The following is a 144,179-nucleotide window of genomic DNA, read 5'->3' as shown; positions in this document are numbered from 1 at the left end:
TGAATATGCTATTAATCTCTTTAAGACATTTACTACTATGTGAATGAGCTTGGCTCAAGTATTATTTTCATGGGGAGTCCACATCTGGTTTTTGAATCAAGGAGAGCTAGCCTGGGAGAAATAGTTGAATAATTGCATATTATTGTGTATGCTTTAGAAGAGATTGCATGAGGTGGTGATTTAGGTCTCCCGGACCATTTGGTAGAACTGGCCTTCAAAACTGCCTGTCTGTCCTGGAGCATTTAAGAGTGGGTTGAGCTTTGAATACAGTTTCAGTTTGTATTGTTCAGTTAGAATTCTCTATTTCTTTATGAACCAATTTGGTCATTTTTTTTCTAAAATGTGGTCCATTTCACTCAGGATTTCAAATGTAAAGGTATGATATTTATAATAAGAACTTTTTATTACAGAAATTGTAACACATACACGCCAATAGAGAGACTAGTATAATGAACCCAATATGACTGATACTCAGCATCAACAATCATCAATGCATGGCCCATCTGGTTTTTTTTTTTTTTTAAGGAAGATTAGCCCTGAGCTAACTACTGCCAATCCTCCTCTATTTACTGAGGAAGACTGGCCCTTAGCTAACATCCATGCCCATCTTCCTCTACTTTATATGTGGGATGCCTACCACAGCATGGCTTTTGCCAAGCACTGCCATGTCCACACCCGGTATCCGAACCAGCAAACCCCGGGCCACCGAGAAGTGGAATGTGCACACTTAACCACTGCGCCACGGTGCCAGCCCACATCTGGTTTTAAGTGTACCCACTTGTACTCCCTCATCTTTGCTCCTGGAATAATGCAAAGCAAATCCAAACATCACACCATTTCTTCTCTAAGTATTTCAGTCTGCATTTTAAAAGATAAAGACTGTTTTATAATACATAAACATAGTACAATTATCAATCCTAAAAAAATTAAATAAGTCTTTGATATCAAATATCCAGTTATCTTTCACATATACCTGATGGCCCTATATATATATATTTTTTAAATTTTTCCTTGGATTGATGCCCAAATATGATCTATACATTGGGATTGTTTATTATGTCCCCCAAGTCATTTATAGTCTACAAGTTTCCCCCACATCACCCCTTTTTTGTTACAATTAATTTTTATTGTCAAAAAAACCCACATACATAGGTCTTACGTTCTGTCCTGTTTCCCATAGTCTGGATTTTGCAGACTGCAACATGTTGGTGTCCTTTAATGTGTTCTTCAGCCCCCTATATTTCTTTATGTTGCTAAATAGAAGCTTGATCAGTGTTTTTTGGATTTTTGCTTTTTGTTTTGCAAGACTACTCCATAGGCGATGCTGTGTACTTCCATTAGGAGGTACATAGTGTCTGATTATCTCTCTTTGTGCTGATACTGGCAGTCATTGATGATCGTCACATTTATCCATTAATTCCTTAGGGATTGAAGACTGATCATTCTCTCATTTTCTCATTCCTTCTTAGTTTATTAGATGAAATATGTCTATATGTAGAAACTGTTCCTTGTCCACCATTTGGTTATCCTGAGGGAAAGGTATAATATATTTGTTGTGTTCTCTTATAAAATTTAAATCTCTTCTGCATCTATATTTTGTGAAATTTTATTTGTTATATTATTTCTGCTTTTCTCTTTAGTAATTGATCACATTTACAAAACTTGTCTATTTTATAAGTATTTTCAAAGAACTGGCTTTTGTTATTTGGCTCTACTGTTATCTATTTCATTATTTCTGCATTTATCTTCATTATTTCCTACCTTCTACTTCTTTAGGTTTAATATGCTGTTTATTACCAAGCTTCTTGAATGGGTTGGATGTTTGAAATATTTCCTGTTTTCTAATACATCGATTTAAGGCTGTATATTTCCCTCTGAGTAGCACTTGGGCTACATCACACAGGTAAAGTTAAATATAGCAACCCATTACATTATTAGAATTTTTCAAAATATATACAAAAACTAAGGAGTGTAAAAATTATTTTTGAGTATGATATGATGAGGATGAGAGATATAGAATGTTATTTGGAGGAAGTTTTAGGATCAAAGGGTATTTTGATTTTTTTTGGTTTTGTTTTGTTATTAATTATAGAAGAAACTTAAACATATTTAACTGCTGGTGACAGAGCCGGGTTTATCCCAGGAATGTGATGAAGTTTAATACTAGAAAATCTGTCACTATAATTGGCCACACATGTAACAGTCTGGGATTGTCCAGGAAAATAGAAACCATGGTAAATATTTAACACAGAGACAATTTAATGCAGGGAATTGGTTACACAAGTAATGGCGAAACTAAAGAGGAGAAACTTGGAGAACCTAATAATTAGCAACATAAAGAAGTCATTCCCACCTCTAGGCTAGAAGGACAAAGAGAGGAGATAAAGTAATTGGAGCCCAGGTGTTGGGTTCAACAGCATCTGGAGCCATGGTGGATCAGCCTGATGGAGCTGGAGCCATGGAAAATATGTAGCCATTGAAGAAGAAACCACCTGATCCAGAGGAAGAAGGAGAAAAGTTCTGGCTGCTCCATCCTCCTGGATTCTAATCTCCTGTTGGTTCACCTGTTGGCAGAACCGAGATGGCAGCAAAATATTGGCCAGTCTGAGAATTGCAGCTTCCAGGATTCATCCTGTGTATATTATAGGGCAGAGCAGAGTACAAATCAGGGATGGATCTGAGTGCAGATAAGTCCAGGCATACCACATTGACAGAGTAAATGAGAAAAATCATATCTAAATTGATACAGAAGAGTGTTCAATAATGTATCCTGTCCCTATCCCACACCTTCCCAAGTCCAAGCTAGGTCAGGTGCTCCCTCTATTACCATAGCATTAATTTCCAAGCAGAGATTGATAGTTTTCTTGTCTATCTCCTCAATTTGACTATAAGCTTGATAAGTGCAAAGACCATGCCATGTCTGCCACAGTATCCACAGTGTCTGCATATTGCTTGGATCCAAGTGTGCACTGTAAATATTGGTTGTTGAGTCATTTGATTTGCCAATGCTTTTGAATTGTTAAGTGAACCACGTAATTATTTTAACTTTATAATTTTTCCTAAGTTGAGTATCACACAAAAGATATGATTGCACAAATGTAAACACAGAAATTGATTATGGTAACTGCTTCTATCTACTCAGATTACACTCTTATTTGAAGTAATTAGCATCCATCGTGGTCTAACCGAGGAATTGCATCATTCTCAGTGTTTACCTGTCACTGTTTTAGAGACATAATCTTAGAAATCTTTGAAGGTAGGAAAGTGAAGGAACCATGGAACATATATGTTGATAGCCTCAAGAAATAGGTTTTGAAAAGTTAGTTTTCTTTTTCCCCACAAATTACTTTAGTAATGGAATTTTCTCAAAAATAATGAGTAGAAAATAGAGCTATTAATCTCAGAGTTTGGCAGAATATATTTCACCCAAGATTTAATAGAAATATAGACAAGGCCACCTAGCCTGGCTGTCCTAAATGACTTAGTATTACATGGTTATCTAGCTGGAAACAAATTCTCTCCATAGTATACCATTCCTAACATTTAGATCATACAATTATAGATTCACAGCATAGGAAACAGATCTTGAAGGGTGTCTTGTCTAGTTTCCAATTGCACACTAGTTGTTAGAAAGTTCTTTATATAAAGTCCATTACTGGTCCTTGTGTAACTGTTTATTCATTAGTTCTCCTTCTGCTTTGTGCAATTACAATACGTGTGTCTAAATCACCACATGAAAACCCTTCAGCTGTTTGAAAATAGCGAACGTATTCTCCTCAAATCTTTATCATCCAACATAAACACTCATTTCTTTCAGGAGATTCCCGTATATCATAGCATCTAGACCTTTGCTGTCCATTACATTAGCCACTAGCCACATGTGGCTATTTAAATTTAATTAAAATTAAATATTCACTTCTTCAGTCACAGTAGCCACATTTCAAGTGCTCAGTTGCCACATGTGGCCAGTAGCTACTTTACTGGAAAGCACAGATAGAGAACATTTCCATCATCATCATCATCGCAAAAAGTACTATTGTTCAGCACTAGTCTAGACCTTTCATTATCTTGGTGTCTTCCTCCTGGAAGCACTATGCTTTTTGGATTTTCCCCATAGATCACTGTATCACTCACTGTTCAACCAGAGAAGCAGAAACACTAAGATCCAAGTCTTCATATGAAAATAGTGTTCTCTTCTGTGAAATGTAATGATCTATAAATATGATTTCCATTTCTAAGCCTGTGCATATTTGCTTTGCACTGTTGCAGCAGTTTTCAAAACCAGAAATTCTAAATTCCTTGAAGAATTCTTATAACTTCCTGAAATGGTTATTACAATGTCTATGTATATCCTTTTATTTTTTAATAATTTACTAAAAAATTTACTGCTTGAGCACAGGGAGCTCCTGTCCTGGCATTCAGGCCAGAGTTAATATTTGTGCATATGCTACAGGGACAGGCTCTGAGGACTGATGGGCTAGTCGACCTCCCACCTTGGGTCCCAGCACTTCCCCTATGTGGAATACAGCCTCTCTCCCTGATCCGCATTTGCTGCCATCACTATTACTGCTTCTGCTGCTGCTGCCACCATCACTGTCCCCAGTCTGAGCCCAGATTGCAGCCTCACCATGCTCTTGGGAACTCATGGCACCCTGGACTGCACTAGGGGTGTGTGTGTGTGTGTGTACTTGGCAGCTATGCCAACTGCTCGGCATGCTGCCTGCTGCCCATTGAGCCTATAGTTCTGAGCCCATGCCTAGCACATCTCCACTACTCATGCACATGCTTCATTGTCCCATCACACTTAACTTACAGAAAACAAGATCAAAGATAAAATTACTAAGAATTTTAGGATATGAACAGCAGAGCATTGAACCAAGCATAGGGCCCTTCTAAGAGTGAGGCTCTATGCATCTGCGCAGCTCACGCATTCATGAAGATAGACCTACAATACAATATCATTAAATATTCACTTTCTCAGTGAATGTGGGGAGGCTTGTCAGGAAATTCTTTTAACAGAAGTAAGAGGTCATAAAAATATTAACTAAGGCAGTTATGGTAGGAATGCGAAAGAGCGATCAGAATAAAAGTGTTTTGAGACTCTTCTTATAAGTAATAGAAACTCAAGCCTAACCTTACACAAAAGGGGAAAGTTAATGATTCACATAACCAAACCAAAGGGTGTGTCTGTGCTCAGAACAGTTGGAACTGAGACCTCAAATACCACCTAGCTGCCCTCTCTAATGTTCCCATTCTCTCTTTTGTGTGTCTACCCCTGTGACCAAAGACACTTGGATGCTCTACTAGAAGAACTTGGTTTGATTGGGAGGAAAAAGCAATTTCCTTCTACGAAAATAGAGGTGTTCCCTAGAGGGAAAGAGATGCTGAGGCAATAAACCCGGCAATATAAACTACAGAGACATAGTCTCTAAACAAATGTCAGACTTTTGCCAACATTTTATAAATAGAGATGGAGGCTACAGAGGGCAGTACCTTGTTCCTCCTAAGTGGAAGAAGGCAAATTTATATTTCACTTTCCCTGTCCTCAGGCAATTCGTCTGATATGGGGAAGAGATTTGTCAAGAATGATTCCCAAAGTCAGAATAACAGAAGTTTGTAATTATCTTTCTCTTTGGGTTGTCCACCCTTTGTTCACCTCTATTAAATCTAATAATAAAGAGCTAACTACAGATGCCAAAAAATTATCCAAGTTAAACAAGAAACAACAGTAGAAACTCCACACTCAGAAAGCCCACATACACTATACTTTCCATAATTCTTTATACTTTGTTAATGTATTTATAGATAAGGAAGGTGAAGGCTGGAACCAAAAACTTTGATCTCCCTAATACTTTCTTTAAAGATGACATGATTGTATTTTTCCTCTTAGACCCGCAGGATCCATGTAAATGAGATTCTGGAGAATGTCCTAATGTGAGCATCTATTCAAAGATCAGATGCTAGATGGAACAGAGTTAAGTGCTATGATTTTTTCACTTGTTCAGAAAGTAAGCCAAATGGAGGTATTTTGGGGTATAGGGTGTGACACAGTTGGAGTATTAACAGAAAAAAGTGATTTCTCCAGTGTTGCCCTTAGTCCCAATGCACTCCACCTCCCAAGAGCAGAGCATTCTTCTTAAAGCGTGGGTCTTACCAGCTCTAACCCTGACTCAAAAATCAAATTTCTTAGTCTGGTGAGATAATCAAGCCTCAGGAAGCCATAATGCCAAACAAAATGGGCTTCTTACCAGACCCTGAGTGCACCTGGTCCTTCAAGGCTCAGCTTACATGCTGCTACCTCCCTCTCCATTTTCCAAACTGTATTCCCTTTTTACACACATGCACTGGCAGCACGTTGCCCTTCTGTTGCTGATCACAGTTTACCTGGGCTTTGCGTGATTTGTGTATATATGAGTCTTCTCTTTTAGACTGTACATTCCAGAATTAAATGCACAGATTGACACATGGTAAGTACCAAACAGTAGAAATAAACTGAGATGGGGCACCAAAAATTGCTTTCAGCATCAGAATACCCATGCCTGTCCTTACCACAGGAATTATTGTGCTAGAAGTCTGGATTGCACAGTGGTAGCCAAAGGTGACTGACTAGGACAAGCCAACTGGGGACAAGGCAACTTGGGGAAGACCACATCGTAGCCTCATTCTGGCACTGACTGGTATTTTATTAGAAACAAGTAAGTTCATAAACGTTGCACCCATTGGTTGTTAGAGCTTTTGAACACTTCATTCCTTATTTTCTGTCTATCATAAAATGTGACATTTTCTATTTCCCTTGGAGCATCTTGTGAAAAATCTGCTCTTTTCTCTCCCAAGTTCAGTTTCTGTAGTTACACTTACATAATTATACTCAATACATTTCACTTGACTGTGCTCCTTTCTCTTCTTATTTATTTCTGATATTATATGGAAAATTACTTAAGTGATGAAACACTCTATTTCCAAGTATATCTTCAGGCAAAAGAGGAAGGAGTGGATTTACAGACAGTGCATACACTCAAAGTTATGAATATCTCCCAACAAACTGATATTTACAACAAACAGGCAATTTTTGCCATACTTACAAGACGACATAAAATTTTCTAGAATCCATAACACATCATATGGACAAGAGAAAGGAACTCCAGGCAGCTATTTCCTCACAGCAAAAGGACAAAACAACAAACTAAAAATCTGCTGGGATATCAAAGTTGTTATACCAGGACAGGATATTAATTTCAAATGTAGTTTAAATGTTACAACTGTCAGAATAATAGATTCTTGAGGTAAATACTAAAGAATTATCCTGTAGTCTAGGCTACTTTTACTCTTCCATGCTATTTTCAATATTTTTAGGATAACTCTTCAAATTATAAGTGTTTATTATAGGAAATAAGAAAAATTTTAAAAATTGTAAAGAAAATAAAAATTCACCTGTAATATACCACCCAGGAATAACAGTCTTTAAAATATTGATATATTTCTTCTCCGTCTTTTTTTCTAACATAGAAGACCTCTTATTTCATGTAAGCAGTCCAAAATATCAGTTGAAGCAGGAATCAAAAATTATTCTAAATATTTTTAATAGACTTTATTTTTTGGAGCATATAGTATGTAGACTTTTCAGATTGGCTTCTTTTACAAGATTCCTCCATGTCTTTTCATGGCTTGATAGCTCATTTCTTTTTAGCTCTAAATAATATTCCATTGTCTGGAAGTACCACAATTTATTTATCCATTCATTTACTGAATGACAACTTGGTTGATTCCAAGTTTTGGCAATTATGAATAGAGCAGCTATAAACATCTATGTGCAGGTTTTTATGTGAACATAAGTTTTCAACTCTTTTGGGTAAATACCAAGGAGCATAATTCCTGAATCATATGGTATGAGTATGTTTAGTTTTGTAAGAAAGTGCCCAAGAGTCTTCCAAAGTGGCTGCACCGTTTTGAATTCCCACCAGCAATGAATGAGACTTCCTGTTGTTTCACATCCTCGTCAGTATTTGGTGTTGTGAGTATTCGGGATTTGGGCCATTCTAATACTTGTATAGTAGTATCTCATTGTTGTTTTAATTTGTAATTCCCTAATGATATATGGTGTTCAGCATCTTTTTATATGGTTATTTGCCATCTGTATATCTTCTTTCATGAGGTATCTTTCAGATCTTTTGCCCATTTTATAATTGGGTTGTTGTTTTTCTTGTTTTCTTATTGTTGAGTTTTAAGAGTTCTTTGCATATTTTGGATTACAGTCCTTTATTAGATATATCTTTTGCAAATATTTTCTGCCAGTCTGTGGTTGGTCTTCTCATTCTCTTGACATCATCTATTGCAGAGTGGAGTTTATAATTTTAATGTACCCCACGTTATCAATTATTTCTTTCATAGATCATGCCTTTGGTGTTGTATCTAAAATGTCATTGCCATATCCAAGGTCATCTAGGTTTTCTCCTATGTTATCTTCTATAAATTTTATAGTTTCGCATTGTACATTTAGGTCTGTAATCCATTTTGAGTTAATTTTTGTGAAAGATCTGTGCCTAGATTTTTTTACATGTGGATGTCCAGTTGTTCCATTACTTTTTGTTGAAAAGACTATTTTTTCTCCATTGTATTACCCTTGTTCATTTGTTGACTATATGTCAACAAAAATCAGTTGACTATATTTAATTTCTGGGCTCTCTATTCTGTTCCATTGATAAATTTTCTATTATTTAACCAATACCACCCTGTCTTAGTTACTGTGACTATAGTAAGTCTTGAAGTTGGGTAGTGTCAGTCCTCCAACTTTGTTCTTCTCCTTCAGTATTGTGTTAGCTATTCTGGGTTTTTGTCTTTCCATATAAACTTTATAATCAGTTTGTTGCTGTCCACAAAATAACCTCCAGGGATTCTGATTGGGACTGCAATGAATCTATAGATCAAGTTGGAAAGAACTGAAATCTTGACAATATTGAGTCTTCCTATCCATGTACATGGAATAGCTCCATTTATTTAGATCTTATTTGATTTCTTGCATTTGAGTTTTGTAGTTTTCTCCGTCTTTTTAACATAAAATATGAAAGTATACATTCCTTTACCAGTTCTTTGATGTCAAGCGAAGGTCTTCTCCTTGAGATGTGTCTAGTGATCTGAGTTCCATTCATCTTTCTTATGAAATGCATACTCATAGTGAATACACTATAATTTCAAGTTCCATGTTTTTTCAATTGGAGCAGTAACTTAAAAAAAAGCGCTTGCCAAATAATCTGAGAGAAGCCTTCTGATTTTCAGTTTTTTTCCAAATCTTTTTGCTTGCTCACCCCAATACAGATTTATTTTAGAGGTTCACCTTTATGATGCCTTTCCAAAGCTTTTATGAGAGCATTCCTATAAGAAAAACTTTCTTTTTACAGTTATATCTAATTGGTTTCCATGACATTTAATTAAATAATTATGATATCAAACTTAATTAGCATACAAAAAGATTTGTGAACACATACAAATGATTCTAGGTAAACACACAACTCACCCAGTGGGAAAAGGGCCACAGAGGCACGCAGGGAGATGCCTACCAGTCATCAGCTTTACATGTGCTGTGAGTATTACATGCTTCATAGAGGAACCCGAAACCACTCAGAGGTCACCTAACAGAACTGCTACTATATATTTTTTTTCAAGAAACTGAGAAAAATCACAAAGTAAAAAGGAACAAAACCAACTTGAATCACCACACTGCAGAAACTGTCAATAGAATAGGTTTAAAAAATGGCATTTTAAAGGTGTTTTAGGGGGAGGGGATTGTGATGTTTACAGCGTGTTTTGACAATTTTTGCAGTTTGTTCTTTAATTATGAAATATTTCATACATACAAAAAGCATAGAGACTATTATAATGAACACCTATGTGCCAATACCTCAGCATATGAAATAAACATTATAAATATAAATGAGACCTCTTCTTTATCTTTATGTATCCATCTGGGTCCCAACAAGAAACATGGTGACCCACTGAGTATAGGATCATTCCAGGACAGTTTGATGGAAAGGGGACTATTTACAAAGGTTTGGGTGTTAAGAGAGCCACAATGGATAATGCTGAAACTTGGGGCTAGTTGCAACTAAGCTGTTACCACCCCTAGACTCAAAGGGATAAGAAAGGGAAAGGTAGCTGGAATCCAAAGAATAATCATGAAGAATTGGGCACTTTAAGAGTAGTAGAAACCTCCGGTCAAGGGACATTGTCAGTTCGAGGTGACTTCACATAGAGGGAGTGAGGAGAATACTCTCCTCCCTCTCTCTGATCTCCTACTGGCTTCCCCATTATCTAAACCCAACCTGAAGCCAGAGAACATGGAGAACCCATTGATGCAGCCTATACGGTTCAACCTCCTCAGGCAGAGAGCAGAGTTGGGAAGGGTTGAGAGTTAACTGAAGTGGCCGACACCAGTTATCCAGCTTCCTCATCCCATCCCACTTCCCCTCTTCCTTCCCTCCACAGAGATACCACTAATCTGAATTTGGTATTCAATATTTCCATTCAAATCTGTATACTTTTACTATACTTGTATATATCTATATGCACTATAGAAAATTATTTAGTCTGGTAGTTATTCGAGGTAGTTGCCAAATATTTGGAGTGATTTTCTCCTCAAAGCACAAAGTAAGATTACACTTCCCAGTTCCCTTAAAGTTCAGTGTGGCTATGTGACTTGGTTTGGACAATGAAATATGAGTGAAAATGAAATGTGTCAATTCCAGGCTGAAGCTTTAAGAACTGTCTTTCAAGTCACTTTATCTGCTTCCCGTTAGTGAAATGATCAGTAAAGCATGTGATAAAATAAAGCTTATATCATCCTGAAACCTGGAGTTACCTATGAACAGAGGCCCCCTAGATAATCTGTACTAGACGTATCATGGCTTTAAGCCACTGAGACTTGGGAGTGTTTGTTAGAGCAGCATAACCTAGCTTATCCAAACAGACACATTTTGCATAATTTTAAACTTCATGTAAATTGTATCCTGTTTATAATTTAGCAATTTTTTGCTTGACAGTTTTGAGATTCACCCATGCTGATGGGTATAGCTATAGTTCATTCCATATGTGAATATATGTAATTTATTTATCTGTTTTCCCATTGACAGAACATTTAAGATACTTATAATTTTTTGCTATCACTAATAATGCTAAAATGAACATTCTGGTACATGTCTTCTGTGCAGATGTGCAAGAATTTCTCTAGGGAATACACTTAGGGGAGGAACAATGTGCTTTTAAGCTTTTCAAAGAAAGTAACAGATTGGGAGGAGACTTTGATCATTGTGAACCATAGTTTCCATCAAGAAGATTTTCAGAAATCTTTGCCCCTCGGGAGTGTGGATCCTGCCTTTCTCAGAACACTAAAATATAATATTCTGGAAAGTCGTATTTTAAAATTGGCCTGACCTTGAGAAAACCAAAGGCATTTTTCAAAATTAAAGAGACCCACCTTAGAGAACAATGGCTACACAAAATCTCACCAATTACACTTTTAAAAATCTCTCAGGATAGAAGGCAAATTGAAATAAAGAAAAAAAAGTATAATTTGGACTAGCTTCTTGAAAGTTTTTTTTCATAGATGTGAAGAGAAATAAAACTACATAATCGTTCCCTGAGTCAAAAGTATTGTCAGCAAAGACGATTGGTGAGTAAACAATGAGCTGCCAGTCATAGGTCAGAGACATAATATGGAGTTATCCATATTATCTTTCTCATTTTCAGTCTAGATGACTAAGATCAAACAGTCACCATATAAAAGAGCAATCTGAATAATAGGATTGGTTCCCCCACCCCTACCCCACTTCTGCCCAAAGGTACTCAGAAATAGAGAAGCATTCTGGAAATATTTGAATGAGAAAGGAAAATGCCTCAGAATATGTCACATACATTTCTTTAGGACCTACCGTAGGAATCTCCTGTAGTAGAATTTGTTATTTGTGTAGGTAACAAGTATTCCAGACTGTAATATCAAGGACATAGGTGTTGTGTGTATTCCTATGGCATTCAAGGCCCTAGAATACAGTTATGAAGATGATCATAAAGGTTTCCTCAAATGGGAAAAGCAGATTATGAAATGCTCTAGTGATAGCCTAGTTAGATATTTTTTATCTGGACACTGAAAGACTTAGGAACGATATACATGAAAATATTGAGTTGTCCTCTAAGCACTGGAATTTTGGATGCTTTAAATTTTTTGTTTTTACATATATAATCTAATTTTTCTACAAAATTGAATATTAAAAAAATTAAATGTTACATTTAAGTTATACTGAAAATTTGTTAGTGGTTTGAGAAAAAGGATGAAAGAAAATATTTTCTTTACCTCTACATCAGCACTTCTCAACTTCCAGCCTCTTAACTCTCAGTGTAGGGCTTTCTCCTTCTCTTCATTCCTTTAGATACAGACCATTTGGATGCTCACCTCCAGAGGTAGTGTGCTAATATGAGGAAAAGCCAAAGAAGAGCCTTCTCTCTTCCTGTCCACATACTCTTCTCCCTCCGTCTAGGGCTTTCTGAAGCCCAAAATAACAAAGTCTGGTGAGAATAGTACAAACTGGCCAAAAGTGGAGGAGGGGCTCACATCACAGAGCAAGTGTGCCCATCCAAGCTCGAACTTCCTGTTTAGGCTGCACACCCTTTCACACCAGCGACCCCCCCTTCTCTACAACACTTTACCCCATCCAAATAATCTATGTATTCATTCTTTCTTAAAAGACTTTAAAGATAGGAAAACCCAGTCAAATGCCCTCATTTTACAGATGGAGAAATTTCCAGATGGGGAAAGTATCTTCTCCAGGGTCACACAGCTGTAAATGTTAGATGTGACACAAGACCCATGTAGTAGGTGAAGGTTTAGAAAACTGGGCTCTGGAATGTGATCAATGTGGGTTCAAATGCCAGCTTTTCACTCCCTGAGCCTTTGTTTGCTCAGTAGTAAATGGAACGAGCTCATAAGGTTGAGCGGAGGGCAAATGAGATATTACAGGTACATGCTTTAGTGCACAGTGCCTGATGATAGTAATAATAAAGCAACTATCATTTATTTGGTGTATACTAACACCATTGTGATATAATTTTGCTGCTTTTTCAACTATATTAGCTTTCTCTGGACTCTTGTTTTAAGTAGCTCTTTTCTAAGATGAGCTTGTATCTTTAAAGTTTTCTGGTCACTCTGGCCAAATGAAATATCTCTCATTAACCTTAAGCACCTTGTGTAAGAACTGTCACTTTGCAGCTGACATATTGACACTTGCTCTAATTTCAGTTGTGGTGCACCCACTGCAGTTCTTCTCTTTCAAAGCATTTCACTTGTAGTCATTTGAGTACATTCTGACACCCTGTGATTTTTAAAGTCAAATAAATAATTGCTCAATTTCCTCCTGAGCTTTGATGGAATGTCAAAATCATTATAGAAATTGATGACAATTGGACGAAGGACTTGTCAGTAGCCCACTGCATCACCACTACCCTCATTCCTAGTCAAACTCTAGGGTGATTTAGGAAAATGTTTTGACCTAAATTCAGATTGTAATTATAATAATTAGGATAGAATGTTTTTCATTGGTCACTTTTGTTTGAGTTTAATTTGGACGGCACGGTCAGTACTAAATTAGGACCAGGAGAATGTAGAGGGGAAAAATACCCAGATAATTTAAAAACGCGTTCTTGTCCAATAACTTCACCCTCTTCTCTAAAACATTTTGTGAAGGGTAGTGAAAAAGTATTAGATTTTAGGACTGAAATTGTTCACCCTCTCTCACCCTTGCTTGGTTACCTTCTGATCAGAATTCCAGCTCACAATGGCATGTACAAAAAGTGGGCAGCAGCAGAAAAGGAAAGGAACAGCCCAGAGACCTTGGAAAATGCACAATCTCAAAAATTAAGAACTGGCTGTATTGAAATGGAGAAGCTCCAAACCATGCATCACTCTGGGCATATGCCATACACTAACTACCCTTGCTGTTAGAATGAAAGAGAAAATAAAGCTGTCAAAGGTGCAGGTGCAGCCAGCTGTAAAGTAGAAAATCAATAATGTCACTCCCAGAGGACTTACATGGTTTACAAAGTCAAATTCCTTCTATAACCAGAACTGCATGAACTCCTTAGCATAAAGCACCTCTTTGGTACTACCCAGATTACAAAAGGTCTAATCACACAGTGAAAAGAGCCGTAGACTGCAACTCTGTAGACCTGTGTGATAGTTCCACACATTCCACTAACTGTGTGGCCTTGGGAAAGTCACTGTGCCTCCTGAAATCCCAGTCTTCTGGCATATAAAAATAGAAGTATACCATGGATATAATATATGTGAAAATTCTTTGGCAACTATGAAGCTCTATGTAAACGTAAATGACTATTGTAAAGACAATAAATGCTCTAAATATTTATTATATATGCAGCACTATAAGGAGATAAAGAAAAAAACATTAAAGTTGATCTCTGTCCTCAAGGTGCTTATAACCAAACTGGGGAGACAGAATTGCTAATGTCAATGAAACAACTAACCTTCAACACTAGACAGCATGTAGTTGGTCAGTGCTTTGAGTTTTTAAATCGCATTTCCAAGAATCATCTCATTTGACCCCCACAATAGCGTGATGAGCCAGGTAGAATTATTACTACTATGTTCATTTAACAGATGAGAATCAGAATAAGTGAATTACTTGCCCAGTGGGGTCACATGGGCACCAACCAAATTCTATGTCCTCTAACTCCTAATAAAGGATACTTTCTTTAGTCATACCATTCAGTGTACTCGTTAAGCTAGGTTAAGTGGTATGGGCTCTATAACTTCTGTAGAGGTTCAGAGGAGGGATGAATGGTTGAGGAACAAGAATAAGAAAGGTCAGAGAAGTCCTTCCGGAGGCACTCCAGAAAGCTAGGTAGGATTTCAGTATGCTGGGAAACTCCAAGAGCGCATTCATATTAAATTCATATTAAAATTCCCCGAGGGGGGTGCTTTATAAGCTACACACACAAGGCGCTTTAGAATTTTATGACACCATTCCCACACCTGCTCTGAGAAATCATTGCGTTATGAACCGCCATTACTAAGAGGAGTATTCTACCTCAGGTCTGTTAAGGCAGGAAAAGGCAAACTGCCTAACCATGGTCCAACTCCACTGTTTGTCTTACACATATTTACCCTGCTCCACAAAATAGATTTCACTCCCTTTTCTTGTAAACCTGAACTTATACATTTTATAAGAGTAAACACAGCTTTATTTCCTTGAAAAAATGTTAATATAAAGACTAATAAGCATCAGTGACAGATCTTTTTGAGAAATTATTTATGCAGTATTAAGTTAATGAAAGCAAATGAGCTAATTTGGTCACATACCCTTCAACTCTTGAAATTCCAGAATCTCTCTTTACAGATTGATGATAAGCTAACTGGAAAGGGAAAGAATATTAATAACACTATAAAAATTCAAATATTCCTTCAGTTCCCCAACTAAATGTTGATAAACTGAGCAATTACATTTCAACTGGAGAGCAAAAGGTTATTGCTTTGTTTCTAGAGGCTATGCCTGAGATGGTTGGCAAAATGTACATCCATGTCTTGAACACTACAGAAAAAGTCCCATAATGCCTCACTGCTAGGGCTTGCCAGACCATACCTGACTTCCCCAGCACAAAGTCAGCCTACCTAAATTTGAGGTAGCTTAGGGTGAAGCATAGTGCTGTAGGGCCTGGATTACAAGCCAAGTTCTGCAAAACTCTTGGGCTGCTTTGAAGTGCTTCAAGGACACAAATATTTGGATCGAATTTAGTTCTAGAAAAGCACTCTAAATTCTTTGTTAAACTATATTAAATACAATATGCTCACTCAAATGTATCATGTTTGAGCACATTGAAAGCTGTAGATGTATTCCATATGTAGTACAGAACAGGTTTGGGGGCCGATCTCAGAATACAGCTCTTCCTGTCAGATCTGGTATGGATTGGAACTTCTTAGACATATATCATTTATTAGAGAAGTTATAGATTTTCACTTACCATTTTATTTTAGGCCTATACAGGTCCACTAACACAAAATTGTACAAATGAGGAGAGGATCACAGAACACATCTTCTTGGCCTGCCCAGTGAAATACAAGACAAGGCACAGTCACATTATCAGAGCATGTTCTCAATTTCTACATGAGAGAATAACCAGGTTAAATAAGCATAATAACAATAATTCTACCTGTTTCATATGGCTATTGTGAGGATCAAATAAGATGATTCTTACAGATGTGATTTGGGAACTCAAAGCATTGACCAACTACATGCTGTCTAGCATTGAAGTTCAGTTGTTTCATTTACATTGGCTGATTTGTCTCCCCAATATGATTATATTGGGTAGAGATCACTTTAATGCTTTTTCTTTATCTCTTTGTAGAGATAGTATATAATAAATATTTAGAGCTTTCATTGTTCTACTATAAATTTGCCCTTTCCTCCATTAATATATTCCACAGTTGTCCTCCTTTCATTTCCTGGAAAACATCAGGCTCTTTCCTGTCTTTGAGTTTCTGGCCATGGTGTTCCCAAGGCCTGGAATTCTGTTTCTCCCTCCCCGTCTCCTCTAGCCTTCGTATGGCTTGCTCCTCCTCATCCTTTAGATTTCAGCATTAATGTTACCTCTTTAGTAAGGACTTTCTTCTCCTGCATAAGTAGATATTCCCCTTGATTCACCAACAAGTCTGTTTCTTGGGCTACAGTTCAAGTCTCATTTAATTTCTTTTCTTTCTTTTTTTTTAGCCTTTAGCTGAGCTGCTTTGAGTCTGCCCTGCACATGTGTGATTCAGTGGTCAGTCAGAGATGCATAGGCTGTGATTGCCCCAGACTCTGTATTCTAATTCTTTAGGCTGGAAAGACTGCAAGTTTTCAATCAGAGTTTTAGCCACTTTATGGTGCTGCCTTCAGCCTTGGGCTGAAACGTGAAAATGGGAATCTCACCCCATGCCATTGCTTCTTCGAAATGTCGACCACTCCACATCCCCCTCTCCACTGCTTTTGTTTGCTTTTCTGTTCACCATCAATTCTTTCCAGAGTTTATAGTTGTTATGGAGGACCAGGTCCAGTAGGAACTACTCAGACACTCCAGAAGTGTAACTCCCAAGGTGATTGTTTTAGGTAAAAATCAGGTCTTGTGGCACCTCTGCTCAAAACCCTGCAATGGCTCCCAAATTTACTCAGAATAAAAGCCAAGTGACCTGCATATCTCTACATAATCTGGCCCTCCGTGTTACTACTCTGCCTTCATCTCTTTCTACTCTCCCCTATATTCATTCCCTTTCATCCTCATTGATTTGGTTGTTCCTCCATGATATCAGGCATGTTCTCTACTTTTTTTCCCCGCTGCCTATAGCACTTATACAGATATCCAGAAGGCATACTCTCTCACTTCTTTAAATCTTAGCTCAAATGTCATGTTTTCATTACCACAACTTTCCCACGCCCAGCCTCCATAGCTCCCATTCCCCGGGCCCTGCTTTACCTTTTATTTCGTTTGTAGCACTTATCACCTTCTGACATACTATATGTTATTTATTAATTATGTCTGTTCCTATTGTCTGTATCCCCTCACTTGGCTATGAGTTACATGAAGGCAGAAACCTTTGTCATGTCTGGTTTACTCCTGCATCCTCAGCATCTAGATGGAATCTACCTGGAAAGTAGGTATCAGTATACATTTGTCAAATGACTAAGTGGATGAATAAATGCATAAATATTACACATTTCTTACATGGCGAAGCTATCCACATTTCAGGGAAGCAACCACTGCACAAAGTATTTGGGAGGATCTTCATTAGGATTGTCTTCAGATACTAGGGACATAGTTTTACCCTCTGTGGTTTTTAAGGATCAATTTACCTTTTGGAAACCACCAAAAGTCTCTCGGAGCCAAGGATAGTCAAAAGGGAAAGTGAAAAAACTGGATATTATCATTTTAGGTTAAAAAATAAATTATCATATTACAAGACTATGTTTAATTCTTTGGCTCATAGACATGCTATGAAACAGTTCCCAGGAAGGAGTTCCAAAAACATTTCATTTGCCTGCTCCATATATTAAATCAGTATGTGGTTTTCTAATGGAACAGATTCAAAGTTAAGAGTTCTGATTTTTTTTTAAGCACCATGTCATCCTTTGCAACATTGCTGAGATAAAAGTGTCCACTGAATTTAGATAGTCCAGCAAAATTCAGCTCTTGATCCTATCAGATGTGAACAGTATAGAAAGCTTTCTCCTTAGTGTGCTTTCAGAAAGTGCGGGGCTATTGAGCTGGAGCTGGAAAAGACAGCTGGGTTTCAAGAGTCTTGATTCCATTGATTCTGACGGTTAGTGGCATGGTTGCTGTAGCTCAATAATGGGAAAATAAAGTTTATTTAGGGTTAATATTAAAAGAAATTGTTGAATTTGTCTTTCTTTTAGCTTCTTGTATTCTTAATAGTGTATTTTTATTATTAATTGTTTGTACTATAATCCCATAGTGTAATTGAAATATTTTCTAAGCATGCTGTAGTATGTTTTATTTTATGCCTGTAATCACCCTTACCTTTTCTCTAGGTGATGAGTGGACACATAATTGCACTTCTTAGTACTTCTTAATTGGTCACTGTTATCAAATGGGGTAATAACTTATTGATATAACACTATGAGTGCTTATTAAGCAGTCCTTCTTTGTACTAGGTGAATTAGAATAAACACTAGTGGCTTATTTTGTTCTCTGTTCTACTACCCTCACTCTGCATGTATTTTTTTTCTCCTAGCACTGGAAGATACAGACACAACTGTCTGCCCTTATACTTTTGCTGACAGCATACTAAGAAATGAATGAGCAGGTGATCAGGCCTTCCTATAGTTGTTTCTGATTCTTTTTCCTGATACTATAGACCTAAGACATTAAATAGGTTTCACCTTAAGTTCCAACCCAAACAATTTATAGTAGCTATCTGGAGCACTGTGTTGAGTTGAGGAGTGTGTAGCCAGTCTAGCTCAATGGGAAAGCATTGATCAGTGATGTCTACCATCAGCATATGATAAGAGAAGTTCAAGACACATGTTAACCTTAGTATAGGCCAAGGAAACAAGAACAAAAGACCTCAGGAAAGGGATAGAGAGTGGGGATTAAGGGGTGAGAATGACTGTATTTCCTTAACCTGAGCATGCTGCGCTCATGGACTTTTGGATGACTGTATGCCTTCCCCAACACACCACATGGTTCTGAACATACTGACAAGGGCAGGGAGGAGACAGGAGTTTATATCCACTTTGGCTACAAGTCTCTTCCTACTTGGAATCCAAATTTAAAACGTTTTCTTTTGTCAAGTGCTCTGATACTTCCTGGATAACACAATGATTTATAGTCCACCTCCAAGCAAGGTAAACTAGTTTGAGATATTACTATTTAAATACTTCATGCTCAATATTGTTTGCATTAAATATGTATAAAATCTATAATTCATAAGACTTTATAAGCACCATTTTTTCTGGTACCTATCAATACCCTAGTAGGCAGCTATTTGCTATTTAGGATGTTTACCTGGGTAGTATGATCCAAATTTCATTTCTAAGGGATCTCAGCTTTCATTTGCCCTTCTTGGATAGTTTCAGTAATGGACCGTTATGTTTTACCTCTGGACATTGTAGAACAAGACAACCCAGGAGATTCCCCCAAGCTCCTTTCATATTCTTCTCTGCACCACCATGTTGCAGCAGCCTTACTCTCTTATATGATGTCAGTCACCCAGAAAAAAACATAGCCTATTTTTTTGCCTGGTTGCCTAGTGGGCCCCAAATGTCCAGGTGTCAAACTTAACTTCCAGCCACTGAAGGCACAAGTAAGTTGCATGAGCAGAGTGGTAACTGTCTTGATCTGCCTCCTATCATACTGCTATATTTTCCTCAACCTGCTCCTATGATCTCTTGGGGATTTTCCTACGACCAGGTGAGTAAAGGAAAATTTAAGCCTAGGTTATAGATTTCTAGATGCTGGTTCCAGTCAAAGTGGTCTATTACAGTATCACAGCCTGACTTGGACCTACTCCCCCTCTGTCTGAGTCCTCTCTGGTATTACCTGTATCTCACATGTTGCCTTCTCTGTGGAATTTAGCTTCTGGATTGCTGTTTTCAAGACCTGCTTTTGTTATTTTCTGTCTCTGATCCCGACTCACACCTCTTTCTGGCTTGAGTCATTGTGTCATTGAAATGTGATTGGATTCATTGTACCTCTGATGCTGCTCTAGCCAATAACGCACTCAAAAAACTAACCACAACTTCTGCACAGCAAAGGAAACCATGAGCAAAACGAAAAGACAACACACCAACTGGGAGAAAATATTTGCAAATCATATATCTGACAAGGGGTTAATTTTCAAAACATATTAAGAACTCATACAATTCAACAACAAAGAAAGAATGATGTGATCCAAAAATAGACAGAGGGTATGAACAGACATTTTTACAAAGAAGATATACAGATGGCCAACAGGCACATGAAAACACATTAAACATCACTAATTATTAGGGAAATGCAAATCCAAACCACAATGAGATATCACTTCATACCTGTCAGAATGGCTATAATTACCAAGACAAAAGATAACAAGTGTTGGAGAGGATGTGGAGAAAAGAAAATCCTCATACACTGCTGGTGGAAATGCAAACTGGTACAGTCACCATGGAAAACAGTATGGAGATTTCTCAAAAAAGTAAAAATAGCAATACCGTATGATGCGGCTATCTCACTACTGGGTACTTATCCAAAGAACATGAAATCAACAATTCAAAGAGATTTGTGCATCTCTATGTTCATTGCAGCATTATTCACATGGCTAAGACATGGAAGCAACCCAAGTGCCCATCAACGGATGAATGGATAAAGAAGATGTGATATATATATATATACAATGGAATACTACTTAGCCATAAAACAGACAAAATCATGCCATTTTCAAGAACATGGATAGACCTTGAGGGTATTATGCTAAGCAAAATAAGTCAGACAGAGAAAGAGAAATACCATATGATTTCACTCATATGTGGAAGATAAGCAAACACCTAGATAAGGAGAACAGACTGGTGATTACCAGAGGGGAAGGGGGTCAGGGAGAGAGTGAAAGTGGTAAAGGGGCACATATGTATGGTGACGGATAAAAACTAGACTGTTGGTGGTGAGCATGATGCAGTCTATACAGAAACTGATAAATAATAACGTACACCTTAAACTTACACAGTTATAAACCAATGAGACTTCAGCAAAATAATTAAAAAAAAAAAAACTAACCACAAGGTTGGAAAGGCTCCTTGCTGTACTCTCCTGGTTCCTGAAAATTACATCACAACTAATTTGATTAACTGTTTAATGATATCATGGTTTATCTTTTATTTTCTGCTAACCGCTCATCATTTGGGAAGAAATGATTTCAGGTTACTAGAGACTGACTACTTAGTTATTCATTATCTACTATCAGTGAGCAATTTACTCCCAAGATGATTTGTTAAGGCCCAGACTAGCAATGGAGCAAAGAATTTACATGTTAAGAAGTCTAAAAGTGTCCTTGTCCTCTTTCTAAATATAGAGATAAAACATCCTTGATAATATGGGTATACATTCTAATTAATTAGTCAAAAGTTGTATAGAAATAGCAATCCTTTGTATCCCAGAAAAAGTACTGGTGATAGCTAATTAATAATAATTATATTCTCATTTTCAGTAATCAGAAAACTAGTTTGCATAGAATAGATAAATGGTTTCCTACAGCTGAATAAAAATCAAAATAATTAGCATAGTATAAAAGTTCACTTTGGAGACAAGCTATTTTTAGGCCTCTATCTTTGCAAATATCCTAAGATAACATACACAAAATAAATAAATAAAAGAAGAATGAGGGCCGGCCCAGTGGCATAGCAGTTAAGTTCCTGCACTCTGCTTCGGTGGCCCAGGGTTCACTGGTTCAGATGCTGGGTGCAGCCCTACACACTGCTCACCAAGCCATGCTGTGGTGGCATCCCACATAGAAGAACTAGAATGACTTACAACTAGGATACACAACTAAGTACTGGGGCTTTGGGGAGGGAAAGAAAAAGAGGAAGATGGGAAACAGATGTTAGTTCAGGGCCAATCTTCCTCACCAAGAAGAAAGAATGAAAGCTGCCATGAACAACTCAAATTACTTATTCTGAATAGAAATGAAAGTTGCTTGGGCATGAAAAAACAAAATGAGAAATAGACCAAATTGTTGCTCAAGCCACTGTGTACATCAAGTGTACTGGCAAAGCGCACAAACCACAAACCCATGTCTTGAAGAGCAGAGATTCCCTAAGTTAAAAACACCATCATGATGCCATGGCTAATTGAAAAAGGTACAAGAATTCTTCAGAACAACTTGAACTGAGTAAAATCTGTTGTCACAGAAAGCATAGAGTTCATTAATTTACCATCTCCTGAAGGTAGAAGTCAATTGACTGTAAACAGGCCATCCAAGCTTAAAGATTTATTATTTACCTATTTCTTCTAAATAGCTGAGCATCATTAAACAGAGTAACAAGGCACAAAATTCAAGACTAAATTAAGTCATGTAAACAGTGTTCTTCTGGATATTGGTTCAAATAAATTCACATCATTCCCAAAATAGGGGTACAATCCTGAATCTATCAATGAAGTGACATTTTTAAAATACCATCACCAACCAACAAGAGAGCACAATGTCCAAGGTCAGAACAGCAGCGCTAATGCTGAAATATATTTTGGACACATTGCACATTACAGGTTTCTTTTGTGAAACATGGCCACAGTAGAAAGCTTCTGAAAACACAAATTGTAATTAACTTGCTGTGGAAAGGTCTGGATTCTGTAGCCATAGTTGGAAACCAAAGGATGATCTAGAAATGTATTTCCAGATGTTTGCTGACCATCTCCACTTGTGTGCCCCATATATATCTTCGATGCCCAGACTGGACTCATTGTTTCTCCCCTCCCTTTCCAAAAGCAAACAAACAAAAATTTAAAACAAACTGCTCTTCTCCTCCTCTATTTCTTATCTGGGTGAATGGTGTCAATATTTATCCAGTTACTCACACCAGATACTTGGGAGTCATGCTTGATACCTCCCTCTCTCTTACTGCCTATATTCAATCCATCACCATCTCCTGTTGTGTCTGTCTGCAAAACACATAGCTCAAATTTGTCCTATTTCTCCATCAGCATCAACAAAATTCATTATCATCTCTCAATTCCTCTACTGCAGAAGCCTCCTAAGTTGTCTCTGTCACTCATTTAAAACCCCTCCTATTTATTTTCCATGCAGCAGTGTGATTTTTTTTTCAAAAATCAAAAATCTGGTCATGTCATGCTTTTGCTTAAACTCTTTGATGGCTCCCCATTGCTCTTAGGGGAAAAATAGCCAAATTATTCCAGTGGCCTCTAAGGTCTTGCATGGTAAGATTTGACACGGGGTGGCTGGGTAGTACAGAATTCCATCACTTCTAATCATACAATCCTATCAACTCAAATGATATAAAAAGTTTAAACCAGTTACAATAAAAATTAGGTAATGATGAAACCTAGAAGGCATCGAAAGAATCTATGATGTCCAAGGCTACAACACTACATCCCAGGTAAAATGCATGGGCTTCGGGTCATCATTAACAGAGCAGGTCAAATTCAGGTTATTTGAAATAGCTCAGCATGTTAAGCTGTGACTTGGGTAGAATCATTCAATGAAGTAGCACCCAGGTATCTAATTTCTGACTAAGATCTCTAATCTGTAACCATATTATGGCCACAAATCCTTGACCAAGTAAATGCAGTGCGTCAGAGATGGTAATTCTGCTTTCCTAGTTGGGTAAGTGATTTTGCAAACCAAGTAGAGTTGCCAGACAAAATACAGGATGCTCAGTTAAATTAAATTTCAGTTTTCAAAAAGTTATTTGTTATTCATTTGAAATTCAGACTTAACTAGGTATCTTATACATTAATAGCTAAATCTGGCAACCTGAATAGTCAGTAAGCTATAGAAATAAGTATATAAATAGCAAAGCAAATCAAACTCTCAGTAGATAACTTTTCATTTTAGGAATACATTTTGTTATTATCATGGTAATCTGTGCGTGTGTTTGTAATTTAAGGTATTTGAAACACTTAATAGAAATTGACCTATTAGAGATTCTAAAATTATATCTTTAATCTGAAATGTATAATTATTATTAAACTATAGAAAGAGGTGAGATTGTATATACGCATAAGAAAACTAAGTTTAAATGCTTCTCAGAATGTCATTCATTACCATTATAATTTTGGTTAATTAAATTTGTAAGCATTACTAAAGAGCTTAGAAACATTTTGCCTGTTAGGTATTTAAGATTACCCTGTTAAGCATTAGAAATGTTTACAGGAATCAAATTTATTAAATTTGCAAATGTTATTTACAGTAAAAATTTAAGGGAAATTGAGTTATTCAAAGAACAAAAGGAAGTGATTTTTTAATTTTTGTACAAAAATACTAGATTTGTAAATAGAATAACAAGGTTTTATGTTAAACGTAAAGGCTTAAAGAAAAACTTGATTTTACATTTAGAGCTTTAGTTAGCGAATATTAATGTGATCACAGCTGTATGGAGCAGCACTCTCACTGACTGGAGTGCTTCCCACTGTGGGTATTTGCCACAAGTTGTTTTCTCCTGAGGGGTATGCTCACACCCCACTCTGCCCTAATTAACTCCTTCCCTCCTCTCAGAGCTCAGCTAAAGCTTCAGAACTCCCCAACTACGTCAAATCTCTCATTATATACTCCTAAAGTATAGGAATAAGAGGCTATTAGCTGTTACGGCTATTATCACTGTTGTTACTGTTTTTATTTTTACCTCTTACTTTTCCTTCTTAGCACTTGTCTCAGTTATAATTTTACATTACATCTTGTCATTAATTAGGGTCTCTTTCTCTATAAGATCCACAAGGGCAAAGACTACATTTGTCTTTATTCATAATTTTATTATAGGTGGTAGTAGAGCTTGTAACATATTAGCCACTCAATAAATATTTCCGGAAGGAAAAGAAAGGCAGAGGTAGGCAAAGACAGATCTGTTCTGTCTTTTTCAGGTGAACTGTGGGGCTGAAAACCTGCATAAGAAGCACATACAGTCACAGATCTCCTTTTCCTCCTTACAAATCCAGGCTCTCTCTCCCTTTATGGACAGAAGGGAAGTTTATATTTATGCTCTGGAGAAATTAAGCAACTTAGAGACACCAGGCTGAAAACAAAGGACTTAAATAAAAATCTAAATACTGAATGGCAAGGAGCCCCAACAGTCCCCTTTCCCTGCTTGGCTCCCAGAATGCTGTTAGCTAAGTTTCTATCACCCAGGAAGAATGGAGCATTTCTCTGGAGTGACAGATACTGACAACCGGTCCCTTAATAATTGCCCTACAATGAAGACTACCAGTCAAAAACACCACTCATAAACAAAGAGCTTATTAGTTTTTTGTGCATAGCCATCAAATACAATGAGGAGCAAATCTGAAGAAAGCCTCCAACATGAAAGAAAAGACCAAAATAAACAAACAACTCAGTGGAACTAGACAATCCATAAAGTCGAAAAAGCTTCAAAATATTTTTAATTGATAGCCTGAGAAGTTAGAAATAAATATTGAATCTATGAAAATATTGAATCCAGGTGTTTTTTTTTGAGGAAGATTAGCCCTGAGCAAATATCTGCCACCAATCCTCCTCCTTTTCCTCAGGAAGGCTGGGCCTGAGCTAACATCTGCACCCATCTTCCTCTACTTTATATGTGGGACGCCTACCACAGCGCGGCTTGTCAAGCGGTGCTGTGTCCGCACCCAGGATCCGAACCGGTGAACCCCCGGCCTCCGAAGCAGAATGTGCGCACTTAACTGCTGCGCCACCAGGCTGGCCCCTGAATCCAGATTATTTTAAAAAGAAAAGCAACAATGATTAGAGAATGAGAAAGCGCTCTTGGAAATTTAAAACGTACTACCCAAATTTTAAAATCCATTAGAGGTGGTGGAAGATAAAGTTGAGAATATGTCCCAAAAGTAGGGCCAAAGACATAGAGATAGAATAAAGTGACTAAATGTAAAAAGAATTAAAGAATCAGTTGAGAGGAACCCACACCCCAAGTAATAAAAGTTTCAAAAATAGAGAACAAAGAAAACGAAGGGGCAGGAAATCAAAGAAATGATACAAGAAGACTTCCCAGAACAGAAGAATGTGTTTCCATATAACGATGCACTGAGTGCCCAGCACAAACTACCATATCAAGTGTTAAATTAGAATAAAGACTTTTTCAGAGATGTAAAGTATAGAAACCAGTTATGCCCCATAAATCTTCCTAAATTGGAAAAACTGTCTTTTCCCTCCAGTGTTTCTCCTTTACTCTCACATTACTACCACACTCACAAAACTTCTGACAGCAAACACGTGAGCTTTCCCCACACCAACAAGAAATTCTCAGACAGCAGCTGGGTGTTCTGCAATTCAACTCAATTCTGACACTATCTACCCAGAGATAGAGTCAGATTCCAAAGGTTAAGGGCTCAGTCCTACAAGACTGCCCTCCCTTCAGATGCCAATGACAAGTCCAGATTGTCACCTGTGCTTCTGACTGCCCAGCTATAGATTGGAGGTTCCAATGCCCCCCTCCTTGGATTTGATTAATTTGCTAAAGTGGTTCACAGAGCTCAGAGAAACATTTTACTTACTAGATTACTGGTTTAGTATAAAGGATATTAGAGGATACGAATCAACAGCCGGATGGATATATAGGGTGAGGTCCCAAAAGAAGGAGCTTCTGTCCCCGTGGAGTTTGGGGCCCAGCACAGTGGCACGTGGACGCATTCTGGTTCTTCAACCTGGAAGCTCTCCAAACTATATCCTTTTGGGTTTTTATGGAGGTTTAATGACACAGGCATGATTGATTAAATCATTAGCCTTTGGTGATTGAACTCAATCTTCAGCCCCTCTCCCCTCCTTGGAGGTCTGGAGGTGGGACTGAAAGTTCCAACCCTCTAATCACAGAGTTAGTTCCCTTGGCAACCAGCTCCCATCCTTAAGTTACCCAGGGGTTTCCAAAAGTAACCTTATTAACATAACAAAAGACACCTTTGTTGCTCTCATTGCTTATGCAGTTCCAAGGGTTTTAGGAGCTCTGTGCCAAATAACTGGGATGTACACCAAATGTATATTTTTTAAGTTACAATATCACACCTTCTTAGCAAGCTATTTGAAGAGGGGCTGCCCCAAAACAAAGAAGTAAACAAGGAATGAATAAGAGGTGGGCTCCAGGGAACTGCGGATCAACACAAGAAAGAAGTGTAGAAAATTCCCCCATACAATGGTGAAGGAAAGGCCTCAGGATGGCAGTTGTGGAACTGGCTTGAGAGAAACCAGTCCAGATTGGAGTGAGGAAGGTGGGGGATGCAGGACATGAAAAGGTGGGGAGAGGAGTGGAGGAAGAGAGAGGAGGGGCTGAAAGAACGCCTGATATGGCTGATTGTAACAAGGCGTTTTAGCTGTCTAGTAAAGTCTAGGGAAAATTTAGGGAGCAGTATATAAAGAAACACAAAACAAGGGACTTTTTAACTCTATGGAAAGTAAAGTTGTACAGTTTTTAATAGTCACAGTACACTATCCAGCTCAGCTATGTACAATATTTACACAATCAAAATAATGTTTGTACAAATAATAGTGATTTTAAAATTATAATATAACTATTTGAGAGAATAGAGGTGTAGGTTTAGGGGGCCGAAAGAAAAATAAACCCTGTTTTCCACATTTGCAACTTAATGTATAATGATAAATGATAAGCACTAGGATACATTGGAGTATGTGAGGAAGCCATTTGGTGTAAAACTAATTCGGCCTGAGCTTGTTATTTCCAAAAGGGCCTGATGTGACCTTTGAGCATGCATTGTACATCTGCTTTAAGTATTTACTATGTCCCAAAGATAAAAACAATGCCCTTAAAGATAAGTATGTAACTTCCCCAACATTGGCATTTCCTTAAGGATAAGCATCTCTCCCTAAACTAAGGATTGATTGCTGACCTGCTGCGCTCACCTTGTGAACACCGACCTGCTGTGTTCACCAACTTGCTGTGCCAGCAAAGCCATCTGGTGACTATTGTAAAAGGGACATTCCAATCATATGCAGAAGCAGCACCCAAATTGCCTGTTACCTCTGCTACAAGAACCGCCTACTGACTTGTTAGGAACTTGAGGTTAAATTCTGACTCTGCCAGATACTGTCTACAAGACCTTAAGCAAGGGACTTCTCTCTGAACTTCAGATTCTTCAGCTGTAAAATAGAGATAATACTACCTATCTTAAAGGGTTGTTGTGAGGAATTAATGAATTACTAGTGAAAGCAAAGGTAATGATACCATGCTCCCCCTTAAAAGACCTCAAAGGCTCCTGTTGCCTTTAAAGTGAAGTCAGAATCCTTCGAAGAACTCCACAGTCCATACTTGGCCCTCTTTTCTTTATGGTATCTCCCACTACAATCCTACAGGCATTTTACTATCCAGCCATATCATATTATCTGCCATTCCCCAAGTGTTTCCACACACATACCTTTTTGCTTGCTAACCCCCAACTTGGAATGCATCCTCCCACCTCCTCTTTAATTCTCCCAGTCCCCACCTCACCACGTCCACCTGTGGCTGTCCTGCCCATTCCTCATTGCCTAGCTCAAACCACACTTCCTTTTGCAGAGTTCCCTAGATTTCACCAGTCACAAGTCATCTCCCCATCCCCTATACTCCCACTGGGCTCTGTAACTCTACTTTTACCACAATTCTTTGTGTATATCTGCTGCTCCCTCCAGAGCAGTGTTTTTTAGAGTGTGGATCAGAATTACCTGGAGTTCTTTGTGGCAGTTCAGGCTCCAGGGCTCCACCCCAACCCTTTGGAATCAGAAGGTCTGCAGATGGGTGTTGAAAATCTGCATATTCACAAGCTCTCCAGGTGATACTTAGGCTTACTAAAGTTCCAGAACATTTGCCCTAGACTGAGACACCCCCCAAAAGAATCATGCCTCATTTGTCTGTGGATTCTTCCTCCATATCTGTTGCCCAGGATATAGTAATTATTCAATAAAAGTTTTAAACATTAATTTAATGTGGCCACAAGGGGATATTGGAATGGAAGCCATAGCTGCAAATCTCAAGAATTCTACAACACCTTCTACAACTTTAGTTTTCAGTGAATTTTACTTTAAAGACAAGAGAAAGTGCTCAAAGTTCTTAAGGATATCAAAATGCATCATTCTCCCTTCTCTCCACATTTCTAATCCACTCTTGAGTTTTCAGAAATGTATAACAGAAGGTATGGCTTTTAATATCTACTACACTAGAAAAAGAACTATGTGTAGCAATTCTTAATCAGAATGAGAAAAATGTTCTTGCCCTTCATCCCTGCAGCTTTTAATATCTGTACACTATCTTTAATCATCTGGGCCCCTTAATTTACTGACATTTAAATGATCTCAAATTAGATTTCCTGGAGCACTGTTCCAAATAAGTAACTTTTCAAGATAATTCAGGGTCTTATTAGTCATAAATTTGCCATTGGTTGCCACTTGCAGCTTCTACACCTTCCTGAAAAATTACCCTACTTAAAGAATTTTTTTCAATGTGATCAGTCTGTATAACCATGTAACCATTCAAATTTTGACATTTTAGCCAAAATAACATCAAAAAAGTGTAACATAATAGATAAGAGGCTTCTTTCTCATCCTTAGTGCAAGTTCAAACACTTTAAACTTTAAACACTTTAAATTTAAATATCTAATGATATTTTTATTTTCCTATTGTATTACTTTTACAAATATTTTGTCCTGAAAACATTCCTGTGAAGTTAATACAGTTGCTATTATTAATTCAGTTTTATAGATGAAGAAAGTGGATTTCAGGGAAGTCATGTGATTTAGCCCAAAGCACAGCATTAGAGCTCAAACTCAAATCTTCTGACACTACAAAGCATGCTCATTTGTCTATATCAGAGTTTCTCAAACTTTTTGATCTGCCGCAATTAGGACATACCCTCCTAAGGTGTAACTACCACTTGTCCCCACCAACTCAAGACACTGCTGATCACGTACTGATGAACTGTGGCCATTCCAATTCCCTACAGGTGCCTTTCAGAGGCAGTGAGATCGCACAGTACAGGCATCACCTACTTAATATACATACAAAGTCAGGCCAGCCTAGACTTGCTATTGGAAAAGGACGGCAGAGTAGTACAAGTCCCCTGTTAGTGACATGCTAAGGTTGCACCCTTATCCCCATTTCTACAAATGCAGCTTATACATCCCTGGCCTGCATAAAAGGGTGCCTCTAGGGTGCCCAATTATTTAAGAAATGCACTAGAGATTACGTTTTCCCTCAAAACTCAGGGATTTCATCAAATTGACAGCTCATTAGGATTCAATGCATTGACTATTCAAAAGGAAACACTGTCTCACCCTATATTACTCTAAGCACAGTGACAAGAACCAGGGAGGTGGTGGTCTCAAGAGAGGTAGGGAGACTTCAAGAGAACCATCTGGAAAGCTTGGCATATATCCCCTGGAGAACATATAAACTGGTGCCTGCTGTCACCTGGAAGTTTAAAGATAAAAGACAGGCTAGGGTGAGCTATAGGGAGAGCAGCTGGCATGGCCAGAGTTGTATGGGAAAAAGTGTTTTCCATGGGCAACAATAAGCACTGAGGAAGGTCAATGGGCATCAGTCATACTGACAGGGCTCAGCCCAAGAGATCTGCCTAAAAGGGCAGGGATAGCTCCAAAGAAAATGTGTATCAGGTGTGCTGCCAGAGCAGGAGAGGGGTGGGAGGAGTCCAAAGTAGTTCAGAGGATGTATCACTCATGGTAGAGATGGTGCAGTGAAATGTCCCCATGGTGGGAGTGACTCCAGAGAACCCTTAGAAGTGCTTCGCAAGAGAAAAAGTCAGCACTGGGGCATGTACCACACCCAGAGCATGCCAATGCAAGATTAACACTGCATTGGTCAAATAAGGCTTTGCCCATTTCCTTTCATCCATCCTATCTGGAGGACCCAAGTGAATCCTGAAATAGCGTAATGAGTGGAAGAGGAGGAGGGGAAGAGACTTCTAGTCTGAGAGGAATGGAAAAAAGACAGACTATGCCCTTTGGTGGACTCCTTGATGTGCTGCCCAGTTCCTCATTCAGAAATGAAGCACTTACTCCCCAATCCCCCAGAGTGCTGTCCTTGACAGCCCTCAGCTCTCAGCCCCTTATGGAGATTGCCTCAGCTAAAAAAAGCCACCTTACCTAAGGAATGGCCCTCATGCAGTGACTGTTCAATGCAGGGCATAAAGTCCTGGCCCCCTCACCCAACTCGGGACGACTCCAAAGTGTCATCTCAGCTTCAGAGCTCCCCATAGAGTTGATGGAGACCTCCACTGAAATGCATTGCAGCACAACTTCCTCCCCCTCCCCAATCCTGCTTCTTTCCTCTCCCTTTCTATTCACAAGTGTTGATTCCAAGAGCTCTCTGTAACAAACCGCCTGCTTTAATATCCATCTCAGAGTCTGCTTCCCAGGGACACAGCCTGCAACAGCTGTACCTTTCCTGTTAGATGCTTCTGAGTCCAGGTTAGGCCAAGAGTTGTAAGGGAGGACAGCAGCTTTCAATTAAAAGAGACTCAAGTTCTACTTTTTACCTGACTAGGTTTTTTAATACTCAAGATTGACATTGTTCGTTAAAAGCTATATATGACTGAAAAAGCTATGGAATTTGCCTGCGATTCTGTTCATGAGCAAGAAGGGAGATCTTATTGGAATGGCTTGAAAATCACTATTGTGACATATTAAAGTAATTTCATGATTTCACCCCACTCATTTCATGAGTCCAGCCTGGTCAATAAACTAGTTACATAGGTCACACCACAGTTTTCCTGTTTTCTGAAGTTCATTCTTCCCTAGCATTCAGTTTTGAAGATGATTGCTGTTACCTTCAAATCCGTCTCCATAGGAAGCCATGTAGTGAGTCCAGTGATGCTGCCAGAACTCCAAATGTGTTTGTCACTCATTTGGATAAACCTTCAGAGGGGTTTGTTTGTTGGTTCATTTGATTCTCTTCAGTGGTCACAAGTCTTCATTATATGAGCCCATTTTTAATTTGTAGACATACTTAAAAGTGACCCAACCAAACCTACTGAATCAGGTAGGTAATAATGTTCTCAGTCCAATGTACATTTTAAAGTAAAGTTATAAGAAAAATGTGATTGTTTGGCTGGATAACTGCCTCTAAAAGCAAGAAGAATTCTGAACATATTGTGAACAATGGCAGGATCTTTAGCATGAAATGAATATTCTCATATGGATGTCTAAGTTCTGGTATGTTTGTTCTCCAGGCATCATCTATCCTGAATTGTCAATTGCACTACTATTCAATAGATAACTAGGAAGGCTCTGGAGATGGGAGGTGATCCCCTGGTGCTGTGCACTGGCAATGATGCCAGAAGAAGAATAGCAAAGAAAGTATTTGAGGCAAAGAGCTTCACACCAGACTCTATATCAGGCAGCCTATGTTAGTTATAAAATTCCCAAAAACAGACATTCGGGAACCTATTATACTTATGCTATTGGAATACATAAAATATCGTTTCATTCCCACCCCCATCACAAGCCAGCAGTCTCTGGTTCAGAGGACCAAAAGGAGCAGAGAGAATTAGTTGATTTCACTCTTCTTTGCCATGAGGGATCTAGAAGGTCTAAACATCATCCATCTTATTATTGCCTTCAAGTATCAGCCCAATATACAGAGAAGTTACAACATAAAAGTATGTACAATCATGCACTTTTCCCCTAAGTGCGTATAGTTTAGAATAGGATGGAACCCATAGCTGAAGTTAAGTGTGTGCATCTACTAGGAAAAGAAAATAGGCATAGGCGAATGAAGAGGGGACCGATTTTTAATACCTCTGGCAGTGTGGGGCTTGGGGTTTGAAAATTCTGATATCATAATAAGAGAAATCAATAATTCTATTTTCCTCTACAAAGCAAACAGCAAGCACCTATGATGGGCCTGGCACTGAGTTTAACACGGCAGGGAATAGAGAAATGCATGAGACGTGGACCATGCTCTTGAAAAACTCACACTGCAGAGAGGAAAGTAGACACATAAATAATTACAGAATAGTGTAATATATGATCTAATGGCCCTGTAATAGCAGTTATCACTACTATGTTTAATAAAGAACTAGTGGGGCCATGATGTAGATACACCATTGACATCACCAACTTATAGCCGTGACTGTCCTATTTTGTGTCTACCCATTCCTGTCCTAAATTACCCCTAGATGAACCACTCCTGGACTCTTGAAGTGTTATGTTTCATTAGAGGACTGCAGTGTTTTACAAAGCAAAGTATGACATTACTTTTAAATCTCTATTATGTATACAAAGCTTCCTAAGAGGCCTCAAAGATGCTCTTACATTAGCTAGATACAGAAACTTCTGAAACATGAAATACAGTGGAAATGAATAGTTTTGACAAAGATATAACAAGAGGGAGATGTTCATTTCTAACAAAAATGTGACAGTTACATCAACCCATCCAGTCTCCCAGGGATCCCAAAAAGCAGCTAAGATGTCAGAATATGCCATTACCTCGTACTATTTCTGACTCGAAGAAATGAATTCAGTATTTCAATTATATTCTTCCCTGTGGGGCAGGATAGCTAATGTATTATTTATTTTAAAAGGAATTAAAATTAAAATTCTGCACTCCCATCATTTTGTCTAATTCTTCATCAATGAAAATAAAAAAAATAAAATTTGCAGAAAGTGAAACACATGTAGGTCTCAACCGCTTAACTCCCTCAATTCTGATATTAAACTTTTGAACAAGATATCCCTTTGGAAGGCTAGCTCTAAATAACAAATTTATTTTATTGCACCATTCTTAAAGAAAATCACAATCTTAATCAAAGACTCATTTCTTGACATTTCTGAAAGGTAATTCTTACTAGATATTTCAACAGAAAAATTTGGAGGGAGTGGGAAACCCGAACACTCCTGGAGGTAGTTGCACATAAACCCAAGTGAACAATTTTAACCGAAACTCACTGGGGTAGAAGTGACAGTCGCTCCTTGCAAACTCACCTAAGTGGCTTTTTTGATGTGATATGTACTGACTGTAAAATAATGTGAGCCTTATTTCAGGCCCTCGGATCTTCTCACACCTTTTCACACAATTCTAGAGCCCATTCTGAGGAAGGTGCTAACAGTGCTAACCTGGAAACCTCCGAGGCAACATAGCTGTCTAATAGCTTCCAAGGTGGTTGGGAAAGCTGCTTAGAAGCTTGCTGTAACTAGCATAACATTTAAGCAATCCACTTCCTACGCAACTATACATATGCCCAGCTTAAATAGGCAATCCAAAGGAGTGTGAAAGGATGATCCACTCCTTCTCAAGATTTCATAGAGCGTGTGCTGAATACAGCTGATATCTAGCCCTGCAAAGTTCCTTTGAAGAATCATGTCCACCCCGTGGAGTCAGGCTACCTCCACCTCCACCCATAATGTAGGGGCATCCTTACGTTTATCCACAGTCTCTGTTCTGATCTGCTTCACAACCTGTCTTTTATTCAGAGTCCTAAGTGGTCCTTTTCATCCCAGCTTTAACCCTTGTGACTTTTCCAGCCTAGTGCTGCTATGAATGCATTGGTAAACCTGCATATTTCCTGGGTTCTGTATTAGCAAGCCCAGTTAGCTAACAGACTTAAGGCCACATCCTCTGAGCTGACCTCTAAAGGCTATAAAAATGACATTGTGACTCCATGTGCCACTTCTTTGCTTTCTCAAATTGTTCCAAACCTGGTGGGGAAGGGGGTGTCTCCTTAGAGATCCCAGTAAACATCACTACATAAGACCAAGGATTTTGCTCATCTTTACTACTGTATGTGTCTAATATAGTAGGTTATTCAATAAAATTTATTAGCCAGTGAAATGTGAGGGAAAGGTTGCTGGGAGGTGTCTGGGGAAGAGATTTAAAAAAGGAGAGTTCTTTCCTCAGGCTTTTGGGTGGTGCCTTGTGAGGCTCCTATTCTTGGAGACACCGAAGCCACCTTTCCACGATGAGAGGCTAAGTCTGAGGCTGAAGATGGCTGAATGGATAGGTGAAAAAACCTGGGCCCTTGATAGTATTGCTAAGTCACTGATTTAACCAACACTGTAACCACTTGCCCTCTGGACTTTGTATAATATGCAATAATAAATCTCCTTGTGGGTTAAGCCAGTTTGAAGGGATATAGCAGTGAAAAGGACAATTACTGCCAGTGAGGAGAGACAGGAATACACATGTATACATAAATAGATTAGACAATTTTAGGTGCTGATGCATGCCCTGAAGAAGGCAAAATCGGGTAATGTAGAGAGAGTGACTGGAAGGGCTGCTTTAGGTTGAGTGGTCAGGGATGGCTTCTCTAAGGAGGAGGAGATGCTTGACTTGAGACCTGAATGATGAGAAGGAATCATCCATTTGAAAAATGAAGAAAGAACATGCCAAGTATAAAGAACAGTAAGTTAAAAGGCCCTGAGGTGGGAATGATATTGGCATGTTCGACAGTGAAGGAGAAAGCCAGTGTGGCTGGAGCAGAGTAAATGTAGGGAAGAGGAGGAGACGAGGTTAGCAAGTTAGACAGAGGCCAGATCATGGAAAGCCTTATAGGCCATAAAGAGGAGAATGGATGCTCCTCTGGTTGTGAATAGGAAGTGCTTTGAAGATTTTAAGCTGTAGAGTAGTGGGTCTGATTTATGTTTTAGGACATTCACTTTGGCTATGTGTGGGATGAAGTTCATGGGAGGGAAGGTCATGTGAGGAGACAGAGACACCAATTTTGAGGCTGTTGCAATAATTCAGGCAAGAGACGATGATGGCTTGGACTATGGGAGTAATAGTGGAGATGATGAGATGAGCGAATTTAGAATATATTTTGCAGATAGAGGTCATAAGACTTACTGATGGATTTAATGTGGCATATAAGGAGAAGAGAGGAATCAAAGATGATTTTTAAGTTTTTAGCCTGAGCAGTTGAGTAGATAGTGGTGTCATTTTCTGAGATGGGAAAGGCTTCTTGGGGTATATTGGTGGTGAGGGGATCAGTAGTAGGGCTTCAATAAATATTGTAGAATGAAAGATTAAATATTTGAACAATGAAGCTTTATTATATGAACACATTTGGGAGGAAGTTATGTACACACCTACCATAACACTAAGGGTATGATTATTCAGATTTGGATTGTATCACATGCATATCTTAAACCCCAGTTATTGTGAAAAGTTGGGACAAACAATATCAATGTAACCATGTATCATTAACACCCTTCAAAGATTAACAAAAACACACACGGCAAATTAAGTTAATAATAGTGAGGCTAAACCAATAGCATTTTAAAATTCAAAAGCAAGAAAACTACAGTCAACTCAGGACAATAAGGGAAATGCAGATGGACTGCTGAGCAAGTGTTCTTCCTGAAAACCATGGGGACTCCAACATCTATGTGTGAGTATGCCCCGTGGGAGCTTTACAATGTTGCTAAACCTCTAGCCAGCTTCTCAGTAGAATCCCAGTTTTAAGTCCTCAGGACACATCTGCATTGTGCTCATTTTAGTTTATGAATACCAAGCTTTGTAATCTTTTTTGTTTTTTTTTTTTAGGAAGATTAGCCCTGAGCTAACTGTCACCAATCCTCCTCTTTTTGCTGAGGAAGGCTGGCCCTGAACTAACATCCATGCCCACCTTCCTCTACTTTATATGTGGGACGCCTACCACAGCATGGCTTGTCAAGCGGTGCCATGTCCACACCCGGGATCCGAACCGGCGAACCCCGGGCCGCCAAAGCGGAATGTGCGCACTTAACCGCTGCGCGACCAGGACTGCCCCAAGCTTTGTAATCTTTAATATCTCACTTAGGAAGTTAGCATAGGTAGGCTCTGGTTATACGTACAATGAAAGTTCTGGAATTTGATGTCATTTGTCTACAGCAATTAAAGGGGGATTTGCAATGAGAATTCACTCAGATTCTATCTGAAGGATCCTTATGACCCAATGCTGGTCCTGGGACCCTACTATGAGAACTTCTACCCTAATACAGCACTTTCCATAGATTTAGATAGGACAAGCAGGAAAAGTTCAGCACCTAGTTCAAGGGTTACCTCCTCTTTTTAGCCATTCTCAAGCACCCCATCCACAACAACTATTCACTTCTCTGAACTCCCCTGTCGCTTAATGCTTGCATTACTGCTTTGGCTCCCTGGTATTTCTGTGTCTTGCTTCATATACATATCTTCTTTTCCCAGCTGGATGGCACTTCCTTGGCCCTCAAAGGCCCATATGGCATACCTCATTGTATGACTGCCTAGTGTAGGGGCTTAATCTATATTTATTGTTTTTGATGATGATAGCAGTGGACATACTATAAGAAAATTAATCTATCTACATAGATATATATTTGTTAATGATAAGACCAATGACCTAATTTCCTCCTGAATTACAGTATTGTAGTGTAAGCTCTGACAGTTGTTTTTTTTTTCTTTTTTGTAATACAAGGGCCTGACTTAAGGTTTGATTGCCGAGGCATCCGCTTCAAGGATGGTTATCGGGAATAAACATTGCCAGCTAGATGATTGGATAAAGAGCCAGGCTGCCTTCACCTCCACTTTCCCAAGCTCCTTTGTTTTAGATATCTTGGTTGATTTCATAAACTGACCATTTGGGCTTCTTGTTTTTTCTTCCTAAGCTTTAAATTCCCACTCTTATGTTTTAAATTCACCAATAAGGAGTGAGTCCATAAAACCCTAGGCCCCCACCTTTGATCCCAATAAAAGCAGAACCCTAGGCCCGTGCAGGCCTGCACATGCGCTTGCACTCTCTCTCCCCTTTTCTTTCTCTTTTTTTCTCTCTCGCTCACCGCCACCGTGCTGTGTGGCTCCAGGTGTGCTGCCACGTAATTTCCAGGACTTGTAAGTAATAAACCTTTTTTTTCAAAGTTTCATGATGGTTATTGCTAAGGGTGTTTTGCATTCATAACAAGAACCACAAGAGCTGGTCCAGCCACAACATTGGTTATTGATAGGCTGAGACTGGCACACAACAGTTATTTTACAGTCAAGTAATAGCATTATTTTTATATATCTAAAAATATCAGCGTGTTGTACCAGAATTGAAACATAAAACATCTCATACACAAAATAATATACTGGGAGCCAAACAACAGAATGTTGATTCCATATATGAACTGTGCAAATGTTTTATTAAAGACTACTGAATGAGTTGTCATGGAAATTGTTCTAATTTGAGACTTACTGGATACACCAATATTTCATTTCTGTAGCTGCCACATCTCCCTAAATTTAAGACATGCGGCTTCATAGGAACTACAAATTTTGTTGTAAAAGGTAACAGATTTGGTCTATACCTTTGTAATGGTTAGAAAAAGAAAAAGCATAAACTGAAATATATTTCTTTTTCTATCATTAAAATCGGAACCTGAATTTTCGAATAGCAACCTGTGTTGCTTTTGAGCAGTAAAAATATGGCACCATAAAATAATTTGCTCCCTCGGCCCACCTTCCACTGTGTTAGATGTTCCTAAAATTGCTTGTGAGTAACTGGAGGAATGAGTTGAAACCGGAAGAATAAATACCTCCCCCATTTTCCTCACTCTGCCAATATAGGACGTGAAGGGAATGAGAGCACTAAACTGAGCCCTTCAAGAAAGAGGTAATCTCAAAGCTATAACAGTTTGATAGCTAAGAGAAGTCATCAAGACCTATGCAGCTCAGCAGGGGGCCTCTTTCTTACTGTTGGTAAACCTAAAGAGGAGTGATATGAACGCTGAGAATGGAGGAAGGCGCGCTATCGATGAAGATATTCACCAGAACTCACCAACAGCAATTTAAAATTAAAATGCGAGGAAATGGCCATGGTGAGTCAGAAACCACTCAAGATAACTTTGAAATTGGGCTGCTGTTAAATAGCCTTCCTGAAAACCAGGGGAACACCAGCAGCGAGCTGTGTGTGAACATGCACCACAGGAGCCTTACAATCCTGAATTTGAGTTTTCAGTAAATTTAAGCAATGTGCTGATTTTAGCTTGTGAATATCAGGCTTTGGAAACCTTTAATCACTCTCTTAGTAAGTTAATAGTATAGGATAATCGTCAAGAACATGGGCTCTGGAGTCAGATTGCCTGGATTTGAATCGCAACTCTGCCACTTACTAGCTGTGTGTCCTTGGGCAAATTACCTAACTTCTCTGTACTTCAATTTTCCATCTATAAAACGGGGAGAGTAAAAGTATCATCTATCTACAGTGTTATTATGAGGGTTAAACACATTTAATCAGTATTTATAAATTGCTTAAGGCAGTGCCAGCATATAGTAAGCTCTATACGAGTGTTTGTTAAACAAAAAAGTACGTTCTTCTAGCTCTACATAAAATAATAGTCTCTGGAATAATGTGTCATTTGCCTGCAATAACCAAGGAAAGGACTCATACTTTTAGATTAATTTATAACCCATCAGGTAAAAACATACTGCCCAGCCGTGGGCTTGGAAACATATTTTGAGAATCTCTTAATGGCCCCTAGTCTAACCTATTCATGTCACAAACGAGAAAACTGAGAACCATGGCAGGGGTGAGACTTGACCAAGGTAACAATTGTTAAAATGTGGCAGAGTTAGAAACAGAAGCCAATCACTGCTCTGTCTACCAGCTGCCTCTCTGTCTTCCTCAGGTTGAGCTTCAAATACATCTTGTGAGAAACTTATTATATATGATCTTGAAAAAAATCATACTAATAAAGATGGTATTTACATTAACAATCAAAGTAAATTGTGTGCTTGCTGCACTAGAATCATGTGTTATGTGTGAGATCCTGGTTCACAGTGTCATTGATAGTGCTAATTTCACAAACCTTTTACCAATGCGGTTCTCTCTCTAGTGTAACTAAATTAAGTCACAAGATTAATATTTCCTTCTATTACTGTCTTAGTCTATTAGGGCTGCTATAACAAAATACCATAGACTAGGTGGCTTATAAACAACAGATATTTATTTCTCATAGTTCTGGATGCTGGGAAGTCCAAGATCATGGCACCAGCAGATTTGGTGTCTAGTGAACACTCACCTCCCAGTTCATAGACTGCAGTCTTTTTGAGGTGTCCTCACGTGGTATAAGGGGTGAGGGAGCTATCTCGGGCCTCTTTTATAAGAGCACTAATGCCATTCATGAGGGCTCCACTTCTCATGACCTAATCACTTCCCAAAGGCCCCACCTCCCAATATCATCACATTGGGGGTTAGGTTTCAATACATGAATGTTGGGGGTACACAAATATTCAGTCAGTAGCAATTACACATTAAAAAATTATGCCTTTGTAGTCAAATAAACTATACTTGTTGAAAGAAAACCCCTAAGGCAATTTTATTCCTTACACTAACACTTCAAAAGATCTCTCCCTAATGAGTGACTCAGACGATAGTTAATTGCAATTTTGATTTCCCGTATCGGGATGTCTGCATCTTTTTAGCTTTATTATACTTCAAATATTAAATTATTAAGAGTGTATCCAGCACAAGAATTAAACATGAAAGCCAGCTCAGAGGCAATGAAGTATAAAACCAGAAATTGCTTCTTAATTCCTTTGTCAATTAAAAAAAAATAAAAATAAGTGAAGAGCTCGGTCTTACAGTTTTTAAAAAGACATTTGTGAAGTCAGTATTGTGAATCCATATGCTGTATTTCTAATACCAAGGGGGCCCTTGCAAGACTCATTTGCTGAAAAGCAAAGCAGAGATTTGGAGGTACCTCCTAAAATGAAATCCTACCACTTTGCAAATTTGCATTTGCTTTTATATTTATCACCGATAAAAACCCAGTGAGCTAACATTTGTAAACATGAAACGTCCGATGGCAAAATCACTTGGAGTCTTTTTACAATTTCTTTACAGACCGTGATTATCTGTTTGGACTAAAGTTCTATTAGTTTATCACAAGCATTATTGCCTCCCAGGAAGCAGTGATTGAGATTTATCAAAGCGTGTGAATTGCATGAATCAGCTGTTTCCTCCTATGAGTTTTGTTAACCTCAATATTTGACACTACTAGAGTGATAATTACAGTTCAACAATGAGATATCAATAGGACATTATGTAATAGATATGTTACTATTCTAAAGAATTACTAGAAAAAATCAGGTTAATGAACCATGGTACATTATGAAAATCTTAGATTCAGTATGTCAGAACTGGAAGATCTCTTAGAGATTGTGCAGTTAAACCCTCACAAAGGCAAGGAAATGGTGGTTTGGATCAGTGAGTTAGTCTTGGAGTGGGGAGTCTTCTGGAAGAGTTCAGTACTCTTCCAAGTTTGGGAATTTTTGTGTGTTTGTCTGTGTGTACTTCAGCAAACATATTCCTGTTTTGGGGTCCATATTAATTTGGTTAATTCCAAATTTTTTCCCTGGAGCATATTATAACCTAACCAGGTTTCATTGCAATAATTTCCCATTTATGAGTATTAACATTTATGGATATTAACTCATGTTAGCTCTTCAGCCATGACATATTCATATTTGGAAGAAAAATAACTATAATCTGGGAGAACTTCCGCATTACAGGCATTTTCCATTATCTATAAACATAATTTTACACATGTGGCTTCTTAGATTTATATTAAAATGCTATATACTAAGAAATTAGCTATAGAATCATTCCTGTGGTTTTCTAAAGACGATTATACTGGCTACTTTATTTTAGGCAAACTAAGAAATTGGGTAAACAGAAATATCATCTTGAAAATGGAATTGAACAGCAATGACAGGGGCATGGGTCTTTTTAGTGACTTCATAGAAGCCCATCGCCACAATATATCCTTCTGAGCTCTCAAGAGCAGATAATATAATGATATAATAACCATTTAAACTTTTTCTCTGATTGAATTTCAACAGCTATTTTGACACAATGCTTTCCTTAAAGGATACCTCAGTCTTCTATAATCCTTCCTTGGAACTTTACATGATGCTCAGTAAACCAAGAAAAAGCTCCTCACCCACATCAGCAGGGCATCATGCCTCCTAACCTTATCAACCACACCTGCAGCTTATTGCTGATTCTTAGCTCACATCTCCTACTTACTCAAACGAGCTGACATTTGCCCACTTGCCAGACTTTATCTAGATGGTAAAGTTCAGAGGACTGCTCCATGCCAACTCCCCTAAGGGTATAAAACTCCTTAGCTATGGTGTGGAATTGGCTCCTCAGCAACAAGGTACCCCATTACTCATATCGCCTGCCATTTGGCCCCTTTTGTTCAGTGTCCTCCTGTGGGACAAGGGATATGGGGAGCTGACACTATAAGGATCTTGCTTTTGCTATCTGTGTAAGTAATACATTGTCTGAATCTATCTGGGCTAATGTAAATGCTAATACATTGTCTGAATCTGTCAGGTTGTTTGACATAGTGTGTATTGGTAAACACCCCAAGCTCCAGAGCGAGACAACCTGAATACAAATCCCAGCCCTCTCACTTATGAGATGTGTGATCTTGGGCAAGGTACATAACTTTTCTGTGCCTTGATTTCTTCATTGTCATCTATTATTCTCTAAACCTCCATGACAGTAAAAGAGCAAGTTTACTGTGTCAAATAACCACTTCACTCAGTGTCACAAAATGAGCTATGCCACTTTTTTCATCAACTATCACATATTTATTTAATGACTCTTTTGCACTAGGCGTTATAGACAATATGATAACTTTTAAGACATGGTACCCTTCCCCATGAAATCACTTAGTTGGGAATACTGGAGTAAAGCACATGTGCTTAATGAGTAATATGCACAATAAGCTCTCGGAAAGTTCAGAGGAGAGACAGACCACTTTGACCTGGTGTCAGATTGTGGCTACAACCTATATATCTTCTCCATTTAATCCCCACTATGTTTTAGCAAAGCCATAGTTGTCTTTACTAACTAATCCAGAAATGCATCGACCATCCCTTATTTAAATGATTTTAGGTACCAACGTTGTAATGATAAACTCATAACTTACACTGTATACGCACAATACATAAATCCTATGTTTTTGTCCATCATGTGAAACTTATTTTCATTCAACTGTTTATTATTTTCTGCTCAGGAAATATATACTCATTAAAGAAGTTTGAAGAATACAGAAAATGTTTTAAAAACCATCCATAATCCTGAGATAACCACCGTTGACATTTTGGCATCTTTTCTCCCATTTTTTTCTATGCACTTTTATACTGTTGAGCCAATATTGCATAATTTTCTTTTTAAATAACATTTTTTTCTCTTAATTCAAAACGTATGAGGAAGGAAACAAAAATTCCACATAACTCTACTACAAGTTAAGCCCAGATGACATTTTAAAAAAAGCTACACATGTGCTTAGAAAATTCAAACAGTATAATGGTGCATCCTTCCACTGCACATATATGAGAGTGTACGCTATATCTGCTATATAATATGCCAAAAGAGTTTCAAATAGGTTTTCAATTATTTCAAGTTATAAACAATCCTGCAATAGGATATTTTTATTAATACATATCACTATCACATGAAAATGGCTGGATAAATTTTCACCAAATTTGCAGGGTATGTTGTAGAACAGTCTCACTCAAAATACAGGCGATTTGAAATACATGAGCTTCGCTTTGGGGGTCAGTAGGCAAATCTTCACAAAAGAATGCTTCAAAGCAACTATAGCAGAGGTTCAGCAGGAGGGCTTTATGACTGCTACTCAGGAAACCCCTTATATACCTTAAGATGCCAAGGAGACAAAAATCAAACAGGTTTTTTAACACTGTGCCCAAACAGAAGCTCATTTTTACAGGTCACAAGCACAGATACTCCAAATCACAATACTCCAAATACAAGCACTGATTTTCTATTGAATTGTTTCTCAAATAGATAACGATGTTATGTGATACAGAGTAACAACAGGGGTAGTATTCATATTATGATCATTGATAATTGAGCAATTCAGAAGAGGCCAGCTGAAAAATAATTGCCCATTACCTGAAGATAATGAACAGCATAAAAAAAGTGATGCAAAGCTGAATAGACGAACTAACTCCAAAGGATTAATGCAGGAAACAGAAGAAAACTCTACAAAAAACTCCTCAGAGAGATTCAAGAGGATACCGTATCCATGAAAGAATAGAACAAGCTACTGTGAGAAAGGGTATAATTGTAAAGGAAACGGTTTGTAAACATTATAACTGCTGGATTAAAAAAGAAAATGCTCACTCAAAAGAAGGCCTAAATAGCAGAAGGAACACAGCAGAAATCAAATTAGATGTCTGGAAGATCACATTAAAGTATGCTTTTAGAATGTATTGGGGAGATTGAAAGGAGATAGAGGAAAGTCAAGAAAGGAAAGTTGTGAAGTATGGGGAATAGCTATAGGTGAGTCAATGTCTGCCTAATAGGAGTTCCAAATGGTGAAGAGGAGAAAGGAGAGATGGTAAAACAGAATTTAGGAAGCAACAGAAGATACACTTTGTTGAGCTGAAGACTAATGTTTTGAAGCAAAATACTGAAAAATGGTGCACTGTGGTATGTTGCTTGCAAGAATAGTCACAATTATTCCCCTCCCTGTATCCATGCCCCTTTGCAATGTGACTTTGAAGCTCCTTCCATTGAGGGGTGGAATCTATTTCCCCACCCCTTGTATCTAACTTGGCTTCGTGACATGCTTTGGCCAATAGAATGTGGTGGAAGTAACACTGTGTTAGTTCCAAGCTTTGTCTCAAGAGGCCTTGCGTGCTTCTACATGTGCTTGGAACCAACCCTCTAACTACCATTTGAACATGCCCAGGCTAGTGTGCTGAGGTGAGAAGTAACGTGGAGCAGACATAAGCTCTTACAGCTGAAGCTATCCTAACACCCAGCTGACCTACTAGATTATCACAGACACATGAGTGATCCCAGCTGAGATCAGAAGAATTGCCCAGCTGAGCTCAAGCCAAATTGCCAACCCACAGACCTGAAGGAGGCCAAGGAACTAGCTTTGTGGGTATCTGATGGAAGAGCATTTCAGGCAAAGGGATGGGTATGTGGAAAGGTCCTGAGGTAAAAGCATGCCTGCCATTTCTGAGGAAAAGCATGGAAGTGGGTTTGGCTGGAGTGGAGTAAGTGATGGAGGAAGGAGTAGGAGATGAAATGAGAGGAGGAGTGTGGTAAATGTAAAAATGGACACACATTATTTCCCTTTCTGCATGCTTGCCCTTGCAATGTGATATCACGGATCCTCCCATCAAGAAATGGACTCTATCTCCACTCCTTGCATCTGGGTTGGCCGTGTGGCTTGCTTTGGCCAATGGAATATTAGCAAATATAATATAAGCAGCGGCTTGAAAAGCAAATCAAGTTTTGCTCTCTTGCTGTTCCTGAAACCCATGACTGCTGTGTAACTCCAGGCTATTGTGCTGGTTTATGAGACCTGGTCACTCTTATCATCCAAGCCGACACCTATGCCACACCCAGACATGTGAGGCCATTCACTACAGCTGCAGATGTATGAGTGATCCCAGCCAAGATCAGCAGAAAAGCCACCCAGCTGAGCCCAGCCCAAATTGCCAAAACATACAACTGTGAGCTCAATAAATAATTAATTTAAGCCACAAAATGTTGAAGTGTTTTGTTCTAAAACAAAAGTTAACTGACGCACATGCTTTAAGGGTAAAGCGAAGATCATGTAAGATTTCAGAGAGAGAGAATAAAAGCTTAGCTGTACTAACTAGCATTGAATTCTTCACCCACAATATGGAATATTATTAGACATTGTGATGTTCATAGACTTCCGAAGGGAAAGGATTTTGAACCTAAAATACCATTGCAAAGAAATAGGCTTTTTTAGGATACCAGAAAACTGTCACCTAGGGCACAGACAATTTTCTTTTTTTCTTATTGAGGTATATTTGACAATTCAAAATTGTATATATTTAAGGTATACCACTTTAATTATTTAATGTACATTGTGAAATAATCACTACAAAAAGCTAATTAACATTTCCATCACCTCAGAGAGTTACCACTTTCCTTTGTCTTTTCTTATTTTTGTATATGTATGTGTGGTGAGAACACTTAAGATCTACCTGCTAGGAAAATTCCAAGTATACAATAAAGTATTGTTAATCATAGTCACATTGTTTTATATTAGATCTCCAGAACTCAATCACCTTGCATAACTGAAACTTTGCACCCCTTGACCAAAGTCTGCCCATTTCTCCCTCTCTCCACCCCCTGGTAGCCACCATTTTACTCTCTGCTTCTATGAGTTCAACTATTTTAGATGACACATATAAGTGAGATCATGCAGTATTTGTCTTTTTGCATTTGGCTTATTTCACTTAGCATAATGTCTTCTAGGTTCTTCCAAGTTGTCACAAATGGCAGGATTTCCTTCTTTTTTAAGGATGAATTCCATTGTATGTATGTGTGTGTATATATAGATACATATCACATTTTCTTTATCCACTTGTTCGTTGGTGGACACTTAGGTTGTTTCCCTATCTTGGCTATTGTGAATGATGCTGAGATGAACATGGGAGTGTAGCTATCCCTTTGAGATCCTGATTCCTTTTCTTTTTACTATATACCCAGAAGTGGGATAGCTGGATTATATGGTACTTCTATTTTTAATTTTTTGAGGAAACTCCATGCTTTTTTCCATAGGGGCTGTACCAATTACCTTCCCACCAACAATGTACAAGGATTTCCTTTTCTCCACGTCCTCAACAACACTTGTCATCTTTCATCTTTCAGATATTAACCATTCTAAAAGGTGTGAGGTGATATCTGATTGTAGTTTTGATTTGCATCTTCCTGATGATTAGTGGTATTGAGAACGTTTTCACCTACCTGTGGGCCATTCGTATGTCTTCTTTTGAGAAATGTTTATTCATGCCTTTGCCCATTTTTTCATTATTTGTTGTTGTTTTATTTTTGCTATTGAGTTGTATGAGTTCCTCATACATTCTGGATATTAATCCCTTATCAGATATATGATTTGCAAATATTTTCTCCCATTCCATAGGTTGCCTTTGCACTCTGTTGATTGTTTTCTTTGCTGTGCAGAAGCTCTTTAGTTTAATCCCATTTATTTATTCTTGCTTTTGTTGCCAGTGCTTTTGGTTTCATGTCCAAAATGTCATTTTCCAGACCAAAGTCTAGGAGTTTTTTCCCTATATTTTCTTCTAGGAGTTTTTATGATTTAAGGTCTTATATTTAAACCTGTAATCCATTTGGAGTTGATTTTTTTATATAGTGTGAGATAAAAATATGTATTCTTCTGCTGTTGATGGAAAGTTCTATGTATGTCAGTTAGGTCCATTTTGTCTATAGTGTTGTTCAAGTAAGCTGTTTCTTTATTGGTTTTCCTGTCTGGATTTTCTATCCATTTATTGTAAGTGTGGGTATTGAAGTCCCATACTATTATTTATTGCTGTCAATTTCTGCCTTCAAATCTGTCAATATTTGCTTTATATATTTAGGTGTTCTGATGTTGGGTACATAGATATTTATAATTGTTACATCTTCCTGTTGAATTGACTCTTTTATCATTATATAATGACCTTTGTCTCTGGAGACAGTTTTAGACTTAAAGCCTATTCTGTCTTATATAAATATAGCCACCTCTGCTTTCTTATGGTTACCGTTTGCATGAAATATCTTTTTCCATCCCTTCACTCTCAGCCTATGTGTGTATTTAATTCTGAAGTGAGTCTCCTGTAGACAGCATATCACTAGATCATGTCTATTCATCCATTTGGCCATTCTATGCCTTTCAATTGGTAAATTTAATCTATTTACATTTAAGATAATTATTGATAAGTGAGAACTTACTTTGTTGTTTTCTGTTTGTCTTGCAGTTGTTTTGTTCCTCTCTTTCAGCTTCTTTATTGTACTTCTTTATTGTTCTCTGGAGCTCTCCTAGAGCTATTCTTACTGGCATGTAGTTGTTTGTTTATGGTTTTGTTGTTTTTGTGGGAGGGATTAGCTTTAGAACCTCCTAGTTCACTATCTTGCTGATATCAGGGCAGAGACAATTTTCAATAATTCAGGAATTCTATCTGAAAATATTCTCAGAAATGGAAATATTTATTCATAAAGGCTCCAGCCTCATGACCTCATCATTTACCAAAGGCCTTACCTCCAAATACTCTCACATTGGGAATTAGGTTTCAACATATGAACTTTGGGGGGACACAAGCATTCAGTCTATAGCACCCTGTAACTTGCTTTGGCCAATACACTATGGTAGAGGAAATGATGTGCCAGTTCCTTCTGTAGGCTTCTAGAGTCTTGGTCCCTTCTAAATCCTTTCTTGGATCCCTGCCATGTCATGAGAACAAGCTTGCTGGAGAACAAGGAAACAGGTGGAACAGACCCCAGTTGTTCCAGCTAAGGCCATCCTAGGGCAGCATAGTGCTAGGGACTCCCAAATATGTGAGAGAGCACAGTCAAGAGCAGCACAGCTATGTACCTGATCTACAGCTGATGGCCACCATTAATGGACTCCCTATATCCATAACTGTTGCAATGTGACTTCGCAGTTCTTCCCATTAAAGGGTGGAGTTTATTTGCCCACATCTTGAATCTGGGATCCCTTGTGACTTACTTTGGCCAACTGAATGTGGCAGAAGTGTTAGTGTGACAGTTCTATCTGTCAGCCTCAAGAAGCCTTGCATGCTTCTACTCTCCCTCTTGGAACTCTGCCATGCTATGAGAACATGCTTGGGCTAGTCTAATAGCGGATGAAAGACCATGTGAACAGGAGCCTGGTTATCCCAGCAAACCCCCAAATACGTAAGAGTGCCCAACGAAGATCAACAGAGCGTCCTAACTTACCCATAGCTGACTGCAGACACATAAGTGAGTATAGCAAAAATGAGAAGAAATGCCCAGCTACCTCATAGGCTTATAATAATAAAGGGTTATTGATTCAAGCCACTGAATTTTGAAGTGGTTTGTTATACCACAATTGGTAAGCAATACAGGCCCTATCAACAAAATAACCTGGAAGAAAGTGACTTTGTATATCTTTTCTGTGACAATCACTAAATTACCACTGAACTCAAAATTGGGCTTATAGAGATGGGACATCTTAATCTATGTTGATCTTTGCACTAAAACTTTAAAGAGCTGCTTTGTCCTTGTTTTTATAAGAAACTATGTAAAGAATGTCACTACCTGGAGATTAGTGGGAGTGGAGGGAGGGTGAGAAAAAGGAGGGTAAGTAAATGTGACGAGCATAAAATTTCAATTGAAATTTGCTATCTTAATTTCCTGGTGTTTTATTTGTTGGTGCCTATGGTAAACAAACAAAATTGTGAATTATACAGATGTAGAGAAATAAGCCCACCTGAACTTCCTGGATAAAAATTGGATGATTGTTGACATTAGCTACCTCTTCTGATATTCTTGATTGCTATTTGCAAAGATGAACTGATACAGTACTGAGACAATACCTGCGTTTATCTAAAAGCCTTTAAGAAACTGGAGTTCAACATTAAAGCTGCCTGCAACAACAAGAGAAAAAACTCTAGTTCCCATAAAAACAAAGCGTTAATAACTTTTAGACAACAGCCTGATATTCTATTTGAGCTACTGATAGCCTACACTTTTGAATTCCCCCGAGCAGGGTGGAGATTTTTCACTGAGGATAACTGGGGTTTGAGGGATACTGATGGACATTGCCTGGAGCTATACAATTTGTGGCCATTTTAACGAAATATAATCTAATAAAGAAAACATGATGGCTGCTAAATTGGGAGTGAGGCTGGCAATGCTGTAATTTGAACACTATGTTATGGCTTCATAATACATAGCATGGTATACTAAAGTCAATAGAAAAGGAGAAAAATTTGGTAGCACAGAAACACAAATGAAAAATTGGGTTAATAAACCTGCATTAAACCAGGTAAAAAGAAACAGTGACTTAAAAGAATAATGCTAACTTCTGGTGTATTTTTGAAAAAAGTAATTTTTTTGATTCATCATGAAAGTGGATAGTAGCCACCATGTTACCCTGTTCTACCCCAAGCACTCGTGAAATAATTTCCACTCCTGGCATCCTGAGTTTGCTCTTTCAATTTTTCACTAAAAAGAAACTGGGGTCCTTCGAGAGTAGCATACTTTAAAATCAGCCTGGAATATCCTGTTCTTGAGAGGAAGCAAGGACACTTTCAAAGATGTCTGAGTCGTGACAGAGGTGTCAGGGTGAAATCGCGCCCCCTGGTCTATGAAAATTTAAACATTAAAAAAGTGATTATGGTCCCCTGGACCTGGTGGAATCTGTGAAAGGCCAAATGTCCATGATGATGCTCAAAAGGGGCAACACAAATGGAGCAAGAAATAAGTTGTATAAAATGCATATATGATTGAAATCCTCAGACAAAGTCTGTATCAGGACCACCTGAGTCTGGATATTAGCTCAGATCTGTGGGTTTTCTCACCTACTAGGATCTTGCGGGCAGATGTGGCATCAGCACCTGTGCTCATCCTTGCTTTTTACATTGCCAATAAGGATGGGACCTTTGTGATGTTGAGCTTAGTTCAAAATGGAGGCACATATTTTGGTGAGTTCTTCCTAAATGACATAAGACCCACATATTAAAAGCTGGTGGTGCAGTGAGTTAAGATGTATCAGGACCGCATCCTGTGTGGACTTTTGCAGCTACATGTTCCCAGGGATCCTAGGCACCCAAGAGAAGCTTGCTGAGCTATGCAAAAACAGAGACTTTGTACCACACTTTAGGAAAAAAATATGTGTCTTATTCACTAAAAATGAGAAACACATGCAAAAAGAGAGAAGACTTGGTGCTAACAATGGTAGCCAGGATAACATATTGTCTCAATGATTACTGGTAATATGGTTATTAAATTAAGTAAACTATTAAGTTAAAGTCCTAAAATAGAAATGGCCTAGTGTAAGCAACCAAAAATATTTTGAAATCTAGAAAAGGGGCAGTGGTTCATCAAGAATTCTGCTTTGTTTACCAGGTGGAAATCCACCTTATGAGGACAGCATTGCTTGCAGCTGTACTCCCTTCTAGGCACTCTGGGGGAAGAGTGATCTGGAGGAGATGGTAGGGGAAATAAAAGTATAAATTATGCTCAAGACCTTGTCTTGTTGGGGTGAGAGCACTGTAAATAACGGATTATTTCTTGGCATTGGTAAGAAAATATGTTTCCTCAGTGCCTAGAGTTTGTGTGCCCCATTCCTAGCTCCATTCTAAGGTAGGAAAGGCCACCCTGACTGAAATGGAAGCAAAGACTCTGTTGAGAAATCAGGCATAGAGCAGCTGATAGAAACTTCCAGAGGAGCTCAAGGTCATGGACTAAATGTTGCTATGCCCCAGACAACTCTCAAGGAAATTGGAGATCAACTATCCTCTACTACAGAGGATTCAGAAACTGGGAAAAGATTTAAACTGAGGTAATGTTGACCAGCACTGTTATTAAGGAAGAAGTGTAAAGAAACTTTTGGTTTTGGATGAGGAGTTAATATCAATCTCAAAGATAAATCATTTTAGGACACAGTCAAAATGTCCCTTTCCAGGGGCTGGCCCCGTGGCCGAGTGGTTAAGTTTGCGCGCTCCGCTGCAGGCGGCCCAGTGTTTCATTGGTTCGAATCCTGTGTGTGGACATGGCACTGCTCATCAAACCACGCTGAGGCAGCGTCCCACATGCCACAACTAGAAGGACCCGCAACGAAGAATATACAACCATGTACAGGGGGGCTTTGGGGAGAAAAAGGAAAAAAATAAAATCTTAAAAAAAAAATGTCCCTTTTCAATAAACATCAAGTGCTTTAAGGTTTTATGGTAAAAAATGAAGTCTGTCCCCACAGTTTTGTGACCAGAATGTTTCTGCTCCCTGAAGATGCAGGTCTTCACTAATGGAAAACTATTAGCACAGAAGAATAACTTATCTTCTAATACAGATATCTAGACTCTTTGTGGTTGGGTAGGACTGTGAAATTATAGGAAAAAAGTAGAGAACAAAATAAATGAAAGGAAAGGAAAGAACAAATGCTGATCTATGAGGGAGTGAGGAAACGTGTCTGACTAGAGTAGACGTTTCATGGCAAGTAGAGAACAAGAATGGTTATGTAGGGAAGGTCATGGAGGACTTGAATGTCTGTGTAGAAGTTTAGATTTAAGTAGGAATTCAGTTATATGAAGAAAAATATATTTTAAGGAGATAATCTGGTAGCAACAAACAGGATAGACAGGGGAAGTAAGGGATTGAGAAGTTTGTGGAAGCATATAAAATCTAGATGATGAGAACCTGAATAAGGGGAGTGAGACTGGAAATGAATGAACAAATACTGGACACATTTAAAAGCAAATGCTTTTTCTATATTTTTTTATTACAAAGGTATTATATGCTCACTTTAAAGTTTTAACAAGAAAAAGTATATAAAGTAAAAATATATATATATTATAATGTATATATTATATCTATCTATCTATCTATATATATATCAGTGCAACCACTATTAGAAGTGATATTTCAAACTCCTAAACCACCATAGGAAAAAGGAGGAGGACATGCACTTTGACAAATGTAGCAAAGAAAGAAAAAATAAAAATAATAAAAGGAATTATTAATATTACAGAACTGTAATAAATGTGAAAGGTTTAATTATGAAACAAAAGGCAGACATTCTCAGAGTAAAAAAAAATCTCATCACGTGATGTTTTGAAAAGATATACCTAAAACAAAACAACACAGAAAAGTTGAAAATATTAGAATGAATAAAGATACACCAGACACAATGCTAACAAAAATCACATAGAGGTGGCAAAGAAATGTCAAGGCAAAAAGCATTAAATGAATCAAAAAAGGAATCGGGAATTAACACAATCCAATAAGATAATCATGAAATGTAATGCACTGAAGAAAAATTACAAATATGTAAAGGAAAAAAGGTTAGAAATAAGAAACTGTGATAAAACAACAGTGGAAGATTTTACATACTTTTACCAGAAAATTTAGATCAAGCAGATAAAAAGGGAAAATCTGAATAACAACAAGTTTGATTCAATATGTAGAAATATGATATAATATTACCCAAACAAAAAGAAAATACACAGTTGCTTCAATTGCCCATTTAATATTTATAAAATTTTATTACATTAGGACACAGAAAATTTTCCAAAATGTATAATTCATGCAGGAAGCATTCCCCATCCATGAGACAGTATAAGTAGTAAAAAGGAAAAAAAAGGATAGAAAAACAAAACGTCAACCAAAACCTAACCATGTTGAAATATATAAATACATTTCTAAATAAGTCAGATTAAAAAGGAAAACAAAACTAACTACAAATGAGGTGACAAACGAAGGACTTTGATAACACTGCATGTGACAACTAAGGGATACAGCCAAACATATTCAGAGGACAATTTATAATTTAAATGCATTAAATAAAAAAAAGAAAAACTAAAAAATAAACTAAGCATTCACCTAAATAATGTTGACACCGATCAAACAGAAGCAAAGAACGTAGAAAGAAAGAATTAACAGAAGCAGAAAGTGATAATTAAAAAACCACTTGTTTTTTCTAATAGTTAACTAAAAATAAAATATACAAACCTATGGACAGTGCTGTTAAGGAAAAGAATAAAAAAGGGGTTTAGCTACATATAGGCAAATTAAGACACATTACAAACTATTATGTACAACTTTCAATCAATACATTTGAAAATCCAAATAAAATGGAAGAGTTTTACAGACAAATTGACAAAATTTCCACCCAAGTAGAGTTGGAAATCTCAGATAGACTAATCATCAAAGAAACTGAAAGAGGGTTTACATTTCTACCCTCCCCTTCCCCAAACAAGCATCAGGACAAAATGGTTTTATGGGTGAGTGTTGCAGCTGTTCAAGGGAACAGCTTATGTCTGAGTTACTCACACTGTAAAATAAGAAAAAAAAAATCAAGTTCATTCCCAAGGGTAACACAATTGTGATATTAAATCAGGAAAGGACATCACACAAAGGAAAACAATAAACGAGAGTTTTCCAATAAGTGTGCCTTGGCACATTGGTGTCTTATGGATGGGCTGTATGTGTAATGTGATATTTATTCCTAAGGCTTTGGGGGCAGCCAGGCAGAGCCTGGGAAGCCAGTTGCCTCTGCCCTGAGCAATCTTGTCCATTTACCCCATGTGAAAAACGTAAGGAGGCACTGCTCTAGACACTTGTTAATATAAAGTTTTACATCCTAAATGAAATATCTACATAGCCAAACACCACTACCAAGTCAGTTTTATTCCAAGAATGCAAGAATAGCTCAACATTAGGAAATCTATTAGTGTAATTAACTACATTAATGGATTAATGAGAATAACCATATTATCATCTTGGCAGATGCCAGAAAAGGTATCTGATAACATTCTGTATCTGTTCCTTACAAAACTATAAGTTAATCAGGAATCAGGAATAGAAGGGCATTTCTATAACTTGAAAAAGGGTATCTATCAGAAACAATGGTGATCATCATATTTTAGAGAGAAACAATGAGGAATTTCTATTAAAGTCAAAATCAAGAGAAGGACACTTGCTCTTTTTTAATCTGTAAGTCTGCATTGTTCTGGAAGTCATAAGATCTTTACCAATGTGCTAAAAGAAAAAAAATTAGATACACACACTAAGAAGGAGAAAACAAACATTTCATTATTTACTACTGACATGATTGTGTACCTAGGAATTCAAGATAATTAACTGGAAAAAAACCCAGCGCTAAGAATGGAGTTTAACATGATGCTTGGATAGAAGATAAATGCAAAACTCTATATTGTAAAGATGTCAATTCTTGACACATTACTCAAAAGGTATGAGGCACTTCCAGGCATTTTTTTTTTAAAGAAGTTGACAAGTTCCTCTTTTTGAGGAAGACTGGTCCTGAGCTAATATCCACTGCCAATCCTCCTTTTTTTTTTTTTGCTGAGGAAGACTGGCCCTGAGTGAACATCTGTGCCTAAAATTCATCTAGAAAAAGAAAATATACAAGAATAGTCAAGTAAAGTCTGAAAAAAAGAATAATGAAGGGTGGGCAGCCCCATCAGATTTTAAAACATATTATAATACTACAGTGATTAAAGCAGTAAGGTACTAACTCAGTAACAGACCAAAATTGAACAGAAAAGAAACGTAAGCATATCCACATAGTTGAGGTTAAAAAGAGAATTCCAAATCAGTACAGATATAATTCAACACAAGAAAAACAAGCTACCTCTTCTGCAAAACTAAACGGAGGTCCCTACTTTCCACCATACACACATACATAAAATCAATCCCATATGGATTAAAGCACTAAGCAATAATAATACATAAAATATTAGAAGAAAATATAGAAGAATATTTTTTATAATCTTGGGATACTGAAGCCTACATAGGACTGAGACAAAACCAAAAAACTATAAAAGCAAGATGAAAATCTTTGCCTATTTACATAATCAAATCTTTATGTCACATACCACCATAAATAAACTTTAAAAAGACAAATGGCAGATACGTTCAATATATAGCAGACAAAAAACATATCAGCTCTAATATCCAGAAACCTCCTATAAGGAAATCAAATCAACAAGGAAAAAAGATAAGTGACTCAACAAAAACATAGGCAAAGGATATGAACAAGCAGTTTCCAACAGAAGAAATACAAATAGCTAATAAATATATTAAAAGGTGCTTAACTTTATTAATGATTAGGGAAAAATAACTTAAAGGAATGAGATTGGATTTTTCATCCAAAATGTTGACCAAAATTAAAAAGAATGATAGTGTCTGCCCTGCTGGGAGGACAATTTAGCTCAAGCCTTTTGATCTAGCAGTTATACTTCTAAGATACTAGCCTATAAAAATACTTCTAAACCTGCAAAAAATAGATGTAAAAGAATGCTTTTTATAGCATTTTCTGTAATAGTAAAAAACTGTGAACAACCAAAGATCTATTACATAGAAAGAGTTGAATAAATTATATAGTACACCCTACTATGGAATTCTACTAGCTGTTACAACAATGACTTTCTATTGAGGATGGGTGGGGGACCAAGTTCTACAATATGTATAGGATGATTTCCTTTTGTAAAACACACAAGAATGCATGCACCTAAATGGGAAAAGTACTTGGAAGATACAAAGCAAGCAAATAATCATGGCTGTCTCTGGGCAGTGTGACTGGGAGAAGAATATTTTCATTTGTTACTTTATATATACTACTGCAGGGGTTTTTTTTTGGTTTTGGTTTTTTCGCTGAGGAAGATTGGCCCTGAGCTAACATCTGTTGCCAGTCTGCTTCTTTTTGCTGGAGGAAGGATTCTCGCTGAGCTAACATCTATGCCAATCTTCATCTATTTTTTGTGTGTGGGATGCTGCCACAGCATGGCTCGATGAGCAGTGTGTAGGTCTGTGCCCAGGATCCAAACCTGTGAATCCCAGGCCACTGAAGCAGAGTATGTGAACTTAACCACTACGTCACCAGGCCAGCTCTGCACTTCTTGCTTTTATTATAAGCATGTATTACTTTTTTAACAGAAAAAACTAACATAAGCTTACTTTATGACATTTGGGTGAAAAAAATATAAGAAAACACAAGAAAAGCAATATGAAATCTCACTACACAGAGGCAATTATTATTAACATATCAACCCTTCTTTTTAGTCCCTGTTATGCATTTTTAATATATTTGAGATCTTACTTGAAGTAAGAAGGCTTGTTTTGGGCCCATTTTTCAATCAATATGATGTTGTATTTTCCCTATAGAAAATTTAGAGAATAAAGAGCCACAAGAGAATAAAAAGTACATATATTCCCACCACCCAGACATTGCTGCTTAAAAGAATATGAAATTTGAGTACACAGAATTGGATTATAAGTAACCCATGCACACTGTCATAGACCATGCACACTGTCTCATTGGTCCATACATGACCCTTTGCAATTTTTATCCACTACTGTCTTCTTTTATTTAATTTTCATAATAATAACACAAATAGTCAATGATATGCTCTTAATTACATAATTAATACCCACTCACCCACCCACCCACTCAACCTGAGCACCAGAATACTGACAATAACTTCAGCCCACTTCTATGATTCTCTTTGATTCCAACCCCCTTTCTTCAGCTCCTATGACCGTTTTCCTGAAGTTTTGATTGATATTTATTTGTTTTTTAATAAAATATTTTCAATCCCAAATATATTTGTATGCCTAAATAATATAATGTTTAGTTTTACTTGTTTTTGAATAATATAAAAAGAATATTCTACCACATGTAGTCTTCTGGGGCTTATCTTAATTTGACATAATAGAAGTAAAATCTACCCATGTTATTATGTTTAGCTGTAGTGCCTTCATTTCATTGCTGTATAACATTCTATTGTGTAAATATGCCACAATTTATCCATTTTCATTTTGGGAGTTTTACTACTAATATTTTAGTATATATTCTTATAGCTATTTTTCTGAGGACAATTACATAGTTTCCTTTCTACAAAATTTGAATATTATATGTACTTTCATGTGACATGTTCTTCTCACTAATGAAATCTTGTGAACATATGTCCATTTCATAAAATATTCTTCTGTGGTGTAAACTTAAATAGCTGCATAGTATTCCACCATAAACTTACAATATAATTTTACTAAACTACCCCAGTTGTTGGACATCTGGATTGCTTAGATTTTTTGGTGCGATAAGCATTATGGTGTACATATGCTTTGGCTCAGCAACTCTCCTTTTAAGAATTTATCCTAAGTAGTATTTCAACAAATTTGCACACCATCATGTACAGGGCCACCGCAAAGGACGATGCAGTTTGTGTTTTGCACAACTTGCGTAATGTATGTGCTCATCATAGCAGTTTTTATAACAGAAAAAAAAATTGGAAAGAGCTCAATGCCTACCAGTAGGAGATAAAGTAAATATGTAATGTATTAAAATTATACTATAGATGCACTGTCAATGACATGGGATGATACTTACAATTTATTGTTAAGTGGAAAAGATAGGTTAAATGGCAGTATGATTCCATTTTGTAAAAGAAAATAAGCATACCTATGAAGAGTATGGAAGAACATACACCAAAAACATTACAGCATTATCTGAGTATTGAGTTTATTTGAGATTTTAATTTTTTCACTTTGCATACTTATATTTTGAAGTATTTCAACAGTAAACTTGATTACATGTAAAATAAAAAGATAAATAAATAATGAATTTTTATGCACAATTGTTTAAATATTTTTCCTGAATATAAAATACTCTCACACTGTAAGAACTTTGGAAAAGAACATAAAGAAGTAAACAAAAATCACATATGATCTTACCCACCTAAAGGTAAGTAGTTCACAATCTCCAATGTATTTATTTCTAGTCATTTGTCTCTGATTAAATATATTTAAAATAATTGCAAACACACTTTATATAATCTTGTATGCTGATCTTTCACTTAACATTATATAATATGAACACACGATAAATATTTTAATGGCAGAATATTCCATCACATGGAAATAGCACATTTACTTAATCATGCCCTTAGAGTTAAATCCTTGAGGTTTTTCTGTTTTTCACTATACCAAATAACTATGTGAAGAACATCTTTGTGCATGAACTATCCACATTTTAGATAATTTCCTTGAGTAGATTCATTGAAGTGAAACACTGTCAGAGTACCAACATTTTTATAACCCTTGATATATATTGTGAAAACTGTACTTACTATATATTTATATTTTAAGGCAGCATAGAGTAGAAGAAAAAAATGAAGTCAAAATATGTGGATCCCATGACTATCTTTAGTACTTTCTGTTTAACCTCTGATTAGGTAAAATTGATATAAAAACATACGTCTTATCTAAGTCACAAGGTTATTGTACTAATCAAATGAGAAAATAGATCCTTCAGTCACCATAAATGTTACTTCCTCAGGAATTCTTTCCTTAACTTTCCAGATTCTCATAGCATCCTATACTTACTTTTCCTTCATAGCCTTACAACAACTGATAAATAATTGTTCAATTATTTGTACATTGTCTGTTTCCCCCAGATTATTTTAATCTCCATTAAAATATACCTGGCGCACAGTTGGCACTCAATAAATATTTGTTGAATGAATGAATGAATGAAGTGACAGTACTTTGTAAACTAAATAATTTGACATTTGGAAGGTATTTCTATTATTATTATTAATTCATATTACCATGTAGATGATTCTAAATCTTCAGAGATTCCTTGCCTAACCATAATTTCATTATGTAGCTGTAATGCTTGTCATGCCAGCCAGAGGCACGGGTAGCAATGTTGCTGGAAGCACCTGATAGAAGCTGAGACTTGGAGAACCAAGTAGTTCTCTAGGTCAGCATGCTGGGAGTTAAGGAGTTGTAGTTACCATTAGTCGGACACAAGGCAGTGGTCAGGAATCCAGGAAGTCAGTGATATTTGAAGAAGCAGGTGGATCCTGGAGGTCAGAAACAAACTAATGGTAAGTGGTCTAGATAATAAGGTGCAAACTAGAGAACGGTCAGTGATAAAGAATTAAAGTAGATAGGAGAGTTAAATTCCAAGCACCAGTACTCAAAGCGTGGAGCTATGAATATGATTCTAAAGCAAAGGGTACTTGAATTCAGTGCTCCCCTTTATTATTTCTGCCCAAACTGAAAATGGTGTCAGGAAGTGTTTGTGCCTAGTTCCACGTACATGAGCAAGGGAGTGATAGTAGCTAGTTGAAGAATAAGATCTGTGAATACAAATAGGTTCTGATAGTGACAGCATAAAGTGAGAACATTTGTACATAAGATCTCATAATAGTCTATTCATAAAATGGGAGCAATCAAGCTTTGGATCCCATAATTCTCATCTTGATCTTCAACAGCAGATGTTATAGCACAGTGGTTAGGACCATGGACTCTGGAAACAGGCTAGCTGGGTTCAAATCCCAGCTCAATCATTTATTTGTTGTGTCCTTTGGACAAGTGACTTCACCTCTGTGTGCCAGTTTCCTCATCTGTAAAACGGGGATGATAGTACCTACCTCAGTGGGTTGTTGTGAATATTAAATGAGTTGACGCATGTAAGGACCTTAGAACAGTGCCTGGACGTAGCAAATGCTATGTTAAGTGTCATTATTATTATTATTATTATTTAGTCACATAAGACCAAACAAAAATTGATGTTATAAAAAATGGAAAAATACACTGTATGTTTATGGATAATAAACTTTATCTAAAATAATAAAGTCTCTAAACAGAAATTTTTCTCATTAAAATAAGAATTTCACTTGCCCCTAAACATACTTGACTGTATGAAAACTATAAGTATTAGCAAAGTACCAAAATTTATCACAGCAATCCCATCTTTGTGTTTATTCTATACCAGATGTTTTATGAACGCTATCTCAAAAAGCTGTAAAGAATAACTACACATTTCCTAATAGCAAAAAAATACTATTAGGCTGCAGTACAGTTGATCCATAAGATGTGGTCTATAAGAAGGAATACTCTATTAAATTTTTTGAAGCTATTTCTACTAGAAGCAGGAATATTTGAGTTGGAAGACCTGTCTGTTTAAAGATCTGAACATGGATAGGCTCGGACCTGGGAAGACTAATTTTGAAAGAGTCTGGATCTGGGGAAAGGTCAGAAGACCTGGACTGTAGAACATATTAGAATACCTGGATATCGTAGACACTGGAAGATCTGAATGTTAGAAGACCGGTACACTGGAGACGTTGGAAGACGTGGGTATTGAGCCCGCTCTTGGAAGACTGGGTAGCTGTCGGAAGACATGGAGATGCTGGAAGACGCAGAGACGCTGGAAGACGTGGAGATGCTGGAAGACGAGCAGATGCTGGAAGCCCTGGAGATGCTGGAAGACCTGGAGGTGTAGGAAGACGTGGATTTTCTGGAAGACGTGGCTTAGCTAGAAGACGTGGATTTTCTGGAAGACGTGGCTTTGTTGGAAGACATGGATTTTCAGGAAGACGTAATTTTGTTGGAAGACCTGGGTAGGCTGGAAGACATGAATTTGATGGAAGACACAGCTTTGTTGGAAGACAAGGGTTTGCTGGAAGACATAGATTTCCTGGAAGACATGGATTTTCTGGAAGCCATGAATTTTCTGGAAGACATGAATTTTCTGGAAGACTTGGATAGGCTGGAAGACCTGGAGGTCGTTGGAAGACATGGATTTCCTGGAAGACATGGGTTTTCTGGAAGACGTGGATTTTCAGGAAGACCCAAATTGTCTGGAAGACCTGGGTTGTTTGGAAGACGTAGATTTGCTGGAAGACCTGGAGGTTACTGGAAGACATGGATTTTCTGGAAGACATATATTTGCTGGAAGACTTGGATTTAGTGGAAGACACGAATTTTCTGGAAGACGTGGCATTATCGGAAGACCTGGACTTAGTGGAAGACATAGATTTTCTCTGGAAGACGTGGATTGGCTGGAAGACTGGATTTGGTGGAAGATCTGGATTTGGTGGAAGACGTAGATGTTCCTGGAAGACACAGACTGAGTGGAAGACCTGGATTTCTTTCTGGAAGACATAAATTAGCTGGAAGACCTGGATTGACTGGAAGACTTGGATTTGGCGGAAGACAGATTTTTCTGGAAGACGTGGATTAGCCGGAAGACCTTGAAATTGTTGGAAGACGTGGATTGTCTGGAAGACCTTGAAACCATTGGAAGACATGGATTTTTCTGGAAGACATGGATTTTCCTGGAAGATATGGATTTTGTGGAAGACCCGTAATTGCTGGAAGACTGGATTTACTGGAAGCCATGGATTGTCTGGAAGACGTGAATTGTCTGGAAGACGTAAATCTTCTGGAAGACCTTGATGTTGTTGGAAGGCTTGAAATTAGTTGGAAGACTTGGAGTTTCTGGAAGACCTGGTGTTGTAGGAAGACCTTGACACTGGCACCAGTCGAAACCCTGGACATTGGAGACATTGGAAGCACAGGATGTTGGAGACATTGGAAGCCTTGAATTTTGATGACATTGGTTATTCTGGACATTGGAGACATTGGAGGCCCTGAATGTTAGAATTCATGGATATTGGAAGCCATAGATACTGGAAACACTGAACACTAAAGACATTGCAAGTCCTGTAACTTGGAATCCCTAAACATTGGAAGATATGGACAATAGAAGATCTAGGTATTTAGAAATCCTAAAATCAGATGCCTTGGATATTGGGAGACATTAGAAAACCTGGATATTGACATATTCATGTTAAAATGCATAGAATTTGGAAGATGTAATTTTCATGATGCTGAAAGTCAAGGCTGTTGGCAGCCCCGGACTTTAGACCTGGACACTAAGAGATCAGGACATTAAGAGACCTAGTCATTCAGACATTGGGGATGTTAGAACACCTGAATGTTGAAAGACCAGGTTCTTAAAGATATTGACTTGGACATTGGAGGAACTGGTGATAAGAAGACATTGTAAAATCAGGCTTTAGGAGACACTAAAAGTTGTAGGAACCGAATGATGTAAGTGCTAGAAGATATTGGAGCTAGACTTAGACATAATGAAACACATAGACTCTAGAAGACCTATATATAGGAGACATTGGAGGATTGGGAACATAGAATAATTAGAAGTTAGAACTCTGAACCCTGAAAGACAAGACCTACAACTTAAAAAATGATTATTGAAGATATTAGAAGAGCTAAACTTTTAATGACCCCAATATTGAGGAGATTAGAAAACACTGGCATTGGAGATGCTATAGGCCAGAGAGTGGAAGCCATGGATGTTGTAATATTTAGAAGATCTGGCAACTGGAGGTATTGGACGCTATGGAGCTCAGAATACCTGATGTTAGAGACAGTAAAGAACTGAAAAGCCTAATCTTGGAACTATTGGAAGGTTGTGTTGAAAGATATTGGCAATGTTGAAAGACTTTCATATTACGACATGATATGACATTAAAAGACATATCATAAGGCTACTCTACAGCGTCTCTTTCGCTAAGAAGCAAAACACAGGGAAAGGACATCTTAGGAAGATAACAAAGAGGAAGCAGGGAAATTCAAGTAAAAGCAAGAAGTTTGAATGGGTTGGAACTTATCTTCGTAGTCTTAATGAACTGGCCTTTGGGGTCTGTATTGGTTGACAGGATGGGAATGAGGAATTATCAAAGAATAAGCAATATAAAAAGCTAGGGGAACTACTTGGCTTTAGATCAGAGGTCAGCAAAGGTTTTCTGTAAAGAATCAGACAGTAAATATTTAAGATTTTGCCGGCCATACAGTTTCTGTGACAACTACTCAACTCTGCCATTGACAATACTGCCACAGACAATACGTAAATGAGTGGGCATGGCCGTGTTGCAATAAAACTTTATTTTTTAAAAAAATAGTTGGGCTAGATTTAGCCCAAGGGCCTTATATTGCCAGGCCCAGCTCTACATGCCAAATCTGGGGTATGGTAAACTTAAGTACATTCCAGGCTAGCATTCATATGCAAGAGAATGGATAGAACAATTTGAAGCCCAGTGGCAAATAAAGATATTATGTATGTGATGATACAGGAGTTGAGGATGATAAGAACCTAAGAATGGAGTTTATATCTCTACTTAATTGTTTCAGGGGCCCAAAGAAGAAGATCTGTATTCAGAGCAAAAATTAAGGGGACAGTATTCAGGGCCCCAGCCAAGGGGGCTAGAGTTCAGTGAGAATGCCCTAATTTAGTAGGCTGGAAGCTTAAGAATAAAATTAAAGAAGAAACTCACCCTTACAGACTGAGGTTTTCCTGCCAGGACTAAGCACCACTCAACCAAAGAGAGAGAGAATCCCCAGCCCAGGACAGACAAGAAGTCAATGGCAAAACCCTCACTCTAAGTCCCATGTTCTTATCATTATGGCAGTCATCATACCAGTGCTAACTAATCAAGAGCTAATTCTAGGTGTCTGCAATGATGGAGCAGAACAGGAAGGAAACTATCGTTTGGTGGGCTCATCTCAGGGACTCTGGCTTCAGGTAATAAGTCTAATTTCTGATCTTACCCACCAGAGCTTAAGTGACAAGCTTAAGAGATCAAGGTCGAGCTGTAAGCTGAAGGTCCTTAGTACTTAGTCACATAGGGCTGAGGAAGACAAGGACTATCACATACACTGCATGAAGGAGAACATGCAGACAAAGCTGATTGAGCTACACTGGGCCTGGGCCATGATTTAAAGGTTAAGTAGTGGAAAATATAGACAATGGGCAGTCACTAAAGAGTTTTGAATAAGGAACTACCAGAATCAGAATTGTGCACAAGGAATGTTAGTCAAGCAGCAAGGTCCTAAATACCAAAGACTACTAGATATATATACTAGAACACCAAAGACTCCAGGTGAAAACACTTAAGGGGTTGGGATGTGAGTTATGAGGCCACTACAATCATTCAGGTTAAGTGGTAGTAGGGGCTTGAATTAAGGAAGTGGCAGTTTGTTGCTCAGCAGACACAGCATTAGACTTATGATGAATACTCAGCATTCTGAATACCACTGCTTTAAACTTCTTCAATGCCATCACAGAATACATCAAATACAAAGAAGATCAGAAGCTAGCTATGAGGAACTGTCCTCACTTAGTAAGATTACTTAGACATCCAATACTCTCAAAGGCAGCTGAGCTGATAACTTGGTGGGTTAAGCAAAGTAGGTCCTATATAGCTTTATCTTTAGCTCCTATTAACACAGAGTGACTTAATTATCTTAAAAGTGGAACCACGTGGATGGATTATTTTCTAGAGAATAGGAATACATCCATGTGAAAAAAATCATTACATCTAATCATTATATAAATAAATATGCAAAGATAACCAGACTATAAATATAGCATATAGAATCACTGCAGGTCAAGGAGTAACATAGGGACATAGGAATTATTGTTTTAGGTATCTCTCACAAGCAAAGAAAAATATTAAAAAGCAATTTTATTCCTTCTCTCTTCTTAAAACCATCATGCATACCTTATTTCGAGGGAAATTAGGTAAAATATCAAAATATTAAAATTTTGCAAAGACAGGAGTAAACTATCATATTCTAGTTCTATAATGCTTATTCATGTTATAATAATAATAATAGCAACAATTTATTGAGCGCTTACTATGTGCCAGGCACTGTACTAAGCATTTCATATAATCTCATAGCAATCCTATAGTGCAGGTATTTTTGACCCCGTTTTACAGATCAGAAACCCAAGTCCAAAATGGCTAAAAACATGCCCACAGTCATATAGCTGGCAATTGGCAGGGACTGGATTGAAAACCGGTCCTCGTGCTGACTTCGCACACCCCAATAGCCCAAGGGTTATCCTGCCAGGACTAAGCACCACACACCCAAGGAGAGGCAGTCCCAAGCCCAGGGCAGATGAGAAACCAGTGACGAAGCCTTCATTCTAAGTCTCATCTTCTCATTATGGTACTCATCATACTACTGCCAATTAATCAAGAGCCAACTCTAGGTTTTTGCAATGATGGGTTAGCTATAGCTTCGGCTTTGTGTAGTAATGCAAGAGAGATGAAGTGCAGTATCTCAAGCATACTAGATTCATATTTAATTTCTCAATATTTGTTATCCATGTTAATGAAAGTACTATTTAGCCTTTCATTTATTTTCTATTTGATTTCATGGTTCCCAGGAACATATACACTCTGTTCATAGCACATCATATTTATTTCCGAATTCTTAGATAAACAACCATAACACACCACCATTAAAAGATAATACTATGTAAAGTTCAAAGATCAATGTATTTCACAGCACAAACATGGTTCACACACTCTTTTAGACTATACATGCTGTAGAAGCCCTTTATTAGCATTCAGGTGGTGGCAGCTATGTAATCCAAATGTGTAGTTTAAAAGAGCCTTCTCTGCATTTTGAACTTAAAAGGTTTTAAACAAATAAAAGGCTCTTTTTAAATGTAATGCCAGTTTTCTAATATTTTCTACAAATTTCAGCAACCTGGGCTGCCCTTTCTCCTCACCCTCTTTTTCTTTTTGCCAGTGATTAAATACATCTGTAAAGAAGGAAATTTCCATGCACTTCATAATAACGAACACAAGAATTTACCTGAACCATTTGACAACAGAAAGATTCTTTCCCCTCAAACTGCATAAAATATAGTAAATTTCAAGATTTTCAATTTTGGGGACTATTCTTAACTTAAAAAAGAAAAAAGAAACACCCATTTACATGGCAGTGTTGTCATTAACTTCTATTTCTACCACTTAGCCTATACCAACTTTCACGTCCTCCTATAAGTTCTGCTGACTTGTTAAACTCAACCATATTAAAATGTTCTATCTTTTACCTTCATCAATGATACTTCTTAGATTATTTTAACTGGATATTGCCTTAAACAAGAATTAGATTTATACCAATATTTTATTTCAAATGGCTTAGGCATTCCTATGAAAACTAAAATCATACACTAGACAGTTTCCCATTGTACTATTTAATAGTAATAGTTCCTGGTTGATGCTATTCAATTTAAACTTTGATTTCTCTAATCCTGCTCAAATTAAGAGAGAAAATTGCCAAGGCATTAACCTTAATGAATGGTTAAATTATCAGGAAGGCACTTTCTTTAAAGGCATATGGAACCACTGATTATACTCGTCAAACAATCATTGACTTAAAAATATTTACCTCTAGACATGATTAAATATATGCCAATTATCCATGGAACCTTGTAAGAGTAACCATACAGAGTCCTCTGGTTTGGTTTATGGAAACAACAGATACAAAATGTTAAAATGTTTTACAACATTGATGCGTTATTATTTTCCCCAAACCCTCTAACTCAGAAGAAAAACAGCAGTTATCACATCAAAAGAAACTCACAGAAGGTATGCTTGATTTTTCTTTTCAGGAAGCTGGTGCTGTTTGTTTCCCTTTTTTTCTATGGCATCTATGCCTAACTCTCTTTTCTGGGAGGGACTAAAACGTGGTAAAAGCCTGAACCACAAACATAATTTTTAAAATAACAAGAACACAATAGAGTAATACTACTACTCACCTTGGAGGTACTCTCCAAATCAACCAATGAGATTGATGCCCCTTTCTCTCAAGATAACAATATCAGAGATAAAAGCAGCTTAGAGACCAAGTGGTCCTATCCTCTCATTTGACAGATAAGGAAAGAGTAGGGTGATTTGAATAAGACCATCCATTGAACTAGTGGCAGAACAGAAACTTGGAATCAAGGTTTCCTAGTTCCTGGGCCCACTGCCATTTGTATTATATTTTCTATTATAATTCTGTTATAGACTTGGAACAGTGGTTTACAACCAAGGTTGTATGAAAATGACTTGGCAAGCTTTCACAATATACAGATGCTGGCCCATCCCTGGTTCAACATGTCTAGGGGCAGGTCCCAGAAATCTCCATTTCAAGACTCTCCAGCACGATTTTGATGTGCAGTCGGTGTTGAAAATCACTGTGGCTTAGATCAAGAACGTGATCTCCTCTGGCACCATGGCGAGGCACTAGATCCACAGCACCCTATAGTGGATTTTCCGCTTTCATCTGCCTCTTTTAAATTTGCCAAGGAATGTCTATCATCTCAAGTGTAACTATGCAAGCAAGGCCTTTTAACGTTTGTATTATTTTTTCCTTTTCTCTGATCACTTCAAACTCAGATATAGGTTGCCTATCATTCAGACCTCCAGGCTTGGGGCAAAATTACTGGATTTCCACCACCTTTATGGAAGAGGAAGTATCAGTATCCCTTTTCTGGAGGATAGTCAACTGTTCATCACTGGGAAGAAGAGAGATGAGAACAAAGATCTATGGAAATGAACTCTAGCAGCTTCTCCTTGATTAGGTACCAAAGTAAATCCAGGAATCCATTGTAAATGTACTGCCTTTCAGAATCAACCAATAGCTGCATTATACAATTGCTGCAAAACAAATTAACTGATACCAAACTAGTTAAAAGGAGAGGGGTTAGATCCTTTCTGTTGAGATAGCAAATTAGGCTTAACAAGATTTAAAGTAAAGTTCAGGATCAAGAATACAAAATCAAACTGTCCAACCAAGTAGAGCTGCCCCTCCCTAGGCACTAGAGTTGAGTTCCTGAAACCCTCATTGTAGGGGAATTTGTGTTGGAGGAATTTGTTAGCTTTGGGGGAAAACTGGAGCAGGGAAGGGACTATTGTGAAAGCCCAGACAACTGGTTTGTTCACTGAAATAAAACACTAAGCAATGTGAATCTTGATGGCATTTTACTAGCATTACATTAGCAATAGTGATTACTGGGCAATTGATTTCTCTTTCTCTCTGATCTCAAGGTGAGGACAATCATGCATCAATGAAAATGTCGGTCATCACTACAGTGATAGAGAAAGAATTGAGAAAGTTGGATTTTGTCTGGAGACAAGTAAGGTCAGTCTTCTGCTCCACTTTCATCCTCCAGCATATGGATCACCACATCATCAGAGCTGTCGAACTCTGAATCCCAAGGTTCAACTATCTGTATGCAGCCTTTCTGCCTGCTTGTGCGAAATGGGTTTGAACGACACACGGCCCGATGGTCCAGCCTCTTTTCCCCTGTTGAAGCAAGCAGAGAGAAAAGACTTATTGGCCTTGTTTGAAGGATTCTTCTTACTGCTTTATAGAGTTGGAGGTAATCATTTAAGCCTTGCCTGAAGGTCAATAAATATTCCACCAAAGGATCTCTTTCCTCTGAATCATCACGGCAATTTGATTTGCAGAGTGAGTGCTTCAACATTCTTCGAGTTCTGGATGTTAACCTCTGCTGACCTCTTTTATCAACTTTTGCTGTGATCACATCTCTGAAGTATTTCTCAACTATCTGCTGAGGGTGAGAATCTAACAGTTCAGCAATGTCATTTAATTTAATGTCTTCAAATCCTCCACCACTCAAACATTTTGCGAATGCTACAACATTTTCAATTTCTTCTACTACTGGAAGGAAACTTCTAGAATTAGTTACAACCTCATTCCAAAGTTTCTGCCAGCCTCCATTAAGGGTTGATTGTTTTATTTCTCTCACTGATTCTTCTACTATCGTTAAAGTGTTACAAATGGAGAAATTTTGCCAAGCTACTTTCACCATAATTTCTGGTGTCTCCTTCATAAAATCTGCAAGGTAGTCAAAAATACTCCGAGTATAGTACATCATGAACATTTTTGGCACTCTCAGATGCATGAGTTGAAGGAGAGGATTTGTACTGGGGGGAATGGAGATGACCTTAACACAAGGATTGGCGTTTACTATCACACTTTTGTCAGTGAGAGTAGTATTCAGAATCTGCAACACTTTGAATTGAAGATTTTTTTGGTTTAAATATTGTTTAACCTCAGAAATAAAACACTTTAAAAACCAGTCCAAAAAGTGTTTCTCAGTGATCCATATTTTATGGTTTCCCTTCATATAAACAGAAAAGTGTTTCTGGCATTCTCTTTTCAGAGGGCAAGAATTTTGGAATCTGTGAAGCAACATAGATTTAATCAGAAAGTCACCAGAAACATTGGAACAAAGTAGAATTTTGAGCTTGTCTTTTCCAGGCTTGAAGCCTCTGGTCTTTTTCTCATCCTTTGCAATAGATGTGCAAGTAGGCATGTGCTTCCAGAACAGGACTGTTTCATCAGCCTTAAAGACCTCTTCAGGCAGGTGGCCATTTCCCTCCATCAGTTTCTTCAGGTATTCAGGATACTCTGCAGCAGCTTCACAATCTGCTTCCTCTGCCAGCCACTCCTTTTCATACAGACCACAGCACTTTTGAAACCTATCCAACCACCTATTACTTGCAATGAACATTATAACTTTTCATCCAGATTGAAATTTAAACTTGCATTTTTGTGATGCTCGCTGGTGGATTATACATACAGAGAGAGGCTATTCAGCCTTCTCTGTTTTAGAAGCCACACATGCAAATGTTTTTCCATTTTCTCTATTTGGCATTTCAAGTTATGTATGATTTTCTCAGTGATTCTGGTGTGCCCCTTGATGCACTGGCCCTAATAGCTCTCTCATTTTTCTCTACTGTATGAATTGTAGATTCATTAAAACCAAAAAAACACCCTACAGAGGTCTTGGTTTCACCATTATCAAGCATTTCAAGAACTCTCATTTTGTTTGCTATAGACAACACCTTTCTTGTCCTCTTCACTCTTCTTGCAATTCTATCATTCCACCTTCTTGCTTTTTTGCTTGGATGCCATTCTTACCCAAACTTACACAAATTTGCAATTATTGACATTTTTATATCACTGAGCGAGCGGTACACAACACTAATTTGTAATATATAAGAAGCAAATGACAACATCCACATGACAAATAAAAAGGGCAAAACACTGTTTGTATGATTATATATGTGTGTGATCGATGGCTGCAGAGGGAACAACAGGCAGAAGAATAAGAGTAGAAGCAAGCAACCCAAATGTCGGTCTTGTCACATGAGATAGTCAGCAAGACAACACGATGGTGACTTGAACTTGCATATTGTTCCAAAACTCTCAAAGGTGCAGACTAGGTAAACTCAAATTTTGTATGAGAATGACTTGCAGTTGTGAAGGGATCATGGAAGTCAGGAGTCAAGGTCAGGCTACCAGGATGAGGCGAGAAGCATAATTATCACCATCTAGGAGAAAGCAGACAAAAAAAATCGGTAATGAAGTCAGGAACGGAGGCAGTCTGCATTAAGTAGTGAGGAGAGCAGAAATTTGGAATAATTGTAATATACGCCAGATTGACTTACAAAGGCTGTACCAATTTGCATGCTCACTGACAGTGGATGAGAGTTCTTCCCCCCATATGTTCTCCAACACAAAATATTATCAACCTTCGTAATTTGTGCCAAGCAGAAGGTGAATAACAAGGTATCTCATTTTAGTTTTAATTTTCAATTCTTTAATCATCTTTCCACATGGTAAGCTGTTTTTATTTCTTCATCTTTTCATCTTTAAACTGTCTGTTCATATCCTCTGCACCCTTTTAAATTTTTTCCTTAATGATTTGTAGGCACTATTAGCATATTAGGGAACTCTTATTTTTCATTCTATTTTGAAAACATTTTCTCCAAGCCTATCATTCACTTCTTAATTTTATTTACTTTGTCTTTTGCCATAAAGATGTTTAAAATATTTATGTAGTCAAATGTTTCATGCCTTTCTTTGAAATGCCTTCCCCTCCCTAAGATGATAAAAATACATTGACATATTTTCTTTCAGAATTTTTATAGTTCTGTAGCATTCTTTCAAGGTATTGAGGAAAAGATAAACTACTCAACAAATGGTGTTGGAATAATTGACTATCCATCTACAAGAGTGTCTGCAGACCTCTCACAATGTATTTCCCATCTGTGCTAGAGCCACAGGGGTTCTGGTAGAGTTAGAGCCACCTGACGACCAAGTTGAGGGCTCAGGTTGAGTCCAGTTGATCACTCAATTTCTCCAGAGGTCAATATAGCTTGGGGAAAGGAGTGTCCAAATGAATAAATAATTACTATACATTTGCTGGCCTAAGTTCTGTTCTGCTGCCAATCTATACTCCTGACTTATATCAACTGAGTGACAGTACCAAGTTCTTAGATCTCTGATCTTCTCATAATGGCTTCACTAATAATTAATAAATAGTGACTCAGTTTTGGCACAACAGGAGAAATTTGAATATGAGTTGGCTTTTAGATGAGATTAGGTGATTACTATTGATTCTATTAGGTATAATAATGGAACTATGGTAATATAGGCAAATATTCACTTTTTGAGGGGAGAACCGAAGAAAATACATGTTACATAATCAGTAATTTATCTGAGGGAAAAAGGTTAACAGTTGTTAAATCCAGGTGGCTGGTAGGTGGGCCTTTATTGCACTATTCTTTCTACTTCTCTGTAGGTTTGAACATTCTCATAATAAAATGTGTGTATGTGTGCACATGTGTGTATGAAGTAATCTCATGTTTCACAGCTACATTTTAGGCACTATCACATATGTGTCAGTAGCTTTTTGGCTTACATACAAGATGAAGAGTTACAACTAAAGAACAACTGATCATTGGAGGGAAATCACTTTAAAAGAAATATTTTCCCCACTTTTAAGTCAATACATTAAATACTAAGGCATTAAGAAGCCTGAACCCTGATATCAATTTAAAGGTAAGAGACTCAATTTCCAAGTGTTCCTTTTTCTCTACCAAATCTGAACAGAAGATTTATAGCAATTTTACCTAAAACGAGATTATTTGAACCTAGGGACAGTTCAACTTCATAATACTAATAGCACCGTTTTCTATACCACACAAGAGATGGAGATTTATGAAAGGAAATAAGGAACAAGCAAGAGCATAAAAACGGATAACCCTGGGTAGGGAGAATGACTACTATATGTTTAAGTAAATCACTGGGTGAAACTTCATTCAACCAACATTCAAATGATAGTATATACTTCTACCCATAAAATTCATTTTGGGTCAGTTTCACCCTGTGTTCTCTGATCTTGCTAAGGATATGTCCCTTGTGTAAGATGCTTGAGCCAAGTTAATATGAAGAATAAAGCCTCTGAAAGAAACTTCCTGTGTGACCTTTCAGTTCTGCAAACTATATAAAGACCTGAAGCTGTTAGAGCACTAAGAAATACTAGTATAATCAAGTGAATCTCTCCTCAAGGTATTTTTCCAAAGTATATTTATCTACAGGCTTGAGAGTGTAACATCGTTCTTCTAGTGCTTGTGGGTCCAAGAATGCCTGGCATCCTCTGTAAGGAGAAATAAAGCCTAGCTGATTGAGCTTGGTAGTCCTGGTGGAGTTCACACTGCTCAGGTGCCCAAAAGGCAGGAGGATCTCAGGATGTTTGTTCTGTCAGCATTTCGATGGAGAAGAACAAGAAATTTTTAAAAATGCAACACCCTGTGAGGATTTGTACAGACAAACAAGATTGAGCTCATTGCAGCTTCTGCTATGAGAGGACATTTGGTCTTAAGAGGTTTGCTGCTGTGCAGGCTGTGCAGAGCTATCATCTTCCCCCTTCAAAAATCTCAAAACACACGCACTCATGTGGTGAGCTCAAAGAGTACAGACCATCAGAATCATTTAACGTTTTAAAGTACAATAACCGTAAATGGTAAGCAATGGTGAGGTTTCCGTGAGAAATCTTATTTTTTCAAAATTTATAAACTACCCACAACACATTTACTAATAAGATAAACAAAGATGTCATTCAACTGACCTTTGAGAGCAAAGAGCAATAATAGAGCATCTCAAAAGTAAATCTTCATGATCAAAGATTTCAGACATTTATTCATTCTCCTCAATCAACGCATGCTGACAAAGAGCTTACCATGTACGAGGCCATGTGATATGAGGAATAAAGAAACGAACTAAGAAAAAACCTTGATCTCAAGAAACTTAGTCTTCAAGGAAGATAAATATCACACAATATAAGATAGAAAGCCACATATTCCATAAGAGTCGCAAACGTGTTATGGGGGCCTAATCTGCCCCTCTGTCCATCCCTACTTTATCTACTCTGACTGCTTCAGGCCCTTCTCATTCCTGATCTGAAGAATGTGCTAAGTCATCTGCCTACCACTCTGCCTCCAGAGCAACCTTTCTAATATTGGGGTCTAATCCCTTACTTCCTCTGATCTCAATCACTCCCGTGAGACCCCATGGCTTACTGAATAAAGTCCAACTTCCTTCTGTATGAAGGCACCTGCCTATTTCCCCAGTCTTATCCTTAAATACCTCTTCTTTTCCTCCTCTGTAATCTACATGTCGGCCAGGTAAGGAGCTATTTCAAACATCCAGATTCCTTAACCTTCAACACTAGTTCAAGTACCACCTCTTCCAGGAAGCTTTTCTTGCTCCCTCTGGCTGGCTTCGAAGCACGAGCTGGCTCTGAAGCACTGATCCGAGCTCTCAGAGTCTCCCTCCCATTCTTACTCTGATTACAGCATTTATGATATTTCACTGCAGTGCCATCTGTTTCCCTGTGTTTTAAGCATTTATGATAGCCTTGACGGTATCTGGAACAAAATAGGTCCTCATTTTATTGCACAAATGCTTATGGTAAAGAGAGTAAGAAGGGCATGCAAGACTCACAAAAGGGTCAGCATTTGAATCGGACCATGAAGAACGGGTAGGATTTGCAGTGTGTGAGAAGGAGGAGAGCAAGTAGGGGGTGAGAGGTGGCAAAGGCCAAGGCAGGACAATCCTGGGTAATGGGGAGATTCGATTAGATGAGGCTGAAACACAGCGTGGCTGAAGAGGAGAGTAAAAAACAAGATTGGAAAAGTCTTTTGAGGTAAATCATGGAGGTCCTCAGATGCCAGATTTCTTTGGTGAGAGGGAGTTACGTTTAACCGTCTTAATATTAATGAAAGGGTTTATGTTTGCAATGAATAAAAAAGCAGACGTTTAGGATAAATCAGACCTATTCTTCCTTGTTACTAGGTCTCGGCATATACATTCCTAGGAGAAAAGTCCTAACTACTTGTGTCCTAAATAATTTAGGGATATCATGCTGATGTTTATTATCACATTGCTATTTGTTCTTGCTATTTTAATCTTTGACAACAAAAACAGTTATGAAACATCTTCACTTTCCTTCTATGGTTCGATGGGTCATTAATTAACTAAACATCCATAAGTTCTTAATAATAATCTATTTTTCATATTAAAATTTCATGGAAAATCTTGCATATTTCTTATTGGATCCGAGTATTTTTTAAAGCTCTGAAAATTCTCCCCCAAAAGAAGTCAAAATGGATTCTATGTAGCAACAGTGCCCTCCGCTGGCTACAGCGTGGAACAGCTAAACGCGGGCCGAGAAGGAACGCAAAAGCCAAGGCGGTCCGTGGTGAGTCAGGCCTGACAAGGCCCGCAATGTCCACGCTTCCTCAATTTCTTCCCTTTTCATGTTAAGCAGAATGTTGATTCACTAGCTCCTCAAGGTAAGCAAACTCGTCTTAGCAGGTCAGGAATTGGTCAAGTGCTCGGACAAATTCCCTTTTTCCCCTCATCTTTTAGGGGGGCTGGCCACACCCAAAGCTTCTAAAGATTTTTTTCCTTTAAGAAAAGGCACATAAATTTGAACAATAGTTTCCTGATCTCCTCCTCCATTTGCTCTTCCTCTTTACCTCATTTTCACTGGCCTGTGTAAGAGAAAAAGAAGCACTTTAAGAAATCCTGCAATCACAGACCTAGTGGCTTGCCATGTCCCAACCTGAAATATAACCGTGCTATCTCTTAAGCCTGGGCTAGATGTGACATTGGTCCCCTCCCTTAACCATAAGGGCCGCAAACAATACACGATCAGCATAAAATAGTTTCAGGGGATAATGACAATTGAAAGCCATTAGCCAGTGCCCAGCATAGTGTCTGGTCACCTGCTGGCAGAGTTAAATGGGGTATGATAGAGGGAAATGCGCTGTAAATTATGGGGTGTGAGCCTCATTACAAGGTGCTTGTATCATTGCAAATTCGGACTGAACTGCAATACCAAGAAACGCTCAGAGCAGGCTAGAGAGGAACAAGGTGTCCCTAAGCACAGAGACATCTTTTTTCCTGCAAAATCATTTCAAAAGCCCTTCTCTGCTACTTGTGGTTCCTTTAAAACTTTTATATTCAATCCAATTCTGAATGGGTTCCTAAACCCTAATTAAGGGGCCACAGCTTCCTCCGGTGCCTTACTTCTGCGGGGTTTTTGTGGTTCCAATGCTGAGCTTTGCAACCTGGAGCGCTTGCATAAGCTCTCACCTTCGGTCTCCTCCAAACTCCATACAGCCTGCACGGCCTAGGTTATCAAGCACCGGGCTGCGCTCCTTGAGGCACAAGATGGGGAAGCAGCAGTCCCTCCTCCCTTCGGCACAGGCAGGGAGGCATATACACAATGAAGAGCAAATAACAGATACTACAGAGGTCCAGGACTTGGGACCATGGAGAGAGGAAGGAATCACTACAGAGATGATTTGCAAAGCCTGGGATTAGGGTGAGGTGAGCGTGGCCAAGTCGCGCAAAATCAGGGTCGGATCACGTCTTTATTTAAAATATTCATATTTTGTCTATCACGGAACTTTTTGCATTAACTTTGAATTTTAAAGATATTACATTACAATTTTTATTTTAATTACTGAATGTCTTGGTGCCCCCTTAAATTGTGCGCCCGTGGCTACTGCCTCCCTCGATTTGCCCTTATCCCGTCTCTGGGGATTTGAATGAGGGCAGTAAGTGATGGATATGATTTTGCATCTAGAAAAGGGGTAAAAGGCAGCCCGGAGATGGCGCCTAGGAGCCGAAGCATGGGCGGCTGCAGGATTGGGAGGAAGAGGCCGAAGAGGTGCTCGGGGCTGGCTGGCTGGCTGGCTGGGAGGCGACGATGCTCCGCTCCGGTAATTTGCGCAGCCCCGGAGGGGAGTCAGCTCGGTTAAAGCGGAATACGGAAAGGACATCTGCTTACCTGGTTCTGACTGCTCCCGACCCGCAATCTCTTCTGACCGCCAAGGCAGGATCTGCTCCTCTCTGGGGACAATGCATCTCGTCTTTGCAGCGCGCCCACTCTGAAGCGGTGCCTCTCAGGGCAGCCTTTATCAACCGGCTGCTCTTGGAAAAGACCTGCCCCCACAAGGGCCTCTCCAGCGTCCGCCCGCCACACCCGTTGCTAGCGGAGGTCCACTCCCTCCGCGCAGGGCGGGCTGGACCGTCCCCCGCAGGGATGGGAGGACTGTGTGCTGTCACTTCCCACCTGGTCACTGTGTGTCAGGACACTTAGTCAGTTACACCGCTCAACAACCTCCCCACTGCGCCCCCGCCCCACTCCATCCCAGCAGCGGCAGCCGAGAGGCACTCTCCATTAACTATCTCAGGGCCAAAGAGTTAAGAGACTTCGCAAGCGTCTGTTTGTTATTCCATAGCGGTAACAGTCGCTGATCGGCCTGATGGCTTGGGCAGGCGGAAAATCTTAAAGCTGGAAGGAACCTTAGATTTGGGTGGGATTTAGCATTCGATGTCTTTCGTGAAAACTCACCAAGAAAATTAAATATGCATTAACATTTAGTACCAGTAGTGCATCCTAACAAGTACACACACAAAGAAATCCCGCCAAAGCACACTCCACCAATCGCTGCCTGTGCACACTTGAAGTCTCCATTACAAGGCATGAAAAAGTGCTCGGAGAAGGGTGGGCTTTCTGGTGGGAACTGGCCTGAGGTAAGCCCAGCCCCTGAGAACACCAGCCTTAGGGGAGTGGATTTGTTGTTCTCACCCAACCCCTTTGTAAGACCTCAAATTTCGCCGAACTTCTTTGCAAATGCCTGTCCACAGGTTACTTTGGGTTCGTTACAAAGCAATTAAAACGGCTTGTCCAAGTGCTCAGAATGCTAAACAAAATCCCGAAAAGTGGATGCGAAACGTGGCTGTTTATTGCCACACGGTTATTTGAATGTGTTAAAGTGCACTGAAAGCAACCAGCGGAGTGGAGACATATTTCCGCCAAGTCTCTAAAGACATAGCTGGCTTCAGGAGTCCTGTCTTCAGATCTTTGGTTATTTTTACGGCCTTGGTAAATGAGTAATGGGCAAAGTTCCTAAGTACAAGAACCAATGCCAAATTTAGCAAATAAAAACACAGGTCACAGGGTTAAAATTGAATCTCAGATAAACAACAAATAATTTTTTAGTAGAAGTATGTTCTATGCAATATATGGGACACACTTATACTTTTAACATATTCATTTAACTGAAATTCAGTTTTAACCGGGTGTCCTGTTTTTTCTGGCAACTCTAACAACAATGCAACCACTGCTTGAACTCTTTTGTTTATAGTCTAACAAACAAGACATAGTCAATATTGAGAAGTAGGCAAAAAACGTCACAAGGATTCTTAGTAATTCACACACTCAAAAAATGATAGCCACATTGAAATATTATGAAAGCATTAAAAATGTATTTATATTAATTGAGGAGATTGTCAATCTGGCTATTAAGGGTATTAATCCAAGGATCTGAAAGCTCCTCCCTGGGGGTAAATCAGGTCTGTGGCCATTGTTTGTATGGTTTCTGAGCTAAGAATGGTTTTTACATTTTTAAATGGTTGCAAAGAATCAAAAGAAGAATAATATTTTGTGGCAAGTGAAAGTTATATAAATTTCAAATTTCAGTATCCATAAATAAAATTTTATTGTAACCCAGCCATGCCCACTCATTTTCGTATTCTCTCAGGCCTTTCTTATTCTTTTCAGCCTACAACGGCAAAGATGAGGCATTGCATAAGAGATGGATCAACCTGCAAAGCCGGAAATATTTACTCTCTGGCTCTTTACAGAAGCAGTTTGTTGACCCCTGATATAAATGAAACTATTACCTATAAAGTGGGGTTATAAATAATCATTAAGTCTGTTAACTATAACTCTGAGTGGGCCAAATATTTTCATTATTTGCGGAAAGTATTTGCTGCTTAGCTGTCCTTTTTCTCATAGTCAAAAGACTATGTTTTCATAGACACAGAATTTTGGTAAATTGCAAACCAATGGCATTTGAATGAGATTTGTTTTAACAATACGGGCTGTCTCTGCTTTCGAGCTTTCTAATTCACCTTTTGTCCATTGCTGCACCGCCTCACAAACCAAAGTTTTACTGTGGTTTTTAGATTGCTAAGCCGGTCAGCATTTTATCAAGTGGCTCGCCTGCCATCTAGTGGGGAAATATATAAGTGCATTATTTCTTATTTATGTATTTAGACAAACTGAGTAGCTAGCTGTAAGCTGTAGGACCTTGGACGGTGATGATAATACTAGTAATTCCTCACATTTGAATAGCACTTTGCCATTTACAAAGCTTCTCCCCATTTAGTATTTTAATTAGTCTTCCCTCAGGACAACACTGTGCTATAAGCAGATTTCCTTTGCCCTATTTTTCAGATTAAGAAACTGAGTCTGAACATTGGCTTATTCAAGGTCCTAAACCCAAGCGCCATGTTCTGTCCACTGAACCTCACCCCTCTGAACTGAGGTTCCCTCGTGTCTACATTTCCAGCTCTACTCTATGAATGATTGTGAAAGTATTTGCCACAATAACTTTTATTTTAGGAAACTTCCATGGATAGTCTTTTTAAACAAATATGAGCCATCCAAAACATCCCTTCTCAAGAAAAAAAGTTCTAAGGAGACAAACACAATTTTTTTCTAGGTAAATGTTTAATTAATGTTTCTCCAAAACAGGGTATGAGTTAAGATCCATTTTCTGATGGAAGGTGCATAAATCGGGCAGAAGACACTTAAGGCCTAATCCTTGGAGGACTGCGTGATTACTGGCAGAGTACCTGCAACTGGCACCTTTAAATCCTTTTTGATTAAGACATGTAATAATTTTTCCAGTGCAATACAATTCACTTACTTTTAGACCTACAAAATTATGTTTGCATAGAGCTTAGAGAGTACAAGACACAGAGGTCTGAAAAAGAGATCCATTTTAATTGCCCTGTGTCTCAGGAACTTCCAGGGGCTTGGTGTGAATCTGCAAAGGGAACACTGAGCCCGCTGTGCTAAAGCTCATTTGAGAAGAGAGATTTGTGGGCTCTTCTAGTACTTACTAAGGTGCCTCTGTCTTGTAACAGCAGCCTGAGCCCTTAGTGATGACCAAGAACCAGATTAAATGAACCAAAGGTTAGAGCAACCCATCAGAAAGAGTCACATTTACAATGACATCCATCTGCTGAATCTACAGTTGGGCACACAGTGGGAATACGCTAAATCATGGGCCACCTGCTGAACGCAGCTGTACTTGTTGAGTGTGTCCAAAAATGCCCCAAGTGTCGACTTGAGGAAGAACAGTTCCCACAGCTTTGCAGATCATGGTTCTCAGGCTGTGCCTGTTTCTTGTGAACACGCCCCCAGTGGCAACACTTTAGTATTACTTTCAAATAGTCACACTTTCATATTAAAATTTCAGCTTGAGGCATGGGTGTGAAAACCAAAGCACCTGGGACATGCGAATTAAATTCTTTTCTTGCTAGACTTTCAGCACAGCCTTAAGTTTAGCCACAGGTGATCCATACTGTTTGCAAGCTTTGTTGATGATGTGATTTGTATCACAGATGGAGGAGCTCTCTGAAACTCTCTAGCTTGGACATGACCCTGGACCTGTTTTATTGGTTGCCCCCATTGTCTTGCCAGCCAACATTCTGGTTGGGCCATTTCTAGCTGCTGAGGCCTTGCTATTTATGCAGCTAGTACATGGCTCAACTTAGTTCTACCTCAACAATTATGCAAAGAGGATAATATTGATCATTTTCTTTCCACCTAGATTTTATTGAGGTAACATTGGCTCATAACATTATATAAATTTCAGGTGTACCTCATTGTATTTCGATTTCTGTGTAGACTATATCATGTTCACCACCCAAAGACTAATTTACCATCCATCACCAATCATTTTTAAATATGCCCTGAGGTTCACTACTAGTTTTCTCAAGCAGGTCAGATCATCCTAAGTATGTCCCTACAAGTTCGCAGCAAAAGAATTCCCTAAAGTTGCTACTATTTATGACACAACTATTATTGTTACTACTACTTATAGTAGCAGTACCACTGCTACTAATGACAACAACTGACGCATATAGTGTTCTCTCTTGCCAGGCACTCTTCTAGAAGCTTCATATACACAAACTAAACCAATCCTCCTGGACTTTACTTGTGGAGTACAGTATTATTGCCATCCCCATTTTACATATGTTAAAACCAAGACCAAGAGAGGCTAAGAGACTTGCTCAAGTTCACACAGCTAATGAATGGTGGGGCAATATTTGAACCCAAGCAGTCTGATTCCAGAGCCCTAGATTTTAATTAATATTGCCTCAATATCAAAGCACAGCCAGAAGAACAAAAGACACATTGCCTACTCAATGAAGTCCAATGACCCAGCTTGATGTTCACTACCTTCCATGATCTAGCAGTATCTTTATTTTCCTAACACTGTGCCACCACCCAGCCTGGTCCATTCTAGCCACTTCAAAGGACTTAGCAGTAACAAGCCATGCCTCTATTAGTGCTGTTCCTTCTGTATTATCCCCTTCCTCATCCCTTTCCCTGTTGAACTTCTACTCATCCTTTAAGGTCCAGCTCTAATTCGATCTCTTTGGTAAATACTTGCCTGAGGCCCCAGCTGATGGTAAACATTCACCCCTGAATCCTCCCTTACAGTCTTTCCTCTGAATTTCTCTTAAGACACTTACCACCTTTTACCAGGTACTGGAATTATTTATGTGCATGGTAGTCACATTCACTAGACTATAAACTCACTAAAGAAAACCCACCTCAACCTCTGCTTCAACCATGACTCTTTCCGTGGCGTCCCCAAAGATATTAACTCCTAGGCTCCCACAGCACTAGTTCTTACCATAATTGTCTATAACATTTAACCTTTCCCCAGGTTGTTGCTGTCATTAGTCTGGGTATCTGTCTTCCCCTAGAAGGTAAACTCCTTGAGGGCAGATAGTGTTTTATTTGTCTCCGTATCCTGAGCCTAGGATAGTCTGTTGTTCATGTGCTTGTTGAATGAATTAAGGAATGAATCAGTGGATGAAGCCTTTCCTGAATTCCCCCAACTAGAAGTAATCACTCCCTTCTCTAAACTCCAATAGCTCCTTGTTCTTCCTTGAGACATTTTTGGTTTTATCTTGTGTTAGAGTTATCCATAGACTGGTCTTAGCTCCTTGTTAGACTTAAGAACCTTAAAGTTGGAGCTATGCCTCAGGCATCTCCATGCTTCCATCACCTAGCAGAATTCCTGGTCCAGTAAATGGGCTCAATAAGTATTTTCTGAATGAATGATTCACCACAATGAATGTGGCCCCTTAATTATGGGCTCATAGGTGGTCCCCAAGAATAAATGAAAGAAAGCTGAGATGGGTAGAAATCAGCCATTCAGGCTAGGGTAAGCTGTATGTGATGGAAGGGCCATGGCACCTGTCACTCACTGACAGAGGTGAAAGAGGCAGAAATACTTTTCTGCTGAGGAAAACACCACATTCTAGCTGCAGCACTTCATAGCCAGGAACAATCTTATGGAACGAAGCTTTTCTTGGAGGAGTGGGGGATCTGAGCAGGAGATCCATGGCACCATAAGCAAGCAGCCTTTGAACTCAGCACAATCGAGATGAGTGCCATAAGACCTGGCTTTGCTGGTTATTAAAATCAACAGGTAATACTCCCAGAAAAGCTATCGAACATAAGAGAAAGAAAAGCCAGCTCTTAAAGGCCTATGCACAGATTCACCCATTCCAGAAACCAACACAAAGTCACCAGAAATAAAGGTGCTTAGTCTTTTGGTAAAACAGATTCTGAGCACATCTCAGAGAAGCAGGAGGTGGCTGGGCCCACCTCCCCTGGGACTGAGACACTGGCAGCATTTATTGTGACCTAGTACAGATGTGCTGACACAGACATTGGCAGACACCATTGGAATTCTTCCTCAGACCTGTTAGTGCAGGAGTTTGCCCCACCTACTAGAGTACAGATTTAATCCAGATCAGCCAGGGCAGGCAGCCCACCCTTGGGACTAGCCCCACCCACTAGCAAGCCCTCAGGAACTTGCGGATCCACATAGGTGGAGTGTGTGGGACCTCTGTAGTGGGACAAATGGGTCTGCCTTGGTGGGGTGGGGTGTGCGCATGGGGTAGGACTGTGTTGGTGGGGTATGTGGGCCCATGGGCAGTGGGGCATGTCAGCTGCAGTCAACTTGTGTTGCTGGCCATCTCAAACAGCCATACAGGGGATCTGCCCCACCTTATAACAATTGAAATGATTGTGTGCTGCCACACCAGGGCCTGCACCACTCAGCTGTGCTCCTGAGAGAGCTGACAGCAGCCTCATAGGCCAGAGGCCGACAGCAATTATGAGCCCCTGAGCCTAGCAACGAGGCATGCTGGGGGCCTGACTCACTTAACAGCAAAACAGCAACAGATGCCTGCTATTACACCTTGCAGCCAGCTGTGCTGGCGCTTGCTCTGCCCAATGAAGTGACTAAAGGGAATGTAGCAGCCACACGCAGCTGAGTCTTACAACCAGTTGGCCTGGGGGGCCAGCCTAGCCCACTTGTGTGCCCACAGCAAGAGCAACCCCACCACAACAGAAGGGCACATGTAGCTCACACAGGGAATATTTGGAACTGATGACAAGAGAGAAGCACACTGCTGGGCCCCATAAGGCATTTCTTATATAAGGCAACATCTCCAAGATGAGGAGACATAGCTGATCAACCTAATACATAGATATAAGCACAGAGAAAGAGGCAAAATGAGGAGACAAAGGAATATGTTCCAAATAAGGGAACAGGACAGATCCTCAGAAAAAGAACTAAATGAAAAAGAGATAAACAATCTACCTGATAAAGAGGACAAACTAATAGTCATAAGAATGCTCACTGATCTTGGGAGAAGAATAGATGAACACAGTCAGAAATTCAACAAAGAATATGAAAATATAAAAAAGAACCAATCAGAACTGAAGAATACAATAATGGAAATGAAAAATTCACCAGAGGGAATCAACAGCCGAGTAGATGACAAAAAAGAAAAGATCAGTGAGCTGGATGAAAGACTAGAAGAAATCCCCCAAGCTGAACAGAAAAAAGAAAAAACAATTAAGAAGAATGAAGACAGTCTAAGGGACTGTGGAACATCAAGTGCATGAACATCTATATTATAGGTGTCCCAAAAGGAGTAGAGACAGACAAAGAGACAGAGAACCTATCTGAATAAATAATAGCTGAAAACTTTCCTAACCTAAGGAAGGAAACAGACATCCAGGCACAGGAAGCACAAAGAATACCAAACAAGATGAACCCGAAGAAGCACACCAAGACACATTATAAATAAAATGTCAAGAATTAAAGATAAAAAGAGAATCCTAAAAGCTGCAAGAGTAAGACAACAAGTTACATACAAAGGAAACCCCATAAGGCTATCAGCTCACTTCTCAGCAGAAACGTTACAGGCTAGAAGGGAGTGGCATGATATATTCAAAGTGCTGAAAGGAGAAAACCTACAGCCAAGAATACTCTACCCAGCGAGGTTATCATTTTCAATGGAAGGAGAGATAGTGTTGTCCAGACAAGCAAAATCTACAGGAGTTTATCACCAATAAACCAATCTTACAAGAAATGTCAAAGGGACTTATTTAAGTGGAAAAGAAAAGACCACAAATAAGAATAAGAAAACCATCCAAGAAAAAACAATCACTGGTAAAGGCAAATAGAAAGTAAAGGTAGCAGATCAACCATCTATAAAGCTAATATGAGATTAAAAGACAAAAGTACTAAAATTATCTATTTCCATGATAAGAGATTAAGGGATACACACACACACACACACACAAGAGGTTAAATATGATATCAAAAACATAAAATGTGGAGGAGGGGGAGTAAAAGTATAGGGCTTTTAGTAAGAGGTCAAACTTAAGAGACAATCAACTTAATATAGATTGCTATTTACATAGGTTATTATATATGGAATCTCAGGGTAATCACAAGCCAGAAATGTAAAATAAATACACAAAAAATTAAGAGAAAGGAACCCAAACATAATTTTAAATAAGCCATCAAGAGCCAGCCCTGATGGTCTAGTGGTTAAAGTTCTGCACACTCTACTTCAGCAGCCCAGGTTCGGTTCCTGAGCACAGAACCACACCACTCATCTGTCAGTAGCCATGTGGTGGTGGTGGCTCATGTAGAAAACCCAGAAGGGCTTAAAACTATAACAGACAACTATGTACTGGGGCTATAGGAAGGGGAAAAAAAAGAGGAAGATGGGCAAAAGATGATAGTTCAGGGTTAATCTTTCCCAGCAAAAGAAAAAAAAAGAAAGCCATCAAATCACAAGGGAAGAGAGGAAGAGAAGAAAGGAACAGAGAAGAACTGCTAAAACACCCAGAAAAAGGTAACAAAATGGGAAAAAGTACATACTTATCAATAGCTATCTATATGTCAATGGACTAAATGCTCCAATCAGAAGACATCAGGTGGCTAAATGGATAAAATAATAAGACCCATATATACGTGTGCATACAAGAGACACAGTTCAGACCTAAAGACACTCAAAGACAGAAAGTGAAGGGATTGAAAAATATATTCCACGCAACGGCAATGAAAAGAAAGCTGGCGTAGCAATACTTATATGGACAAAATAGACTTTAAAACAAAAACTGTAACGAGAGACAAAGAAGGGCACTACTTAATGATAAAGGGAACAATCCAACAAGAAGATATAACCCTTGTAAATATCTATGCACCCAACATAGAAGCACCTGAATATATAAAGCAATTATTAACAGACATAAAGGAGAAATAGACAGTAACACAATAATAGCAGAGGGCTTTAACTCTACTTACACCAATGGATAGATCATCCAAACAGAAGATCAATAACGAAACGTTGGCCTTAAGTGACTCATTAGACCAGATGGACTTAGTAGATATATCTAGAACATTCCATCTAAAAACCACAGCATACGCATTCTTTTCAAATGCTCATGGAACATTCTCCATGATAGATCACATGTTAGGCCACAAAACAAGTCTCAATAGATGTAAGAAGACTGAAAAAATACCAAGCATCTTTTCTGACCACATCGGTAAGAAACTAGAAATCAACTACAAGAAGAAAACTGGGAAGGCAACAAATATAGGGTGATTAAGCAAAATGCTACTGAACTACTAGGTTAATGGAGAAGCCAAAAAATATCTGGAGACAAATGAAAATGAAAAAACAACATGCCAAAATGTATGGGATATAGCAAAAGCAGTACTAAGAGGGTTTATCGCAATACAGGCCTATGTCAACAAACAAGAAAAATCTCAAACAAAAATCTAACGGTGCACCTAAAGGAAATAGAAAAAAGAAGAACAAACAAAGCTCCAAATCAGTAGAAGGAAGAAAATAATAAAAATCAGAGTGGAAATAAATGAAATAGAGACTAAAAAACAAAAGAAAAGAAATCAATGAAACCAAGAGCTGGTTCTTTGAAAAGATAAACAAAATTGACAAACCTTTAGCTAGACTCAGCAGAAAAAAGAAGGTTCAAATAAATAAAATCAGAAAAGAAAGAAGAGAAATTACAACAGACATCAGAAAATACAAATGATTATAAGAGAATACTATGAAAAGCTATACACCAACAAACTTGATAACCTAGAAGAAATAGATAAACTCTTAGGATAATACAACCTTCCAAAACTGAATCAAGAAGAAATAGAGAATTTGAATCAAGACCAATCAAGATGAGTAATCAGTAAGGAGATCAAAACAGTACTCAAAAACCTCCCAAAAAACAAAAGCTCAGGACCAGACAGCTTCCCTGATGAATTCTACCAAACATTCAAAGAGGACTTAATACCTACCCTTCTCAGACTATTCCAAAAAATTAAAGAGGAGAGGAAGCTTTCTAACTCATTCTACGAGGCCAACATTACCCTGATACCAAAACCAGACAAGAACAACACACACACAAAAAATTACAGGCCAATACCATGGATGAACATAGATGAACTATCCTCAAGAAAATACTAGCAAATCGAATACAACGACACATTAAAAAGATCACACACCCTGATCAAGAGGGGTTTATTCCAGGGATGCCAGGATGGTTCAACATCCACAAATCAATCAACATGATACACCACATCAACAAAATAAATAATAAAAATCACATGATCATCTCAATAGATGCAGAGAATACATTTGGCAAGATACAACATCCATTGATGACAAAAACTCTCAATAAAATGGGTATAGAAGGAAAGTACCTCAACATAATAAAGGCAATATATGACAAAACCACAGCTAATATCATACACAATGGTGAAAACTGAAACCTGTCCCTTTAAGAACAGGAACCAGACAAGGATGCCCACTTTCACCACTCTTACTTAACATAGTATTGGAAGTCCTAGCAAGAGCAATCAGGCAAGAAAAAGAAATAAAAGGGATGCAAATTGGAAAGGAAGAAGTAAAACTGTCACTATTTACAAAATCCTAAAGAATCCACAAGAAAACTATTAGAAATAATGAATGAATACAGTTGCAGGATTCAAAATCAACATACAAAAATCAGTCACATTTCTATACACTAACAACAGACTAGCAGAAAGAGAAATCAAGAATACAATCCCTTTTACAATTGCAACAAAACGAATAAAATACCTAGGAATAAATTTAACCAAAGAGATGAAAGAACTGTACACTGAAAACTATAAAACACTGTCAAAAGAACCTGAAGAAGACACAAAGAAATGGAAAGATATTTCCTGCTCGCGGATTGGAAGAATTATTACAGTTAAAATATGCATACTTCCTAAAGCAATCTACAGATTCAACGCAATCCCTATTAAAGCCCCAATGAAAATTTTCACAGAAACAGAACAAAGAATCTTCAGATTTATATGGAACAATAAAACACCCCAAACAGCCAAAGTAATCCTGAGAAAAAAAGCACATAGCTGGAGGTATCACACTCCCTGATTTAAAAATATACTACTAAGCTATAGTAATCAAAACAGCATGGTACTGGCACAAAAACAGACACAGAGCAATGGAACAGAATCAAGAGCCCAGAAATTAACCCACACATCTATGGACAGCTAATTTTCGACTAGGGAGCCAAGAACACACGATGGAGAAAGGAGAGTCTCTCTAAATAAATGGTGTTGGGAAAACTGGACAACCACTTGCAAAAGAATGAAAGTAGACCATTATCTTGCATCATACACAAAAATTAACCCAAAATGGATTAAAGTCTTGAATGTAAGACCTGAAACCATAAAACTTCTAGAAGAAAACATAGGCAGTATGCTCTTTGACATCAGTCTTAGCAGCATTTTTTTGAATACCATGTGTCACCAGGCAAAAGAAACAAAAGAAAAAATGAATAAATGGGACTACATCAAACTAAAAAGCTTCTCCACAGCAAAGGAAACCATCAACAAAACAAAAAGACAACCTAACAATTGGGAGAAGATATTTGCAAACCATCTATCTGATAAGGGGTTAATATCCGAAATATATAAAGAACTTTTACAAGTCAATGAGAAAGAAACAAACAACCCAATTTAAAAATGGGCAAATGATATGAACAAACGTTTTCCCAAAGAAGATATAGAGATGGCCAACAGGCACATGAAAAGATGTTCAACATCATTAATTATTAGGGAAAAACAAATCAAAACTCCAATGAGATAACACCTTACACCTGTCAGAATGGCTATAATTAACAAGACAAGACATAACAAATGTTGGAGAGGATGTGAAGAAAAGGGAACCCTCATACACTGGTAGTGGGAATGTAAACTGGTGCAGCCACTGTGGAAAACAGTATGGAGATTCCTCAAAAAATTAATAATAGAACTGCCATATGATCCAGCTATTTCACTTCTGGGTACTTACCCCAAAAACACGAAAACACAGATTTGTAAAGATATATGAACACTTATGTTCATTGCAGCAGCATTCACAACAACCAAGAATTGGAAACAACCTAGGTGCCCATCAATGGATGAATAGATAAAGAAGATGTGGTATATATACACAATGGAATACGACCCAGCTATTAAAAAAAAAGATGAAATATTTGCGACAAAATGGATGGACCTTGAGTGTATTATTCTAAGTGACATAAGCCAGATGGATAAAGTCACATACCATACGATTTCACTCATAAGTAGAAGATAAAAACAACAAACACATAGATACAGAGATTAGATGGTGGTTACCAGAGGGGAAGCGGGAGGGAGTAGGGCGATAGGGGTGACAGGGCCCATGTGTACGGCGACTGATAGTAATTAATCTTTGGGTGGTGAACATGATGTAATCCACACAGAAATTGAAATATAATGATGTGCATCTGAAATTTATATAATGCTATAACCAATGTTACCTCAATAAAAAATAAACAAATAAAGTTTGTATTATAATGCAATGGTAGAAAAGCTTTAAAAGTTCATAAAAAAATTATATTGGTCTACAAGTTAATAATTGCTCATTCTTAGGCCATCAATTGATAAATAAGTAAATTAAAATTTCTCAGAATGAAGTAATCTTCAAAACTGAGCTCTTTATAGAATAACACAACTCTAAGATTTAAGGAAAGAAAGAAAAAGAGCATTTGCTGAGAACATACTATGTGTTAAGTACTGTCCTTGATTCTTTTACCCACATTACCTAATTTATCCCTCTGAAAATCATGAGAAGTCGCACAGCTAATAAACACCTGAACTGGAATTTGATCCTACCTCTTCTGTTTCCTCTCTTTTATTATGCTCCTCTTATTAAGAATTCACTGGAAATTGGTGCAGCCACTATGGAAAACATTATGGAGATTCCTCAAAAAATTAAAAATAGAACTATCATATGACCCAGCTATTCCACTGCTGGGTACTTATCCAAAGAACATGAAAACACTAATTCATAAAGCTATACGCAGCCCTATGTTCATTGCAGCATTATTCACAATAGCCAAAACATGAAAACAACCTAAGTGCCCATTGACAGATGAATGGATAAAGAAGATGTAGTGTATATATATACAATGGAACTACTACTCAGCCATAAAAAACAAGAAATCTTGCCAGTTGCAACAACATGGATGGACCTTGAGGGCATTATGCTACGGAAAATATGTCAGACAGAGGAGAAAGACAATTACCTTATGACTTCACTCATATGTGGAAGATAAACAAATAAACACATGTATACGGATAACAGACTGGTGGCTTCCAGAGGGCAAAGGGGTGGAGGGAGGGTGAAAAGGGTAAAGGGGCACATATATATGGTGATGGATGGAAACTAGAACTTTGGTGGTGAACATGATGCAGTCTATACAGAAACCGATATATAACAATGTACGCTTGAAATTTATTTAATGTTATAAACCAATGTGACTTCAATAAAAAAAGAGAATTCACTGTAAATATAACACGTATTAGCATTCCTCATCGGTACTGTTTAATTTATCCCTCCTCACCACAAACAGCATTCCAGATGCTATGTGGCCCAGTTAATTAAATTTCAGAGATTTACTCAATGCACCTAAGTCCAACAAGTGGTCAGTATTTCTCCCATTCAGCTATCCTGTTGTCGATGCCTATCAAATATCTTACTTTAGATAGTTTAAACTTGTTAAGTTACACAGACTGTTTTTAAATTTTTTTCATCTCCCCAAAACACACAGTTTAGTAGCCTGATGACAGAAAGCCAATCGTGGCAATCTAAATGGGCTGAGTTCCTATGGATCGATAACTCATTTGGTGGCCTGCTGCCAAGTGGCCAAACAATCACGATTAGAAAATATGGAGCCCAATTCTCCCCTAGTCCGCCACTAATTAATTGTGTGGGTCACTTTTCCTTGGCAGTGGCGACAGTCCATTCCAAGCAATCATAGGCATGAGAGTGAGTGTGGGACCAGCATACAGACAGGAGACTTACTACAAACATTTATAGACATTTTCAGACTGGGGAAAAGTTCGTGAAAATATATAACAAAAAGTTTAAGTGATAGAGTATTCACAATCAGTTTTGAAAACACTAAGTACTTGTCAAAACAGCACAGTTAATTTCTTTTAGAATTAAATGAAAATGAAAGGACAATAATTAGGCATGTAATTATAAAAATGTTTTTAAGATCCGTAATTATAGTTAATTTCTATAAAATATGTTGATTTCAAAAACTGCTAACAAAATTGAAAATAAACCAATGGCATTGTAAATGCATACTCCTTTCAGTTCACCCAGGTACATGGGCCAGGGTGAAGCCTCTGATGACTCTGTGACCCACCTCCCTGGAGTACCTGCTGGGACAGCTATGCATTCAGCCCCCCAACTCTTGTTGCACCTTTTTCTCTCTTTCTCACTTTGTCCCTGCACCTGTGAGAGGTCCTATTATTCTCTGCTCCCTTCCCCCATTCTATAGAGCTCCTACGATGGAGATGTCAAGATAAAATGATCCATGGGATTAAAAAAATAATAAAATGAAGCCGTAGAAGTGATCTGGCTTTAAAATGGAATTTCCTTGAATTATGCCAGGGTTGACTCTCTTTACACTTGACCTAACTTCAAAGCATGTCACTTTTAGTCTCTGTAGCCACAACTCTCTCTTAATACAAAAGGTTTCTAATTTTATTCTTTCCAACGTTTCATTCAGACGTGACTTAGGTTATGACTATAGTATGAAGACGGACTTTCAGAAAATCTATCCTCAGTAAAAAAAAAAAAAAAAAAAAGCATGATATTATCTTTTCAAACTTCTCCTTACTTAAAATAAAAATCTAAAACCATGGCTCTATGTGATATCTCTTTATTGAGTTAATATCGCCATCCTATTATAGCTGTTCTTCAAAAGAAAAAGTCGGGCTACTAGTTACCCATTTGCTCTATTTTTGGGGCGGAGAGGTTATAGAAGCTGTTCAGAGAATTCAACTTTTTTCTTCAAGTACTTAAGTGTGCATGTTCCAAAAATATATAACTACCAATTACCAATCTAACTCATGCTGTCCATTTTATTACCTCCTTATTTAGTAGAATTTACTTACATTCGGCTATAAATGACCTGTATTTATCATTTTTCACATTTGAGAACAATGTGATCCCCTAAAATAATGCTGTAACATAAAATGTGTACTCTGGCCGGTGAGAGACACAAAGCTAATTGTAGAAGATGCTTTCTCTAGCTCTCCATCTATGTCTCGCATCTCTTTTATGAAAATGCCAGGGGAGTGGAAATACGCTGAGTCTAAATATTTGATAGAGAATCTCGTTAGGCTTTAGCAATTAGCTCCCATAATAAACCATGGTACTTTCAGATTGATCCAAAAAGAGGGCATCTCTGTGAGCCTGTACTTTCACTGCAATACGAATATTTGTAAATTCATTCACCTATTGGTTCTACAAACCTTTCCTAATCTGCTATTCTGGGCACGTCACTGTGCAAGGCGCTGGGGATATGTAGAGTAACTCGTTAAATCCTCACAAGGATTTGAGGTAGGTATTGTTGTAAATCCTATTTTACAAGTAGGCCTTAAAGAAGTTATTTGCTCAACATCACAAAGCTAGTAAGTGGCAGAGCCACTCCAAAATAACTTGGACATAACATAGACACCTTTACCTTAATCTTTAACTCAGAGAAGTGACATTTAATCAGAAATCCTCGGCAGATGATTGGTAAATCCTCAGGTCACTGTGGACACAGAGGATTATTTACTAGAACTTTTCTCTTATTAACTCTCCACTGCCTCGTCAAGATATTACCACCACTGTAGGCGGCAACAAATTCGGTCATTCATGATCACAGTAACTCAGCATCTCTTTTTCAAGCACCTTTAGAGTCAGGAAGTGCTGTGACTTCCAAGGATCCCAAGACGCAATTCAGTAGAGTCTGATTAAAAAGCCTAGGTTGTTATTTTGCAAACTTGTTCCAAATTCATGCACTGGTCGGGCTCTTGAGCTTTCAGGGGCACTGATTTTCCGGCTCTAGGACCTCCTGGGACACTGCTCTGCAGTCACAGGCCAGAACAGCCTCACTGCTGAGCCCAACGCAGGCCCCCAGGCCCCCAGGCAGGTGGTTGCTGCCCGGACTCCATGCTGGGGCATCTTCTGTGTCTCTATTTTCTCATCTGTGATATTACACCTGCCCCCTTAGCCCTAGATAAGGCTGATTGTTAGAATCAGATTGAAAGGCCCAGGGAAGTGCTTGCGATCTGTAAGGGTGAAATGTATAGTGTAATGTTATTTAAGTGTACTCTGATAAATTTTTAAATGAGAGACACCTGTTGTTTTTTGTAAATAGGGTAATACACAGAAAAGGTGGTTTCACTAGGCTGATGTCTTGGGGTTTGGCTTTCTGCCCCCCATGAGCCCTTTTTCTTGACAAGTGACTTACAATGCTTAACCAATTCTAAGGCACATACTTTCTTCACATTGTCACACCTCTGAAATCAGAACACACCTTATAACTAATGGCATTTTACAATCACTGATGGCCAGGAAGCAGTTGGAAGAGAGTGGTCGTTGCCCGTGTATACTCAGACTTGGTCGGGGCTATTGTAGAATCATGATATAGAATAAAAATATATGTCTAACTAAGCCAGAAAGAGCTCTTTCAGTAAGTATAAAATTAAAGTTCTACGGATATGAAAGCATTACATCATAGTTTATTTAGAAGGGTTTTTTTCTTTCTTAGCATCACATAAAAAATAATTACATAAAAAGGCATCTCAGATGTGATGAAATACTTCATATCTCCAATAGAATGCAATATCCACCACTAACATTTTTGAAGAGTTTGAAAAGATTTACATGCACCCACTGAGAAGCCATCCAAAATTCATATTGGGAAAATTTCTAGGTACTAATAAAAGACTACTTTTTAAATATCCTTAATGGAATATTGTTTTTTTTTACTTTTTCCTGCTTACAACTCGAAATTCCCCAACCACGAAACCCAAACACTAGTAAACAATGCTGGCTATATCAGAACACCAATACACTGGACCAAATGAGTGGACACGTTTTCCATGGTCATGTTTTTAGAGGAAGTTAGAGAATTCCGATATAAGCTCTAGAGCTGCACTATCATATAATACATATAATGTAAGCCACATATGTAATTTTAATTTTCATGTTGCAACAATTAAAAAAGTTTAAAAAGCAGGCAAAATTAATTTTAACAAATACGTGTTATTGAACTCAATATATCCAAACTATTATCATTTCCATATGTAATTAATATAAAAATGTTAATAAAATAGTTTTTTTATGTTTGCCCTGTCTTTGAAATCCAGCGTATACTGTACTCTTACAGCATATCTCAGTTCGCACTAGCCGCATTTCAAATGTTCAATAGCCACATGTGGCTCGTAGCTCCCATATTGGACAATGCAGGTCTAGTTAAGACATATATTTATCAGCAAAACAAAATAATCCTGTCCAGAACATTTTGCTCAGAAAAGATCAGGCATAGAAGCATTTGGCGGAAATTCAAGAGTGGCAGCTAGTTCCACCACACTCTTGTAAATGTGAACTACAATACATTGGTTATCCCAACAATGACAAGAATATACTGCTCTGGAGCAATCCTGCTGGAGATGGTCCACAAGAGTGCTCTTCAAACTAGGCTACTGGTACGTGAATTCTTTACAAGAAGTGTGTGAACAGGGATAGTTTGCAGAGAATCCACTCTCAGATTCTTCTGTGTGTTCTCACCTAAAATTGATCTGCCTAAGAACAACGTTTTTTTCCACTTGCTTAAAATTAAACATTATTTTTGCAACTATTCTCAATACTTATCACTCAAATGTGTCATTAACTGGAAAGAAAAGTACCTCCTAACATAGCAGTATATATTGTTGATACTGATTCTTTTAAATATAACTAGAATGTTTTTCAGTACTACAAAATGTTTACACTGGTAAAACATGCATAGAAATTCTATGTGATTTCTTTCAGATAAGGTACATCATTCCACTACACTAGTTCAAACCTATTTTCTCGGATTGTATCATGAAATATCCTTTCCAATTAAAGTCAACTCTCATTTCATTTCCTAAATAATTATATATTTTCTACCTCTTATTATCAAAAGTAAAATGATAAGGTAGTTGCCAGATCAATTAATTTTCAGCTATATATACTTTTCTGTTTCATAAAATATAGTTAAAAAATTTGATTCTGTGGTTTAATAAAGTTCAAGGATCTTAAAAATTTTATACCTGATTCTTAATTTATTTCTAGAAACCCAACATCAGATTTCTAAAAACACATGCATATGTGTCTACCAAAGGAGACTATGCCTGCCATTGGATTCCTTGTTTCATATATGAATTATAATGTTAGCTACATATAACATAGTTTAGTTTAAAATTATATATGAGAAGCAGAATTATTATTTAAATTCTTAATCTATTTTGAAGTGGACAAAAATCTCATTATCATTTTAGTCTTCTATTTACTTTGTTAGTAAACTATTTAACAAGAAGTAAATCATAATTGATTTCTCTGTGCTTTTAACAATGCTCTTCAGAATTCATATCAATTCATTTTTCTCATTGAAAAATGAAATCAGACACTTTTTTTGAAAGTAAATCTGATTTGGCTAATATTTTGATATGAATATTGCCTTTGCCAATTAAATTATCTTAGAAATATTTTCTATGATATCAGAAATCCAAATCTGCAGACTCAAAGTTTTACATTTAAAGGATATAATAAATTAAGGGCATTTTATCAAAATTAATGTATTGGCAAAGGCATATTGATCTAATTATTTTGATTTTTCCCAATATTTTATAATTACAATGGATTAAAACTAATGTCTAAAAATGAAAGTATGATGGATAAAATAGTCATTTGCTATATCTTAGTAAGGGTGTTTTGGTAAACTTCCTGTAAACTCAGAAAGAAATGATTCAGCAGCAAATCCTTTTTGTAAATCTGGGTTTCTTTGCTTTCACAGAATTAAAGATAGGCCTAATAAAGCTATCTGTTAAAAATTAAAAATGTTAATTGAAAAATGAAACCATTAAAAATTATTTTTGATGACAGGTCACTGTGTGATTTTTGACCCATGGCTTGGACACTCATTCCATTCCCTTCTACTTACTTATGGGAACAAAGTTTTCTGAGTTCTTATATGTATAAAAGTAAAAAATAGGAATAAAATGATACTGCATTGTCTCATTAGAGTAAGTAACAGTCATCCTCAGAGTCATGAATAATTTGGGGGAAAATAAATGATCATATTCACTTAAAGAATGCACGTCCAAACAAATTCTAGTTTTCATTTTTAATAATTACTCATCAAAATGTGTAATATTTTATACTGTTCTGATAAACTGTATACTACTAATGATTTAATGAAGAAAAATTTAACACTTACAGGCTTAGAGTTATAGGAAAATTTATTTCAATCCATATATACCTTTTAAAGAGATGTATAGTAGGATGACCAATAAAAGGCCTTTAAACATAAAAATATATGACATTAGGATAAATTAATGTGAGGGAAGTTGAATGCAATGGTGATTTCAAGGAAGTAATAAAATCATATAGAATTTATGACTGTTCATGGTTTTTTCTTTATTTGCTTTTAAATCAACCAAGATGAGTATCAAGTTACTATGGTATTTATAGTTAATTGAATGCATGCAAAAATGTGATTAAATCACTCGTTTAAAACTGTAAGTATTTATAATATGCTGGAAATAACTCAACAAATAATTACACTTGCGATAAAAAATTCGGGTGCTAACTTCAAGATGTATGATGCGGTAGATAGTTATTTTAGGTGGCCTATAATTAGAGAGTTTGAAGACACTGCTATGGAACAGTCTCAGTGAAGCCCAGAGAGAAACTGAGTGGGGGAAAGGAAATTTAGAAAGGTTTCTTTTTAGTTTACTACTATTTTTAATTTCTGAATATAGCAGAAACCACTATAACTTGATATTTCTAGCTTATTTGCCACAGCGGTTATGCAACCCTGCAACTGGGTGAAATTTTAGGGATGTTTTTGAGCAATTCACAAATAGTGTACTTACTCAGCATGGTCACTGGGTGGCAAATGCGCACTGGGCAGGAAGTCCTCTTCTCCCTCTTCTAATGGCTCTCTCCATCTTCCAACTCCTCCTGCAAAAAGGAAAAGAAGGAAAACGATACGAATAATGGTCCCAACCACAACAAACAACAATAGCAGGAAATATTTAAGGTCTTTCCATTTGCCAGGGACAGTAATAAGCCCTTATCATCTCTGAAAATTTCAGAAATGGCCTCTCTGTGAAGGTAATCTATTCTTTATTAATACCATTTACAAATAATGATAATGAATACATCTCTATGATAGAACCATGCGCTTTGACCACAAAACCCAAAACCCTATCCAGATAAGACCTTCAGCTTTAGCAAAACTAAAAAACAACAGCAGTAGCATCTATGACAGTCCAAGCACAAGGCCAAGCCTTTCACTGAATCTTCAAATAGCTCTAAGAGATAGATACCCTTATGTTACAGACGAGAAAGCAGGAAAATGGCCCCAAATCACTGAGATAGTAAGTGCTGGAGCTGGGATGCAAACTCAGGTTTGGTTTGGTTTGTTTGGTTTCAAATTCAATAGCCATGCCCTTAAATATTACACTGTGTGATGTGTGTCTTTCTATGTATCTTTCTGTATTTGGTTATGCAGGTTTATATTTCTGTGCTTTAGTGTGATTCTATATCTGTGATTCTGTGCAAGTGGAAGTGAGTGCACACACACAAACATATGTGCACTCCAGATCTTTTAGAGATCTTTCTGGTAATTTCTACATCTACTTTTATACAGCATAGTTATCAGAGGGAGCTCAAGAATTTTTATTTTCTCTTAAAGAGGCTAGAAAAAGGTACACTAAAAGTCACAGCCTGCTTTGAAAAAGCATTTATTTGTGTGTTCTTTTATATGTGATTGAGTCTCTGTGTTTTCATATGTGTACACACATGTCTCTATGTCTGTGCATGTGTAAATCTACAGTTCTGTCTGTAGCATGATTAAACCCATGTATGCATCTACATGCCTATATTGGCAGATGTAGAAAAATCCATTCATATGTTTGATGTACATTTAGGATCTAGTGTTGGATGGGCATAGGAGTACATTTGTAGATTACTGTGTGTGTGTGTGTGTGTGTGTACGGTGACATGTGAGTGTGCGAGTCTGCGCATCTGTGCATTTGTGTTCCTTGTGGATATATCTATACTTTTCAGTGTGTTTAGGTCTGCATTGTCTATCAATATATGTGTATGTCTCTCACTTTTATGTGCTTGGGATGTGTGCTTGTGCATTTCTGGGTAAATACACCTGGCACCTGAGTGTACATCTGCATGTGCATTTATGTGTCTGTGTATGCAAGTGCATTTATAGAGCTCTGTGTGCATATGCCTGTAAGGGGGTTTGGAGTGTGTCACTATCTGAGTAGGTGAAATCTTGTCTTCTTTGGAGGCCAGTATCCATGTCTATGTGTACATATGTAAGTCTCTGGGACTGTACCTGTATTCCTGTGTATCTATCTCTGCATGAGTCCATGTGTAAAAGATAGCATCTATGTCTGTATGGACATGTTTAGTCCTCATGTTTACTGCTTGCAAATATTCATCTATGTGGGTCTCTGCATGCCTATATGTCTGTGTGCACATAATAAATGTATGTGTGTGTGTCTGAGTGTAAGTCTATATGTCTGTACCTGTACATTCTGGCTTGTAAGCCTCTTTCTCCATGTCTAGGTGCTTCTATATTCATACATGCACGCCTCAGTGTTCATCCATCTGTTCATCCACCTCTGTTTGCTTATGTATGTCTGCGTGACCACCTTCATACCTATGGGGGCATATGTGTGCGTGTCTGCCTAAATCAGTCTGCATGAGGATGAATTCCTTGGGATGGCACTCTGGGCGAATGCATCTGTATGTCCATGTGCAGAGGTTTATGTTTCTGTGTGCATGTCAGGACTCTATATGCATGGATATTTCGCATGCCTGTGTGTAACATGTATGTCTGTCCCAGTATTTGTGCATGCCTTGGTGGTATGTATGCTCACCTATGTTTGCATCTATACATATGACTATACACACAAGTGTTTGTGCAAGTGTATGGCTGTGAAGGTATGCTGGACTCTATCAGTGTGGGTGCACACATTTCTATGTCTGTGTGCACAGGTCAACAGACATGCATGCTTCTGTGTGATCTGTGTGCCTCTGTGTTTGTTCAGGTATGTGTTTGTGGATCTCCATGTGTACCTGTATATCCATGTGGAATGTCTGCATGTGTATAAATCTGTATATGTGTTTCTGCATGCATCTCTACAAGCTTCTGTGTCCATCTCCTTGTGAGTCTTTATGGGTGTGGGTCCACGTACATCTCTGCCTCTGTGCACATGCCTCCATCTCTGTGAATTTACCTAGGTATCCGCACATGCACATGACTTCGCATGCTCCTCTTATGCATCTGGGTGAATCTGTGTGTGAATGCAGATGTGTTTGCCCATGTATATCTTTGTGTGGATTTTTGGCCTGTGTCTGTGTGTGTAGGTATATGTTTCTGCACATGAAACTCTCTCTGCTAAATCAATCTGTTTCTCTGCATCTATATATAATGCATATCTCTCTGCATATAAAAACGTATCTCTCTAAATGTATATACATTGTGTGTGCATATGCATGCAGAGATGTCTTTATGGCTCCATCTCTATGGATCCATCAGATCTTCTGTTTTGTCTGTGTGTGCATGTATATGTTTCCATGTACAAGTGCATGTGCACACTTGCATGCTTGTATATTTCCATATGTGCACCCATGTGCATGACTATGTCCATGTGCACTCCCACGTACATTGTCATGCATGTGCATGTATGCACATTTACATGTTTTATGGTGAGCGTGAGCACTTATGTTGCATGTGCAGGCATAAGCATGTTTCTGCATGTGTGTTTTAATAAGAACCATGCGTCTCTGTGTATATGCATGTGACTCTGTGATCATGAAACTGTAAGTATATGTTTAAAACATATGTATTTACCTATGAATCTCTATGTTTCAGTGTTTATATAAATGTATCCATGTCTCTGCATGTCAGCAAAAACACATACACCTGTGTTTCCTAATGGATAATTCCATGCATCTGTCTATGGGTATGTATGCACACATGCAAACACATATGTGCCTGTGTGGGTTTCTGTATGCTTGTCTATATTTCTGCATAAATGTCTGGGGATGTCTGAGAATATATCTGTGCCTTGTGAGCCTCTAGAAGCATGTATGTGTTTTTGTATGTGTGTATGTGTATGCGTCTGTGTTTTGCATGAGGTTATGAATCAGTAAACACATCTTCTGAATGCCTAGGTTGACATATATATGTCTCTGCATGCTTCTCTGGGTGGGTGCGAGTGTGGAGTGCATATTTATGACTACAGGTTGCTCTGTGCCCACATAGAAGACTATGGGCATTTGTGTGTATCTGCATATATGCATATGTATATCTGTGTATTCATGAGATGACCCCTGTTGGAACTCTGGGTTTTATGTTCATATTTGTGCAAACATACGTCCTTGGGTGTGGCTGTAAGAACGTATGGTCTGTGAGATTATGACACACCTGTGTCATTGTGAACATCTGTGGCACTACGTGTGTGTGTGTGTTCTGGTTTGTATGTACTTGTCTATGATAAACACATGTGAGTAGATGTGAGCACTTTCTTCTGGAAAGATTTTTCTGGTCATTTCCACACCTGCTTTTCTATGACACAGCCAGTAGAAAGAGCTTGAGATTTTCTTCCTACTCTTGAAGCAGCCAAGAAAATAAACATTAAAAGATGGCCTCCTTTGAAAATGTTGATTATTGAACATGCTAACTATGGTCTAATGACACAGACTTTTATAATCTGAAGACAAAAAGCAGGTGGCTGCTCAGATCTTCAAATCCCGCTGCCATAGGGGACATGTCTGTCGGAGATCCTGGCATGTACCTCTCTTCCTTCTCACCTCTGGCCCCAGGCAGGGCCCATGTGCTGACTTCTCACTGTTCAAAGCCCACACCACACACAGCCCCATCCCACCTTCTGCTTTCCCAAGCTTGCCTATTACAAAGGGCTCCAGAGTTACTCCTACCTTCTTCTCCATTCTACTTCTTTTCTTTGGCTAGAAGTTCAGACTAAGATACCTGGTGTAATTCAATCCTTCCAACAGCTTAGGAGACAGGAACCAGTGTCATCCCCAGTTTACAAATGAGCACTGAGGATCAGAGAATTAGAGTGCATTGTGTAGGTCATATGACCAATAAGTGGCAGGGGCAGAATCCAAAACCAGGCCTGACTGACACCATGTCCATATTCCTTCAACTCTACCACTGACTATTTCTAATGTCGAATGTGCCGAGGTGCCAGCCCCAGTAACTGGTGGAGCCAGGACTTGGAGCAGGCACATCTGCCTCCCAAGACTGTGTTCTGAACCTTGCTTCTTTCCTGCAATTATCTCATTTAATTCTTGAAATGGCCTAAAAGGAAGTATTTTGTCCATGTTTACAGATGGGTATACAGACTCAAAGGAATGAAGTCACTTGCCAAAGCTCAGTATGAGCATGTAGGTCCTCTGTTTATACACTATGGAGAAACAACATGTTGTCAAGGATTAAATGTCATAGAGTAAATCTGAATGTTCCAGAGTGAGCATACATATTGTGCTGCTTTTCTTGGTGTTGTGAGGCCTTCTGAGTATTGGGTAGCAACTCTGGGTATTATTAGGGGTGTCTCAGAAATTTGGGGCAAGTCTGGGTGTTATGGGGTGACTGTGTGTTGTGGATTATGTTTTTCTGTGTATGGCTCTTCTCTGTGTTGTGATATGACTCCATGAGGACCGTGGGGCAAGTCTGAGTGTTTGGGGGCTAGTTTCTGAGTTAGGTGGCATGCCTTTGCAGCAGTGTGAGGCTAGACATTGTGGGGTGAGTCTGTGTGTTACAGGTTAGGTTTCTAGTTGTATAGCTAGTCTCTGTGCTATAATGTGAGGCTAGGTGCTATGGAGTGAGTCTGGTGAGGTGAGGTGAGTCTGAGTGAAGTGGAGAAAACCTTTTTGCTACAGGGGAAGTCTCTTTGTTTTGTGGGTTGATTCTATATGTTTTAGGGTGATGAGTCTTATGTTGTGGGGTGAGTCTTTCTGAAGAAAGGTGAGTCTAGGTGTTGTGAGGCAAGTATATGAGTTATGTGAAGAGTTAGTAAATTGTAGGTCCTGTGAGTTTCTTGTGATGCCAGTCTGACTAGTCTGATTCATGTGTGCACTGTGTTCTCTGCATTAAGGGAGGCATGGCTAGGGGCTGTGAGGTGAAGCCCTGGATTGTGCATTGTCTCTATGAATTATGGGCTCTGTGAAGCCTGAGCATCTGGTTTGGAGTGACTTTGTTTTACGGGAGTGATTCTGAGTGTTGCGACTTTTATGACTGTGATTTTCTTAATGTACTGTTGGGGAAATCTATGGACTATAGAACATGTCTTCACATGGTAGGGCATGCCTAGGTTTTGTGGTCTATACATTGCAGTCTGTATATTGCGGAATATATCTTGGAGTAATGGGGTGAGACTATGTGTCATAGGATGATTCTAGAGATTCTATACTAAATTGTTGTGTCTCAGGGCCAGTCTTTGTATTGTAGGGTGTGTCTGTGTCCTGTGGAGAATCTATGTGGGTTTTTGTTAAAAGGTGGGACTTCTCTTGGGTGTGGGGTTGTGTCTGAACATAGTATGGCATTTCTGGATGTTGTGGTCCAATGCTGTGCATTGTGAGGCAAGTCTGTATGATATAGGTTGATTCTGGATGTGGTGTTGGGTGTGTCCTGGTGTTGTAAAGAGAGTGTGAATTATTAAGGGAAAATCTGGATGTGGGGGAGCTTGTGTTTGTGCCGTGGGACTACTCTGTATGCCATAAGGCAAATATACCTTATGACATAATTCTGTGTGTTGTGGGGTGTGCCAGTATGTAACTGAGCATGTCTTGAGTTTGGAATCATTATGTTGGGTGATGATTTGTTTTGTGGGGTGAGTTTGTGTGGTATAGCATATCTATGCCTGATAGGGTGTGTCCCTCAGTGGGGTGCGGCAAATCTGTATATTGTGAGACTTGTCTAATATTGTGAGTCACATAGAGATTTTGTGGGGCGATGTGAGGTTGTGATGAGATTTTTGTGCGTGTAGGAGAGTCTGAGTGTTGTGGGGCATGTCAGTGCATTGTTGGGGGAATCTGATATGGGTTAAGTTTGTATGTTGTGATTAGATTCTAGGTGTTTTGAAATGAATTTGCATTTGGGAGAAAGTCTGAGCATGATGTTGCCATTCTGGGATTGTGGGGGATGTCTGTACATTTTCAAGATATTTTGTATATTGTAGAATGCGTCTTTTCATTGGAGGCTTTGCCAAGGTGTTGTGGGGGTGAGTATGTGCACTGAAGATTGTGTCTAGTTTGTGGGTCAAGTGTGGTTTGTAGGGTAAGGCTGTGTTGTAAAGCACGTCTGGTGAGGGGCATAATTGCACAATATGGAGTATATCTTCATCCTATGGGGCAAATATGTGTGTTCTAGGGCTATTCTGGAGGTTGGGGACATATGTTCTCTTTGTGGGGTAAGTATTTGCCTTATGGAGTGATTGTGTGTGTTTTAGGATGAATCTGTGCATCAGAATGCAATTTGCTTGTGGAGAAATCTTTGTGTCATAGGCTACATCTGTCCATAGTAAGTTAGCTGTATCTAGCTATTGTGGAGCTAGTTTGTGCATTGTAAGACATGTCTTAGTGTTGTGTGGCAAGACTGAATTGGGGGTGTGGCTGGATGTTTGCATTCTATTCTTACCATAGTGGGGTGAGTTTACACTGTAAAGTGAGGCTATGTATTATCGTATTTTTGCATTGTGGAACTTACCTGTGGGTTATAAGGCATGTCTTGGTGTTATGAGGTAAGTCTGGCCATTGTGGTGCAAGTCTGTTCATCGTAGGTATTGTGAGGCATTTCTGTAGTATTATGGTGCAAGACTGAGTTTTGAGGTGAATCTAGGTGTTATAGTAATATTGGATGCTTTATGGAGCAAGTTTTGGCATTTTTTGGAGGAATTTTACAGTGTGTGGTAAATTTGTATATTGTGATATGATTCTGTGGGCTGTGGTGGGAGTCTTATGTCATGGAGCATGTATGACATCATAAGTTGGTCTAAGTGTTGAGGGATGAGTGTGGGAGTTATAGGAGAGTTTGGGCATTACGAGGCTCATATGCATGTTGTGGAGTGTTTCTTGGTGTTGTGGTGCATGTCTGTGTGTTTTGGGGCATATATGGTGGTTGTGGTGAACTATGGGTTAATTATTCATTTTGTGGATGAGTCTCTGCATTGTGGGGTAACAGTGCATGTAGGGGTAAAAGTCTGTGCATTATAGGATGAATTTGAAAGTTGTGTAAATTTCTACACATTGTGGGGCAAGTGTGTTTTCTGTGGCATATTTTAGATCTACTGGGAAAGACTATGCTGGTGGGGGAGGGGTGAGGCTCTGCATTTGAGGATGTGACCAGATGTTTTGGAGGAGTCCACTCATTATGGAGTGTATGTTTTGAGATACATTTGTAAGTTGTTATGCAATACTGTGTTTCTGGGGAGTCTGTATCTTATGAGGCATGTTTGTGTATTGTGGGATTATACAGGAGCTGTGGGAGAAGCTGTCCATTTTGGAATGAGTGCGTGTTTTTATGTAATTTGGGGTGCTGTGAGGTGAGTCTGAAGATTGTATGGAGAGCTCTGTGGTGTTACTGGATTCTGTGCATTGTTTTGGGAATGTTTAAGTTGTGACCATTGTCTGTACATTATAGTCTATGTCTGGGCATTGTGGGACAAATGTGAATTGTGAATTGATTCTAAGTGAGAGTAAAGCTAGGTATTATGTTGTGTTTGATGCAAGGTGGATTTGTGTATTTTGGGTTGAGTGTGAGTGTTTTATGTAAATTTGGGAATTGTGTGGTAAGTGTGTGGTGGGGCCATTCTTTGTTCTCTGGGGTAAGTCTGTGAGTTATTGGTCATGCTTATGCATTATGATGCAATTCCATATGTTGTGGGGCAACCGGAAAACTGTGAGCCAAGTTTGAGTGTTGTTGTTCCTTTCTGTCCATTGCAGGGCAACTGTGGGCTTGATGAAGGTGTTTCTATGGGGGAACATTCTTATGTTTTAATATGATTTGGCAGCTATTTTTAGAGTCTGTGTGTTGTACTGTGAGTTTGAGACCTTATGGGTCAAATCTGTATATTTTGCTGCAAGTATGGGATTTGTAGAATTAGTGTGGTGTGGGGCAACATTGTGTGTTAGGCTAATCTAGATCTTGAACAGTGAGCTGATGTGCTGTGGTACAATCCTGTGTGTCATGGGACAAGTCTTTATCTGGGGGCATGTCTCTACGTTGTAGGATGTTTCTACACATTATAATGCATGTGTGTGTAATGCTTGGACAAATCTTTGCACCGTGAGGCAAGCACATTAGTTGTAGGATGGTTCTATATATTGCAGGATGGACTGTGTTTTGTGATGCTATTCCATGTCTTGTTGGGAGAGGAGGTTGAGTGTTGTCATTGACCTCAAGTGTTTTGGGGTCAGTCTTTGTGCTGAGGGGCAAGTGTGTGTATGCATGTTTTGTGTCAACTCTGAGTTTTGTGTGGTACATCTATGTGTCATGAATTGATCCTATACAATGTGTGGGGAATCTGTATGCTCTGGGGTGGTTCTGTATGCTTTGGTGTGGGTCTGTGAGTGGTAGGCAGAGTCTTGGCACTGTATCTAGGAATTGTAAAGAATATCTGGATGGCTGTGTCATGGGGGAAGAGATGCACATGGGGGCATGTTTCTGCATTGTAGGAAGAGTCTTGTAACACGAGGTGTGTCTCTCCACTGTGACTTCATACTGTGCATTGCGGGGCATAGTAGTGCTTTGAGGTGTGATTCTGCGCTTTTGGGTAAGAGTCTGAGTTGTGCATTTGGGTCTGTGTATTGGGTTTTTGCAGTTCTGTATGTTGTGCGATGGGCTCGCTGTTGGTGGGATGAGTGTGTGTAACGGGTTGCGGACTGGCATTACAGGATGTGTCTTTGTGCAGCAGGACAGATCGAAGTGCTTTGTTGCTCCTATTTTCCCTGTAAGCCAGGTGTTTGCACTGCAAAGTAAGGGTAGATTGTGGGCACATCTCTGTTGTAGGGCATGTCTGTGCACTGTTGTGTAGCTATGTACTTTTGAGATAAGTCTGTGTGCTGTGCGTTTCTGGCTGCGCATTAATGACACGGTGTTTCTGGGTATTGTGGAGTGAATCTGGGCATCTTGGGGTGATTCTGGATGTTGTGGTATATGTCTGCGTGTATGCTTTTGTGTTTGGGGACAAGTCTAGGAGTTGTGATATTAAATCAGACTCAATTGGGCAAACCTGCGCTTCATGGGATAAGTCTGTGCATTGTGGAAGATTAAGTGTGTTATGAGGCGTGTTTGTGTCGCATATGAGGTGTTCTGGTATCTGTCTGGATTGTGGAGTATGTCTATGCATTGTATGGTGTGTCTAAGTGTGGTTGGGCGAGTTTGGGAGTTGAGGGGCATACAGATGCATTATGTGGTGGGGAAATACGGGGAGAATGCTTTGCAGTGCGGTTGGGTGTTGTGGTTCTAGTGTTTTCATTGTGCAGTGATTGCATCTATTGTAGAAAAAATCAGTTTTGTAGAGTGAGTTTGTGCATTGTGATTCTAACCTTTGCAAGGTAGGACAGTCTATGTGTTGCATGGCATGCCTTGTGTCACCAGGCAGGTCTATGCATTCTGGAGTCTATGTGTGCTTTGTTGGGGTTTATGCTTGGCACTGTGGAGCATGACTGTGCTGTGTGATGACTCTGTGTATTGTGTGGCAGTCTGGGCTTTGTGGGGCATATCTTGGCATTGTGTTATTATCCTGTGCTTTATGGGGCAAGCATGTGGGTTGTGGTCATATCCATACTTTGAGAAGCATGTCTGTATGTTGAGGGCATGTTTATGGGTTGGGGGGTAATCTGTGAGCAGTGAGCTGACTCTGAATGTTCTGATGTGAGTGTAGGTAATGCAGGCAGACATTTGCATTGTGGGCGATGTCTATGCATCATGGAGTATGTCTGCAGATTGTGGAATAAGTCTGTGGTTATAGGTTGTATTTGAGTGTTATGAGTCCTGCATATCAATTGGAAGACTATGTGGGAACAACTGAAGGCATTTGGGGCCCTTGCACTATAATATAATTCTGTTCCCCTGGGGGGCTGTGGGCTGTGGGGATGCCTGTGCATTGAAGAATACATCCAGATATTGTGAGGCCAGACTGTGCACAGTGGAGCAAGATGGTATGCTGTGATGCCATTCTCTACTTTGTGGGAGGAGTCTGCACTGTGAAGTTGGGTCTGTACATTGTAGGGCATGTTGAGGTATTGTGTATCAGGTCTGTGTGTTGGAGGGCTTTCCATACTCTGTAGGACAAATCTTGGTATTGTGAAACAAAGGTGTTTACTGGGTTGATTCTAGATGTTTTTGGTTAAGTCTTCATTGTGGATAGCCGGTGTGTGTGTTATGTGTCTAGTATAGGCATTGTGGGGTGTGTCTGCTTTGTTATATGACTCTGTACATTAAAGATCATGTTTATGGGGAATGGGGCAATTTATGTGATATGGGACAAGCCTGTGTGTTGTGGAGCAAGGCTGGATCCTGTGGAGATATTATCTGCGTTATGGGGAGAATCTGTGCACTGTGGAAAATTGGGGAGTATGGGTGATATTTGCGGGGTTTGATAGGAATGATGTGATATAATTCTGTGTGTTGGAGAAGTCTGTGTGTTGTGGATTGTTTCCAGGGATTTTAAAGTGAGTTCTTTGTGTTGTGTGGCCAATGTGTCTGGTGTTGAGTATGTGTATTGCAGAGCGTGTATATATATGATGGGGTGCATTTAGTCGAACGGGATGAGACTTTGCATGGATGAGTTTCTGTACCATGGGCATGTTTGTGCATTGCGATGTGTGTCTGTGTGTTGTGTGATGAGTCTAGGTGTTACGCAGAGACTGTGTGGTAAATGTTTCTGGGTGTTGCGGGCTAAGTGCAGTCTATATAGGATTGTAAGGAAAGGATGGTGAAACTGTAAGCTGTAATGTGATTCGGTGCTTTGTGGGGGTATACTCTATGTGTTGTGGGTTAATTCTAATTATTTTAGATTGAATCTTACCATTATGGTCCAGTTCCATGTGTAGAAACAACAACAATAACAACAACAAGATCAGCTAACATCAATAACACTAATTCTGTGCCAAGCACTGTTCTAAACACTTTATAGGCATTCACCCATTTATTCCTCTTAACAGTTCTGACAAGTAAGTACCATTATTATTCTCAATTTAGACCTGAGAAAAGTAAGGCACAGAGAGGTTTAAAAACCTTTCCAAGGTCACAAAATTAGTAAATGATCCATGTGGGATTGGAACCCAGGCAGCCCAAATCCTAAGTGTAAGCTTTTAACCACAATCTATACTGCCCCTTTGTTTTGGGGCATGTTGTGCTTTGTGGCATGTCTCTGGGCCTGTGGGGTATGTCTAGATGTTGTAGCATGTCTTGGGTTGCAGAGAACCTAGGGATTATAAAATTTATCCAAGTAAACAACAGTGGGGTTTATCTGTGCATTGTGGGATGGGTCCTGTTGAGAGGGCATTGTTTTATATCATGTTTGACAGTCAACATGCTAACATTTGCACTGTGTATGTGGCAAGGCTTTCGATTATGGACTAACTGTGAAGTTGTGTGTTGAGCCTCTGCTTTATAGGAAAGATGTGTTTTTCTCAGCTGTTTTGTGTTTTGTGATGTGGTTTTGTGAGCTGTCAGAGAGTTCTGTGTGTTTGGGGAGTGTCTATTTTGAAAGGAATGTTTACTTGTTGTGAGTCTGGTCCCTGGATTATGGCATGTCCCCGTGCCTTGTGGAATGAATCTGGGTCTTGTTGCCAAGTCTGTGCTTTGCAGGGGAAGTTTGTAAATTGTGATGAAATTCTGTGAGTTGTGGGGGAACCATGTGTGCTGTGATAAGTGTGTATATGATGTAGGGGTCCCTAGATATTCTGAGGCTAATTGCTACATTGGGGGTGTGTGTCTGTGCGTTATAGGATGCCTCTGTGTGTTGCAGGCTGTGTGTGTGTGTGTGTGTTGGTGCGGAATTATGTCTGAGCATTCTGGGGCCCATCTATGCTCATGGGAAGTGTCTTAATGTTTGGGGCATGTTTGTGCATGGGAGGCAAGTAGGCATTGAGGGGGCAAGTTTGTGCATTGTAGAGTGAGGGTGTGTGTTATGCAATGCTGAGCACTGTGAAGCTTCTCTGTACACATTAAAGTACCTCTACGTGTGTTGGGAGATGTAATACATATTATGGCATGTTCTATGTATGCATGAGCCAAGCCCTAGTTTATGGGGGAAAGCCTCACATTGTGGGCTTAGTCTGTGTGTTATAATGCAATTCCATGCACTGTATAGGGTATGTCTGTGCATGCTCAACTTTTTTAGAGCAAGTATATGTACTGTAGAGCATATCTAGGTGTCTCTAGATGAGTCTGTATTGTGATGAGTCTGTATTGTGATGAGTCTGCATTGTGGCACATCTGTGAATTGTTGAATGAGTCTGTGTGTTGCAGGATGAGTCTTAGTATCATAGCACAAAAGTTGTAAATTTAGGACCATGGATTTAAGAGCATGTTTGTGAATAATAGATATATCCACACACTATGGAACAAAAATCTGTGTGTGGTAGTGTATGTTTGTGTTATATAGGGCATATCACTGAGCTGTATGGAGTGTGTGTGTTGTGTGGTGGGTCTGTGCCTTGTGGGGTGAGGCCTGGTGTTATGCATTCAGTCTGGATATTGCAGGATGAATCTGTGTATTATGGAGCAAGCCTGCGGACTGTAGAGCAAATTTCTTCACTGTGATGCAGTTCAGTGTGTGGTGAGCAGCATCTGGTTTAGGGTTCTGTCTGTGCTCTCTGTAGGGTATGTGGGCATTGTGGTGGGATGTCTGCATGCTATAGATTGTTTCTAGATGTTCTGCGGCTAGTCTATGTATCACGTTGTGAATCTTTGTGCTATCAGATGATTCTAGGTATTTAGTAGTAATGCTGGTGGTTGGGGGGACGAGAGTATTATAAATTAGCAACTGTAATAGTTCCTATGTGCCAGGCATAGTACTAAGCACATAACATATCTTAATTCATTTAATACTCACAACAACCTTTTTGAGTAAGTACTGTTGCAATCTTTGTTTTACAGATGAGCAAACTAAAGAATAGAAAAATATACTTACCCAAGGTGATACAATTAGAAAGGGGCGGAACCTGGATTTGAACCCAGGTAGTCTGGGTCCAGAGGCCTTGCTCTTAGACATTACACAAGCTGTGTCTCTGGTGTAGGCCAGAGTTGTAGCTCAGTAGTGTAGTAAAGCATGTCTGTAAACTATGATGGAAACTTGTGTGTTGCAGGAGTAATATGTGTATTGTGTGTCTACACACTGGGGAATGTTTATATGCTTTGTCGGTTTTCCATTTTAGAGTAAGTCTGTGTTGTGATGCAATTCTGTGCATTGTGGAAGAAATCCATGTGTTTACCGGCATGTTTGTGAATTGTAAGTTTTGTGGGTGTGATTATGTTGTGGGGCAAGTCTATGCTCCAAAGAGTTTGTCTGTGCATTTAAGGGGAGCCTCAGGGTTCAGTGGTATTTGTGTGTGTTGTGGAGCAACTACGTATACTGATGGAAGAACTCGTGTATTTGGGTGGAATTCTGAGTGTGGTTGGGCATTTCTTGTGTAAGGGCAGCAGCGTGAGCAGTGAAAGCAGTCTTTGTGCTTTGAGGTAAATCCGGAAGTTATAGAGCAAATGGTTGCACATGCTTGGGGCATTTGTTTGCACCGTGTAATCACCATAAGGAGTATGGTCTTTATGAAGTGAATCAGTATGGCAAGTGTGTGTTGTGACAGAATTCTGTGCTTTGTGGGGGTGGAGTGTTGTGCTGTGGGATATGTTTGTATGTTGTGGGTTGCATCTGTGTTGTGGGATGAGTGAGGGTGTTGTGGATCACAGCTGTGCCTGTGCCCTGAGGCGCTTTGGAGAAAGATTGGGTGCTGCTACGGCATGAGTGTGCCTATTGTGGAACAAGTCTGTCCCTCGTAGGGCCAATTTGTACGCTGTGATGTGGTGCTGTGCAGTGTGAGGTGTGTCTATTATCTATTGCAGAGCGTGTCTGAGGAACTTCGGGTGTGTTTTGTTGATGGAAGGCCACGGTGTGCATTGTGTAACTCAGTCTGTTTGCTGGAGGCCAGCATGTTGTAGGGTAAATGAGCACACCGTGGGGCAAGTATTTGCATTGCATGGTAACCATGTTTGCTTTGAAGTGAATTGGTGCATTGTAGGAAAAGTTTGTGTCATGGCACAAAGCTGGGCATCATGGGGGCATATACGTGCTGTGAGATGTACTGCTGCATCTCTGTGCTGTGGAGTGAACTTGTCTGAGTGCTGTGGGGAGAGTCTCTGTGCTGTGGATTTAGTCTGTGCCATGGGGTGAGTCTTCAAGTTGTGGGGCAAATGTGTGTTCTTAGGGCCATGTCTTTTTGCTGTGGGGCAAGTCTGTTTGTCTTGGGGAGACGCTGTGTGTCCTGAGGCCAGTTTGCGGGAAGTGGGGAGGGTGTGTGTGCTGTGAGAAGGTCCTGTGTCCTGTGGAGACGGTTTGTGTTTGTGGGGCGAGTCTGTGTGCTGCAGGGAAAGTCTGTATGCTATGTGGCATGGTGGTTTGTGAGACATACTGTGTTCTGTGGGGAAAATCTGTGGGTTGTGGGGAGACTCTCTGTGCTATGGGTTTAGTCTGTTTTGTGAGGTGACTTTACATGATCTGGGTAGTTTCCGTGTAGTGTGGGACAAATCTGTCTCCTTCTGGTATGATCTGTGTCCTGTGGTGTTTGTGTGCCATGGGGCAAGTCTGTCTGTTATGGGAGTCTCTGTTTCATGGGGTGGGTCTTCAAGCTGTGCTGTGAACTGTGCTCTGGGAGGAAGTCTGTGTTCTCTGGAGAGTCCGTGTGCTCTAGAGCGAGTCTGTGTGTCATAGGGAGAGTGTATGTTCTCTGGGGAGAATCTGTGTGCTGTGGGGTGAGGCTGTGTGCTCTGAGGAGGATCTGTGTGCTCCAGGGAGTATCTTTGTGCCATGAGATGAGTCTTTGAGCTCCGTGGGAGTCTGTGCCGAGATGAGTCTGTGCGCTCTGGTGAAGGTTAATGTGATGTGAAGGGAGCCTGTGTCGTGGGGAGAATTTCAGCCATGGGTTTAGTCAGTGTGGCATGGGGAGAATCTGTGTGCTGTGGGGAGTCTGTGTGCCATGGGCAGAGTCCATGTTCGGTGGTGAGGGTTTTGTCCTGTGGGGAGTATTTGTGTGCTGTAGGGCGTGTCTGTGTCTTGTGGAGTGAGTCTTTTTTCCTTGAGAATGTGCGTGCTCTTGGGAGAATCTGTGTTCTGTGGGGTGAGTCTGTGTACTCTAGAGAGACTGTGTGCCAGAGGAAGGGTCTGTGTGATATGGGGACAGTCTGTGATGTCGGGACTGTCTGTATGTCACGGATAGTTTTTATGGTAAGGAGTCTGAGTCACCTGGGACAGGTCTGTGTCCCTTGGGTGAGACTTTTTGTCTTGGGGAGAACATGTGTGCCTCTGGGTGAGTCTGAGTGATATGAGAAATGTCTGTGTGCTATGGGACAAGTCTTTTTGCCATGGTGCTTATCTGTGTGCCATGGGAAGATTCTGTGTTGTAGGGGTAAATGCGTGTTTGTGTTATTTAACCATTGGACATCAGAGGGTGAGTTTGTACATTGCAGCACAAGTCTGTTTCAGGGCAAGTCTCCTTTAATATCTACAAATAATAATAGCCAATGCATACAATGGTTACTATGTACCAGACACTGTTCTACAGGTGCTATTATTATCCCTATTTTACATCTGAGGAAACTGAGGCATAGAGAAATTAAGCAACTGTACTATGGTCATGCAACTAGCAAGTGGTGGAGGCTTGAAACCAGGCAGTCTGTTTCCTCTGCCCACACTATTATGAATCCCCTTCGGGCCCTGAGGACATCAGGGGCCTCAAACATTGGGAAGACTTCGTGGTCACTGGTAAACATATTGAAAGCAGGTAATTGGGGATGAAGAAGAAAAAGGGAGTGTCTCAAAGCCTTCCAATGATTTTTAAAAATGCAATGTTTTACATACAATAACGATGGCCGATTAGCCCAGAAAAGCTGACATCATCACTGCAGAATAACTCCTTCAGCGATTGGGGCCTCCAAGACCCCTCCCTTGCCTCCACAGATGCATTCTGCCACTGCAGAGGAGAGAATGCGCATGCCCTGGTGAGCAGCAGTTGCCAGGGAAACCAGTTTTCAGTCACAAACAAATCACAGCCGAATTCGGCAAGTCAAGAAATGACTGGGGCTGTGGCTGTGAGCCAAAGGAGCCCCTTGCAATAAGGGCAGGCAAGGCATCCTCCCACCCACACCTCTTTTTTTCTTCCAGAATCAGTAACGGCTAGAGGCCAGAGTCAGAAGTGGATAGAGAAAGAAGGCTGTGTTGGGGGGCGGGTGTCAACAGTGGGTGGTAGGCGAAATATTTCTGTGAGCAGCACTTAACCCATCTCCCACTAAAAGATTCCATGTTTTATGCTTGAGCCTTCTACCTGCAGTGAAACGAGGTGAACCATTGGGGTGTGTCACTATCCACCACAGATGGTGGCAGTGGTGGCATGGATTGGGACTCACCCTACCTCCTTTAAATCCCTAGATCAGACTACTGCCAGCAACAGGCTAGCAAACATTATTTATTTCTGCTTCTCATACATTTCTCACTTTTCCCTCTTACACCATTCTAGAAAATTCCAGGAACTGAGTCCAGACAGCTTTAATTCTCCGAGTACCTGAGGAATAGAAAAAGAGGTTGAAGGAAGAACCTTAGAAGTAACACTAACCCTGGGGGTGAGTTTCGAACACACAATTAGGATGTCAAGTGTGTCCAAGAGGAATAGCCCATCTGGAACAGAGGTTTTATATATTCAGATTCCTCAATCTTAATTTGTAAAAGGCATCTGATAAAAATAAAATTTTCAAGTATTTAAAATTTTAAAATCCTATTTGAAAACCACTGCCCTAAACTGCATGTGCCTAGAATTCTCGAAAGGCATTAGCACGAACATGATGCTTTAGAATGCTGCCAGAAGCTGCAAGAAGGTACGAGCAGTATTGTGGAATGTAACGTCTTGGGTAGAGAGAAAATGGCCGACCTGTGGAAAGCTACACCCTATCTAATGGGAGAGCAGTTGTTGCCATTTCAAATCAGTGGAAGAAGGTTGGATTATTCAATAAATGATGCTGAAACAATTGGTGACCTATTTGGAAAAAAAACAAAATTAGATCCTACTTCATACCATATACCAAAATGAATTCCAGATGGTTAGAGTTAATTGTAAAAAATGAAGCAAAGAAATGACTAATAAAAAAAATACAGGTAAATATACTCATCAAAGGAAACAAGTCACAAAACCAAAAATTGATAGCTGTAGATATCTAAAAATACAAATCTACAACATGTTAAAAAAAAAAACCCCACCATAAATGATAAAAAAAAAAAAATCAGTAGGCAAACGACAACCGGAAAATAATGTTTTTACCATATATGATAAATAAATTAGGTGATATGCATGGGGTGGGGGTGAGGGGAGAAACCTTAAACTGGTTCATACCATTTGATCCAGGAATTCCACGTCTAAGCATTTATCCTAGAGGAAAAAAACAGAAAAGCACACAGAGATTTATATGGAAAGATATTCCTTATTAGACAGAAAAAATTGCACAGATAAACATCCAGTAATGGAACATTTAGCGGGACACCTATGTGATCAAAAATTAAGCATCCACAAAACATCACATTCTTGTGGAATATTTAAAAATATGGAGAATTGCTCCCAATATATTATTTAATGATTAAAGCAGGTTGAAAACCACATGTACATGTGATCTTCATTTTGTAACCAAATATACATTTTATGCATTTATTTGCATGTATTCAGAGAAGAGAGACTGATAGTAATTATGTTACTAGTAATTATCCCTAGGTTATAGAACTATGGGTAATTTTTATAGTCATCTTTAGATTTTTCCAAATTTTCTACAATGAATACGCAATATTTTTATAATAAAGGAGAAAAAGAGCATTTTTAACAAGATGTTTTAGTAAGTGCTATAAAAGCAGTGGGAGCACAGAAGAGCAAGTCTAGGAATAAAGACAATAAAAAGCAAAGACTAAATGTACCCACGTCTACCAACAGAGGAGCAAGCAAAACAAACTCAGTATGTCCTACATAAAGATTGCAGTATTATTCGCATGTTAGTAGGTACAGAATTTCTTATACAAGATGGACTCCTGGAAAATTTCCTTCACTACACCGGAGAATGGTCACATGTCCCTGGATGCGTCAGTCATTCTCTTTGCCGCAGTGCTCTGTTCAACCCCCCACTCTCTCTGCCTTCAACATGCTCTCCCCATTTCCCCTGCAAAACAGGCTACCAGCAGACATTTTCAGCTTGGAAAAACAGCCCATCTTCTGGACTTTCTTTTAAGCTTTTCATTCTTATTTTCCCTCGCTGATTGTTGTTTTGTCGTCTAACTCAAAAATCTACCTCTCTAACTTTTTTCTCCTTTCTTCTTCTTGAAAGTGTCAGAACAATCTGAATTTCAAAGAAATAAAAAACCACCACTTCAGCTTTTCTTTTTTCTTGCAGAAACAGATCTACAAAAGCAAGTTCCAGGTAAAAGGGGATACAAGAGCTTACACCTTTTCAGGCACATTTCAGAAACAAACATAAAAGCTTTGTGGATAGGAATCTGCTATCCTTGTCACATCCCTTTTCAAAGAAAGAAAGCACTGAGAATATTCTGTCTTTACTATACAAATTGATATCCACAAATACAAATGAATATTTTCAAAATAAAGGCATAGCCACAATATTCATTATTTCTTTTCAAGATTTTTGATCCTAAAACCAAATTTTAATATTTCCCATTCAACACACGTTCATCTCACACATGAAGCATTTAATCTGAGCATTATAGACTGCCGTCCTTCCCATGTTCTCTCCTGTACAGACATCCAGTCACATGATTTTTTTAATTAAAAAAATTAGGCATAGTATCCTTTTCTCCATTGCAAAGTAACATTTTCCTCATGTTCTCTCCACACTGTGAAAGGAAATCAGATCTAAGAACACCTTGAATCGTAACTCATTTCAACACATCTGATGTAAACATTGAAAGCTGAGCTCCTGTTCCGAATGCAATTTCTCATTTCAGTAACATCTTCATCAGGTCTTATTTTGGAAAAGATCTTACCAGAATCACAAAGGGGAGGTTTCTGTATTTCCTTCTAGCAACTCATTCACCATTTAAGAAACAAGCTTTAAACTAGAAAATTGACCATAGAATATTTAGAATTTAATTAATCCATTTTCCCAACACCACTGATTAGAATCAGAAATTCCTCCACAGTTCTGTTTATTCAATTCCATCAAAATTCATTCCATATCACTTGCTTTAAAAAGCATATTTTGGATATCTATTTTACAAAAGATTTCTCAGCTACTTACCAGCTGCATGCGCTCTGCCTCTTCGCCAGGTCTGCGGCTGTCGCACTGAGGGGGTGGGGGAAAAGCAGCAGTAGCCACTTGAAAATGAGCTGTGCTCTGAAGAGGGGATTAGCTGTATGGAAAGAAATGAAATGCCTTGGGACTATCCTCAAAATTCCTCCCCAAATATAAAATCACATTAAACATCACATGCTAAAAACTACATGCTCGTCAAAGGAGAAATTTTAATAGCTAAACTTCTGATCTAAAACACATTTAAATTGCCTTGATTTCCAGTGGAACCCCTACAATACCCTGGGCTTTTGGCTCTCCCGTCTCCTAGCAACAATCTCATTAATATTTTTTTCTGCAGTGGTCCTACTAGGCATCAGAGAACATTGACAAGGTCTAGTCTCTGGGAGTGAGCAAAATTATTCTGTTGTTCAATATGCGTTGTCCCCAGGTAAGTAATAAGGAGGGTCAGGCATTCAATAACAAGCTCTCCAGAGGAAGACTTCAGATTCAAATGACGTTCCATTCAAGCTACAGAGATTGTTCTTGTCCCTTCCTCTGGTACAATGCTGTCACTAGACCCCTGACCTAATGACAGGCCTCAGTAAAAGACGCCTAACCCCTTCCGCAATCCCCAAATTACACATAGCTCCGTAACTAGAAATCCAGGCCCTAAACCAGTGCTGTTACCCCCTGTGCTCAGAGAAAAGAAAAATGCACAGAATTCATCTGAATCCTTAGCCTTGTCACCATAACCCCCACCCATTAGCAGGGCTACTGTAGGCATAAGCCATAAAAACAATGGACGAAATAGAACCAGATCCAAAACACCCATTTATCTATAATTATTAACAAGGAAAATACTGACTACATGTTAAGTAAATAAGGGCAGGTTACTATACAGTATGTATAGCACGTTCAATTTTCTATCTTATGCGGATAGGAATAAATGGACTAAAGAAATCTGGAAGGATATACACCAAAATGTCACGAGTGTGGCGCCGGTCCAGTGGCACAGCGGTTAAGTTCGCACGTTCCACTTCGGCGGCTCAGGGTTTGCTGTTCGGATCCCGGGTGCGGACATGGCACCGCTTGGCACGCCATGCTGTGGCAGGCGTCCCACATATAAAGGAGAGGAAGATGGGCACGGATGTTAGCTCAGGGCCAGGCTTCCTCAGCAAAAAGAGGAGGATTGGCAGCAGATGTTGGGTCAGGGCTAATCTTCCTCAAAAAAGAAAAAAAAAATGAATAAAACACAGTCCATTCCCCTTCTAAAAGTTCATAATCTAACAAACAACTACCCCCAAAACTTTTATGTGGGTTTTTATTATACATGACATGTAGATTTGCTACATTTAGAAACAGAAGTATTTTGCTAACTTCCTTTTTTATTTCATTAATTTTGTGTAACATTTATAACTAGGGTTGTTACATCGTCTGCCTAAAAATATTAGACTCCCCGTGAGTGGAGGTAGTAAAGAAATACATATTAAACTTTTTAATATGTAAATATATATATGTGCATTTGTATATCTGTATAGAATTATCACATTTTAAAAGGGAGGGACAGGGAAACTGCTCCAGGTTAAAGAAATATGACCAAAAAGAACAGAGATATGACAACCAAATGCAATCTGTAATATTTGATTGGATCCTGGATGGAAAATAAAACAGATATAAAAGACATTTGGGGAACAACTGGGACATTTGAATATAGAGCAGATATTAGGTAATATTAGATCAATGTAGTAGTGGTTTGGTATGATAATGTAGGATGATGGACTTCTTCTCATGAGACATATGTTGAGGTATTGAGAGGTGACGTGCCATAATGTTTATAAATTACTCTGAAATGCTTTAGAAAAAATCACAGAGAGAGATAAGTAAAGCAAATATAGCAATATGTTAATAATTGGTAAATCTGGGTCAAGTATATGCTTGTGTTTACTGTTATTTTTAATCTAAAATCCAGAAAATAAAATACTGTGATGAAAATAATTATTGCACAATAATTATATTTAAAGTTAAAATTTTGGAATTTTACATTTTGGAATTAATGACAATTAGGTTTGTAATCCCCCAGTTAAAGACCTTTCCATACTGACCAATTGGATGATGACTACTACCCATCTGTCATGCGCCATCTAGTGCTCAAATCCTGATTTACCATGACTGAAGGATTTCTAAATACCACAATTAGACAATTGACCAATTAAAAATTACTATAATTTTATTGTAATAAATTAATTAAAATAAAAGTATTTTTATTATTGTGTATCAGTATGGTTAAAAGGTTTCCTTAATTTTCAGTATTGTTCTTGGTTACAGGGGAATGCCTCTGCTCAGCTGCGCTAACAACCTGGCACAGTCGACAAAGGCGCCAAAGGCAAGCCTCAGCTGCAAGCTGACCTAAGTCTTGGTGCAATGCACTCTAATCCTCCCTGGAACATGGCAAGACAAGCCTTCTTGTGAGGACTGTTTCTCACCATCTCTCTATTTTGTGGAGGGCTGCCAGGAGGCAGTTTCTCATTCACCTCCCTCATTCTGGTGAGGCATAGGACTTTGCATCTTGCTTCCTCCCTTAGGAGACAACTTCAGGCTTCAAAACCAACTAGATGTAATACGGAAACAACTCCTCCATGATAGAATGACTCACTGCTCATACCCATCTGTTATCTTGTCCTTTTGGTTCATTGTCATGGGACTAAGGATGTAAGGAGCTGACACTTTACTGGTCTTCTGATCTTGGCTTTTTCCGTCCTTGTAAGTAACAGACTGCATCTATTTGGCTCATTGACTCTTGATCAGCTGATTATATGGCAGAGTAGCAAGCCAAACCTAGCAGCTCCTGTGGCTTAGGGATTTTGTCATTGCTGGGCAAAAAGTATCTGCAAATATGTGCATGTGTGTGCATGTGTGCATAGAGAGAGAAAGTACACAAACTTCATACATTCTGGCTAATTGAAAGCTTTCTTTTTGAAATGGGAAACAAGATGAGTGATGTCTGCTTTTACAACAACTATTCAACATTGTCCCAGGGTGAGGGTTGGGTAGAGGGTGGTGCCCAGTGTAGTAAAATTACACAAAGAGGTAAAAGGAATGAAGAATAGATATGAAGAAATTAACACAGGTACCCAAGTAATCACTTAGTCATAAATAAAGCAGTAACAAATCATGAAGAGAAAAATATATGGCTTCATTGTGAATTCAACACATTGCTTCAGGCCAATTAAGTAGAGTTGCTCCTCAGTAACCACCTCTCTTCCCTCTCAGGCATCCCAGTGCAGTGGCTCTTGATTTGACATGCCTACTTGGTCGCCTAATGGAAACTTCCAGTCCCACCCAGGAGTCAACATAAAGGGGCCCCTAATGAGCATCAAAAAGAATAATGCCTGCAATGACTGCAATGCATCAAATATATAAAAATCATAATTAACTCCCCCACCAAATCATTGGTCACCATTGGTAGCTACAAGGGTAACAGCCCCTTAATCTGAAAATTGATAAGTACAGGGAAATATTCAAGCATTTCTCTTAACTCTCTTGTGCAAGCTGAGTTTCAACATAATAACATAGCTAATAAGGGGATGTTCATTTTTTCTAGGAAATTCCCAGCTAGTAAATGCAGAAGAAATGAGAGAATTGGAAAAACCACCATTTTGCAACCCTCAACAAAAGAACAGAACTAGACAACAATCTTTAATAGCTGCCAAAACAATTTAGTGAATGATTGATGAGGAACTTCTTTTTATTTGTTTTTTGTTGTTGTTTTTTGCGAGGAAGATTGTCCCTGAGCCAACATCTGTGCCAATCTTCCTCTGTTTTGCATGTGAGATGCCACCACAGCATGGCTTGATGAGTGGTGTGTAAGTCTATGACCTGGCTCTGAACGCATGAATGCTGGGCCACAGAAGCAGGGCTTAAGCAGGTTGTGCAGGTTAAGCAGAACTTAACCACTACGTCACCAGGTCGGCCCTGAGGAACTTCTTTTTAAACAATAAAAATAACTATTCAGGCCCAAGTTCCCCAATATCTTTTATAATGCTATGATAATTGTGATATCAACTCTGGGAAAGGATAGCAGGAGAAGGGAAAATTAGACTTCTAACTTGTGTTCTGGAGTGTTACAGTTTCCAAATAAGATATAAATATTTTCATTGGAGAATTCTGGAAATAATATTTATACCAAAGGAATGACTCTATTCTATGCCTGACCTAAATTCTTCGCTGATTACAATGTAATCCAATTTAAATAAAATATTTCAAATAAAATAAACTGTTTAGGAAGGCTCCTCAAAGAGAGTATTCTGGGACTGTGGACTGTTAAGGCAAGTCATCAATGGCACTGTTTGGTGAGATCCTTGGGACTTTGGAGCTGCTCCTTGGATCCCCATTTGAAACGAGGAGAACAGCACTGCTGAGCCACAGCAGGCACACTAACAGACTCAACAACAGAGCCATGCCTGCCACTCCTACAGCAAGGTAAGATACTCAGGACCTATTTCAGTGGGAAAACAGGAACCAGGCTCTGGAAGAAGGACTGGAAGAACTGGAACCACATTCCACTAAGATTGTATCCTGAGCTGTTCATGTTCCCATGCCTGATACTGCTATGATAAATAACTTTAATTTCTTTTAAATCAGGAGATAAAAGAGAAGATGATGGTGTTTGCAACCTGCTGCCTAGGAAATCTGAGAATATAATGCATTTAACCACTTTTCTTTGCATGAAAGGAAAGTCAATTGAATTTTCCAGCCATTTGCATCTGTCAGAACATAGCCTCTAGCACGGGATTGTACCAGGGTCAGTACAGCATAAATAAAGTCATAGAAAGTCACCTAAGAAGCTTGATCTCTCTGCTGAGAGTTTGTACAAAAGTGTAATTTGCATCCGAACTCAAAGGCTTTCATTATAAGGAGAAAAGAAGGCCCAGAATTAGAGCTTACCTTTAACTCAACTAGAAACATTAATGACTAAAACCTGAGGAAAAAGCACAACCAGAGAGTAATGAGAATTAGTAATGAACTTGCGATGGCTCTTTAGTCTCCCCTTCTCCAGATTAAACATCAAAATTTCATGACCCGTTCCTCGCTGATGGAAGTTTTAAAACTTTTCACTGTTCTAAATATCTTCCTCTGGAGATTCCCTAGTGTGTCTTTCAGAGAATAATGCTACAAACTCATCAAAATAGTCCAGATTTTGGCTGAAGAACACAGAGAAGATTAGGATTGTTACTTCTGATGATCAAAAATACTCCAGGACACTATATAGCAAAGCACGGGGTCGAGGGGAAAGCCAAGCATTGTACTAGGTGCTGTGGTACAACAGCGAATAAGACAGACAAGGTCTGTGCCTTGCAAGGTCATAGAAGCTTAAGAGAGAAGACAGACCAATATGAGGACTCAAACAAATAATAAGAATGTAAGATAGTGATGAGTACTACAAAGAAAGTAAAACAGAGTAATACAACAGAGCATCTTGGGTGATCAGGAAAGGTCACCCAGAGAGTGACATCTGAGGTGAAATCTGAATGACAAGGATTAAACCAAGAAACTGTAGGTAGAAGTGCTCCCTGGGTTGACAGGACAACTCTTGAAAACGTCCTGAGACTGAATGAGTCTGACATGTCCAGAGACAAAAAGACGGAAAAGGGCAGGAGATAAGGGCAAAAAGGTGGACAAGCGTCGGATCACAGAGGGCCCTATTGGAAATGGTAACAAACTTGGATGTCTAATTGCAATGGGAAGCTAGTGAAGGGACGTAAGCAGGGAAATTACATGATACAATTTATGTTTTTAAATTATAATTGTGGCTGCTGTGTTGCGAATAGGCTGAATCTTGGCAAGCTGTGGAAGCAGGGAGATCTGTGAAGAGTATCTTTCAGGAGCTCAGGCAAAAGATGTTGATGGCTTGATTCAGATGGAAGTAGAGTAGGTGGTGAAAAGGGTTCAAATTCAGGACATATTTTGGAGGTAGAGTCAACAGGGTATTATTGCTGCAATAAGGGAAAAATAAAATCTAGGTAAGGGGAAAAGGTAATCTAGAATGACTATTGACATGAGTAATTGGGTGGATGGTGGTGCTAGGCAATTGATGGAGACGCGGGAGTAGGAACAGATTTGGGGGAGGAAGGCGTGAATCAGGAGTTCCGTTTTGGAAATACTGAATTTGAGACTCTATTGGAGATGTTGTATAGGAAGCTAGATATAGCTTCACAGGAGAGGTGTGGAATAGAGGTATAAACTGGGAGTCATCAGCCTACAAATGGTATTTAAAACCACGGGAGTAGTCGAAGATACCATGTGATTGAGTGTACAACCTTGGGCAAGTCAATGCACCTCATTGAACACCAGAATCTTCATCTATAAGATGGAGTTGATACCCATTAATGTCTGTGCCATACAGAGTTGTTGTGCGGATTAAATAAAATTGATGTAGCCTAGAACTGTTTAAACTATTTTTAGTAGCTCTGCTACTGTAGGTAGGTAAGCAGGTCTATGTTAACTCAAACTTCCACATCCTTTCACATGATACTCTTCTGTTCAGATCTCCTCCTTCATCTTGTACTAGTGTCACTGATTTCTTTCACCAAAATACGTGTCTTCTATTTCCAGCCTCAATCTTAGCCAGATCATGCTGTCTCCCCTTTCCTACATGCTTCATGCTGTCATGAGGGCACCGTCATGCTTCTTATCTATGATTTCCCTACTCAGGCTGAAAAATTGACCAGACTTCAAAGAGGCAACTGGACTACAGCACGTTCAGCCATAGTTTGGCAAACAGCATCAACAACCTAAGAGAGCTGGGCAAATATCTAAACAATTCTAAACTATAATGCATAATTTTCTCATAGCAATTCAGTGAGGCCCAAGTATTAATTAGTACTATCTTCCAATATGGCATAAGGGGCAAAGATGAGGGAAGATGTAAGGGTATCTGTGGCAAAAAGTGGATGGGAGCCAGAGACTTAAAGAACAGGAAGGTAAGGAAACAGGAAGGCTGCAATGCCAAGAAGAAAAATGTAGTGACTAGGTCCAGCCATATGAACCTTGGTTCATTGACAGGACTCTAGTTGAAGAAAGATAACTTTTATGAATAAAGCAGAACTCTAGTGCTGAAAGTAGTGAACCAAGGCAAGGGATTTTGTAAGTAGCACAAGGAACAAGGTAAGAGCTCAGTTAAAATAGCTAGGGTTTATTGTCAAAAGTAGGAGTGTAACGAGGCTAGCAATGTTGAGTGTGAGTACAAGAGGCTTTCCTAGTACTCTCTCTGAAGGCCAGCCTGGTCCAATTCTGGAGTGGGACTGAGCCTGTTTGTGGGAGGTTGTAGCCCAACCAGAGACAGTGAAGGAAAGGAAACTGCATAATTAATCTTATGGCAGACAATCAACCCTAAAGGAAACCCTTTCTCAAAAATGAGAAGCATTCTGAAAGGCAGAATGGATAAGCAACACAAATCAGTTGAAAGATTATTGTAAGAATTTCTTTATCAGTCACAAAAGGGGGCCAGGACATATCAGCAGTTTTCCAAACTGCCTATGCCTATGCATCAAAATCACCGAGAAAAATACTTTTTATATTCAGAATCTCCCTAATACAGAATTAGTAGGTCTTGGGGGTTGGTACCTGAGAATCTATATTTGTAAAGTTCCCTAAGGGATTAGGATATATTGGCAGGTTTAGAAATCACTGGACTAGAGGATTCTGAACATACTATTATCTGAAATGAGCTGTTTAATATATCACTAATACGGCATTAATTAGTTTATCGCAGCCTAATTGTTTGCTAAAGCCTTATCTCTAACTCCAGAGGGATTATAAAATATACTCCTCTGTCAACGTCATTAATACAGAGCTCATCCTGAATTATCACTGATATCTGTCTGCCTTCTGTTACTGAACTACAATCTCCCCAAGGACAGGGATATAGTCTCATTCACCCCTGTATCCAGAGGTCCAGCAGGATTCCCAAGCAGCCCTCAAGGCCTGCCCTTTCATTCTGTTAGTCACCCCATTGGCTGACTTGATTCTATGAAGTAATACCATTATGATGATGTGTGCTGACCTCATATTAGTGGCTCCACTTCAGAATCCTGAAGGGAGCAAAGCATCTTAGTTCAAAGATAAAGGGTAGATAACTGGACTACAGTTAAACTTTTCCTTTTGTCCATAAGACAAAAGGACTAAAAATATTTAAATAATGGACAAAATTCCAAAGTTCTTTTATCTTTTTATTTTCGTGTTTTTGGTGGAATGTCAACTTCATTTTCACTTGTCTTATTCCGGTGAGTGAAAATCGAGTGGATAACTAATAGTCTTAAAAAGTAACATTAACCCCTGGGGATGTAAAATTGTATCCTAGAGTAATTATATTTCCCTGTTAAAAACTTTCAAGACAGTAAATAGTCACGAATATTTTTCAGCACCCATAAAAATCAATGGATCACCAACCAGACCAAATGAAAAAGACGGAGCACATCAAGATGGTGAATATCCATCAAAATACTCAGGTAAATCAAGGCAATATTCCCATTCAGTAAGATTACAGTTATTCCTAAAGAAAATATAGGCTAGAGCTTCTTTTGTACACTATGTGATTCTGTCTTTGCCTGCGTATTGGTTATCAGCACTGTCCATAAAATACAATAATTAGATGAGCATTTGCTCAGAAGCTCTATACTTCTAATCTCATACTATAATCTTCCAGGTCTTTAAGCTGAACATTCTCTCTAGGGGTTGCTGCTTTTTTTTCTTTCATTTTTTTGGTTGGCACCCACAAAACTTCATTCCTAGCCAGATCATATGAACATGGTTGTATGACCTTAATTGTAATTTGATGTACATGTTTTGGTGGCAGAGAATATTGGTCTAAACTTAGATGATTTGCAAGTATATAGCTTTCTTTAAAGTTATTTGTCTTTTGTTTCGCTTCGCTTTTTTTGTTTGAATGCTAGAAGGAATTCTGTTTATCTCAAAAGACAGGAATCAACACCTGCCAATCTGTAATGTCAGAAAGTGAATATTTGTTTGAGATATGCGGTAGGCAAAGATGATTCAATTTCTTACAAAGTAAATAATATCTGCATAATATAATAACACTTGGTGTTAGCCTTGGTCTCTCCCTGACACTGACTTTCTTATCTTCTGATGAATAGGCTTCCTAATCTGCACCATGACAAAACAGACCAGAAACCAAATGAATCTACTCTTAATGTTCCATAGTAATGACAACAAACATTCGATGTGAATGAATAGTTCTTCATAATTTTGCAAATATAGCATGGAATACATTACATTAATTTTATTAACGTTTAACATTTTAGCTATAGGAAAGCTGCATTTTAGGCTTCTTGTATAATTCCAAGTTATTTCCTTATTCCCTAAACCTATCTCTAATCTCTCGCCTCCCTCTGATGTCCTTCCACAGCCTTCTAACTGGGAGCTCTACTTCCAGCCATTCCATACAATTCTTGGGACATCATGGGAAGCTGAGGACCTGGGGAGGGGGGTGAGGACCCACAGCCATTGCCGGGGACATTGTGCTGCATGACTACAGAGGGCACCAAGGTGGCCACCACTAGACTACACAGCACTTTTATGCAAATTAGGGAAAGGTGCCCCCTCAGAACAGATATACTGGAAAAAGATGCCCCTCTGGGTTAACAAATAAGTAAAGCGCCCCCTCATTTTGGACATATTGAACATGAGAACCCTCTCTGGGCTTATACAGCCCTCTGGGTTTATGGCGTAGCAAACAGAACATAGGCTGATTTTCAGGACTGACTGTCCACTCTCACCCACCACATACCTTTGTGTAGCACACAAATTACACAATCATACACAGCAGTCCTGTGAGCCGCACTTCTGGCAATTTTTTCTTCTGTCTTGGCTTTCTCTCCTGGAACCATGTAAGACCACTTGACTCAGAGTTCTATGAGCCAAAAGGCCACGGTTGTGTCTTGCAGCTTTCTCCTATCCTGGAAGGTGTCCTTTTTCTTTCTCTTTTGCATAATCACTAAATGCTTGCTATGTAAGCAAGCCGCTGCTTCTCATCCATCCTCGTCCATCACAAACACATGGGCTTATTCATCTTCCTCAAGCTCACGTATGAATGTTTCATCACTTGCCTGCTCCAAAAACTCTGTCTTCCCCAAGCACCAAGCACAGAACTTGAGTCCTGGTCAGTGCATCAGAAGTCCTGGGTTATGGTCCTTCTTATAACACTAACTTGTTTCTTGTGAGCTTAGACAAAACCAAAGACCTCTTCTAAGATGTTTTCTACCCCTAAGCTTCTGTGATCCAGGGCTCGAGGTCCCAGGGTAGGTTTAGTCATGGAGACAGAAAGTAGAATTGTTTGCCTCATACAATTGAGAAGTAGTTCCCTGGAAAAATCCAATTTTCTCCTGTAAACTTGAACTCTTAATCATATGAAAAGATGCTTACCTCACATACAATAAGAGATATACAAATTAAAAGTATATCAAAAGATGGGTTTTCAGCTATCATGTTGAAAGAGATCAAAATGTTTGACAACATACCGTGTTGGCAAAGGAACGGGCAAACAGATTAGTTCATATATTATTTGTAGGAGTATAAATGGGTCCAACTTTTATAGACGAAAATTGTCAATATCTATCACAAGAAAAGAATGTACATACTATTTTTGATGAGCAATTCAACTTCTAGGACTTGTTTCCTAAAAAATACACTATCCCATTTCCCTGGTCCATTTATTCAGCCATTCTCCTAGAAGACTATCTCATGCATTTTCCTCTCCTCTCAAATCCCTAACATATTTTCCCACAGCCTCACACTCAGGTGATGGTCTTGTTTCCTTCCTTCACTGAGAAAATACAAGTGGTCAAAAGAGGACTTCCACAAGCTCCAACCACTCATCCCCCTCCTACACGCATCTGTATGCATACTCTCTGCCTTCCCTCCTGTTCTTGTAGAGGAACTATCCATGTTAAGGCCAACCCCTCCACCTGTGCACAAAAGTCTATCCCCACCGCCAACTCAAGGACATCCTTCCTGTAATTCCTTCCCTTTCCTGCATCATTATGTTTTACCTCTCTACTGGATCATTCCCACTGGCATACAAGCATGCTGTCATTTCTCCCATGATCTCCTTCCATCAGTCCCCTGCAGCTACTGCCCCATTTACAGTAAACTTGTCTTTTTACAGTAAAGCTCCTCAAAAGAGCTGCTGAAACTTACTGTCTCCAGTTCCTTTCCTTCCTTTTTCTCTTGAATCCATTCCAACCAGGCGTGCATCCTTACCACTCCACCACTGTTTCCAATTACCTACACATTGCCATTCCACGGTCAGTTCTCGGGCCTTATCTTACCTAAACCACTTTTCTTTTATTCCTAATATTTCACTATGAATTTTTTCAAATGCACAGAAAAATTGAAAGAATTGTACACTGAACACACTCATCATCTAGATATTAAAATTAAACACTTTACTATACTTCCTTTTCGCAGCCCATGCCACTCTCCTTCTCTCTTAGTGGCATGAACTCGGACTAGTTAAGGGACAGAAAGTGAGGGAAGGTAAAGGGTAGAGCTAGGGACAGTCAACTCAAAATGTCAGATTTAAGGAATGAATGAGTGATACAGTTATATCACCTGTTGCTCTTTTATTCAATTTATACCAACAATAATTTCAGGGTTTTTTCATTCCAGGTATAATGAAATATGACAGTATTATCCACGAGATGAGAACCCAGAGAGATAATGATATAGCATATGCTATACCTAAAGGATACATCACATGGAATATGGGGAATTGGGGTTTTTAAAATTCAATCCAAAATTGCCCTGTAATCCCCTTTCATACAGTACTACACAACTTGAGACAATAAATGCATCATTTAATCAGAAAAGTGTGGCCCTCTTCTTTCAATCAAATAGACTGCAAGTGTCATACTGAGGCAGGAATTCAGATTCTCTGTAATGCAGGAGAGAAGTGCTTTGACTTGGGACAGGAGGCGGATGAAATAATGGAGCCAGGCATTCAGTGGGAGTTTAATTTGTATTTGTTTACACAGACTGTGCAATCTAGTCTCAGTTCTTTTTTATTTCTTTAAAATGTTATTTCTGATTCCTCTAGGTATATCTGATTTTCTCTTTTATTCCCCTATGGGAATAACGACATGATTAACAAATATGTCACTGATGCACAAAGTTAAAACAAAATTATCATAAGAATGTCTTTTCATTTTAAGCAGTTAGTCTACATAGAGCAGGTCTTGCTAAAGTAATTTTAATTGTGTATGTATACAGCCAGCTGTGTCTCTCTGACAGTTGAAATGACTATTTTTTTCAATATATCAGTGTATACCAAACAGCATATACTATCCATTAGATAAGCAATTGCATAATAACGATGCTATTATTTAGAGTCAACTAATGATGATAATAATAACCATTATATTATTATTGTCAAATATGTTTCAGATTAGTGTTTTCCAAAATGTGGGAATGTGCTCCTTAGTTGTTCCATGATATCAATTGTTTAAATTGAATCAGAACATACAATTTAGTAAAACAGAAAATATCATAGTGCGTCACATGTACTAAATGTTTTATGAGACTATTCTGTTACACACACAAACACACACACAAATACACATACTGGGTTGTGACGTACAATATATTTCCTATCATGGGTCATGGTCAAAAAAGTTTTGAAAGCCACTGTTCCAGATGCTGGCCATCTTCTCAGCAACCTACCCAAAAGGCAGTGTCATGAAATGAACATACTATTCCAGCTGAAGTCTTAACAGTTCAGATCAGAAAAGGACAATCACCCTCTTTTTCCTATAGATACCTATTCTTATCAGCCCAGCCTGTGATAGTATTAGGAGTTTTTTGGAATATGGATCACACTGATTGCACATAACAAGCTTGTGGCCAAGCTCAAGCTCTTTCTAGTATTATTAAGTTGAAATTACCATTAGAAAAAGTGAGCCATGGGGTCAGCCCTGTGGCCAAGTGGTTAAGTTCACCTGCTCCGCTTCGGCGGCCCAGGGTTTCACCAGTGCAGATCCTGGGCGCAGACCTAGCACTGCTCATCAAGCCATGCTGAGGCAGCATCCCACATAGCAGAGCCAGAAGGACCTACAAGTAGAATATACAACTATGTACTTGGGGGCTTTGGGGAGAAAAAGGAAAATAAAATCTTAAAAAAAAAAAAGTGAGCCATGATGTATCATCATATTACTAGCAGGAAGAGGTAGAACTCAGAACAGAATCCACATATTCTGATTCGTACTCCAGCATTCAAATATATCTCATCATGAAGAATTTCAAGAAGTACAAACTTATTCTTCTAAAATTAAGTAGAAAAAAAGGAGTATATTGCTATGTAAGTGTAGTTATTTTTTCATGCAGCCATTTTAGGATGACTTTGAAATATGCAAATGTGGACAAAATGAGATGAAAAACAAAAAGAAACCTTGCTACTGAGAAAAAGTAAGTGGAATGTCTGTTTCTGGGTTATCTAGTTTGGTTAGCTAGATATCTGGATTATCTCAATCTACTTTGGGATTCAATTTATTCAAATGGGCAAATTTTGTGTATTTCATTAGTGTACACAAATATCAAAACAAAGTTTTTAAAAGTAATTCTCTAAAATTGAAATGGAAAGAATATCCTCCCGATCATTCAGTGCCCAACTAAGGAGCTGATCTAAAGTAATCTCTCATAGTTTCCATATTTGGCTTACCCGGTTTCTTGAGTATCTTTAACAATGTTTAATAGAGGCCAAATTCTTCCCGCCAATCAGCATGCTTCCAGAGCACTCCCTCTTCTCCCATTCCTGGCTCTTGGAATGCAATTAGCTAAGTCAAAAATTACTTTTCATTACAAAAGTCAAATAGAAGAAAGTCAGCATGTTAGGAAAAAATAGAATTTTTCATTATCCATTTCCACATCAAAGAGAAACAGTTGTTAGACGATCCACTCTTTGGGATTATCAGTCACTCCTTTCTTACTTAACGGCATATAAATTTGAGAACTAACTATAATGGTTTAAAGATCCATTTCTACCCTTATTTCTCACTAACTCACACCAACAGGAGACTCAGAGACTTATAGAGATGGTTGTACATCTTTACAGTAAAAAGGTCACATGATTAAGACATGATGGTTCCCAGTTAAATTTTATTCCCAAATTCATATATATTAATATGTCTACTAGTCACAAACAGCTTGTGGAAAGACTTCAACTTAATCGGTTTTATCAAAATGTTACCCTTATTAGTAGTGGAAGAAGATAGCTGAGAGGATAAAGATGTGTCCATAGAAAATGAGAAGATATTAGAAAAGTTCTTTCAAGTGGTAGATCTAAATGTTTAATTTGTCAGAGTCAAGTTTATATGGAAGCTAAGTTAGCAATGATAATTTGATTTTCAACAGCAATGCTAAATGGGATTGAATGCAGTTAAAGCGAATAAAGATTAACATCCAGAGCCACCTATAGAAATGGAGCAGTTTTCATCAAATTATACTGAGGGACAAACAGCTTATTTGGTTGCATGCTCCATTTTGCAGGAAAATTCCAGCATCTAAAACAGAATTCTGTGAACAAACTGTTTTATTAGACAAAATATTTCCCATAAACATACATACTGATGTGGTATTATTCCTGCTTTTGGGTACCTTCCCCACCCACGTTTGGATTACAAGTGATCCAAGCCCACTTGCGTCCTTGAGCTAACATCAGGGAATGTTAGGGAAAACATTCACTCCAATGAAAGACCCCTATTTTAGAGGCATGCCTGCAATAAAACTATTCGGCATATAACAGCAGTAAGAATGCAACATATATTATCACATAAACCTGATTTTGTAAAAGTTCTAAGATTTCAGGTTACTTGTTTAAGACAATATAAGCCAAAACATTTAGGAATTGAAGTGCACTGTTAAGACACATTAACCAAGTCATGCACAGGTTACTTCTCACAATTCAGGGCATACACAGAAAGGCATTCAAAAGGAGGACTAAAGGGCCCAAGAGACAAAGAAATACTGGATATTTACTGAAGTAGATGGCCCCTGTCATGCCCTATAAAAATATTTTAAATACTATTTCTATTTGTTTTTTTTATATTCCACATGAGTGAAATCATACAGTATTTGTCTTTCTCTGTCTAACTTACCTCACTTAGTATAATACCCTCAAAGTCTGTCCATGTTGTTACAAATGGCAGGATTTTATCTTTTTTATGACTGAGGAGTATTCCATTTCAATTATATGGTAACAGATGGGAACTAGACTTTTGGTGGTGAGTATGCTGTAGTACATACAGATGTCAAATTATAATGTTGTACACCTGAAACCTATATAATGTTATGAAACAATGTTACCTCAATATATTTGTGTATATATATAAAATATATAATTTCTAGCATAGATTAAAAACTGTTTTACATTCTTTATAAATTTTGAGGAAAGTAGGAAAGCAATCTTATTTTATGGTTTTTTTTTAAAAGAATGGCCTTGAGCTAACATCTGCTGCCAATCTTTTTTTTCTTCTTCTCCCCAAAGCCCCCCAGTACATGGTTGTATATTCTAGTTGCACGTCCCTCTGGCTGTGCCATGTGGGACATCGCCTCAGCATGGCTTGATGAGCAGTGCCATGTCCACGCCCAGGATCCCAACTGGCAAATCTCTGGGTCAACCAAGCAGAGTGCACAAACTTAACCACTTGGCCACGGGGCCAGCCCCAAGAAAATAATTTTAAAATTGAACTTTTAAAATCCGTTTTTGATAATTAGCATATATTTTTCCCCTGAAACTCTACTGTTTACACCTTTATCTTTCCTTACATTTTTCTCACCCCTTTTGTCTCTAGTTTTACTCATTAACCATTAATAACTCAATAACACTTTGTCTAAATATTAATTATGAAATACAAAGGAAGATGAGTATTGAAAAGAAATTAAGTAAAAGTGAAAATTTGGAAAAGCTATTTTATAAAGGAAAATAAAGAATAAGTGTGAGGAATGATATCAGCATCATGGCAGAGTGAGTTTTTCCCTTTGTCTCTCCCCTCTAAGTTACAAACAGTAGGACATCCAATGACCAACAAAGGGCTCTCTGCACAGCACACCAGAACACCTAAGAAATCCATAAATCTGTACATATGAAGGTGGGTGGACTGGACCTCTTGGAGGCAAGAGAACTAGGGGAGAAGTGGTAGCAGCTCCTGAGAGGGGAGTTTCCAGGATCTCTGGCTCTGACTGCGAAGAGAGGCTCCAGGAACTGAGCTAATACCCATGATCAGAGGCCCCAGGAATCCAGGCAGCTCATGCCCCCAGAGACACCAGGAATCACAGCAGGTGTGCGACTGGAGACTCCAGGAACCATGAGATACCTAGGACCCAGCCCCTTGACCCATCAGTGGCAGAGCCTCCAACATCAGCACTTCCAACAGCAGGGGCTGCATCCAAAACATGAATACCCCTGGCAGTAGCAATGGTGCCCATGACCAGAGTTTTCAGAAAGTGCGCCAGAGGCTGCAGGAGGAGCAACAGCACCTGCGGCTCAGCCCTTACCCCACCTCCTGCAGTGGCAGATGCTGCCCACAACTTGAGGCTTCAGAAAATGCAGTGGCACTTTCAGCTTAGCCCCTACCTGTCCCCCGGCAGTGGTGGGTGGTGCCTGCGACTTGACACTTCAGGAGCCACAGCAGTACCCATGACTCAGCCCCCAGTGGCAACATCCCTCAACTGGCCCTACCAGCAGTGGGGCTGCATACAGGACCCTGGGCCCCTGGCAGTGGCAGTGACATCTTGGAACCTAGAGCCCCTGGCAACTGTGCTGCCAGCACCCCAAGATAACCCAGGAGTAGCAGCACAGATGATGCACTTGGCAGCAGCACCTGAGCCCATGGAGAGCCCATGGAGATCCAGTGGGGGAACAAGAGACCCAGGCAAACTCAGAAGCAGCAGAGGTGCTCACAGCACCCTCCTGTGACCCAAGTGGTGACACCCGTGACTGTAGCAACATCATAAGCAGCAATGCACCAGCAACCTCAGAGGTACAAGCAACACAAGGAGGGCATTGGAAATGCCCCTGGGAGAGGCAGTGGAGGGTGAAAAGTGCAGGCTCTCAGATACAACCAGAAACAGCTTGGAATCAAAGTAACCAAAGCCTTACCCAAATAAGAAAGGTGTTAACTACCACAAATGCACTGGCAGAGGAACAACTCATCAAGCACCATTAAGAACTACAGTAACACTGTTGCACAGAAAGAAAATTATAACTCTCCAGATACCAAACTTGAAGTCACGGAAGATTACACTCCACCTGACAGAGAATTCAAAATAGCTGTCATGAAGAAACTCAAGGAGTTACAAGAAAACTCAGAAAGACAGTTCAATGAACTCAGGAATAAAATTAAAACAGAAGGAGTACTTCACCAAAGAGATTGAAATTCTAAAAAAAAAAAAAAAAAAAAACCAAACAAATTCTGGAGCTGAAGAACACAATGAGATGAAAAAAAGTAGAAAGCATTGGAAATAGAGCAGACCATATGGAAGAGAGAATTAGTGAGTTCAAGAATGGAAATCTAAAAACAATTCAGGTAGGAGAGGGAAGATTTTTTATAAAATGGAGAAATCCTATGAGAAATATCCAACTCTATTAGGAAAAGCAATGTAAAGATAATGGGTATCCCAGAAGGAGAAGAGTGAGAGAAAGGAGTAGAGGGCTTATTTTAAAAAATAATAGCTGAGAACTTCCCAAATGTGAGAAAGGAACTGGAGTACATGAAGCTAATAGAACACCTAATTATATCAATACAAAAAGACCTTCTCCAACACACTTATATTAAAACTGTCAAAGTCGATGACAAAGAAAGAATATTAAGGGTGGCCAGAAAGAAGAAAATAACTTAGAAAGGAACTGCCATCAGGCTATCAAGGGATTTCTTAGCAGAAACTCTACAGGTTAGGAGACAATGGAATGATGCATTCAAATATTGAAAGACAAAAGCTATCAGCCAAAAATACTCTATCCAGCATAATTATCCTTCAGATAAAAAGGAAAAATAAAAGCTTTCCCAGACAAACAAAATCTGAGGGAGTTCATCACTACTAGACCTGCCTTACAAGAAACGTGGAAATGAGCCCTCATACCTGAAATAAAAAAGTGAAGGTTTACAAAGCTTTGGGCAAGCTGATCAATAGACAGACAGAATCAGAAAACTGCAACTCTATATCAGAATAGGTTAGTAAACACTTAATTATAACATAAAGGCTAAAGGGAAAGAAAGCATCAAAAATAACTGTAACCACTTCAATTTGGTAACAAACTCACAATACAAAAAGGGATAATTTGTGACAACAAAAACATAGAAGGGAAAGAGGAAAAAGATGGAACCTGCATAGGCCAATAGAGATAAGATACTATCAGCAGAAAAAGGACTATCTCATCTATACAAACCTCATGGTAACCACAAAACAAAACATCAGAACAGAGTCACAAAACAAAAAAAAGAGGAATCTGAGAAACACATCACAGAAAACCACCAAACTGAAATGGCAGACAGAAATACAAGGAAAAAGAAACAATAGAAATATAGAACAATCAGAAAACAAAAGATAAAATGGGCACAGGATCTGAACAGACACTTTTCCAAAGAAGATATACAGATGGCTAACATGAAAAGATGTTCAACTTCACTAATTATTAGGGAAATGCAAATCAAAACTACACTGAGATATTACCTTACACCCATTAGAATGGCTATAATCACCAAGACAAAAAATAACAAATGTTGGAGAGGATGTGAAGAAAGGGGAACCCTCATTCACTGTTGGTGGGAATTCAAACTGCTACAGCCATTATGAAAAAAAGTATGGAGACTTCTCAAAAAAATGAAAATAGAAATATCATATGACCCAGCTATCCCACTAGTGACTATTTATCCAAAGAACTTGAAAACAACAATACAAAGAGACACATGCACCCCTATGTTCGTTGCTGCATTATTCACAATAGCCAAGACATGGAAGCAACCTAAGTGCCCACCGACTGATGATTGAATAAAGAAGATGTGGTATATATATGTATGTACAATGGAATACTACTCAGCCATAAAAAAGACAGAATCATCCCATTCGCAACAACACGGATGGACCTTGAGAGTATTATGTTAAGCGAAATAAGCTAGACAGAGAAAGACAAATACAGTATGATTTCACTCATATGTGGAAGATAAACTAACACATGGACAAAGAGAACAGATTGGTGGTTACAGGAGGGGAAGGGAATGGGGGAGGGCAAAAGGAGTAAAGGAGCACATTTGTATGGTGACGGATCACAACTAGACTTTCGGTGGTGAACACAATGCAGTGTATACAGAAGTCAAAATACCATCACATACACCTGAAATTTATATAATGTTATAAACCAATGTGACCTCAGTAAGAAAACAGAATAAGTATGGTAGCCATGAAATCTCCTCCCTTTACTATGCGTCTCAGAATTTGAACTATAGAGAGTATATTTTACTGATGGTCCCAGCTGCTGTGTTCTGAAATCTATCACTGTATTTGCACTGAAGCCATGCTTTCCAGGAGCTTCTCCTAGAAAGTGACTGAACAAGGCAGGGATGCTAACTCAAGTTCATTCCTGGGAGAAGCAGGACTTCTCCAGCAGCCAGCTTTACTTCAAGGACCCCACCCATCGGCCTCGCCAAACTTCCTTAGAACTGCACTTAGTCTAAGATTCTTTCAACCCCCTCTTCCTTCCTTTTCTAACTCCTTCACAAGGATCAACCTGCCTCATGATTTTTCAGCTATCCCAGCCTCCTCTGGCAACCTTAACATTTTCCCTTATAGACATTCTCCCTAATAACTATCTGTGTGTCTAATCCCATCTTGGCATCTGCTTCTTGGGGACCTAGACTTGCACAATTAATACCAAGAGTGGTCTGAGAAAGCAAGCAATAATATGGAGATTTTAGACTGGCTCACTCACTACCTAGCAGAGGAAGAGGACACCATCCTGGTTGGTAGATGGAATATGGATAGTCTCCGACACACAGTGGTGGCACAATTGCTAAAGATTCCCCAGTACTGACCTGGGAAATGTCCTAGTGGAGGGAAATGTTGTAAGTGTGATGATTCAGGCAGTTGAAAGATATGGGTATAATAATGCCTTCAAAAACAGGAGTTGGCTGGTCACCAATAAATTACAATAACACACTGAAGAGAGACAATGAGAGTCTATAGGCCTCTAACAAGCAGTTAATGGCTAAGTGTGAGAACAAGGCCTAGGTGGTAGCTCACAAAGAGGCCCTTATCTCCTGAAGTGAAGAGCAAACACAGCTAAAGACCTAACTGTTAAAGATGCAGAGCCAGAGATATTTATCCAAGACAAGATCAGTTATGTGCAGGAAAGGGTCCCTGGTAGGAAAAACCTGGGACACTGAACTATACAAATAGAACATGTAGATGGAAGACCCTGAAGATGTTAGCTCTGCATCCTTCTGTCTTGAACACATGGGATTGCAGAGGTGGCTCACCCTTCCCTAGTAGGTGTAAGTGCTTCTGCTGTATTAGAACGTGCTGCAAAGGCTTCTCCCTTGCAACATAACAGATGCTCCACTCAGAAGCTGCCCTCACTTCCTCTTGAGGCTACCAGGACAATAACTGAGGTTAAATCCCAGTATAACCCAGATGAGGATGTGCTGGGCCTGATATATAAGGAAAGTGACTATATGCTGAAAAAGTTAGTCCATGTGTATCTGTGGGATCCATGAGAGTATTCCTGGGATTGGATTCTGAGGCTGTTGGTCCAGGGCAATGGAATGTAAGACTGAATAACCAAGAATTCATTGACTTGGGAGTACTTTCTTAAGACACAAAATTTTACACCCTAGTGAAGACCTCATGGGTGCAGGCACATATTTACTTGGGGTATCATTGAAGCCTGGAAAAAGCTATGGCCAATATTCAATGAGGAGGAAATGCTTAAGTTGTTCTAGCAGATAGTAGAGGAAAGAATAAAGGGGCTACGAGAGGGAGAAGGAAGTTGAGAATGGTAGAGTGAGGTGCTCAGCAAATCTTCTCTCCAAAGGCAATTATAAAACTAGATAAAAACAAAAATCTTTAAGTTGTCAAAAAACAGCTATTTCAGAACTCTGTAAATTGACCAAAGGCATACAACATATTGAAAAGCACTTATATAAGAAAATGTACTAAACTTTGGTAAGAACAGTGGGAGTCTTTGATGTTGCATTCCCATCCCCGCCAGCTCTGAGAATTACATTGAAAACCAGCAGCTCTGGCGCCAGAGGGTACTGACTTGAGTAAATGCCCAAAGCCTTGGCACATTGTCAAAAATAACAGACTTTAGTGGTAAACAAGAGGGGAAGGCCAATATCACAGCTGCTTGAGACTGCAATACTACTTGGGGCAAGCAACATACTGGCCAGAAATTTAAAGAGAAACAACACAGTCATCGTAGGCCTTGATAAGCTACCAAATAGCTCTGGTGTTCTGGAAGGCTGTGCACATGTATGAGGCTGTTTGCATTCCGAAGAGACTGGAGAAGACTCCAGAGCTCTACTTCTGTGGTTGAATACAAGGCCTTGCACATACACAGAGAAGACATGAAAAGACCCAGTAGAAAGTAAAAGCTGAGGCAGTCTCATAACTTGCCTCAATTTTGAAAGCCATCCCCACAGATCCATTTGCAAGGGTGGAAGCCTTACTGTCTCAAGATGTTTAAGCAAAACCTCTGAATAAACACTGGCTGACTACTATATTTAATAAGCCAGTCACAGCTCCTAGGAAGCCATGCATAGAAATGAAAACAACTGGGCAGAGACACTGTAGAGAAGACAGACTGTTAAAAAAATAATTCAGACAAGTTACTAAACAAACAAAAACAAAAAGCAACAACAACTTCCAAGAGAGCAGATGAGAGTATATACTTGCTATAATATACTACCTAAATATCCAGTTATCAACAAAATCTTACATAACACAAATAAGAAATGAAGATCACTCCATACACAGAAACAAAAGTGGTCAATAGAACCTGTCTCTATGGGCCAGGAAGATAGATAAAACTTCAAAGCAGCTGTTATAAATATTTTTATAGAGAATTAAAGAAAACACTGTTTAAAGAATTGATGAAAATATGATGACAATTAGCCATCAAAGAAAAAATATTTACAGAGAGATAGAAATGTTTAAAGGAATCAAGTTGCAAAGTACAGTAATTGAAATAATTTCCTCAACAGCAGATGTAAACTGGTAGAAGAAAGAATCAGCAAACTTAAAGACAGATCAATAGAGATTATTCAATCTGGAGAACAGAAAGAAAAAGAAGGAAGAAAAATGAACAGAGCCTCAGAGACCTAAGAGTCACTAACAAGCACACTGAAACAGGTATAATGGAGGTCTCAGAAGGAGAAGAAAAAGAAGAAAAATATATGAAGAAATAACTGCTGAAACTTTCCATATTTGATGATAAACATTAATCTATATACCCACAAATCTCAACAAATTTCAAGTGAGAGAAGCACAGAGATCTACACCTAGATACTTCATAATCAAAGTGTTAAAAGCAGAAAAAAAGACTCATGATTTAAAGGGAAGCACATTAAGATTAACAATTGAATTCCCATCAAAAGCAATGAAGGCCAGAAGGCAATGGGAGATGTAGCAAACAATAGAAAGAAAGAAAAAAAGCATCAACCAATAATCCATATCCAGTAAAACTACCCTTCAAAAATGAAGAACAAAGGGTATTCCTACAAAAACCAAGACTGAGAATCATCACTAGCACATCTGTCCTATTAGAAATACTAAGAGAAGTCCTTCAAGCTAAAAGGAAGTGACAGCAGATGGTAACTTGAATTCACATGAAAAAACAATGATCTATAAAAGGTAATGATGTCGTTAAGTACCAAGGCAGTATAAATACACTTTTTATTTTTCTCCTCTTACCTTATTTAAGATATAACTGCTAAAATAATAATTATAAAATTGCAAGGTTGGGCTTATAACATATAAAGATGTAAAATATATACGAAAAAATAGCATGAAGGAGTAGTGAGGGAATAGAAGAATATTAAAGAAAATTTCTATATTTTACTAGAATTTAGTATTAATTGAAGTAAGTTGTGATAAGTTAAGATGCATACTATAATCCCAGAGAAACTGTTAAAACATAACTCAAAAAATATAGTAAAAATATCAATAAATGAGTTAAAATGGTACACTAGAAAATATCGATTTAACACAAAACAAAATAGTAAGGGAGGAACAGAGGAACAAAAAAGATATGTGACAATAGAAAACATGTAGCAAAATGGCAGGGGTAAATCCAACCATATAGATAATTACATTAAATGGAAAAGAATTAAACATAAATCAAAAGGCAGATTCTCAGACTGAATTTAAAATCACAATCCAGGAGCCGGCCTGGTGGCACAGTGGTTAAGTTCACACGTTCTGCTTCAATGGCCCAGGGTTTGCCAGATCAGATCCCAGGTGCGGACATGGCACTGCTTGGCAAGCCATGCTGTCGTAGGTGTCCCACATAGAAAGTAGAGGAAGATGGGCACGGATGTTAGCTCAGGGCCAGTCTTCCTCAGCAAAAAGAGGAGGATTGGCAGCAGATGTTAGCTCAGGGCTAATCTTCTTCTTCAAAAAAAATAAAACTCCAATCCAATTATATTCTGTCTATGAGAGACACACTTTAGATTCAAGGATACAAATAGGTTCAAAGTAAAAGGATAGAGAAAGATATACCACATACACAGCAACCCAAAGAGAACTGGAGTGGTTATACTAATATCACACAAAAGTAATTTTAAGACACAAATTACTAGAGATAAAGAGGGACATTTTATTTGTCAGTTCATCAGGAAGCTATAACAATTAAAGAATACATACCTAACAATCCAAAATACAAGAAACAAGAGCCGACAGAATTGAAGGGGAAAATAGACAATTCAACAGCAATAGAGATTTCAATATCCTCCTCTCAATAACTGAGAGACAGAAAATCAGCAAGGATATAAAAGACAAGAACAACACTATCAACATACTTGACCTGACATCTATAGAATGCCCCACCCAATAACAACAAATTCACATTTTCAAGTGTATGTGGTACATTCTCTAGGATAGATCATATACTAGGCCATGAAGTAAATCTCAATAAATGTAAAAGTACTGAAATTATAGAAAGTATGTTCTCCAACTGAAATGGAATTAAATTAGAAACCAATGACAAAAGAAAATATTGGAAATTAACAAATATTTGTAAATTAAAGAATGTACTTATAAATAACCCACAGGTCAAATGTCAAATAATAAATCACAAGGGAACATGGGATATATTTTGAATTGAACAAGAACAAAAATACAACGTATCAAAATGTATGAGATGTAGCCAAAGAAGTGCTTAGATGGAAATTCATAGCTTTACCCATCTGTACTACAAAAGGGGAAGGATCTCAAATCATTAACCTAAACTTCCACCTTGAGAAATTAGAAAAAAAGCAAACTAAATGCAAAGAATGCAGAAAGAAGGAAATAATAAGGATGAAAGTGGAGATCAACAAAATAGAAAACAATAGAGAAAATCAGTATAACCAAACTGGTTCTTTGAAATGATGAACAATAATTGACAACCTTTAGCAAAACGAAACAAGAAAAAAAGAAGACATGGATTACCAAAATCAGGAATGAAAGAGACGACAGCTCCACCGACCTAACAGAAATTAAAAGGATTATGAGAGAATACTATGAACAACCATATGCAAACAACTTAGAAAATTTAGATGAAATGGAAAAATTCCTAGAAAGATGCAAACTACTGAAATTGACTAAAGAATAAATAGAAAATCTGAATCAATCTATAACCAGTGAAGAGATTGAATTAGTGATTGAAAACCTCCCCACAAAGAAAAGTCCAGGCCCAAATGGCTTCACTTGTGAATTTTACCAAACATCTGACAAGAATTAACAATTCTGCACAAACTCTTCAAAAAATAGGGGGGAACACTTCCTAACTCATTCCATGAGGCCGGTATTACTCCAATACCAAGACCAAAGACATCACAAGGAAAGAATACTACAGACCAACATCCTTTATGAATATAGATGCAAAAATCCTCAACAAAATACTCACAAACTGAATCTAGCAGCATAGAAAAAGGACTATACACCATGGCCAATGGGATTTATCCCAGATGTGCAAGGTTGGTTCAAAATACAAAAATTAGTCAGTGTAATATGCCATATTAGTTGAATAAAGGCGAAAAAATCACATCGTATCATTAGACACAGGAAAACCATTTGACAAAATCCAAAACACTTTCATAATTAAAAAAAACACTCATGATAAAAACACTTGTACAAGTGTAAGACCTGTACACTGAAAACTACAAAACAATGCTGAGAGAAATTACAGAAGATCTAAACAAATGGAAAAACATTCTATATTCATGGATTGGAAAAGTCAATATTGTTCAATGGAAATTCTCCCCAAATTGATTAATAGATTCAATGCAATCTCTATCAAAATGTCAGTAGGCTTTTTTTTTTAATACAAATTGACAAACTGACCCTAAAATTTACGTGGATATGTAACAGACACAAAATGGGTGAAACAATCTTGAAAAAGAAGTTGGAAGATTTGTATTTCCCTATTAAAAAATTTACTAGGAAGCTACACTTATCAAGTAGAAAAATAACTTGACCAGTTGACATTAGCTATCCATTGTCATTGGCCAGCCCAGAACTGTCAGGATGGGCACTGGAATGGAACGGCCACGGTGGCAAAGAAAGAGATTGCTCATGCGTCCAGCAGCATAAACTTCCACTCACCAAGGCCAAACTAGCTATTGCTGCTTCTCAATGTCCAAACTGTCAGCAACAGAGACCAAGTCGGTGCTCCTGGTATGGCATTATGCCTCAAAGAGAACTGCCGGCCACTTGGTTTCAAATTGACTATAATCACACCCTCCCGTCCTGGATGGGTCAGTGATTCATACTCACAGGGATAAATATTTATTCCAGCAATGAGTTTTCCTTTCCTTCTTGCAGAGCTTCAGCTGACACTGCTATCCTCGGGCTGACAGAATGCACAGACATGGAAGTATACCACAGTGAAGGAGGTATAGGAGTGGATCCATGACTATGAGACCTACTGGTTATATAACGTACCACACCCTTCAAAAGCAGCCAACCTCGGGGCCAGCCTCATGGCCAAGTGGTCAAGTTCACGCACTCTACTTTTGTCGCCCAGGGTTCACCATTTTGGATCCTGGGCTCGGACCTACATACCACTCATCAAGCCATGCTGAGGTGCTGTCTCACATAGAAGAACTGGAAGGACCGACAACTATCATATACAACGATGTACTGGGGTGGGGAGTTGGGGGAAAAGAAAAAAAAGAAGATTGGCAACAGATGTTAGTTCAGGGCCAATCTTCAAAAAAAAAAAGCAGCAACCTCAGAGATTGCTGGAATGGGTTTTTAAAGGCACAGCTGAAGCACTAGCTTGGGGACAATACTCTGAAAGAACGGGGTGTCATCCTAAGAAATGCAGTCTATGTATTAAATTAAAACCTCAATACAGTGTAGTATCCTCACTAGGAAGAGCACTTGGGTCTGAGAATTAAGGAACGGAAGCAGGAGTGGCCCCACTTAACATCACTCCTGGTGACCAACCAGGGATTTTATGCTTTCTGTTATCTCAACTCAGCTTCCCAGGGTTGTAGGTCCTGTTTCCCAAAGGGGGCACACTCTTTCCAGGGGACACAGCAAGGGCCCCGTCGAACAACAAATCAGAGCTGATGGAACTGAAAATCAGAGCTCTGGATTCTTTGTGCCAAAGGCCCAGCTTGCAAGAAGAAGAATCATGACACTGGCAGGGATAATTGACCCTTATCAGTAGAAGGAGACGGGAGCACTTTTACACAAGGGGTCCTGCAGGAATTGGGTCTGAACCCCAGCTGATGCACTTGGGTACACTTTCCCCATTGTAACTGTGAATGGACAAGTGCAACAATGCCATTCTGAGAAGGGTGTAAATTCCAAGGGTTCAGACCACTTAAGAATGAAGGTTTGAGTCACACCACCATGTAAGCTGCCAAGACCTGCTGAGGAGACAACTGAGGGCAAGGTGAATTTAGAATGCATAGTGGAGGAGGGAGAGAATGATTACCAGTTGTGGCCCCAAAATCAACTGCAATGGGTAGGGCTGTAGGTTACCCCCCTAACCTCCCTCTTCTGAGTTCTTCTCAGAAGAAAGTACATGGGAACCATGGAGCAGCTGCTCCCTGAACCTGTGTGGAGAAGTAGATCTGTATAAAGCAATGGAAGGACTCATGATCATGAAAATGCACCGTTCAGATCCCCAACCCCAGAGTGAAACTGACCAATGGTCCCAGCTGCTGTGCTCTGAATCCATCACTACATTCAGACTGAGGCTATACTTCCAGGGACTCAGAGCAGCAGGCATACTAAGGCAGACCCATTCCTGGAAGACGCAGGCCTCCTTGGGCTATTAAGAAAACCCTGTGAATGGCTTGGAAAATTTTCTAGGTCACTGATGCTCAAAGCATCGTGTAGATCCACTGCACTGAGTTGGGATGACTAAATCTTCTAGGGCTTAGAATTCCACCAGTTTTAGGAACACCTATAAACCTGCCCTACTCCTCCCTCCCACCTGCAGAAAATACCACCACCACTCTCCTAACACATACACACATAATTGATTTAAATTCCTCGGAGATGACACCAAAATTACGTAGAGATGTCTCTCTGGGATTTAAAATTATAATAATTGTATTTTAACTCTTTTTTTCCATAATTGTAGGAA

The 144,179-nt window shown here is 38.8% G+C and overlaps 1 protein-coding gene and 1 long non-coding RNA gene across 9 annotated transcripts; one reads left to right on the top strand and one right to left on the bottom strand.

Moving 5' to 3' along the window:
• Positions 1-58,202: 58,202 nt before the first annotated feature.
• LOC103558186 (tigger transposable element-derived protein 1-like) lies at positions 58,203-117,536 on the bottom strand. 8 transcript variants are annotated; one of them, XR_011536308.1, is made up of 7 exons: positions 116,321-116,444; positions 114,421-114,456; positions 96,642-96,729; positions 68,757-70,718; positions 67,130-68,661; positions 60,777-62,041; positions 58,203-59,564 (listed from the first exon to the last, which is right to left on the bottom strand). XR_011536308.1 is itself a non-coding variant. In XM_070606599.1 (6 exons), the coding sequence occupies exons 5-6, from the start codon at positions 69,893-69,895 to the stop codon at positions 68,577-68,579; spliced, it is 1,224 nt and encodes a 407-aa protein (XP_070462700.1). In that variant the 5' UTR covers positions 69,896-70,718; positions 96,642-96,729; positions 114,421-114,456; positions 116,321-116,432; positions 117,292-117,536; the 3' UTR covers positions 65,763-68,576. The 8 variants fall into 8 exon arrangements, 5 of the variants coding, with proteins under 5 accessions (XP_070462702.1, XP_070462700.1, XP_070462698.1 ...); XR_011536306.1 differs by having other exon boundaries at positions 67,130-70,718; XM_070606599.1 differs by lacking the exons at positions 58,203-59,564; positions 60,777-62,041 and adding an exon at positions 117,292-117,536 and having other exon boundaries at positions 65,763-68,661; positions 116,321-116,432.
• Positions 117,537-124,420: 6,884 nt separating this feature from the next.
• LOC139081186 (uncharacterized) lies at positions 124,421-128,199 on the top strand. The gene is made up of 3 exons (XR_011536305.1): positions 124,421-124,596; positions 124,735-124,821; positions 128,000-128,199. It is a non-coding gene; the product is annotated as an uncharacterized lncRNA (long non-coding RNA).
• The last annotated feature ends 15,980 nt before the right edge of the window (positions 128,200-144,179 follow it).

Source organism: Equus przewalskii, chromosome X, assembly GCF_037783145.1.
Source record: "Equus przewalskii isolate Varuska chromosome X, EquPr2, whole genome shotgun sequence".
NCBI lineage: Eukaryota > Metazoa > Chordata > Mammalia > Perissodactyla > Equidae > Equus > Equus przewalskii.
This window is presented reverse-complemented; position numbering and strand designations above follow the sequence as displayed.

Coding starts and splice junctions, on each gene's coding strand:
- LOC103558186 (XM_070606597.1), bottom strand. CDS start 69,895: ATGTTCATTGCAAGTAATAGGTGGTTGGATAGGTTTCAAAAGTGCTGT.